This window comes from Neomonachus schauinslandi, chromosome 1 (genome assembly GCF_002201575.2).
Source record: "Neomonachus schauinslandi chromosome 1, ASM220157v2, whole genome shotgun sequence".
In the NCBI taxonomy this organism is placed as follows: domain Eukaryota; kingdom Metazoa; phylum Chordata; class Mammalia; order Carnivora; family Phocidae; genus Neomonachus; species Neomonachus schauinslandi.
Genome location: NC_058403.1, coordinates 69,436,094 through 69,577,492, shown reverse-complemented (window position 1 = coordinate 69,577,492; position 141,399 = coordinate 69,436,094). Strand labels below are relative to the sequence as shown.

At 48.0% G+C, this 141,399-nt stretch overlaps 4 protein-coding genes across 17 annotated transcripts in view; 3 read left to right on the top strand and 1 right to left on the bottom strand.

The window, feature by feature from the left end:
- TFRC (transferrin receptor) overlaps positions 1-21,295 on the top strand; it is a 25,259-nt gene extending 3,964 nt beyond the window's left edge. Inside the window, exons 2-19 of one of the 2 annotated variants that reach the window (XM_021692708.1) lie at positions 3,828-3,889; positions 4,463-4,673; positions 5,916-6,129; positions 7,291-7,440; positions 7,621-7,723; positions 9,497-9,610; positions 10,274-10,372; positions 10,753-10,892; positions 12,343-12,500; positions 13,248-13,367; positions 14,507-14,592; positions 15,161-15,224; positions 16,179-16,246; positions 17,020-17,078; positions 17,295-17,376; positions 18,860-19,081; positions 20,093-20,233; positions 20,830-21,295. In XM_021692708.1, coding sequence (XP_021548383.1) covers positions 3,854-3,889; positions 4,463-4,673; positions 5,916-6,129; positions 7,291-7,440; positions 7,621-7,723; positions 9,497-9,610; positions 10,274-10,372; positions 10,753-10,892; positions 12,343-12,500; positions 13,248-13,367; positions 14,507-14,592; positions 15,161-15,224; positions 16,179-16,246; positions 17,020-17,078; positions 17,295-17,376; positions 18,860-19,081; positions 20,093-20,233; positions 20,830-21,072 — 2,310 coding nt within the window. In that variant the 5' untranslated portion in view covers positions 3,828-3,853 and the 3' untranslated portion in view covers positions 21,073-21,295. Of the gene's footprint in view, positions 1-3,827; positions 3,890-4,462; positions 4,674-5,915; positions 6,130-7,290; positions 7,441-7,617; positions 7,724-9,496; positions 9,611-10,273; positions 10,373-10,752; positions 10,893-12,342; positions 12,501-13,247; positions 13,368-14,506; positions 14,593-15,160; positions 15,225-16,178; positions 16,247-17,019; positions 17,079-17,294; positions 17,377-18,859; positions 19,082-20,092; positions 20,234-20,829 lie in introns of both variants that reach the window. The other variant, XM_021692707.1, reaches the window with a different exon arrangement.
- A 19,247-nt stretch (positions 21,296-40,542) lies between these two features.
- On the top strand, positions 40,543-87,873 carry TNK2 (tyrosine kinase non receptor 2). Of its 13 annotated transcripts, none has more exons than XM_021692695.1 (17): positions 40,543-40,899; positions 41,025-41,045; positions 69,244-69,424; positions 70,485-70,555; positions 72,484-72,705; positions 73,730-73,882; positions 74,382-74,659; positions 76,106-76,232; positions 76,646-76,792; positions 76,871-76,965; positions 81,741-81,935; positions 83,343-83,434; positions 84,001-84,045; positions 84,764-86,118; positions 86,221-86,316; positions 86,490-86,617; positions 87,047-87,873. In XM_021692695.1, exons 3-17 carry the CDS (start codon positions 69,262-69,264, stop codon positions 87,051-87,053), a joined length of 3,174 nt encoding a protein of 1,057 aa, XP_021548370.1. In that variant the 5' UTR covers positions 40,543-40,899; positions 41,025-41,045; positions 69,244-69,261; the 3' UTR covers positions 87,054-87,873. The 13 variants fall into 13 exon arrangements, with proteins under 13 accessions (XP_021548370.1, XP_021548376.1, XP_021548375.1 ...); XM_021692701.1 differs by having other exon boundaries at positions 40,543-41,045; positions 84,764-85,158; positions 85,249-86,118; XM_021692700.1 differs by having other exon boundaries at positions 40,543-41,045; positions 72,535-72,705.
- A 31,250-nt stretch (positions 87,874-119,123) lies between these two features.
- Positions 119,124-119,770, bottom strand: LOC110582558 (EKC/KEOPS complex subunit LAGE3-like). The gene has a single exon (XM_021692601.2). It carries the CDS (start codon positions 119,746-119,748, stop codon positions 119,365-119,367), a length of 384 nt encoding a protein of 127 aa, XP_021548276.1. The 5' UTR covers positions 119,749-119,770; the 3' UTR covers positions 119,124-119,364.
- Positions 119,771-136,586: 16,816 nt separating this feature from the next.
- MUC4 (mucin 4, cell surface associated) overlaps positions 136,587-141,399 on the top strand; it is a 45,911-nt gene continuing 41,098 nt past the window's right edge. The window contains exon 1 of the mRNA XM_021692654.1: positions 136,587-136,668. Within this exon, the coding sequence (XP_021548329.1) occupies positions 136,587-136,668 (82 nt within the window). The remainder of the gene's footprint in view (positions 136,669-141,399) is intronic.

Below are 141,399 nucleotides of genomic sequence, written 5' to 3'. Positions count from 1 at the left end.
AATTATATTCTAATAATATCTTTGTTTATGCAGATGTGCAGTCATTTAATTTCATCGTCATTTATTTAAATCCTTAGATCATGTATTTAAAAGTGTTGTCACTTTAGTCTCAAAATTAATTTAAAGCCAGAAACCTTGAGGAATGGCTGATTCAGAAGAATATTAAACTTGAAAGCTGCTCTTTCCTAGAAAAGGGTGATTAAAATTGGTTCAGGGTGGAGTCTTCTAGTTCTGGTTTTAGTGATTGGGTTTGTACCGTTCTGGTGCAGTGATAGTGATAAACTTTTTGTACCGGATAGGGCAAGAGACTGTGCTTCTAAGATGATCTCTTACTTCTTAGCTCTGGTCTTTAAAGCTTGGGCATTAAATTTTTGTTGTTGTTAATAGGTTTTGATAGGAGACTTTTCTTTTTTTTTTTTTTTTTAAAGATTTATTTATTTATTTGAGAGAGAGAGAGCATGAGAGGGGGAGAGTCAGAGGGAGAAGCAGACTCCCCGCCGAGCAGGGAGCCCGATGCGGTACTCGATCCCAGGACCCTGGGATCATGACCTGAGCTGAAGGCAGTCGCTTAACCAACTGAGCCACCCAGGCGCCCGATAGGAGACTTTTCTAATTGCCAGTTTATATACTGTCTTTTACAATCTGCGTGTATCTCACAGTTTGCTTTGTGCCATGTGGATGTTAAATGTGCAGTAAGTGTAATTGTAGTATCGGAAAAGCCTTAAAATAGTATGAAATAAGTGGCCATTATATAAAATAAATTTCAACATTATATAACTTTCAAACATCTAGAGGCACTCAAATCAAAATAATTAGAAAATCCAGATTTCAGTTAATACCTGTGCTTTAACTTAATATAGGACTCTCTTGGTTACAGAGTTGTTTTTTACTTTTAAAGCGGTTGTCAGGGCGCCTGGCTGGCTCGGTCAGTCGGTAGGGCATGTGACTCTTGACCTCAGGGTTGTAAGTTGAAGCCCCACATTGGATGTAGAGATTACTGGAAAATTAAAAAAAACTTAAAAAAAATAATAAAATGGTTGTCATTTATTTATTTTAATTGATGTGTTGATGTATAGTTGACATACGATATTATATTAGTTTTAGGCATAAACATAGTGATTCAAAGGTTAAGATTAATTTCTTAAATTTCTGGAGATGAGAACACAATTTTTATAACCCAGTAACTCATTGAACTTCAGTTTTGGGTTATGTTTTCGGCCTTGAACAAGACACTTAACATCTCAGATAATTGGCCTCTTTGCATACTGTGTTTTTCTTTTTTTGTCTATTCTTTTTGCATCAAAGATCTACCAGATCATTTGTAAGAACTGTTCATTTACTCAGAAGGATCAGGTGTTCGCTCATTTTTATTGGAGATGCTTTGTTACTGGTCTTTGTAGCATGACCATTCTTGGCTTAGTTCTACTTTAGTTGGGTGTTTTTTTTTTTTTTTCCAGGTGCCAGTCTGTTGTCTTTTGTATTTGTTCTTTTGACTACTAAATTCAGTTACTTAAATCTACTTAATATGGGTGGCATTCTAACTAATTTTCCCCACATATTTTTTAAGATTTATTATTTATTTTTGGGGGGGCAGGGGAGGAGCAGAGAGAGAGAGGAAGAGAATCTCAAGCAGACTCCCTGCTGAGCATGGATCCCACCATGGGGTTTGATCCCACGACCCTGAGATCATGACCTGAGCTGAAACCAAGAATCGGACGCTTTACCCACTGAGCCACCCAGGTGCCCCCCCACATTTTTAAAAAAAAATTTTATTGTTATGTTAATCCCCATACATTACATCATTAGTTTTAGATGTAGTGTTCCATGATTCATTGTTTGTGCATAACACCCAGTGCTCCATGCAGAATGTGCCCTCCTCAATACCCATCACCAGGCTAACCCATCCTCCCACCCCCCTCCCCTCTAGAACCCTCAGTTTGTTTTTCAGAGTCCATCGTCTCCCATGGTTCATCTACCCCTCCGATTTCCCCCCCTTCATTCTTCCCCTCCTGCTACCTTCTTTTTTTTTTTTCTTAACATATATTGCATTATTTGTTTCAGATGTACAGATCTGAGATTCAACAGTCTTGCACAATTCACAGCGCTTACCAGAGCACATACCCTCCCCAGTGTCTATCACCCAGTCACCCCATCCCTCCCACCCCACCCCCCACTCCAGCAACCCTCAGTTTGTTTCCTGCGATTAAGAATTCCTCATATCAGTGAGGTCATATGATACATGTCTTTCTCTGTTTGACTTATTTCGCTCAGCATAATACCCTCCAGTTCTATCCACGTCGTTGCAAATGCCAAGATCTCATTCCTTTTGATGGCTGCATAATATTCCATTGTATATATATACCACATCTTCTTTATCCATTCATCTGTCGATGGACATCTTGGCTCTTTCCACAGTTTGGCTATTGTGGACATTGCTGCTATAAACATTGGGGTGCATGTACCCTTTCGGATCCCTACTTTTGTATCTTTGGGGGTAAATACCCCAGACACATGAAAAAGTGCTCAATATCGCTCGGCATCAGGGAAATCCAAATCAAAACCTCAATGAGATACCACCTCACACCAGTCAGAATGGCTAAAATTAACAAGTCAGGAAATGACAGATGTTGGCAGGGATGCGGAGAAAGGGGAACTCTCCTACACTGTTGGTGGGAATGCAAACTGGTGCAGCCACTGTGGAAAACAGTATGGAGGTTCCTCAAAAAGTTGAAAATAGAGCCCCCCACATTTTTAATTTTGAAAAATTTCAAGCCTATAGGAAAAATTGAAATAGTAGTACAGTATATATATACTTGTGCCCTTTACTCTGATTCATCAGTTATTAATAGTTGCCACATTTGCTTTATTTCTTATACACTTTTTAAAACTGAACTGTTGGGCGCCTGGGTGGCTCAGTTGGTTAAGCGACTGCCTTCGGCTCAGGTCATGATCCTGGAGTCCCGGGATCGAGTCCCGCATCGGGCTCCCTGCTTGGCGGGGAGTCTGCTTCTCCCTCTGACCCTCCTCCCTCTCATGCTCTCTGTCTCTCATTCTCTCTCTCAAATAAATAAATAAAATCTTAAAAAAAAAAAAAAAAATTTAAAACTGAACTGTTAGGATGTGGGGCGCCTGGGTGGCTCAGATGGTTAAGCATCTGCCTTCAGCTCAGGTCGTGATCCAAGGGTCCTGGGATGGAGTCCCGTGTTGGGCTTCCTGCTCAGCAGGGATCCTGCTTCTCCCTCTCCCTCTACTGCTTCCCCTGCTTGTGTGTGCTCTCTCTCTGTCAAATAAATAAAATCTTAAAAAAAAAAAATAGAAGTTATGATACTTTATTCTTTTTTTAAGTTTATTTATTTTTTTAGTAATCTCTTCACCCAACATAGGGCTTGAACTCACAACCCTGAGATCAAGAGTCGCATGCTCCTCTAACTGAGCTGATACTTCATTCTTGAAATCTTCAGCATTAATTTCCTAAGGACAAGGGCATTCCCCTCCAAAAACAGAATACCATTATCGCACTCTCCAAATCTAACATTGATACAGTATTGTTATCCAGTATGTAGTTTGTATTTAGATTTATTTCTCCCAACAATATTCTTTGTCCCTGTCCCCACCCCCACCCCACCTCAGTTCAGGATCTAATCCAGGATTACACTAAGTTTAGTTATCCTATAAACTAAATATCTTTGTTAAAGACTCTTTCTAGAAAGGTGATAATATATTTAAAAGTAAATTTGATGTATAATAATCTAGCATGATAATGAAAAGCCCTCACTTATCTGATTTGGTGGTATCTATCTCATATTAATTTTCTGTTTTAATACTAGGCTCTTCTTCTGTGTGGCAGCTCAGAATGATGGATCAAGCCAGATCAGCATTCTCTACCTTGGTAAGATATTTTAGGTTGTATTTCTTGTCACCAGTTTGTGAGAATATGAAGTATACAAGAATGACTCTCACCCAGTAAGCATGAAGTAATATTCAAAGGTATCATAAAGTATTTGTTTATGTTGAAGTGGTGGTCTTGAGATGTAACAGATCCCACAAAGGAAGGGTATATTCAGTCTTGAGTAGAGTGAACTTGGAAAATCCTATAAGAACTTCCAGGGTATTTTTTGGGTGTGGTGGGAGGGGGACAGCCAAGTGGATAAGAGGAACTGAAGAAAGCACTGTTCAAAATATATACCTATGTTAGTAGACATACATAACAGACACCCTGAATGAAAAGGCTGAATGAGAGGAAGGCCAGTGTGTGACCTAGCCTTCATCTGTCATGGACAGAACTAGGCATAGGGAAGCATCTCGCTTTGAAAGAGGCACTTCTTTTTTCTTAAGAATATATAGCAAGTCCTAATAATGGCCCAATAATAAGTACAGTACCCAACCAAACTTTTTGTAAATGTTCCTCTTCCCTTTCTTCCCTTTCATAATGCTTTCTTTCTCTCTTTTTTTCAAATCTCAGTTTGGTGGAGAACCATTGTCCTATACCCGGTTTAGTCTGGCACGGCAAGTAGATGGTGATAACAGTCATGTGGAGATGAAACTAGCTGCAGATGAAGAAGAAAGTGTTGACAATAACGTGGGGGGTAATCATGCCAGTGTCACAAAACCAAAAAGGCTTAATGGATTTATCTGCTATGGGACTATTGCTGTAGTCCTCTTTTTCTTGATTGGTAAGAGTGACCATTCAAAACTTAAATGTTCCTTGTTACAGACTCTAGGAAGGGTGTTAATTCAGCCAAGCAAACATTTATTTTGTACCTTTTTATGTGCCATTATGCTAGGCACTAGGTATACCAATGATGAAGAAGATTCCAGGCCTGCCTTGAGTTGAGCCTGGTGGGGGGAGAAAGACACATGAATCATTTCATTGTAATGTGCAAATGTTATACTAGAAATACTCACAGGATATTTGTAGCATAGAAGCTTGCCCTAAGGATTCAAGGAAGGCTTCTGGGAAGAAAAGTTACCTATATCTTAAAAAGGTAACTATTTAGAGACACGTGGCTGGCTTAGTCAGTAGAACCTGTGATTCTTGATCTTGGGATCATGAGTTCAAGCCCTATGCTGGGTGTAGAGATTATTTTATTTAAATACATGGAAAAAAAACAAAATAAAAAGGTAACTATTTCGAGTTATTATACATTTGACTCTTGAACAACATGGGCTTGATCTGTGTGGGCCCACTTATATGCAGATTTTTTTCAATAAATATATTGGAAAATTTTTTTGAGATTTGTGACAATTTGAAAAAACTTATAGACCAACTGCGTAGCCTAGAAATACTGAAAAAGTTAAGAAAAAGATAGGTATTGTTGTAAGAATATACTGTATAATACATATAAAATACAAAATATATGTTAATCGATCATTTATGTCATCCTAAGGCTTCTGGTCAACAGTGGGCTATTAGTAGTTACGTTTTTGGAGAGCCAAAAATTATATGCAGATTTTTTACTGTGTGTGGGGTCTACACCCTAAACCCATCCCCCCACATTGTCCAAGAGTCAACTGTATGATTTATTAGATTGAATGGTTTAAAATTATACAAAACTGAGATTATTTACTTTCAAACTGCTTACAATTTGAATAAACCTGTATTTTTTTTTTTTTTTTTTTTTTTAAGATTTTATTTATTTATTTGAGACAGAGAGAATGAGAGAGAGAGAGCACATGAGAGGGGTGAGGGTCCGAGGGAGAAGCAGGCTCCCTGCCGAGCAGGGAGCCCGATGCGGGACTCGATCCAGGGACTCCAGGATCATGACCTGAGCCGAAGGCAGTCGCTTAACCAACTGAGCCACCCAGGCGCCCTAAACCTGTATTTTTAAGGCTTAGCTGAAAATATTAACAGTTCCTATGGGAATATATTATAAGGGAAAATCTGTGAGTTCAGCCATGAAACTTTTTATCCTTAGGATTTATGATTGGCTACTTCGGCTATTGTAAACATATAGAACCAAAAGCTGAATGTGAGAGACCATCAGGAACGAAGTCTCTGGGGACAGAGGGAACAGAACCTTCAGAAACAGAAGAGTACTTCCCTGAAACACCTTCTCGCTTATTTTGGACGGACCTCAAAACAATGTTGTCAGAGAGACTGAGTAACACAAACTTCCTCACCACCATCAGGTAAGCTTGAGCTACTTCACAAATTTAATCTCAATACCTAAACAAATACCAATTACTCAGAGCAGTGCAACACAACAAATGTGACAGTCTGGAGGAAAGCCTTCTTAGAGTTAGGGGAAGCTTCCTGTGTTCAGCTGGAGGGTAAACAATTAGTGAAGAATTCAAACTATGTTGGATGGGGAGAAGTGTGCGGACACTCCTTTTTCTTTAAAAAAATTCATAGGTCTTTGATCTTTTTGTCATCTGGCTCTTTATAGCTTGTTGCTTGCTGTCAGACTTTCTTCTGCTTTGATTTTTCATCTTAACCCCTTGTAAGTCATGCTGAGCTTTGCTACTATCCACAAGGGTATCAGTAGCCTACTTTACTCTTTTGATCAGGACTAACTTGACTGCCCGACTTGATGTAGAGACATATCATGTCTTTAGTATTCCTTGACTTCTTCTTGTTCTCATTAATCTATACACTAAGAAGTGTCCTTAAGGTTTCTGTCCTTTGGTTTTTAAGATCTTCTGTAGACACTTACCTAACTCTGTGTAAAGAATGTATTCATCTTTCACCTATTAGCTGGCTTCCTACAGTTGCAGTGGTACAATAATTCTCTTAGTCTTAGGTTAGGAATCTTGGCATTTTTACTTCATCTAGTGAATACTTTTGTGTATACTATATACCAGGCATTATAGATAAAATGAGAGTGTAGTTTACGAAAGAAAAAAATTTATATGATCTATATATATTTACAATGAGACATAGGAAATCAGAACAAGGAGTAGTTTTGCTTCAAAGTAGGTGAAAATTAAAGCTGTACTTCTTGAGTTCACCAACAGTAACACTATCATTTTGCTTACAACAGATTTCTTGGAAACTATTCATTTCCCCTAAAACTACCCTAAGCAGGTACCTCCTTAGGATGGGGCTCTTGAAGGACCACTTTACTTTGGATAAAGAGTTTTTAACAAGCTGAAGACATAAATTCCTTCAGATATTTGGCCATTTTTTCCTAAGTTTGTCTTTAGTCAGCCCAGGAATTTTGGGTCACAGTTAATTTAGCTATGTTGAGTAGTATTGAGTTATGCTTTTAAAACAATTTGCTTGATATTTGAGTTCATTGTTTATTTTAAATTAAATTTCAGTTCATTTAACAGTGACGGTTTTTCCTCTAGGCTGCTGAATGAAAATTCGTATGTCCCTCGTGAGGCAGGATCTCAAAAAGATGAAAGCCTTGCTTTTTTCATTGAGAATCAGTTCCGTGCATTTCTACTTAGCAAAATCTGGCGTGATGAACATTTTGTTAAGATTCAGGTCAAAAGCAGGTATGTTGAAAGATGGTAAACTGATTTTATATAAGTAGCTGTTTTCAGGTGTGCTAATATAGCAGAGACTTTCAAAGTAAATAATGCAAGTCAAATGCTAAATGTATTAAAGCCATTTAATTTTTTTCCCCAAGGTTGTCCTTAGCTTCAGCTTCACTTTCACTTAATCTTTTTTAGCAGTGCTCAAAACTCGGTGACCATAGTGGGCACGGACGGTGGCATGGTGTACCTGGTGGAGAGTCCTGAGGGTTACGTGGCATACAGTAAGGCAGCGACAGTTACTGTAAGTAAGGCAAAACAGTGCATGAGATTTTTTTTCCCTGCTGAAGAGCTCAGAAACTCCTTATCGTTACTTTTCTTAGGATTTTGGTGTAAATTTACTTGTAAAATGAAACCGATCGTGAGATGCTCTTGTTCTCAACCTCCTATGCCACAGTGAAAGTAAAATCCCAGGTCCTCATCTAGGACAGTAAGGCCCTAGTCATCCTCCTGCTCTTTTCCTCCTTCACTGTGCTCTGGCCACCCCAGCTTCTCTGGGTGTTCCTCAGACTCTCAAACGCAGGCATGCTCCCACCTCAAGGCCTTTATAAAACTTACCTTTCCTTCTGCCGACCCCACTCTTCCCTTAAATACCAACATGGCCTGTTCCTCATTTTGTGCAAGTCTCTGCTCCACTTCTTCCCTTCTTTAGGGACGTCTTCCTTGATTATCTTGTTAAAAATGGCCTTCCTCCAATCACTTCCCCTTATCCTGTTTTATTTTTCTTCATGGGACTTACACACCTGACATTTGTTTCCATGCTAGAATGTAAGCTACACGAAGGGCTAGAGGTTGGCTTTATGTACTGCTATGTCACAGAGCCTTGGACAGTGCCTGACACATGATGGTGTTTGCTGAATGAATGTGTATATCAAGATGCCATGTGGGGACAGAGAGAAGTAACCATCTTGGCTGGAGTCTAGTCTTAGCTTGAATTTTTAATGCTTGATCTTTTAAAATTTAGGCAAATATGGCCAAACTACTACAGAAATTGAAAAACAGATCTATCTAGGTTTTTCAGGTGAAAAAACATGTTTGTATATCAGGGGTCTATCTGGTGGATGCCTTCAAGCCAGATAAAGTCTTACGTGTGCCATATCACTTTCCCTGGCTACCTACAAGCTAGGAGTTTGGAGGTGGGTGGGCTTCTGGCCAAGAACTTTGAGGGTTTGGGAGCATCTGGGACGCAGTCAGTTAAGCATCCGACTCTTGGTTTCAGCTCAGATCTTGATCTCAGGGTGGTGAGATTGAGCCCTGTGTGGGGCTCCACGCTGAGCACGGAGTCTGCTTGGCACTCTCTCTCCCTCTCCCTCTCCTCCCAATCCCCCCTTTCTCTCTCTCTCAAATAAATTAATTAATTAAAAAAAATAAAAGAACACAGGGTTTTCGTTCACCTGCGAGCTTTCTATATTTGGATATTTGCTTGTCAATGTCAGTTGATAGCTCTATTAATAAAATTTAGGAACATTATGAGACAGCTTTTATAAACATCTAAAAGTTGATCTATGCAAGTCACTTTATTGTAGTAGTGTTCAACAATTTTCACACAGGTTTATTATCAGAACTTTCAGTTAAGACCCATTCCTATGTATGTCCTCAATTATCTAGCATTCAGATGTTAGGAACTTTATGTAATTGGTGCCGCCAGGGCTAGCCTACAGTATCTATATTGGTATATGTCTCTTTGTTTATCATATTCTGTTTGCTTTTCTCTTCCCCCCCAAATACTGGAAGCAATGTAAAAGAGATTAAATGTCAATAGGTCAATGCGAATTAGATTAAAGGCAGCATGTGATGGTACCAGACGTGAATATAGGAGGCCAAAAGTCTTGATTCACTCCTGATAACTGTGACCGGTTCGACTAGAACTCTCTTACATCCTTTCTAGGCTTTCGCCTCCTTCTTTTTGTCTTTTTGTTTTCTCTCTTGGGTTTGATCTGTAAAAACCATCCTGTCTCAGACTCTATGGCTGTTCTAATTACCATAATGCTCATTAACTCTGATGTCTTTATTCTAGGGTAGACTGGTCCATGCTAATTTTGGCACCAAAAAAGACTTTGAGAATTTAAACTCTCCTGTGAATGGATCTTTAGTGATCGTTAGAGCAGGGAAAATCACTTTTGCTGAAAAGGTGAGTATAAGTTATTGAGTACACTGGTATCATACCATTCTTCATTTAAATGGTATTGATTTTTTTTACATTCTGAAAACTGTCAGTCTTAAACTCTCATACCTAATAAAATAATTTATTAAAGTGTTCAACAAATTACGTACGTTCCAATTCTCTAAACTGTAGGACACTTGTAAAACTATGGCAGAGCCACTTGGAGTATTCTGCAGTCATTGTCTTTCAGTGAAAAAGAAGTAATCAGAAATGCTTAAGTGAAAGCAGTTTAAATTTAAAATAACAATATTCTGTTGTCATATAGGATTGTTAAATTATTGTTAAATTAAGGTGCTTTAACTGTTATGTTCTATATAACCCAGTTTTATGTATATAGAGAATTCAGTTCTAACTATGCTTTATGAAAAGGAAAATTAAAAGTCAAAGCTCCATAAGCACCTAGAATGGAACATAGCAAAAGACCGTGGTTGTGTTGGATGTGTTTGTATTATTTGTCTTTGACACTCCTTGATGAGTTAGTTAAGGCAAGAATTTTGTCTCAACATGTAAGCTATTTGAAACATTGGGGGGTTTCAGTGCAGTCCTCTCTAACCCTTTGTCTTTTAGCTTAAAGCCCAATACATATTCTTCTGATTTTGTGTGATTACATCTTCATTTTCTGATCTTTAGGTTGCAAATGCTCAAAGTTTCAATGCAATTGGTGTCTTGATATACATGGACCAGGCTAGATTTCCCATTGTTAATGCAGAGATTCCAGTCTTTGGACATGTGAGTTTTTCTCTTAAGTAAATAAGTTTTTGGATTCTACAAATTGTTGCTGGGTTCCATCTGTATTAGTAGAAGTATAACATGCCTTCCTTAAATGCTCTTTTTTTTTTTCTGGGAGAGTCTAGCACTGACAAGAAGATGGATTATGTGACTTTGAGACCTAGTTATTATTGCTAACGGAACCTTCTCAACAGTGTCTTGAATTGGGAATTTGGCATATGCCATATAAAAACAAGAGTAACGTGTTGTAGAGCCACTCAGACCTTCAGGCTTTGAGGTGCTAAACTAAATTTAGGCTATACCCTCATACTAAATCTGAATCTTCTAGGGATTTCTTGAACAAATGCCTGACAGAGCACATTATTCTTTTGTCTTACTAGGCTCACCTGGGAACAGGTGACCCGTACACACCTGGATTCCCTTCTTTCAATCACACTCAGTTTCCACCGTCTCAGTCATCAGGATTGCCCAGCATTCCTGTCCAAACAATTTCCAGAGCTGCTGCAGAAAAGTTGTTTGAGTAAGTTCTTATTGGAAAGCTCTCTTATTTGAAAACTGGTTTTGTGATTAGAAAGGAATAGTAATCGTTTCAGTTAATTTGATAACATTTAAAACAATTGGCTATAATTTTCCATATTTGGCATATCATGGGGTGGATAGCTGTTAACTTGTAGATAAACATGAATTTTTTTCCTCCATAAGGTGATCTTAGTAATTAGACATTGGATTTATAAACTCAGTGAGTCCTTGGTCAATTTACCCAGTGAATTCCTTGTATACTATTCCTGGCATATAGCTTCTGCTTGAGGACTTCCTGAGGTAAAGCACTTTGTTGCCTATGGCAACCCATTCAGTTTTTGGAGTAGGTCTGTTAGAATTCATGTTGAGCTGAAATCTTACTCCCTGTAACACCTGTTAGTTTTAGAGTTTCTTCTTAGCAACAGAACAATTCAAGTTTTCTAGTCCATAGATTGAATATCTTCAGTTCTCGTGACAGTTCCCAGATGCTTTACAGTCATGATTAGTCCTGGATATCCTCCCTAATGTTTTAGTATCCCTCTTTAATAAGAGAACCCAATCTGATTAGAGGAATTGTCATTAACTTTTATCTTGATCTGGACATATTTCCCACCTGGTATTGGCACAGGATATCGATCTAGTCTCAGACACTTAGGCGAACATTTATTTGCTGTGTGACGTAGAACAAGTTACTCTAACCCCACTCATCATGTTTCTTTGACTTAATTAGATAGTTGAAATATATTCTACCTAACAGGGTGATTGGTTTCAAATGAAGAGCATCTACATGTAAGGATACCTGTATAATACTATGCGACTAGTAACAATGCTATCTGCGAGGCATTTTTAATAGGTGATTTTTATCGTTCGACCACCACTTACAAGTCTTCCCTAACCTGTGAAGCCAGCTCCCTATTTTATCCTTGTGTTGTGGGGGGTAATAATGTTTTGACATACTTCTGTAAGTGGAGCAGTTATTGTTTGGATAACATATGAGGAATTTGATAGGGGAAGATACCTAACTATTAGCAGCATGAAAATATTCTTTTATAACTAAGATAAGAATGTATACTGGTTAGTAGAGAGAGTGAGGAAACATGGGGATGTATTAATGGGCTTGTATGTAAGAACTTCATTCTGAGTCCATCTTGGTATCTACTTAAAATGTAAATTAAAACTGGGTCTCTGGCAGAAAGGCACGTGTCAGATGAGGACAGGTAGAGAAATTTTTTTAAACACTGGTTAAACTTGGAGGTAACTGATGTTCAAATGATTGCCTACAGGTCAGAGTAAGATACAGATGGTTGGCCACCAAGAAGTAAATTTTGTATACGTTTTCTTTATATGTCCTCTTAGCCTAGACCTGCCCCGGGCAGTAAGGAAGACCGATTTTGAAAGCCTGGGGGAAGCAACAGTAACTCAGAACTCTGATGTTTCTTTTCTTCTTCTAGAAATATGGAAGGAGACTGTCCTTCTGCCTGGGAAATAGACTCCTCGTGCAGGCTGGAGACTTCCCAGAACAGGAATGTGAAGCTCACTGTGAACAATGTGCTGAAAGAGATAAGAATTTTTAACGTTTTTGGAGTTATTAAAGGTTTTGAAGAACCTGGTAAGACCTTTGTTTTTGTTTTGTTTGTGTTTTCCTAGTTCTTAAGAATGTGGCCAGAAGAGGGAGTGCAGGAAGGCTGGCTTTGGCTTGGTTTTGTGGAATGCTAACTCTTGCCTGTCCTAAAGCGAACTGTTTAGGTGTCAGTTTTATTGGGAGATAATAAGACCCTAGGAAATTAACTTGTCAAAAATTGGCTATTATGATTAGAAAATCTCTTTTAAGTTACTGGATAGAACAGCAGTAAGCACCTTTCTTCTTAAAGGGGGCAGATAATAAACATGTTGCAGGCTATCAGTCTCAGTTGCAGCTACTTAACTCCAACATCGCAGCATGAAAACAGCCATAAATGATACGTAATGAACGCGCACGTAGGCTGTGATTTACCACTGACCCCTTGAATGGGCCATCTGTTTAAGTAGAATCTAATAGTCATATCATTTGGTAAAGAAAGCCCATGGACTTTGGTTGCTTATTAAACAATTAGTGGGCACTAATAGGTAGCTGATGAGTAAACTTAATTGGTAATGTGGAAAGAGTAGCAATACTAATAAGGAGAAAGAGATTAGTATTGTCATGTGAATTTTTAATTTCTGGAGTCCTAAGTCAGATATGAAATATTTTGTTTACCCTTAAAGCATATACCGCATTTTTACCCTTTTTACTAACATGATTATTCTAGAGTTCAATATTAGAAAACAGTTTAAAAGTTGATTGTATAATTTATCTTTTCTTTTTTTTTTTTTTAAGATCGCTATGTTGTAATAGGGGCTCAGAGGGATGCCTGGGGTCCTGGAGCTGCAAAGTCTAGCGTAGGAACAGCTCTCCTATTGGAGCTTGCCCGGATATTTTCTGATATGGTCTTAAAAGGTAGAGTACAAATTTTGAGAACTTGAATATCTATGTGCTATGTATAGTTCTAAATATTATATGATTTCTCACTTTCGCCTATATTATTATGGTTCACTTAGGCTGGGCTCTGAGCTCTTAGGTATAAGGCAGATCATCTTTTGTTGGATCTGCCTTTGACTTTGAAACGGCTCTCCATGTAGTGTCTTCATTGCATTGGGTATCAGCTCCTTTTTGAGACACCAAAAAAGTATTGTACTGGACCCTAATTCTTAGTTTGACATATTCAGAATGATATGGCAAATCTAGCATGGTCCCTAAGGAATCTATTTTAAACCAAGCAGTGGTATACCTCTGTACTAATTTTCTGTAATTTTGTTATGAAGTTATAATATGTCATTTTATATATTATACTTAGAATACTAGGTATGTTCATATATATTTATAATATATAAACACTTTCAAGCCTTTCTCCCTTGGTACTTGGCCACTTCTCTACACACACACCCCCCACACACACACACACACTCACAAACCCCCATCACCTTCTTGAATCTTTGGGTCAGAGGGTAAGTTGCAGTGCTTAACTTTTATGCAAAAGTACATAATACAAAAAAATACATACCCAAGGAAAGGGGAGGAATGGAGGGCAGTGGCACATATAGTCCCCAAAGGAGCTGTCACTAATGTGATTCCTCTGAAAACTCTTTCTTATAGCTTAAATGTGAGAATTTGTATTCTATTTCATAACAATCGTTTGTAAAGTAACCCAGCGTTTTAAGTGATTGACCTCTACGCAGATTGTTTTCAGAGAAGGTACACATTGTAGTTATACCATAATTTCAAGTATTTCTTGGTCCAGAAGTTAAGGGGCTCAAAGAATGGAGTTGGGAAAAAAGTGACTTCCTATAAAAACTGGTCCCTACCATGTCTTTGAAATCTTTTTTGCAAATGATCTCTTATGCAAGTAATCCTTGTAGATTACTTTTAAAATTTATTTTTATTCTTTCTGTTGTTGTTGTCCTTTCACCTGGGGCCTCAAAAGGGAAAGAAATATTTTTTAATCTGCCGTCTTGAATTAGAAATTTCTGACTTCATCTTAAGTCAGTTGCCTACCTATAACCTGTCCTAAGATAAAACAACTTGTTGTTACCTTTTAGATGGCTTTAGACCCAGCAGAAGCATTGTCTTTGCCAGCTGGAGTGCTGGAGACTTTGGAGCAGTTGGTGCCACTGAATGGCTAGAGGTATTATCTGTACAGCACCCATCCCCAGAATGGGCAGCTGAACTTGTCTTGGCTTAATTTGCCCTGCAGAAACCATACTCTTTTAGATTTGATTACAGTTGATCCTGAACAACACAGGTGTGAACTGTGCAGGTCCACTTATGCGTGGATTTTTTTATATATAAATACAGTATAGTCCTCTAAATGTATTTTCTCTTTCTTATGCTTTTCTTAGCATTTTCTTTTCTCTAGCTTATTTTATTGTAAGAATACAATACGTAATACACATAACATACAAAATAAGTGTTGATCAACTATTTCTGTTACTGGTAAAGCTTCCAGTCAACAATAAGCTATTTGTAGTTCAGTTTTGGGGGGTCAAAAGTTATATGTGGATTTTCAATTGCGTGGGGAGGGTGTTAGTGCCCTAACCCCCACGTTAGGGGGGTCAACTGTATATCATTTTTGCCTTTGTATATTTAATCTGAATAGACTCTAAATTTAAAAAGATGCCCCTAATAATAGCTGCTCCATGTGACAGTTGGATTAATACATATTAGTACATTTAGTATTTTTCCTTCTCTTCCAGGGATACCTTTCCTCCCTGCATTTAAAGGCTTTCACGTACATTAATCTGGATAAAGCTATTCTTGGTAAGTATCCTTTTCATTAACTGTTTATGAATTTAGATAAACTACTAATAAAACAGAAGAAAGCTTTTTACAGCAACACTCACTATTTTCTACAATTTACATTGTCCATTCCCTGATTAAGACTGACTTAGCTTTCTCTTAGTAGTCCATTAAATTGTAGAATGGGTGCAGATTGCCTTGTTGAATGCAACAGTTCCCAGTGTGGTCCTCAATTAGCAGCATTCGGATCACCTGGGAACTGTTAGCAATGTAAAATTTCAGACCTTTTGAGTCTGAAACTGGAACACAAGTCCAGCAAACTGTGTTTTAACAAGCACTGTGGTGATTCTGATGCACTAAAGTCTGAGTCTGGATTGTTTTTTAGACAAGAAGGAACTAAACCGTACCATATAGAATGGTACTTCTAGAGACTAATTCACATCTAGCTAGATGGTGGCATCACAAATAGAAATACCAGGTAGTCAAACTTCTGAAAGAATTTGAATGTTATTAAAAGTGCAGAGGTAGCCAGTGGATGAACTGAGAATAGTAAAATATCTCATTGGAAAGAAAAAGGAAGGAGTTAAAATTGAACTAAATTTTTATTGGATTCGTCGTTATTGCTATCTTACCTATACAGCAGAATGTATGGAGTGTAGCGAGTAGACAGTAGCTAGCAGATGACTGCCCTAATTAGGTGAACTAGAAAGGTACCAAAAAACAAATCATTAACATTAACATATGCCAACTCAAGAGTAAGAGCTTTAGTCGAGTCAAATTAGGGTTAGCAGTTACTAAAGAAGTTGACTCTTAAATCACTTTTTTTGTCTAGTTCTTGAAGAGGATAGTTGTATTTGGCCACTCATCTAAGTTATTGTCTTCCTTTTTTGTTAAGTACTTTTGGTTGTAGAAGCTGCCATGTAAAAATTACTTGACTAGGGAAGGGGCAATGTTTTTAAAATAATCTCTTTGCAGGTACCAACAACTTCAAGGTTTCGGCCAGCCCACTGTTGTATTCGCTTATTGAGAAAACGATGAAAGATGTGAGTGTATACCTAATTACAAAATCTGTAACTTATTTTTCATCTAATTTACAATAAGATGGAAAATGATGTTTAAACCATCATAAGTAACCACGTTTTGCAATAGGGAGAAATGAGATTTGGCGTAATGGGCTTAGAGGCCATATATATCAGTAATGATTTTTTTTTTTAAGGATTTTATTTATTTACTTGAGAGAGAGAGCACAGAGAGAGAGGGAGAATCAGACTCCCTGCTGAGGATTCTGAGATCATGACCTGAGTCGAAGGCAGACGTTTAACCACCAGCTGAGCCACTCAAACGCCTGTGGAATGATTAAAGACGGACGGAACAAGGGTCAGAGAACTTGACCTGGATCCTATGGGAAACTAGGAATTGCTATAGAGTCTCCAGCAAGGCAGTAATGTGTTTGCAGGTTAGGCTGCAGTAGTATAAAATGAGCTACAAGGGAAAAAAAACAGAAACAAGACAGGCCTATCATGAAGGCTAGAAAGGGCTTTTAAAATTGAGGCTAACCCACCTTTAAAATGGTTAAAGGAGGAGAACATTTTTTTCTCCTTGTAACTGAAGGGAACCGTGACAGCATGAGCCTAGTACGAATAACTTTAGAAATTTGAGATTGTTTTAACGATCTTAAATTTTTTTCAAGAAGATACAGTAAATTTTTCAAGAAGATACAGTAAATGTTTATAGATCTAAATATGTTTGTGATCAGCCTGAATAACTATGTCCAGAAAGATTCATTTTAGTGACAAATTAATTTTTTATTTTACAGGTGAAACATCCGGTTACTAAGCAGTCTCTTTATCGGGACAGCAACTGGATCAACAAAGTGTAAGTTGAGAAAAGTGAATGAACAGCTTATAGAAAAGCAAAATCATCCAGTAGCACCTGCTATGTTAGGTAGAAATCTAAACCTAACCTTGCAGTGAGCTTACCTGTACTTAGAGTCAATTTAAGAATTTATTTGGGGATAGGGGTAGGGTTGCATGATAGCACAGTTTGCTACTTAGAAAACTTTCTAGAGACACATTCTTGCTTTCCTTGCAGAGAGGAATTTTCTTTGGATAATGCTGCTTTCCCTTTCCTTGCGTATTCTGGAATCCCAGCAGTTTCTTTCTGTTTTTGTGAGGTAAGTCTGAACTCTAAAGTTATATCTTAGATCTTCTTTCATCAATTTTGAGACCTAGAGTGCTTAAAATGTTTTAAGAAGTTATACACATGCAGTTATTGCATGCTCCCTTATTATCAGTCTCAACGTAGAATTGTTCTCAGCTTAATTAGCAGTTGAATTTATTTGCTAAAACATCTTCAATTAGGTATCATGAGTTTTAATAACAAGGCTACTACCTATTGGACAGTGCAGATATAGAATATTTCCACCAAACAGAAGGTTCACCTGGACATTGCTGTACTTGATACCTGTTAAGATATCGTTCTAGACATTTGTCCAAAGATGTTAATCTCTTGAACAGGGATTATGGGTAAAAGCACAAAAACCAAACAGATGTAAGGTTGTTATGAGACAGAACTTTGAACAGACCAAGTTGTAGGAAAGCAAGATTGGCTTGTTTCAGGAGCCAGTTAGAAGGCCCTGAAGGCTACTCTGAGTAAACAGAAGGGTGAAGGCCTCTGTGCTGAAGTGCTAAAGTTGGAAAGCCAGGCCTGTAGTGGGCTCTCCAAGGGATGAAGAGATCCTGGAGTTTTAGTATAGGAGGTCAGGGTGGAAAGTGTTAACTTTTGCATCGAATTATTGACCTCACGGAGGCCAAGTCCTCACGTGACTTTTTATCACTGGATGTTTTGGCCTGGGACTAGGAGGGGAAAGGTCTGAAGCAAGGGAGTGATGTAAGATCTGGATTTGGAGATTAACATAGCTGGAACTCTCTTGACCTTCTGCTAGAACAGCAGTGTGGATGGCATTGAAATAGCGGGTCACAATATCTGTTTAGTACATTAGGAAGAACTGAATGTCTGGTCCTAGGGTTGAGGAGATTTATGGATGATTTCTGTTGACCTCCAGAAGGTTTTTAAAAAACTTCTTACTGACTTCTTAGATGTCAAAAACCTAGCAGGTAATACAGAATAGTCTATATAGTCTGAAAGTAAAGAAAATAGAGTTGAAGAAATAGTTACTTAAATTGTCTAATGAAGGTAGAGACAACCGCTTGTTAGAAAGGTAACACGTATGAATGGATTGAGTGCTGAATCATTAGAAAGAAGGTCAATTTTAGTCTAAGTGTGACACTTTATATCAAAAATACACTTCACGTATGCTGTCCTCTTTCCTTATTTAATGAGCCAAACTTCCCAGAGAGAGGAAAATAAGGATACAACCTCAAGAAATTTGGCTAGACATCTGTTCAGGGTATATGATGCAATAGAACAGGGATTCTGTAGGACCTAGAAGAAAGCAGTCATTCTAGGAGTAGGTTAGGTTCAGAGGAAGTAGCAAAAGCGGTACCAGTGTAGTAGATGGGAGATAAAATTGGAGTAGGAATACATTAGAAGCAAGGGAAGAATTCCAACTACTATTACCTTGATAGTGAAATGAATGTGGGGCTCCTGTTCTTAGGACCCACCTGTGAGTACATTCACCTACCTTTGTTTTTCAGGGCACAGATTATCCTTATTTGGGTACTACCATGGATGTCTATGAGAAACTGAAACAGAAAATTCCTCAGTTGAATGAAATGGCACTTGGAGCAGCAGAAGTAGCTGGTCAGCTTATAATGAAACTTACCTATGATCTTGAATTGAACCTGAACTATGAGATGTATAATGACAAAATACTTGCATTTGTGAGGGATATGAACCAATTCAGAGCAGACATAAAGGTGAGCACTAATTAAAATCAGGTTCTTAGTGCTGAAATATCCAACAGTTTGAAGAATGATGTTTAGCTGTTCCTGAGGAGGGACAGGGTTGGTAGCTGAAGTACATTTTAAAGTGAACTAATGTATAAGTTTTCATAGAATTTGTAACTCATTTGAAAGGAAAGTTGAGAGGCTGTGGGTTATAAATCTAGGCTATACCACAGTAAGTATTTCAGAATCTAATTAGCCTAAGGTATGTTATGTTTATGTAATTCCAAGCGACCTGTAAAGAGGACCCAGAGAATATAAAGATCTCAACCATGACTCTGGACCTATGAGTTTGGGCCATATATCATATGATATCTATATATATATATCTATATATATATCATATATCATGCCTTTCAGGGATGTCACAGATGGAGAGAGAATATAGCCAGTAATTACAATCTTACTTAGTGTTGATTCTGTGTGCCTAGTATTCAAATGCTTGATAAAATCAAATTAATAGTAATAGGTGGTTTCCAACTGGTTTTATGGTACTAGAAGTCAATTTAACAGATCCCTTAAATGAAGTAAATCACTGATAAGTCTTAATGATTATGGCTTTCTTGAAACTTGATACTATAACTGATCAGAAAATGGGACTTATGAGAAAAATCACTAGACTGTGAAGTTCATTGAGCCAAAATGGTTAAGATTTTCCCCCATCAGCAAACTGGCCTGGAAACAATATACTGCACAGGATTATATATTAAGTAAATTCTGTTAAATTTCTTGATGAGGACGGCTTCCTTGGGAGACTAAGAATGGATAACTGTGCCATCTGCTGGGCTCAGATACGAGTGTATTACTCTAGTTCGTAGAGCCTGGGGCCTCATGGGCAAGGTGCCTAAGTCTAGCATTCTCTGCCTGCGAGTCACCCCCTTTTATCAGAACTGTCTCAGTTGCTACCACTAAATTAGAAAGGTATGTAGAATAATATCCTTAGAATTAATATCTCATAGGAAGTTTCATGTCTTTCTGCTTCAGGAGATGGGTCTGAATCTACAGTGGCTGTATTCTGCTCGTGGAGACTTTTTCCGAGCCACCTCCAGACTAACAACAGATTATAAGAATGCAGAGAGAACAAACAGATATATCATGAGGGAGATCAATGACCGTATCATGAAAGTAAGTAAATGTCTAAAAAAGGGGGAACTAAAGTATGTTGATTTTTCATTGGTAAATCTTGCATTTCTAAAAAGTAGAGTAGGGATTCCAGGACCTTAGAATCCTTTGCTGCTTTAGAATTGAGCACAGATTTTTAACTCTTATTAGCAAGACCTAGAACTGACATATCTAAACTGGAAATACAAAAGGCATTTGACCTAGTATTAACCTTTTTAGAAAGGGATCATTAATGATTTTTAGCTGTCATTTTCTCTGTATTCCTGTTCTCTAATTCAGCCCTTAACTGCTTTTATCTTAATCTGCTTGGAAGAGGCAGGAGACTTCATTACAGTGGGAACTTGTAAATCTTCCATATGTATGCTCTGTAACTAAAAAAAAAACAATACAATTAGAGTTCACTTTTACAAATGAATTGACAGTTCACTTTATAATTTTCATGTTAGAAGATTAGTAGCCTGGTTCTCCACGTTCTTAAATTTGGGGATTTTTAACATTTAAAGTGAGAGAATGACGGTTGTTTTACTACATCAGGTCCTCCCCTCACAGCAGAAGTCCCAGCACTGTGTAAGTTCTCTTGTATGTTTTTGTTTCCATAGGTGGAATATAACTTCCTCTCACCCTACATATCTCCGAGAGATTCTCCTTTCCGACACATCTTCTGGGGGTCTGGCTCTCACACTCTGTCAGCTTTACTAGAGCATCTGAAGCTGCGTCAGAAAAATAACAGTGCTTTTAATGAAACACTGCTGAGAAACCAGTTGGCTCTAGCAACTTGGACTATTCAAGGAGCTGCAAATGCCCTCTCTGGTGACATATGGGACATTGACAATGAGCTTTAAATGTAATGCCCATAACTTCTCTAAGAACATCAGGGTAGTGTGATTTCTAGACTTGTGCTGGTTGTGCTAAATTTTTAGTAGGGCTACAAAACCTAATATTGTTAAAATTCTACCCAACCATCTTGGTACTCCTAGATATCTTTAGGCAGCAGCTTTTAATACAGGGTAGGTACCTGCACTTCAAGTTAAAGTGAATAACGACTTAAAAATGTTCATAATAGAATCTTTTCTCTGATCATCTCTAAAATTTTAAATGCTTTGTATGGTAACTGCCTCTTTCTTGTTACAGTTATGAAAAAGTCAGAACCAGTTACATGAATTATTGCTCTAAATCCTAAGGACATGAACTGCTATCTTCTAAGGGGGAGGAGGAGGGTGGTACCTGCTGAAGGCTGAAGTGGTGGCTTGGTGTGATCCTCTGCCTTCATTTGGTGCTGGATAGGAGATACCAGGTTGTAAGACCTCATTCTCCAAATGAGATATATGCCTTCTTTAAGGATTTAGCTGGTTTCCACATCCTTGAATGAAACAGTTAACTTTCAGAAGAGATGGGACTTGTTTTCTTGCCCATGAGGTCTGAAGCAGAGGTCCTTCAGTTGGATAAAATGAGGTTCAACTGTTTATCACAGGAGTAAGGCCTTAATGTGTTAACCTCAAGATTATTTATGAAAAGAGGAGACCAGAAGCCAAAGACCTATATTTTCTTTTCATCCGCCCTCCCCCGTAAGCCTTTGTTCATTAGTTTTTTGTCGTTTTTGTGTTTCCCGAAGTATTTTGAAAGAGAACCAGCTTCAGGTGTTTAATTTCAAACTCAGTTTGTCAGACGTTAAAGAACACACTGCCAAATTTTGGCCAAAGTGTTAATTTTTTGGAAAAGCTTTCTATCATTTTGGCACTGAGATATTTATTGTTTATTTATCAGTGACAGAGTTCACTATAAATGGTGTTTTTTTTTATAGAAGATAATTATCGGAAGCAGTGCCTTCCATAATTATGACAGTTATACTGTCGTTTTTTTTTAATAAAAGCAGCATCTGCTAATAAAACCCAACAGATACTGGAAGTTTTGCATTTATGGCCAACACTCATGGGTTTTAGAAAACAGCCACAAGCCAAATAAAATTTTAAAGCTAAATATCAGTAAAGAATTCCATTTAATTGGGGGTTGCTAATCAAGTTAGACTTCTGTTTAGCCAACCAGATAAAAATAGCAGTTCTCCTAAAGGGAAGGAATTGTAACCAAGTTATAAATTAATGTCACTTAAAGGCTTGATAGTACTCATATGTGTGAAATTTTACAGCTCAATTTATCCAAGGTGTAACTTTAATTCGAATTTTGCAAAATTTCCAGTACCTTTGTCACAAACCTAACTCACATTATCGGAAGCAGTGTCTTCCATAATGTATAAAGAACAAGGTAGTTTTTGCCTACCACAGTGTCTATATCGGAGACAGTGATCTCCATATGTTACACTAAGGGTGTACGTAATTATCGGGAACAGTGTTTCCCATAATTTTCTTCATGCAATGACATCTTCAAAGCTTGAAGATCGTTAGTATCTAACATGTATTCCCAGCTCCCTATAATTCTCTTTTAGTTTTAGTTGCAGAAACATTTTATGGTCATTAAGCATTTGGTGGGTGAATTCAACCACTATAAAATAAAATTACTTCCTTCAAGATTCTTTGTTTTTAAACCTAATGTAGTATCTCGTTATATTTGTGGTTTCTCCAGGTCTTCTGTTTAGCGGGAAAGTATTATACATTTATAATGTTTGCCGTTGACAAATGAATTTAACTTTATCCCCTTATTTGTATGTTCTCTCCTGTAAACTTAGTTCATACAAGTTGGAATCCAGAATTGACCTTTTAGCTTAAATCAGGGGAAACTTGCGTAGGAGGCCTGGGGTGGGGGGGTGGGGAGTGAAAGGTGTAGGGAAGTGAGGCTTGCAAAAGGATCTTTGATCATGTCTACCTACCCATTAGTATGTGGTGGTTTTCAGTTAAATATAGATGTAAACAAATAAATTTGAAGCTACATGAGTAAGACTTTATTTTCTGGTCAGCCATCATTATAAACCTGATAATCAGCTGTTTGTCATAGGGCAGTAGTTCACCCTAAGAAATCGTCACGTAAGAAAAAGTCCATAGGGTCTCTTAAGGTTCCTAAACTTAGCGTCACCTGCCTAAGTTAGCCTCGATCTAGATGATTACAGCCTCACTGAACTGCTTCACTGCTCGCAGTCTGTTTAGTCTTCACAGTGTTTTCTCTTGAACTGGTATTTAGTGTAGCTGAGTGAAAAGGTCATAGCTGAGATCCCTGGTTTGGGTATCATGCTTTATCATACTTTAATGAAAGCTCAGTAACTTCAAGGCATAATATGAATAATGGGCATCCATTTACAGCAGTAAATCTCTTCAAAAACCTCTTTTCCGTGGTGAGGATTCAGTTATTTCTAATCCAAAAAGCCACTAAGTGGTAAGAGGCTTAATATTCCTGAATGAAATGTGTATCTGACTAGCAACAACCTGCTGGACTTCAGATTTTTTCTGGTTATAGATATCAAGTGCATTTTGAAGGTAAAGGATAAAAGAAATGAGCTCTATCATGACTCACTGTTCTAGAACTTGCATGACCTTTACTGTGTTTCCTCTTTGAATGTTCTTGAAATTTCAGTTGGCTAAACATGGCTTATTAGACTTGCCAACCTACTGCTCATCTATATCTTTGTAAACAAGTGATATGCCCTTAAAATTGTGTCCAAGCTGGTATGTGCAACAGTGTGGAAATCCCTTACCTGATTTAATAAAAATGCTTGAACACTGAGTCGTCACTTTTTAAAATAGACTTTATTTTTTTAGTGCAGTTTTGGGTTCATAGCAAAATGGAGCAGAAAGTATGGAGTTCCCATAAACTCTCGGCCTGCACACCCCTGGCCCAGCTTCCCCCACAATCAACATCCCCCACCAGAGTAGGACACAAGTTACAACTGATGAACATACATTGACACATTGCCCAAAGCCCATAGTTTACGTTAAAGTTTAATTTCAGTGTTGTACATTCTGTGAGTTTGGACAAATCTACAATGAAATGTATCCACCATTTATAATACAATATGGAATAGTTCTACTGCCTTGAAAATCCTCTGTTCTCTGCCTCTTCATCTTCCCTCTCCCTAATCCCTGGCAACCACTGATCTTTTTATTGTCTCCATAGTTTTGCCTTTTCCAGAATGTCATGTAGTTAGAATTGTATGGTATGTACAATTTGGCTTCAACTTGGCTTCTTTCACTTAGTAGTAATATGCAGGTAAAGTTTCTCCATGTATTTTTATGGCTTGATAGCTCACTTCATTTTAGTGCTGAATTTTACGTTGTCTGGATGTAACTTAATTTGTTTATCCATTCATCTACTGAAGGACCTCTTCATTACTCCCAAATTTTGGCAATTATGAATAAGGCTGCTATAAAGATATGTGGACAGGTTTTTATGTGGACGTTTTCAGTTCATTTGGATCAATATCCAACCAAGGAGTGCAGTTGCTGGATCCTACGGTAATAGTATGTTTAGTTTTGTAAGAAACTGCCAAACTGTCTTCCAAAGTGGCTGTACCATTTGAATTCCTATAGCAACGAATGAGTTCCTGTCGCTTTGCATACTTGCCAACATCTGGTGGTGTCACCTGTTTGGGATTTCAGCCATTCTAGTAGGTGTACTAGTAGTGATACTTAATTTCCATTCTGCCTATGACATTATGTTGGACATCTTTTCATGTGTCTATTTATCAAGTGTATATCTTTGGTGAGGTGTCTGTTCAGGTCTTTTGCCCCTTTTTCTAATTGGGTTGTCCATTTTATTGTTTTAAGAATTTTGTGTATATTATGGATAACTGATTTGTCAGGTATGTGTTTTACAGATATTTTTGCCTGGTCTGTGGCTGGCTCGTCTTCTCATTTTCTTGACAATGTCTTCTAGGGAGAAGTTTTTAATTTTAATGAAGTCCAACTTTTTCTCTCACGGATCGTGCTTTTGGTATTTCATCTAAAAAGTCACTGCCAAACCCAGCGTCATCTAGATTTTCTCCTGCGTTATCTTCTAGGAGTTTTATAATAAGTTTTGCTCTTACATTTAGGTCTGTGATCCATTTTGAGCTCATTTTTGTAGAGAGCATATGGTCTGTGTCTAGATTCATTTTATTACATGTGGATGTCCCAACTGGTCATGAGATTTTGTTAAGAATACTCTACTAAGGGGCGCCTGGGTGGCTCAGTTGGTTAAGCGACTGCCTTCAGCTCAGGTCATGATCCCAGGTCCTGGGATCGAGCCCCGCATCGGGCTCCCTGCTCCGCGGGGAGCCTGCTTCTCCCTCTCCCACTCCCCCTGCTTGTGTTCCCTCTCTCGCTGTGTCTCTCTCTGTCAAATAAATAAATAAAATCTTTAAAAAAAAAAGAATACTAAGACTCCCCCTAGAAATATGAGCTATGTATGTAATTTTAAATGTCCTTAATAGCCACATTAAAAAACTAAAAAGAAACAGGTGAAATGTTTCTATATTTAACTCCATATATCCAAAATACTATCATTTCAACATGTATGCATTAAAAATTATTGTCAAGATATTTTATATTCCTTTTTTCAGGGTAAGGCTTCAAAATCCATTGTACTTATAGCACATCTCAATTTGGAATACCCACATTTCAAGTGCTCAATAGCTACTTATGGTTAGTGGACACTGCTGCTATATAGTGAAAGGCATGATTGGTAAGATTTTTGGTTTTCGTTTTTTTTTTTTTTAAACAGGCTTTCTACTATGCAGTTACCAAAAAAGCCATCATACAATTTAATCTCCTCACTACAAGTGCCAGCCGGGATTCTTCAGTAGAATTGCAGGAACTGCCCCCACTAGAATAGAGAAGCTTTTTAATTGCTTCACCTGTGCCCAAGCTTGCTCCTGTGAGAAGGCGTAGCTGCGTGCATACTCTTGAGAAGCATGACAAAAATTAAACTGCTGTGCCTCTGTGAAAGATGGTGGGCCAGAAGGCAGCCCTAAACAAATATTTGAAGACATGTTTATCTGCAAGATACACTTTCACTTGGAATATAACATATCAGATACTGCTATCTTCCTTGTGGCTACCAATGGGTTTACTTTTTTAGGTGATCAGGATAGAGCCTTTGCCATTTGCTACATTTGTCCTTTAAACTGCCTAATGTTTAATCCATCCCACATGGACTGCTTTGACTAGTTAATACCCCCCTTTTTTTTGACTAGTTAATACCTTTTTTGAAAATACGTACATTCTAATGGTCAAAGTGCAGAGGGGTCTGTATTGAAAAGTTTTTCCTCTTGTTTTTCACAATTTCTCCCTATATCCACAATCACCAGTTTATTTCTTTTCCCCTCAATCACCAATTTCTTGTGTATACTTCCAAAGTAGTCTATGCATAAGTGAAAATGTCTATGAAACCTTCATAAAAGCACACGTGGGGGGTTTGGTTCCACCCACTATCACAATGTCAGCCCTACCAACCCAACCCTCCCACTGCTTAAAATGACAAATTGGTTAAAATAGAAAGAAAGAAAAAAGGAAGAAAGAAAACCACACAAGGGTTTTAAAAAGTAAAGGCAAACAGACTGGAGGGGAGTAAAACCTGAAGTGTTCGGCAAGAACACAAAGAGGGGACAAAAAACTAATTGAATAATGGTATGCCAAAGTCCAACCATATCAATAATTATATATTATTGACCTATTAACATTCTAATTAAAAGACTGATAGTGGGTTAGGGAAAAGCTCATATGCTACCTATTAGAAACACTTTAAAGGCATAGATGAGGGGGCGCCTGGGTGGCTCAGTCGTTAAGCGTCTGCCTTCGGCTCAGGTCATGATCTCAGGGTCCTGGGATTGAGCCCCACATGGGGCTCCCTGCTCTGCAGGAAGCCTGCTTCTCCCTCTCCCACTCCCCCTGCTTGTGTTCCCTCTCTCACTGTCTCTCTCATCAAATAAATAAAATCTTCAACAACAGCAACAAAAAAGACAGATGAGTTTAAAGTCAAAAGATGGAAAAAATAGAACATGCAAATTAGCATAAGATTAGAGTGGCTATATAAATCCCAGATAAAATAGACTTCAAAGATTATTGCCATAGATAAAAATTAGGAATGTTTCATAATGATAAAAGGGACAATTCATCAGGAAGATAGTACAAGTATAAATGTGTATATGCCTAACAGCCTTAAATTACATGAATAAAGAGTTTAAAGAATTGAAGGAAGAAACTGACAATTTTGCCATAGATTTAAAAAAATTTTTAAAATAGGCTCCACGCCCAATGTGTGACCCTGAGATCAAGAGTCACATGCTCTACTGACTGAGCCAGCCAGCACCCTGCTGTAGTAGATTTTTAACACCCACTTAGCAGTTCATAGAACAACTAGACAAGTCAGGACAAAAGACTTAAACCACTTTATCAGCCACCTCAATCTACTTGACACTTACAGAACACTACCTCCAACAATAGCAAAATACTTTTTTTCAGGTATGCATGGCATATTCATCAAGATAGAATATATTCGGGGCTGTAGTATTAAAATTATACACAGTGTATTCTCTGACCACAGTGGAGTGAGAAATTGGTTACAAGATATGCAGGAAACCCCAAAACATCAGGATATTAAACCACATATTTGTAAGTAATTTATGGGTCAAAGATGAGATCACAAGAGGAATTAGACAAATTTGAATTTAATGATATAAAATTTGTGGATGCAGGTAAAGCAGTGCTTAGAGATACATTGCTCAATACAGTAGCCACTAGCCACATGTGATTAAATTTAATTAGAATTAAAAGTTCCAATTCCTCACACTGGCTACATTTCAAGTGCTTAGTAGGTACATGTGGCTAGTGGCCACTGAAGTGGACAGCAGAAAATAGGATATTTCCATCACTGTAAAAAGTTCTATTAGTCATGGCTTAGAGGGAAACTAAGAGTTTTAAATATTTATATTAAAGAAAAGACATCTAAAATCAATGACCTCAGTTTCCACCTTAACAAGATAGAGAAGGAAAAGCAAAGTAAGCCCAAATGAAATAGAAAAAAAAAAAAAAGGAACTATAATAGCAAAAATCAAAGTAGAAATCAGACAATACATAACAAAGCCAAAATTTGATTCTTTGGAATGAAAAGCACAACTAGAAAACCCCTAGCTAGACTGATAAAGAAAAATGTATGAAACAATCACCACTATCAGAAATGAAAAAGAGGTTATCACCACAAGTTCTATGGACATTAAAGGAGAAAAAAGGTATACCATGAACAACTTTATGCCAACAAATTAGACTACTCACACAAAGTCAACAAATATATTTATAATTCAGCTTAGCCAAAACTAACACAAGAAAAATCTGGAAATCTGAATGGCCCTATATCAAAGAAATAAAATGTATCAAAACTTTCCAAAATGAAACTCAAGACTCAGTTTCACTGGTGAATTCTACCAAACATTCAAGGAAGGAATACCACCAATCTTACAGATACTTTTTCAGAAAACAGGAAGAGGAAACTGTTGAGGCTAATACAACATACCAAAAGCCTAACAGACATTACAAGAACTACAGACCAATATTATAGTAAATATAGATGCAAAAATCCTCAACAATACCAGCAAATTGTAAACAATGTATAAAAGGATAATATATATATATGTTATGACCAAATAAGATTTATTCCATTCCAATATATCATGACCAAGTAAGATTTATTCAAAGAATGTAGGGTTAATACTCAAAAATCTATTTATATATATATACATATACATATATGCATATAACTGAAATGAAAACATATGTCCACACAAAAATTTATACGTGAGAGATCATAGTAGCATTATTCATAATAGTGTTCATTACCTCATGAATGAATAAACAAAATGTGGTATAAGCATACAATGGAATATTATTTGGCAATAAAAAGGAAAGAACTGAAGTAATATGGAAGATGGCAGAGTAGGAAGCCATTCCTTCACCTCAGTAGCTATTGAGCTGGCAAGAACTGTCTAACTATTTTGGAATTCGAGTCTAGTTGAACACTTGCAATGTCCAGGGTAGAGCTTGATGAAGAGGCTAGTAAATTTCCATAAATTCTAGTCAGTTTTGGCCTTTCACATAGTGGCTACCATCCCCCACTTCCCAGCCTCAGCAGGCAGCTGGGAGGAAGGAGAGTGGCCCACATTCCTGGTGCAGCTTCCTGGAGCCAGAGTAGGCAGTAAGGATTTTGTCCTCTAAATATCAAGAGTTGTGTGTTTTGATTGACACTGCTCTTGATCACTTTTTTTTTTTAACTTTATTTATTTGTCAGAGAGAGAAATCACAAGCAGGGGGAACGGCAGGCAGAGGGAGAAGCAGGTTCCCCACTGAGCAAGGAGCCTGATGCAGGACTCAATCCCAGGACCCTGGGATCATGACCTGAGACGAAGGCAGATGCCATGGGCAAAGAACTAAAGGAAATCAGGAAACCTGTAGAACAAATGAGAATATCAGTAAAGAGATAGAAATTATAAAAAGGAGCCAAACATTCTGGAGCTGAGACCTAAAATAACTGAAATGAAAAACTCATGAGAGGTATTCAATGGCAAATTTGAGCAGGTAGAAGAAAGGATCTGTGAACTTAAAGGCAAGACAATTGAAATTATCCAGTATGAGGAGCAGAAAGAAAAAAAGATGAAGAAAAATGAACAGAGCCTGAGGGACCCATGGGACACCATCAAATGTACCAACACAGGCATTACAGGAGTCTCAGGGGAAGAGAGACTTTTGGGGCAGAAAACACTTTTGAAGAAATGATGGTTTAAAACTTCCCAAATCTGGGATGCCTGGCTGACTTAATAGAGCATGCAACTCTTGATCTCTGGGTTGTAAGTTTGAACCCCATGCCGGGTGTAGAAGTTACTTAAAAATCTTAAAAAAACAACAAAAAAAACCCTTCCCAAATCTGAGGAAAGACATAAATCTACATATGCAAGGTCAGTGACCTCCAAAGAAGATAAACTCAAAAAGAGGACATATTATATTTAAATTTTCACAACCAGAAGAAAAAGGGAGAAGTTTGAAAGCAGCAAGAGAAGTAACTCATCTCATACAAGAAAACCTCAATAAAATTAACAGCTGATCACCCTCTGGAAGCTATGAAGGTCAGAAGGTTATGGGATGGCATATTTAAAGTTGTGAAAGAACTATCAACCAAGAATTCTATGTCTGGCAAGACTTTTTTTCAAGAATGAAGGAGAAATTAAGACATTGCCTGTAAGGCACCTGGGTGGCTCAGTTGGTTAAGTGTCTGCCTTTGGCTCAGGTCGTGATCCCAGGGTCCTGGGATCGAGCCCTGCATTGGGGGGGGGGGGTCCCTACTCAGCAGGGAGTCTGCTTCTCCCTCTACCCCTTCCCCTTGCTCATGATCTCTCTCTCTTTGATAAATAAATAAAATCTTAAAAAAAAAAAGACACTGCAGGTAAAAACTGAGGGATTTCATTATCAATAGACCTGATGTACAAGAAATGCTAAAGGGAGACATTTAGGCTGAAATGACAGAACACCAGACAGTAACAGAGAGACATGAGGAAAAATAAAGGACACTGGTAAAGGTAATTAGGTAAACATAAAAGTCAGTATTATTGTGCTTCTGGAATGGTATGTAACTGCTCTCTTCTTCCTATATGATTTAATATGCAAATGCATAAAACAATAATTATACATCTATGTTAATGGGCATACAATATATAAAGGTGTAATCTGTGACAACAGCATAAAGATGGAAGGATGGAAAAGTATAGGAGCAGAGTGTTTGTATCCTATTGAAACTAAATTGGTGTTTAAACTAGGTTGTTCTAAATTTAAGATGTTAATTGTAATCCCCAAGAAAACCATTAAGAAAATAATTTAAAGGGTGCCTGGGTGGCTCAGTTGGTTAAGCATCTGCCTTTGGCTCAAGTCATGAACTCAGGGTCCTGGGATCTCATGTCAGGCTCCCTGCTCAGTGGGGAGTCTGCTTGTCCCCCTCCCTGTGCCCCTGCTCCCACTTGTGTGCACTCTCTCTCTCAAATAAATAAATAACATCTTAAAAAAATAATTTAAAAATATACAGAAAATGAAAGAAGGGAATTGAAATGTCACAGTACAAAAAATAAATACAAAAAAAGGCAGAAATAGGGGGGTTTGAGGAACAAAAAACCATAAAGGACATATAGAAACCAAATACATGATACATGGCAGAAGAAAATCCTCTTTTTTCAGTAATCACATGAAATGTAAGTGGATTAAACTCTCATCAAAAGGCAGGATTGGCAGATTGGAGTAAAAAAAATAGGATCCATCTATATGCCATCTACAAAAGACTCACTTTAGATTAAGGACACAAAAAAGTTGAAAGTAAAAGAATGGGAAAAAATATGCTATGTAAATATAACCAAAAGAAAGCTGGGTGGCTATATTATTATCAGACAAGATGGACTTTAAATAAAAAACAAAAACAAAATAGGTGCCATGTGGGCAAAGATGGGTAAACCAATTTTATTTTTTTTTTGAAGATTTTATTTATTTATTTATTTATTTGACAGAGAGAGAGAGAGCACAAGCAGGGGGAGGGGAAGGCGGAGGGGGAGAGGGAGAAACAGGCTCCCCACTGAGCAGGGAGCCTGACATGGGGCTCGATCCCAGGACCCTGGGGATCATGACCTGAGCCGAAGGCAGCTACTTAACCCACTGAGCCACCCAGGCGCCCCAAACCAATTTTATACAAATCATGATTGCATGGCGAAGAAATAGCATAAACCAATCATAAGTCAATTGACAAACTAATAAAAAGTATTTTCTCCACACATAAAAGGTTTCCTTAATACCTAAAGAGGCTCTATAATACCTTTTGATACAACATCATTCCCCTGGCTCCTCCTTTCCTCTGTACTTGCTGCCCTGTTTCCTGTTCCTCTCCCTGCTGAAAAGTTTGTCCTACATAAGTGCCCACACCGAGGACCAGGAACCTCATCAGCTCAAATTGTGACTATTATCTATGTCGGCTACCGGTATTCAAGAAGAAAGCGTATGTGGGTATGTTCATGTATGTGCAAGTTGGAGGGTAACAGGGAGGCCCTAACGGTCTAACCTCTCCCTGTGCTAGAATCCAGTCCCAGCCTTTCTTGATATCCAGCTGGTCCCCTCAACAAATCCCTTGAGGTGCTTTCTCAACACTCCCAACCAATTGTATAGAGACTGGGCCACCATATATAATCCTTATATGTAAGTCCTCAGCTCCATTAAAATATTTTTATTTATTTAATTTGTTTTTTGAGAGAGAGAGGGAGAGAGAGTGCGCACAAGCCAGCGGGGGGTTGGGGAGGGCAGAGGGAGAGGGAGAGAATCATAAGCGTGGAGTCTGACGCAGGGCTCGATCTCATGACCCTGAGATCATGACCTGAGCTGAGACCAAGGGTCGGATGCTTAACCGACCGAGCCACCCAGGTGCCTCTCCACTAAAATATTTCCACTCTCTTGGGTTTGTTTTTGCAGCTCAGCTTTGGCATGGCATACATGTATGTGCGAGAGAGGTTAGGGAGTTAGGTGAGAGAAAATTAGCACAGTTCATATCTGGGTCATGGAGATTCTAATCCAAGTTCAGTCACCACTTTTAAATTGTTGGGTGTCCTTGGGTGACCTGGTATACCCCTCAGTTCTCTCGCTTCTACATGAGGGGGTGAGGTCTGATGGTCTCTGATAGCCTTTCTAGCTCTCACATAAAATCCCTCTCCCACTGAGAATGTGCGTTTGCTCTTTCAACCCCAGATTCAATTCTCTCCTTTAAGGGTACCATTATAATCCTTTCTTCCCCTTCCCAAGAGTACAGCTGTGCTATTGATGTGACTGTGTTAACCTGAACTTATCTTGTAGGCAGTCGTCAGGCACTTGTTCAGGTGCCCTGGGGGTTCTCCTTGGTCTCACCATCTCATCACCTCCTTTGGGGCTGTTGATATTGAGGGGTCTTGGACAACCAAAACTAACGTTCTAGGAACTTGCCCTTTTACTATGGACAAGCCCACCCTTGTAGGAGTTATAGGTTAGTATCCTTGCTGATTGGTGACTTGTATCTGCTGTTCTAGCTGCTTCTCTGATTTCCAACATACTGACTGCCTTGTCTTCTGGAAACAGGATTTTCTTTCTTTCTTTTTTTTTTTATTCATGAGAGACAGAGCAAGAGAGAAAGGCAGAGGGAGAAGCAGGCTCCCAAGGAGCAGGGAGCCCGATGCGGGACTCGATCCCAGGACCCTGAGATCATGACCTGAGCCGAAGGCAGACGCTTAACCATCTGAGCCACCCAGGCGCCCTGGAAACAGGATTTTCTTGGGTTCTAACCCAAGACCTGTCTTGACCTCTAGTTTTAGCCCGTTGGCCCATCAGGACCCAATTTCCCACTGTTACCAGGAAGAATCACCTGCTGTGAGTTGCAGACTACTTAGGGGGAACTGGGGAGCGATGAAAAGTTCTTGAGTAAGGGGCTCCTGGGTGGCTCAGTTGGTTAAGCAACTGCCTTCAGCTCAGGTCATGATCCTGGAGTCCCTGGATCGAGTCCCGCATCAGGCTCCCTGCTCGGCAGGGAGTCTGCTTCTCCCTCTGACCTTCCCCCCTCTCATGTGCTCTCTCTCATTCTCTCTCAAATAAATAAATAAAATCTTTAAAAAAAAAAAAGTTCTTGAGTAAGGAAGCAATGTGATTAACAGGTGTTTTAGAAAAGTTAATAGAGAATTAACATGGAGGCAAAGAGACTGAAGTCCATAAGGTCATGAAAGGACATTTATGGTAAAACACCATTCAAGGGGATACACGTGTCACAGTATCATCTTGTCAAATCCTCACAGTCTCCCCGGGAAGGGAGAAACAGAGGCCCACTGATGAAAGGATTTGTCCCACCTCACAGGGAAATAAATGTGTAGGTAGATGTGGAGGTCAAATGATGTGCTGAAGTTGGGCCCTGGGCCCAGGTTCTCCCTAACTGCGCTGAGGTGGTGGCTGAGAGGAAACTAGGAGAGGAGGCAGGAGGGAGGGTGGGACCCTACAATGTTTGGGGTCTGCAGAGAGTGCTGACGGAGATGGGTAAAGAGGCCGCCAAAGACCTGAGTCTGGTTTCTGGGCCAATGAGAGAGCTAGGGCAGTAAGGGAGACAGAGCTGGATTGGAGAGTTTGGATTCCGTCGCTGCTTCCTCAGATCGGTGTGACCAAATCCAAGTGTCTGGGAGTCAATGAACATGGCCACTCGTCCCTCCAGAGGCAGCCACGGATGCGGGAGGCTCTATCCATGCAGGCCTCATTAACTCAGATGTGTGTGTGTTAGTGGACATGAGCTTACCAAGCTGAGACGGTGTCTCAAAAAGCAGCTGGGAGGGGCTTCTGGGGGAGGGTCCTCTTTGGAGCAGAAGGAGAGAGAACAGGCAGCAAAGGGCTGTGCTGTCTACACTACCAAAGGGGAGATTTAAACAAAGAAGGAGAGAGGTACAAAAGAGATAAAATATCTCGCCATTTAAGGGTAAGCCCTGACAGCTCCTCATTTCTAAACTTAGTACAGTGAATTCCAGGGGAAGCCAGAGTTCAGATTTCGGGGGCGTAAAGGAGTAGGTAGAGCATAAGAGGAGCCCGTCTTTCATATGTTTAGTCAGTAGCAGTTTCTGGATTGTGCACGTTGGGCCATGTCTTACGTGACTGCGCCGGACACTGGCTGGACACATGATAAATCATGAGTACCTGTCCCCACGGGTCCGTTTGTGGGTTAATAAACTTCAATTCTAGGTGTCCACCAGGGGGCGTCAGAACCCAGGTCCGCGGTGCTCCGTTGTGAATAGTCACCGTTGATGGAGGGTTTGTAATCTGTTGGCTCATTCGGCCTCTTCAGTGGCTGGGCAGAAGGGGCAGGCGCGGGGGAACAACCGGCAGCACCCCCTCCCAGTGCCCGAGTAAGGTTTTGAAACTGTCTGAATTGCTTGGGGGCACGTGAGCCCCGCCCATCTGAGCAGTTCCGGGGAGCTCTGGCTTGCTTGATAGGGTAAAGGCACGGTCTGTTCTTAGTTCTGGGAGGACATGGCCTGGGTTGGCAGATAGCCCCATGCCTAAGAATTCCTTCAGAAATCCCTCCTCTCACCTCCACTAAGAGACAGATGGTCCCTTCCTGACTAAGAAATCTTCTGCCCTTTATCAAATTGGATTGTTGGCTCAGATACCAGACGTGACCCACACCTCACTCCCCTCTCCCCTCAGCTCAAGCTTTATTCTAGGCATTGGGGCTGCGCAGGGGACCAAGGAGCTGCCATTTCTGTTTGCATCCTGGAATCACCTGGGGAGCGTTTAAAAACTATGGATGCTGAGCCTCACCCCAGAGATTCCAGTTTAATTATTCTGGAGTGAAGCCTGGGCATCCGTGTTTAATTTTCGCTTTTTATTTTAAGTAGGCTCCACACCCAATGTGGGGCTTGAACTCACGACCCTGAAATCAAGAGTCATGTGCTCTACCGACCGACCAAGCCAGCCAGGCGCCCGTGGGCATCAGTGTTTTTTAAAAGCTTCTCATGTGATTCTTATGTGCAGCATTATTGAAAATCTCTGGGTCCGAAGCCTTGCTATTCAAAGTGTAGAAGCTTGATAGAAATGTAGGATCTCAGCATCCCTTTCCCTACTTGCTGAATCGAAATATGCATTTCAACAAGATCCCCAGGTCATTCAGTTGCTGAATGACACTGAAGCTTGAGAAGCGCTGATCTAATTAGTACATTGTTCTGCTTCCCCCACACTCTCACCAGGTCTGAATCACAGCCACCACGACCTTCTCAAGCTGGAGCACAAGTGTTTGACTGTGACCTACAGAAATAGATTTTATATCAAGAAGTAGAGCACATGTGTATATATAATGAAACAATGTCACAAAAAAACAAAACCTTTACTACCTGTAAATGCAATTCATCTAATATTGTTGGCACCCACTGCATGGTAGGCATTATCCTGGGCGCCTGCGCCAGTCTATTCGAAGACAAAACTCTCCGTCATTGTGCGTTTGGGGAGGGAGGAGGGTTGTCAGAGAGTTAAAAATAAATCCTGAGTACGGAGGGCATGTTAGATTAATATAACATTTACTTTAAAAATTAAATTTGGAGGTACATCTGGATGCTGGTTATATATGTCCCGTTTCTTGATCTGGGTGCTGGGTATATTCACTTTGTAAAATGTGCAAGTTTTTGCACTTCTCTGGATGTATGTCATACTTTAATAAAAAGTTCAAAAAATTATTCTGATATTTTATATTGCATTATTGTCCTCTTGCACTAAAAAAAAAATCCAGTCAAAACCCACTGAACCCATTGAATTCAATTCACCTCCCACTCATATAGGCTGCAATAGTACTTTAAAACAACATTGCTCTATTTAAAAAAAAAAGAAAAAAAATCTTCAGCCCAATCACTCAGCAGCATCCACCATCTTGGCTGAGCACCTGTTTGCAGGTATAAGCCAGGCTGCCCGTCACCACCCCGCGGTTGCCTTCCTTGCCCTTCGGTATACCCTCCAGTGCAGCTATCTCACAGTGGAGATTCTTTTTTATTATTATTATTATTATTTTTTATTTATTTGAGAGAGTGAGAGAGAGAGCACAAGAGGGGGTAGGTAGGGTCAGAGGGAGGAGCAGACTCCCTGCTGAGCAGGAAGCCCGATGCGGGACTCGATCCTGGGACTCCAGGATCATGACCTGAGCCGAAGGCAGTCGCCCAACCAACTGAGCCACCCAGGTGTCCTCACGGTGGAGATTCTTTTTTTTTTTTTTTTAAAGATTTTATTTATTTATTTGACAGAGAGAGACACAGCGAGAGAGGGAACACAAGCAGGGGGAGTGGGAGAGGGAGAAGCAGGCTTCCTGCCGAGCAGGGAGCCCGATGTGGGGCTCGATCCCAGGACCCCGGGATCATGACCTGAGCCGAAGGCAGACACTTAATGACTGAGCCACCCAGGCGCCCCTCACGGTGGAGATTCTTAAGGGCACCCCCGCAAGCATCCCTCAGGCAGCTTGGTCCGCCTCCACTTAGAACGAGACCCGACAAGCCCTTCTCCCTGCAGTCACTCGGCTGTGGGCAACTCTCCTCAAGTTCCAGATCTGGAAGAGACTGCTACAGGCACGTTACAGGGTTGGGGTTTATCCCCACAGCCACCTCCTGAAGCTCCTGAGCTTTATGCTTCTAGACTGTGTCTCATTTCCTCCCATAAGCTGTCAGCTCCCTGGGGGCAGAGCAGTCTCCCTAGGTGTCTCCAGGCTACTAGTCCTGGGCTCACGCAGAACAACGCAGAGAAGGAGACTGACGGTCTCAGAGACCTCTCCGTACAGCCCCCAGTGCTCAGTGGTGTTGGTGGAGACATCCAGGAGTTGGGACTAGGCAGGATGGGGGAAGGGAACAGGAGACCTCTTTTCTGTGAAACTAAAGCTCCAGATAACCTTACATTAAGGATGTAAGAGGCATGGATCTGGCTCATGGGCAACTGGAGGGGAGGTGGAAGAATGGGGAGTTGGCCTCCTTAAGAAAAACACCTAGCAGGATACAAGTGCCTCGACCTCTTGCTTTGTTTGATTTGGAGCTTGATTTATAGGCAGAAAACTTGCTCCAAATTAGTTGTTTGCATCTCTTGACCCCCCAAATCTAGTCAGCCCCAACGCATCCCCAGGTGAGGCTTCTGGGTTCAGCATTGCTTTCTTGTGTGTTCGTGGCTCCGAGTGGACTTTGGAGTCAAAAACTGGATCTGAATTCTGGCTTTTTTTTTTTTTTTTAAGATTTTATTTATTTTTTAGAGAGCGAGCGAGAGAGAAACAGCATGAGAGGGGAGAGGGTCAGAGGGAGAAGCAGGCTCCCCGCTGAGCCGGGAGCCCGATGTGGGACTCGATCCCAGGACCCTGGGATCATGACCTGAGCCGAAGGCAGACGCTTAACCATCTGAGCCACCCAGGCACCCTGAATTCTGGCTTTAATACTACCAGCTGTATGACCCTGAGCAAGTTACTTAACAATCTTTAAAATGAGGATGGTAATGTGTACCTTATTCGGTTGTGGTAGCAGGTAGATGAGAATACATGCCAAGCAGGGCTTACCCATAGGAAGGTTCCATAAACCTTAGCAATGGTCATTACTGAGGTAGTGTGAAGGAGCTTGGGAGGGGACTCCTCTCAGATTCCTTCCCCTCTGAGATCAGGCAACAGGGGGAATTTGGCCGTACCCAGAAGTTGTCAGTCCTGCATGCTCTAGACCCTCTCTTGGATCAGGTAGTGTGCGTTCACTCTCTGCCTGGTGGCTTGGTTTCCTGATTAAGGGAAGCTGCTACAACGTTATCAAATGATTTAGTGGAGGGACACCTGGTGGTTCAGTTCGTTAAGTGTCTGACTCCTGACTCTTGATTTTGGCTCAGATCATGATCTCAGCATGGGATCAAGACTTGAGTTGGGCTCTGCGCTCAGTGGGAGTCTGCTTGAGATGCTCTCCCTCTTCCTCAGCCCCTCCCCCTGCTCATGTTCAGCTCTCTCTCCCAAAAACAAATCTTTAAAAAAAAATGACTTAGTGGAAAGTTGTCCTGCCTACCTCACAGGGCAAGACACCATGACGCAAATCCACCCAGTCCAGCCCCCCATATGTGTCTGGAACCCATTCCTTTTTCATTGCCCTACTGCCCTCTGGCCAGGGCCCTTGGGCCCAATGCCGGACCGCAGGGGTGCGGAAAGAGCCATATTACGCGGTTCTTTGATGTCTGATCCTTGGGACAGTTCTCTCTGGACTTGTTTTATTATTGTAACCATTTTATAGATGAGATAGTCAGTAACAGGGCCAAGTGGCCTTAAGCCTTTGGGTTCTAGGCACCATGGCTCAAGGTTGCCTTCAGCTAGCTAGGGTCTGGATCTGAGGGCTGTACTATCACTGGGAGGAAGAGCTCTGAATTTTCTCCTTCTTTGTGGGAGCCAGGAGGAGAGCACCCAAGAGGGAGCAGTGCAGGAGGGAGGAAGGTCCCTTTGCCAGAGACTTTTTCTGCCTGTGTTCCCAGAAGGAAGTGTCACAGGCCTGAAACCACCTCTTCCTTGTTGAAATGTCCTCCTTTGGCCCCAGGGAAAGGATGGGGGTGTCTCAGGTTCCCAGGCCTCATGGCTCCTGCTGAGAGATTAGTTCCTCTCTGCATATACTCACTGGATTGTGGACTTGGAAACTTTCCAATCCAGCCTCCCCATTTTAGAAACAAAGCAACTGAGACCAGATGGAAGTGACTTTTCACACTGTCACAAGGTAAGTCAGCAGGAGCTGAACTGCTGCTACTGAGAATTGGAGACTCCTGTTTCAGTGCTCCTCCATTGGGCCCGGTTGACTGCACAATCTCAGTGTGAACTCCCTACCTTCGGCTTCAGGCTCTCCTCCCGTAGGCACATAAGGCTCAAGGTGGATCTAGGGTGGGGAGATTCCGGTCGGGTGAAGAAGGGGGATTGCTGGGGGGACTGAAGAAAGGGGAGAGGGGAGGAGCAAGCGAGACCTGGTCCCTTAAGAGGGAGGGCCAACCCCGCCGGACCCCGCCCCCCTGGGGCGGCGCACGCGCAGGCGGGCTCCAGGAACTCAGGCGGGAGGGCGGGCGCTTCTGGCTCGCGGGCCGGCGCGCGGGGCCGCAGCACCTGCGGGGGCCGGCGCTGGGCGCGGCGCCCGGCAGGCGGACGTTGACGCCGGGAGGCTAGGGCGGGGAGGCGGGCCCGCGACGCGGGGGTGGCCGCGGAACCGGAGGGGACGCCAGCCCGCAGCCCCCTTCCCAGGGGGACCGGGCGGAAGGTGCCGGGCGGGGGTCGGTGTGAGCGGTCGCCGAGGGCAGCACCATCTGGAGGGGTGGGACCGCGCGGCCTCTTGGGGGCAAGCGAGTGCGCTGGGCAGTGCGGGCAGGGGGCCCCGGGCGGGGAGCGCAGGAGGAGCGCGGTGGGCTCAGCCCGGCGCTGCCGGAGCAGCAGCCACAGCGGGTCGGGGTTCTCAGCTGGGGCCCGCAGCAGCTTCGCGGGCTGAAGCTCGGCGTGGAGGAGCAGGGGGGCGTGGGTCCGGCCGTGCAGGAGGAGGGCGGGGTGGGCCCGGGGGTGCAGGAGCGGGGTGGCCGTGGCCACGAGCCCAGCCTGGGGGTGGTGTGGGGTCTGCCGGACCGCGCGGACTGGAGGCGCCCGCCGCCGTGGACGGGCTCGGCTGGCTGGCCTGTGGTGCAGGAGGAGGGGCTGGGGCCCCGCAAGCAGCACCAGGAGAAGGGGGGAGGCAGCCCCGCAGTGCAGGAGCGTGGGGAGGCCCGCGCCGGGGTGCAGGAGCAGGGGGAGGGGAGCCCACGCAGGCTGCTGCAGCAGTCCGAGCCGCTCTCCGAGTTCGGGGACCGCTCCAGGGAGCGCGGGGAGGGGCTCGAAAGTTCCGGGGAGCAGGGGGGGCAGTACTGGGAGAGCTGTGGGCACCTCAGGCGGGAGGCGGTGGTCCTGGGAGCGGCCCCAGCACGCCGGGAGAGACTCGAGCTAGCGGGGAGGGCCCGGCCTGTGGGGCCCCAGGGGCCTGAGGGGGAGGGGCGCTTGGGGGTGCAGGAAGCAAATTGGCTTCCTGGGGTGCAGGAAGGACAGGTGGTGCGGGCTGTCCAGGAGACATACCTGGACGAGAAGGCGACCCGGGAGGGAGAGGGGCCCCCTGAGGGGCACAGGATCCGGAGGCGCCGGCGGAGGAGGAGGTGGTAACCTGCAGGCCGGCTGCCCGGCACGGGGATCGCTCCAGGGCCGAGGTGAGCGCAAGATGTAGGGGTTTGGGGATTGAAGCGTTGGAAGCCACTGCCCGAGAGCAGGCAGTGTTGTCCTTCTGGATCCTCTTCTGCCACCTCAGCCTGGACCTCGTGGAAACTGTCTGCAGGGAGGCAGCAGAAGGCAGCAGGTAAGGAAACGGAATTATCTTCGCAGCGGGAGTTGGTGTGTTTTGAAGCAGGGGGCTGCAACTGTTTCAGAAGAGGGTGGTCGCCAAACTACTGGTGTTAACCCTCCTGTGTTTAAACCTGGGGAGGGAGGAAGCAGTGCAGTTTCAAGAGCGAGACAGGATCCCTCCCCCAACTACTAAAAATGCCAACTGGAGTGATGGGGCATTTCCTTAGCGTCTAGACTGGAGATGAGACTATCTGGGCGGCTCCCAGGCCTGGGCAGAAGGAAGAGCGGGGTAGCCCCAGGCTGAGGTTGCAGAGGAGGTAGCCACCCCTCCAGCTGTCTGCCCCTGTTGATGGGGTGCCTCCATGCCAGGGCTGGGTTGGTGCAGTCAGCGCAGGTTTTCTCAGGTCCTCAAAACACATTCCATAAAAGGGAAGGGGCAGCATTGCATTAACTGGACCTTATCTAGTAACCCTGTTTGCCACGTGATCTGAGATGTGCGTGTGGCCGCTGGCGACTTGAGCTAGAACCTGACCTGCTCCCATCACACCTTCTTGTCACAGCTGATTACTAACCCAGGGCCCAGGGCCAAGGATGAATAGGGGCAGAAGGCCAGAGAACTGCTGGTGAGGCCTTCTCGCTGTGGGCTCTCAGGACCCCAACCTGAAAGGGGTGGTTGAGGAGGGCGTGTCTGTACTGCTGGACTCTGGGCATCCTCTGTGGCCCAGAGCTCAGCCCCACCCGTGGAGGTGGACAGAGGGGCAGCTGTGGCATCATGGGTTCTGTACTGGCCAGGGCCAGCTCCTAGCCCAGCCTAGAGGTGGGGCTTGCAGGGGTGGGGACTACATTTGGCTTCTTGTGGACTGCCCCATGGCCTGGGTGCCAGGCCTACTCATTCCTGGCCCAGAGGGGCTTGGTTGACCAGTTTGTGGGCCTCATCCTCCTAGGGTTGTTCACCTCTTACCTGGCACCGTGTGTGTTCCTGCTTCTCTGGCCCTCAGGTTGGGGTGGGTGCAGGGTTGCTGCGGGCCTCCGCTGGGTCCCACCTTTGACCCAACTAAAGGCGTGGTCTCTGAGTCAAATGGCCCCCAGACCCTTGTCTGAACCTGTGTGGTTGCAGATAGTTCTCTCTTGTCCGGGCAGGGGGAGTGGTGGTGGTGGCTGCCCGGCAGAGCCTTAGGCAGGCGGCTGCTGGGACTGTGCTGGAGGAGCCGGTTAGTCTGCTCCTGATGCAAACCCCAAACCGACTGTCAGCTTCGTCCCACGCCTGCCCGTCACACTGCCACCCCAAACACTCATGCACCGGAAGTTCGGCTGCTGTGTCCATGGTACCTGGCTCTTCTGGGATGGCCAAACTGGTTCTGGCTCTCTGGCTTCAATGGAGAGAATTGTCTGTTCTAAACACATGCACACAAGCATATATCTTTATCCTAGTTCAGGTCAACTTGTTTGAATTTGTGGTAGATGAGGAGAAGCACTTGGACAGATCCGGGTTTAGACCACTTCCTAGCTGTGTAACCTCCTGGGGCAAGATACTGTCTCTGGGCTTCGGTTTCTGTGCCGTGGGCCGTGGTTTTCCCTACGCTGTCCTGAGTGTAGAGGGCTCAGACCCCTCTTCGGCTGTCTGGTGCCCGCTTTCTCGGGAGCCCTGGCTGGCAGATGTCAGGGAGCAGGTGTCTGTGCTCCCAGATCTTGTCCTCTGGTCCCTAAATCCAAGATTATCCCCTGCCCTGTGCTTTATTCTGGAAAATGAAGTGTTTATTCTTTTTGTTTTTAATGACAGCTTTATTGAGGTATAATGATATACAGTGAATGGAACATACTTAAAACTGTAAGTTTTAACGTATGTGTATATCCGTGAAACCACCACCACAATCAAGATAATGAACATTCCTATTATTCCCAAACCTCCCGAAGTTTTTTGTGCCCCTTCCTAATTCCTTCATCCTGCCCCTCCTTTGCTATCCCTTTTGCCCAGGCAATAGACTGGTCTGCTTTCTGTCACTATACGTTAGTCCACATTACCTAGAATTTTATGTCAATGGAATCAGACAGAGTGTGCTCTTTTTTTGCCTGGCTTTTTTCACTCAGCATAATTATTTTGAGATTCATTCATGTTGTGTATTTCAGTAACTCATTCATTTTGATTGCTGAGTAGCATTCCATTATATGTATATACCACAGTCTATCCATTCTCCTGTTGATGGGTTGTTTTTAGTTTTTGGTTATTACAAATAAAACTTACATATGTGTAAGTTTTTCTGTGGACATCTTATTTTATTTCTCTTGGGTAAATCCTTAGGACTGGAATTGTGAGTCATACAGTAGGGATACATTTAACTTCTAAGGAAATTGCCAGACTGTTTTCCAAAGTGGTTGTACTATTTTACATACCTGCCAATTGTAGATGAAAGTTCTAGTTTGTCCACTTTTTTGCCAACACTTGGTGTGATCAATCTCTTTAATTTTAGACATTCTGGGCACCTGGGTGGCTCGGATGGTTAAGCGTCTGCCTTCGGCTCAGGTCATGATCCCAGGGTCCTGGGATCGAGTCCCACATCGGGCTCCCTGCTCCTTGGGAGCCTGCTTCTCCCTCTGCCTCTCTCTCTGTCTCTCATGAATAAATAAATAAAATCTTAAAAAAAAAAAAATTTTAGACATTCTCATAGGTCTGCAGTGGTTATCTCATTGTGATTTTAATTTGCATTTCCCTAATGACTATTATTACTGAGCATCTTTTCATGTGCTAATTTTCCATTTGTATATCTGGTGCTGTGTCTGTTCAGATCGTTTACCCAGGGGCGCCTGGATGGCCCAGTCGTTAAGCATCTGCCATCGGCTCAGGTCATGATCCCAGGACCCTGGGTTTGAGCCCCGCTTCGGGCTCCCTGCTTGTCCCTCTCCCTCTGCCCCTTCCCCTGCTTGTGCTCTCTCTCTCTGTGTCAAATAAATAAATAAATAAAAATCTTTTAAAAACAAAACGAAACAAGAAAAAACAAATCCTTTACCCATTTTTCAGTTGTGGGGTTTTTTTCATATTCAGTTTTGCAAGTTCTTTATATATTCTGCATACAAACCTTTTATCGAATATGTTGGGATTGGATGTTTGATTGCACATATTTCCTTCCAGTCTTTGGCTTGCATTTTAATTCTTTTCACAGTGTCTTTTGACAAGCAGAAGTTTTAAATTTTAATGAACTCCAGTTTAACAACTAGTTCTTTTATGGTTTGTGCTTTTTTTTTTTTTTTTAAGATTTTATTTTATTTATTTGACAGAGCGAGAGAGATAGCGAGAGCAGGAACACAAACAGGGGGAGTGGGAGAGGGAGAAGCAGGCCTCCTGCCGAGCAGGGAGCCCGATGCGGGACTCGATCCCAGGATCCTGGGATCATGACCTGAGCCGAAGGCAGACGCTTAACGACTGAGCCACCCAGGCGCCCTATGGTTTGTGCTTTTGGTGTCATGTCCAAGAAATCTTTGCCTAAGCCAAAGCCAATGGTTTTCTCCTATTTTTCTTTTTTTTTTTAAAGATTTTTATTTATTTATTTGAGAGAGAGAGAATGAGAGAGAGCACATGAGAGGGGGGAGGGTCAGAGGGAGAAGCAGACTCCCTGCCGAGCAGGGAGCCTGATGCGGGACTCGATCCAGGGACTCCAGGATCATGACCTGAGCTGAAGGCAGTCGCTTAACCAACTGAGCCACCCAGGCGCCCCATCTCCTATTTTTCTTCTAGAAGTTTTGTTTATTATTATTTTTTAAGATTTTGTTTTTAAGTAATCTCTACACCCCGCGTAGGGGCTTGAACTCACAGTCCCAAGATCAAGAGTCTCATGCTCTACTGGCTGAGCCACACAGGTGCCCACTTCTAGAAGGTTTATAGTTATGGGTTTTACATTTAAGGTCTGTGAGCCGTTTGGGGTTAATTCTTGTATATGGTGCAAGGTATGAATTGAAGTTCAGTTTTTTGCATGTGGAGATCCAACTATTCCAGCCCCATTTGTTGAAAAGACTTGTCTTTCCGTGGAATTGCCTTTGCACCTTTTGTCAAAAATCAATTGTCTGTATATGTGTAGAAGTAATTCTGGACTCTCTTTTGTTCCATTGATCAATTTGTCTGTCTTTATTCTAGTGCCACACTATCTTGATCACCATAGATTATGGGAAATCTTGAAATGAGATCTTGAACTTTGTTCTTCCTTTTCAAAATTCTTTTAGTTACTCCACATTCTTTGCACTTTCACATGCATTTTAGAATCAATTTGGTAATGTCTACAAGAAAGCTCACCGGGATTTTGGTTAGGATTACATTGGATCTATAGATGAATTTGGGGAGATGTCCATTATATTAGCAATATCTGACCTTCAGACCCATAAACAATGTTTATGTCTGTATTTATCTGGATTTTTAAGAATTTCACCAATGTTTTGTAGTTTAGGTATACAGATCTTTCACATTTTTTGTCAGATATACTTAAGTATTATGTATTTTTTATGCTATTGTAAATGGTATTTTTACATGGTGTTTGGCTTCTTTATTTTAATTGTGGTAAAATATATATAATGTAAAATACACCATTTTAAGCATCTTTCAGGGTATAGTTCAGTAGTGTCAGGTACATTCACATTGTTGTGCAACTATGACCGCCATCTATCTCCAGAACTTTTTCATCTTGCAAAATTGAAACTCTGTACCTATTAAACAATAGCTCTGCATTCCCTTGTACTTTATCTTTATGAATTTGACTATTCTAAATACCTCATAGGAATAGAATCATACAGTATTTGTCCTTTGGTGACTGGCTTTTTTCACTTACCATACACAATGTACTCAAGGTTCATCCATGTTGTGCCATGTGTTAGAATTTCCTTCTCTTTTAAGGCTGAATAATAATCCATTGTAAGAATATACCACATTTTGGGGTGCCTGGGTGGCTCAGTCGTTAAGCGTCTGCCTTCGGCTCAGGTCATGATCCCGGGGCCCTGGGATTGAGTCCCACATTGGGCTCCTTGCTCAGTGGGGAGCCTGCTTCTCCCTCTCCCTCTGCCTGCCACTCCCCCTGCTTGTGCTCTCTCTCTGTCAAATAAATAAATAAAATCTTTAAAAAAAAAAAAAGAATGTACCACATTTTGTTTCTCTATTCATCCACTGGTGGTTGCTTTCACCTTTTGGCTGTTGTCAGTAATGCTGCTAGAAAATGGTATTGTTTTTAAATTTCAATTTCCTGTTGCTTGTTGTTAGTGTATATATAAACACAACTGATTTTTGTATATTGACCTTGAATCCTACCACCTGTTAAATGTATTCTAGTAGCTTTTTTTTAGCTTCCATTGGATTTTATACATAGACTGCCATGTCGTTTGTAATAAAGTCAGTTTTACTTCTTCCTTTCTGATCCTTATGCCTGATAATTATTTCTTGTTCTTGTCTGATTGCGCTGGCTATGTCCTCTGGTATAAGGTTGAATAGAAGATGAGATTACGTGTTCCTGATTTTCAGGGGAAGACATTCAGTCTCTCACCATTATGCATGATGTTAGCTGTAGGTTTTTCATATATGGTCTTTATCAGGTTGTGCTCCCTCTATTCCTATTTTGCTTTTGTCAAATGTTTTTTTCCTGTGACTGTAGGATTTTTTTTTTAGTTTGTTAATATGTTGAATTAACTGATTTGTTAAAACTGGTTTTCAAATGTTAAACCATCCTTGCATTCTGAGGACAAACTCTACTTGGTCATGGTATATTCTTCTTTTTTTTTTTTTTTTAAAGATTTTATTTATTTATTTGAGAGAGAGAATGAGAGAGAGAGCTCATGAGAGGGGATAGGGTCAGAGGGAGAAGCAGACTCCCCGCTGAGCAGGGAGCCCGATGCGGGACTCGATCCCAGGACTCCAGGATCATGACCTGAGCTGAAGGCAGTCGCTTAACCAACTGAGCCACCCAGGCGCCCTATCATAGTATATTATTCTTTAACTGTATTGTTGGATTCTATTTGCTAAAGAATTTGTTAAGAATTTTGCATCTTTTTAAAAATCTTATTTAAATTCAATTAGCTAACATATAATGTATCATTAGTTTCAGATGTAAAGTTCAGTAATTCTTCAGTTGCCTATAATACCCAGTGCTCATTACATCATGTGCCCTCTTTAATGCCCATCACCCAGTTACTCCATCCCCCTCCCACCTCCCCTCCAGCAACCCTCAGTTTGTTTCCTATAGTTAAGAGTATATTTATGTTTATGAGGACAGTTTTCTTATACTGTCTATGGGATTCATATTATACTTCTTTATCTTATAGTCTGTGTTCAAGTATAAATATCTATATTTTTATTAGTAATAGTGTAAATAGATAATAGTATAAAAAACCTATATTTTTATTTCCTCTGTTTATGCTATTACTGTCAAAAATTACTCTTATACACGTTATAAATCCACACTATACTGGTCTTATTTTTGTTTAAACAGTCAATTTATCTTTTAAAGTAATTAAATAATAAAAACATCTTAACTATTTACCCATGTAGTTGCTATTTCCAGTGCTTCATTTTTTTTCAAAAGATTTATTTATTTGTTATTTATTTGAGAGAGAGAGAGAGAGAAGGAGTGGGGGAGGGAGCAGAGGGAGTGGGAGAAGCAGACTCCCCGCTGAGCAGGGAGCCCGTTGTGGGGCTCAATCCCAAGACCTTGAGATCATGACCTGAGCTGAAGGCAGGCAATTAACTGACTGAGCCACCTAGGCGCCCCTCTTTTTTTTTTTTTTTTTTTAAGATTTTATTTATTAGAGCGCGTGCACAAGTGGGAGGAGGGGAGGAGGGGTAGAGGGAGAGGGAGAAACAGACTACCCGCTGAGTGCAGAGCCTGACGCTGGGCTTGATCCCAGGACCCTGAGATCATGACCTGAGCCAAAGGGAGATGCTTAACCAACTGAGTCACCCAGGTTCCCCCTTTTCTTTTTTAAGATTTTATTTATTTACTTAGAGAGAGAGAGAAAGCATGAGCAAGGGGAGGAGCTGGGGGGGGAGAGGGCGAGGGAGGGGGAAAGAATCTCAAGCAGACTCTGTGTTGAGTGTGGAGCCTGACCTGGGACTTGATCTCACAACCCTGAGATCATGACCTGAACGGAAACCAAGAGTTGGATGCTCAACTGACTGAGCCACCCAGGCGCCCCTCCAGTGCTTCATTTCTTTGCATAGATCCATATATCTATATGGTATTATTTTTTTTCTGTCTGAAGGACTTTATGGTAGTGCAGGTCTGCTGGTGTTAATTCTTTCAGCTTTTGTATGTTTAAAAAGTTTATTTAGTCTTTATTTTACTTTTTTTAAAAAGATTTATTTGAGAGAGAGAGTGAGCGAGCATGAGCAGGGTGAAGGGCAGAGAGAGAAGCAGACTCCCTGCTGAGCAGAAAACCTGATGTGGGGCTTGATCCCAGGATCCTGGGATCATGACCTGAACCAAAGGCAGAGGCCTAACCAACTGAGCCATCCAGGCATCCCTAGTCTTTTTTTTTTTTTTAAGATATTTCCATTGGACTAGAATTCTAGGTCATTAGTTTATTCTTTCAGTACTTAAATAATGTTGTGCTACTGTCTTCTCATTTCCATTTCTGTATGAAATTTGCTGTCATCTTTTTTTTTTTTTTTTAAGTAAGCTCTATGCCCATTGTGGGGCTTGAACTCACGACCCTGAGATCAAGAGTCACATGCTCCACCAACTGCGCCAGCCAGGCGCCCCCTCTGCTGTTATTGTTATCTTAGCTCTCTGTCTATAACCTATCTCCTTTGCCCTCCCTAGGTACACTTTAAGATTTTCTCTTTATAACTGATTTTGAACAATTTGATTATGAGGTGTGTTGGTATAATTTTCTTCATGTGTCTTGTGCTTGGAGTTCATTGAACTTTTTGAGTCTGCGGGCTTATAGTCTTTGTCAAATGTGGAAATATTTTGGCTATTCTTCAAATATGTTTCTATTCGCAGCTCTTTCTCCTTTCCTCAGGGAACTCCAATGATGCAAATGTTAGGCCACTTGAAATTGTCCCACTGCTCACTGATGCTTTGTTTATTTAAAAAAGAATTTTATTTTTCCTCTCCACAGTTTCTATTACCGTGTCTTCAAATTCACCAGGTTTTTTGTCTGCAGTGTCCAATCTGCCTTTAATTCCATTCAGTTTATTTTTTCATCTCGTGCAATATAGTTATTTATTTATTTATTTGAGAGAGAGAGGGAGAGCACAGAGGGAGAATAAGAGGGAGAAGCAGACTCCCTGCTGAGTAGAGAGCCTGATGTGGGGCTCAATCCCAGGACCCTGGGATCATGACCTGAGCCAAAGGCAGACGCTTAACCAGTTGAGCCACCCAGGCGCCCCTCATGCAATGTAGTAGTTTTTATTCTAGAAGTTCAATTATACTCTCTTTAGAAATATATTTTTAGGAGTGCCTGGGTAGCTCGGTCAGTTAAGCATTGGACTCTTGATCTTAACTCAGGTCTTGATGTGAAGGTCATGAGTTCAAGCCCTGTGTTGGGCTCCATGCTGGGTGTGGAGCCTACTTAAGAAAAAAAATAAATAAATATTTTAATAGTAATATAGTTTTATAGTAATAATTTCTAAATGTTTAATTATTTTAATTTCCTTGTCTGCTAATTCTAACATTTGTGTCAGTTCTGGGTTGGTTTTGTTTAATTGCTTTATCTCCTCATTATGGATCATAGTTCCTGGCTTTTTTGCCTGCCTAATAGTTTTTTGTTGGATGCCAGACAATATAAATTTTACCTGATTTGTTGCTGGGTACTTCTGTATTCCTGTAATTATTCTTGAGCTTTATTCTAGGATGCAGTGACTTGGAAACAGTTTCATTATCTTACGTCTTGTTTTTAAGACTTGTTAGGTAGGACCAGAGCTATGCTCAATCTCAGGCGACTGATTCTCCTGCTGAGGCAAGACCCATCTGTGAATTCTACCCAATGCCTAGCTTTTCCAGTTTGGCTGGTGGAAACAGGCACTTTTCCCAGCCTAGTGAGTACCAGGCATTGTTACTTCTAGTTGTTTCGGGTAGTTATTTTCCTCAGCCTTGGGTAATTTCTGCACATTCATGTGATGATTAGTATTTAGCTAAATACTTAAGGGGGTTCCCTTACAGCCTTCTGTGCTACTCTCTTGTCTCTGATGCTCTGCTCTGTGAACTCTGGCCCCTTGAGACTCCCCAGACTCTCAGCTCCATCTCCTCAACTCATGGAGTCTTTTGGGATCTGACTGGTTCCCTTCTCTGTGCTGTAGCCTGAAAACTCAACCACAGGGCTGACCTCTTTTGTTATACGTATCACTTTCTTTTGTTTCCTGATATCTGGTGTCTTCAAAACCATTTTGTATATTTTGTCCATTTTTTTCTTGCAGTCAGGAGGGTGAATCTGAGCCTTGTTATTCCATCTTGGCCAAAGATGAGAATTTGAGTTTATTTCCCTCACTGCCACCCTTCCACCCTCCCCATTTTTCAGTCTGTCCACTCTTGGAAGTATCTCATTTTTCCTTCAGTCTCCTGTCTGTGTTCACATTGTTACGGTGTAGTAAATTGTGATGACTTTTCCTTTCCTGCACACCTTTTTGTTCTCCCTGGAGTTGCTTTTGTTTGTTTGCTTAGGCTTCTATGCACCTTTCAATTAGCCAAATTCCAGTAGCTGTCTAAATTCCTCAAGATGTCGGGGCGCCTGGGTGGCTCAGTCGTTAGGCGTCTGCCTTCGGCTCAGGTCATGATCCCAGGGTCCTGGGATCGAGTCCCACATCGGGCTCCCTGCTCGGCAGGAAGCCTGCTTCTCGCTCTCCCACTCCCCCTGCTGTGTTCCTGCTCTCGCTCTCTCTCTCTCTCTCTCTCTCTCTGTCAAATAAATAAATAAATAAATCTTTAAAAAAAAAAAAAAAAACTTTAAAAAAAAAAAAAATTCCTCAAGATGTCAATTCCATTAGGTGTTCTATTGAATGGATCTTTCTGAAGAAGTCTCCATCAGAACCTTGTACCCTGCAGCAGCATGGTCTGGTTGCTGTCTATCACAGATGCTTAGCTATCCTCCTGGGACCTCCTTTCAGCATCCTGGGCATCTCCTTCACTGCTTTTCTGTGTTGGATCACCTGTGTCCATGTCTTCCTCTTTGTTGGTTTACTGTCTGGTTTTGGTAGAGCCTGTCCTTTAGTACCTTCCTCAGAGGAGGGTATATGGTCAGGAGATTATTTGGAGACCTTGCCAGCCTTATACTCAATCAACTGAATATAAAGATCTAGGTTGGAAATTGCCTTCCTTTGGCATCTTGAGGATATTGCATTTAGGTTCTAGAGTTAACACTGAAGTCTAAAGTCACTCTACATCCTCTGTGGGACCTGTGTGGTACCCTCTCCCTTTCCCAGGAGTGTGTAGGATCTTCTCTTATCTCCAGTATTCTGGATACTGGATATTGGAGATACTCTTTATCTCCAGTATTCTGTTTCCTAATGATTTCCTAATTATGTAGCTCATTGTGGGTCTGTTTTCATCCTGCACTGTATGTTCAGTGAACCCTTTTAATTTGGCAACTTGTATTTCAGGTCTGGGAAGTTTTCTTGTTTTATTTTGGTCATTTCCCTCCTTCCCTGCTCTCCCCTGTACTCCTTTTGTTTAGATGTTGGACCTTCTTATACTGATCATCTGGTTTTCTTATTTCTTTCTCTTCTGTTTGCCATCTTTATGTCTTTTGCTCTTTATTGTGGAAGACCTGAACTTTATCCTCCATCCCTTCTATTGTAATTTTAGCTATTTTGATAGCAGTAAATGTCTATTGATACTTTATCCCATGTGTGGCATGCATGAGATAGACACAAAACTACTAAATTCAACTTTAGTAATAGGAACATTGGGAGAATGGATTAGGATTTTTGATTAGGGAAATACCCACATTTCACTAAAACAAACAAAAAACTCCTCCCTAAAAGGGCTTAACCTGAACGTTTTAAGGTCCAAAGTAAGAAAGATATTAGGAAGGTTAGGAGAAGTGTGAGAATCTAATCAGGAGAACATTCTCAGAATGAATTTCTTGGGAATTCAGTAGAATGATTTCTCCATCCACTGGCATTAACGGGACTTACACAGAATTGAGAAGCATCGTCGGTATAAGTCGCCCTATAAACTGATGCTCATGGCCATGGTGAAAAGGGCCTTCAGAAAGAGTGGTCAGTGTCAACAATGGGAGAGAATATGTGCGAACAGGACTGTTTTGGCTAAGTCAAATGATTGGCACAATTACAGGCTTTCTCCAGAGCAGTGGCTCTCAACTCCCTGTCTGGATTCATCTGGAGACTTTAAGATATGATGCCTCAGTCTCACCTAGGCCAAGTTGATTAGAAGCTCAGTGGGTGGGGCTTCCACATGGACACTCTGCTAGCTCCAAGTGATTTTAATGCCTAGCCAGTGCAAATAATAACTCCAGAAGACCCTTGCTTCCCAGAGTGTGGTCTACTGGACCAAAACATATGTCACTTAGGAGCTTGTTAGAAATGGAGAATCTTAGGTCCCACCCCATATCCATGGAATCTGAATCTGCATTAAAGTTTGAAGTCTGAAATTTTCTTCTCCTGCGTAGTCTGTTTCCTCTTGGTCACTTTTTCTTGTGTATTTTGCTCTCTCTCTTCCATGTTAGAGGCTTGCCCTGGTGTCTGGTAATTTTGTGTTGTCTGCTCTCAGCTAAGGGTGGGAAGCTACAGCACTGGATGGTCCTTGTTGGTGGAGCTTCTTTGTGTGGTGACCTGGATGGGCCATTTGTTGGGAACTCCTGGTGTTGGTATCTTTCTGCCTTCCTCAGCCTGGTCAGAGTCACCAGAAGAGACACTCTTGTCTGCTGCCGAGAGGTGGAAGCCTGGCTCCATGTTCCAGGAGCAAGTGGTGAAGGGGACCAGGATCTCACCATCTATGCGAACTTTCCTTGTTTGGGATGTAGCACACACATACCCCTCCCTCCCGCCCCTGCCCCTCATTCTCCACCAGGCCCACTGTGCCAGTCCAGACGTTCCATTACCCCTATAGGGAAATCTCTGCCCTTTGCAGGTTGGTAGAGGGACAGTCACCCAGTGGCTTTGTATGGGGGGAGGGGTATAGGTGGTCTTACTGCTTCTTAAATAGCTTTTAAGTAATACTCTATATTTTTAGCATTTCCCTCTGCCACTTCTTCTTCTCGTAGAGGTTTTTGGGGCTTCCATTTCCCAGGCTGTTTGAGGATTCCGTGGGGTCAGTTAGGTGCTTCTCACCTTGGGGGTTGTGATTTTTCTCAGCTCTCCTACCCCTTGTCACTGGCCCAGCTGCTTTCCAGCTTCCACAGTTTTGCTGTGGTCATTTCCTCTGCTGTTCTTCCCATCCTTAGGGACTTCTGCCATTCAAAAAATTTCTCTTAAATTTTTTTTTTTCTCTTTTTAAAATTGTAGTTTTGGTCAGGTTTCAGGAAGGAGTGGAATTATGTCTATGTGTGCAGTCTGCTGTCTTTTCCTGGAACCTCTATCCTCTCTTTAAACTTCCTCACAGAATCCCTGAATTCATTCAGTATATATTTAATGATAGGACTCCAGCTCTGCCCTCTGTGGGCCCGCATCTCTGAGCCAAGAAATTCAGTGTGCAGTTGTATATGGGCTGAGTCCTGGCTTCCTCTCTTACTCTCTGCGTTACCCTGGTCACCTCTTCAAACCTCCGTTTTCTCATCTGTAAAACAGGGATAATGCAGGGTAGTAAGGGGAGGTTTGTAATCAGTCAATGAAGATAAAGCTTGGGCGACCCTCTCGGGTCCCCTCCCTCTTTGGGAGCTTTGTATTTTATCCCTCAATAAACTTTACTATCTCTCAATAAACTGCTTTCCTGCCCACCAAAAAAAAAAAAAAAAAGGATAAAGCTTTTTTTGTTTTTAAATTAATTAATAATTAGATCAAGATCATTAGATCTAATTAATAATTAGAGCAAGACCTGAGCTGAGATCAAGAGTCAGGTGTTTAACCCACTGAGCCACCCAGGCGCCCCTAGATAAAGCTTTTATTTATTTATTTTTTTTAAGATTTTATTTATTTATTTGACAGGGAGAGACACAGCGAGAGAGGAAACACAAGCAGGGGGAGCGGGAGAGAGAGAAGCAGGCTTCCTGCGGAGCAGGGAGCCTGATGCGGGGCTCGATCCCAGGACGCTGGGATCATGACCTGAGCCGAAGGCAGACGCTTAACGACTGAGCCACCCAGGTGCCCCAAAGCTTTTAAAGAACCTGCACATAGGGGCACCTGGCTGGCTCAGTCGGTCGAGCCTGTGACTCTTGATCTCAGGGTCTTGAGTTTGAGCCCCATATTGGGCATAGAGATTACTAAAAATAAACAAACAGACTAATTAATTAATTAAAAACCCCATTGCTTTCCATTAAAAAAACAAAAAAAGAACCTGTACATAGTGTCTTCTTGAAGACCCAGACCGTAACTTCTCCTTCCTATTTCCCCGAAAGCCTAGCACAGGGTGAGCTATGCACATTGTAGGTACATAGTGAGTGACTGAGGAGAGGATTGGCACGAGAGTTTTGGCCTGGTCTCTTCCTTCAGCAGCGGTGCGTCCTGGGAGACCTGGAGCCAAGGGCCTCAGCTGGGTGTGAGAACACCGGGTCCTTCCTGTCTCTGCCTGTCTCCTAATTGCTGTGTCTCTTGATAAGGCAGGGTCTCCTCTCCTGGCCCCTTACCTTTACTCTACTCGTCCCTGACCTTGGCGTGTCTGCCCGTCTGTGGCTAGAAAAGAATCACCACCGCTCTGAACTGCTGATCTCCCCCAAGTCCGGATGATAGTCTGTAAGTGCGTTGGACCAGGCAAATCCCTTCCCCTTTCAAGGTCTGGGTTTCCTTATTGCTAAAATGGAGAGGCAGGATATAGTGGGTGGGAAGTAGTCCCAGGTTCAGACCCTTCATCTCCTGGGCCCTGTAGCCTGTCCTGCACTGGATGTTGCTAGCTCCTGGGGTTCTGGTTCTGGACGTGGTCCAGAGGGGATGAGCAGTCCCTCTTGCAGAATGAATGTGACTCTACCAGTCACAGCTCTGGCTTCTTTCCCCACCCCACCTCCAGGGCTCAACAATAGGCCCCTTCAGCCCTAGGCTCTTGCTGAAGGGGTGGGGGTGGGGCGGGGCCTGAGCCAGCAGGCAGAGCACCAGCCGCAGCCCCTGCCCAGCCCTGGAAGAGCTCTGGGAGTGGCTGGCTGCCGGCAGCTGGACTGCCTCCTTCTTCCCTTCCCGGGAGTTACTGCATCAGTGGGTGCTGTGATGATGATGCCTGGGCCAGAGGATTGGCAAGAGGCAGCTCTCTGCAGAACCCTGCATCCCAGCCCTGGCACCAGGACATGCCTGGTGTGCATGTGCACAAAGCCCGGACAGCTGCTGGAATTTATCCCCTGGTGTTCTGTTGGTGGGAGGAAAGCTCCAGGAATGTGTAGGGCTCTCGGGGTCCTGTCTCTGGGTGTCAAGGTTGGCGGGCCAGTCTTGAGCTGCTGGAGCATGAAACAGCTGCAGAATACTTCAACACCAAGTTGGTACGTGTGGGGAGGAGTTGAGTTCAGTGTGGTCTGTGCAGTGGGGTTTAGTCAGATTCTTTCCTTTCTTCTCTGAAAGTCATACCTCCTTCTCTGCTGCAGTCGAAGATGAGGCATAGCAGGTCCCTGTATCTGATCTGGGTCCCTGCTTCTGTGCCCTGCCTTCCCAGCCTGTCACTCCCTCGCGCCGCCCCCCCCTCGCCTTGCTGAGGCTGGGATGCCTGACACACTGGACTTCCTTCCCATCAACGCTTCCGTGTCGTGTACTCCAGCTCTCCCTGCAGAGTCCAGTGAGAATGCAGCCTTCTGCAGCAGGCCGGTTGCGGGCTCTCTCTCTCTGCCTGAGAGACTGGCCGTTTTGTCCCTGGTGCTGAACCGGCTTTGTGGGAGCAAAGCAGCTTATGGGTCTGGGACAGGAGTGGCTGTACTGAGATTGGCAGCCCCTCTCTCCACAAAGGTGCTTGCTTTTCTGGATTAGAAATACCAGGAGGGAGCAAAGCCAGGGCGGGCGGAGGCAGGGGAGGCAGTGAGGCTTAGTCCTGGTATCTGCTGGAAGTAGGGCAGCCCTCCTTTCTGCAGGGTCCATCTTACAGGTTTGAAGTCCCTTTCGGCAAACTCTCTTGACCAGGTACCTTGCCAGCTTCTGCATTCAAGTTGATAGATAAAAACAGATGGTTACTTTACAAGGTAGAAACCACAGTAGAGGTTTGTGTATAGAACTCTCTCAGTAGAATTATGTATTGATACAGATTGCAGATTGTTATAAGAATAGTGACCCATTAAGGATCAGAGCATGATGGATAATTAAAAATTTTTAAATTCATTTGGCTATTTTCCACATGTACTATACTATAGTTGACTCTTGCACAACGTTGGGGTTAGGGCTGCTGACCCCTCTCGCACAGTTGAAAATCTGCACATAACTTTTGACTCCCCAAAAACTTAACTACTGATAGCCTACTATTGGCTGGAAAACTTAACCAATAACATCAGCAGTCAGCACATATTTTATATGTTATGTGTATTATATACTGTATTCTTACAACAAAGTAAGCTGGAGAAAAGAAAATGTTATTAAAAATCATAAGGAAGAGAAAATAACATTTCCAGTACCGTACTGTATTTATCGAAAAAAATCCACATATAAGTTGATTTTATTCAAACCCATGTTGTCCAAGGGTTAACTATATTATGTGTTTATACCATTCCTGTTTTCAAATATTATTTTAACAATAACATGGAAGGAATGGTAAAAGTAACCATTTGGGGGTAGGAAATAGTTTACAGAGGAGATGACATGGGTCTTGAGGGATGTGTAGGAGTTCATCATGTAGACAAAGAGGACCATCACAAAGAGAATAGCTCAGAGACATTTAAAGAAGGGAGTTGGGGCGCCTGGGTGGCTCAGTTGGTTAAGCGACTGCCTTCAGCTCAGGTCATGATCCTGGAGTCCCGGGATCGAGTCCTGCATCGGGCTCCCTGCTTGGCGGGGAGTCTGCTTCTCCCTCTGACCCTCCCCTCTCTCATGTGCTCTCTCTCTCTCTCATATAAATAAATAAAAATCTTTAAAAAAAAAATAAAGGGAGTGTGTCTAGGGAAGGGCAAGTATCTTTTTTAAAATTTAAATTCAATTAATTAATTTATAGTGCATTATTAGTTTCAGAGGTAGAGGTCAGTGATTCATCAGTCTTATATAACACCTAGTGCTCATTATATCATGTGCCCTCCTTAATGTCCATCACCCAGTTACCCCATCCCTCCACCTCCCTCCCCTCCAGCAACCCTGTTTGTTTCCCATGATTAACAGTCTCTTGGGGTGCCTGGGTGGTTTAGTCGTTAAACATCTGCCTTCGGCTCAGGTCATGATCCCAGGTTCTGGGATCAAGTCCCACATCAGGCTCCCTGCTTGGCGGGAATCCTGCTTCTCCCTCTCCCACTCCCCCTGCCTGTGTTCCTGCTCTCGCTGTCTGTCTCTGTCAAATAAATAAATAAAATCTTTAAAATAATTTTTAAAAAGTCTCTTATGGTTTGTCTCCCTCTCTGATTTCATCTTGTTTTATTTTTTCCTCTCTTCCCCTATGATCCTCTGTTTTCTTTCTTAAATTCCACAAATCAGTGAGATCATAGGATAATTGTCTTTCTCGGATTGACTTACTTTGCTTAGCATAATACCCTCTAGTTCCATCCACATCGTTGCAAATGGCAAGATTACATTTTTTTGATGGCTGAGTAATATTCCATTGTATATATAATATGTATATTATATATATGTGTGTGTGTGTGTGTGTGTGTACTTCCTTATCTTCCTTATCCATTCATCTGTCGATGAACATGTGGGCTCTTTCCATAGTTTGGCTATTGTGGACATTGCTATAAACATCGGGGTGCTATACATTGGGGTGCAGATGCCCCTTTGGATCACTACATTTGTATCTTTAGTGTAGATACCTAGTAGTGCAGTTGCTGGGTCATAGCTCTGTTTTCAAGTTTTTGAGGAACCTCCATACTGTTTTCCAGAGTGGCTGCACCAGCTTGCATTCCCACCAACAGTGTAGGAGGGTTCCCCTTTCTCCGCATCCCCGCCAACATCTGTCGTTTCCTGACTTGTTAATTTTAGCCCTTCTGACTGGTGTGAGGTGGTATCTCATTGTGGTTTTGATTTGGATTTCCCTGATGCCGAGTGATGTTGAGCATTTTTTCATGTGTCTGTTGGACATTTGTATGTCTTCTTTGGAGAAGTGTCTGTTCATGTCTTCTGCCCATTTCTTGATTGGATTATTTGTTCTTTGGGCTTTAAGTTTGGTAGGTTCTTTATAGATTTTGGATACTAGCCCTTCATCTGATATGTCATTTGCAAATATCTTCCCCCCATTCAGTAGGTTGTCTCTTGGTTTTGTTGACTGTTTCCTTTGCTGTGCAAAAACTTTTTATCCTGATGAAGTCTCAATAGTTCATTTTTGCCTTTGTTTCCCTTGCCTTTGGAGATGTGTCTAGGAAGAAGTTGCTGTGGCCGAGGTCACAAAGGTTGCTGCTGCCTGTGTTCTCCTCTAGGATTTTGATGGATTCCTGTCTCACATTTAGGTCTTTCGTGCATTTTAAGTCTATTTTTATGTGTGGTATAAGGAAATGGTCCAGTTTAATTCTTCTGCATGTGGCTGTCCAATTTTCCCAACACCATTTGTTGAAGAGACTTTTTTCCATTGGATATTCTTTCCTGCTTTGTCAAAGATGAGTTGACCATAGAGTTGAGGGTCCATTTCTGGGCTCTCTATTCTGTTCCATTGATCTATGTGTCTGTCTTTGTGCCAGTACCATACTGTCTTGATGATTACAGCTTTGTAATAGAGCTGGAAGCCCGGAATTGTGATGCCACCAGCTTTGGTTTTCTTTTTTAACATTCCTTTAGCTATTTGGGGTCTTTTTTGGTTCCATACAAATGTTAGAATTTTTTGTTCTAGCTCTGTGAAAAAAGTTGATGGTATTTTGATAAGGATTGCATTGAATGTTAAGATTGCTCTAGGTAGCATAGACATTTTAACAATATTTGTTCTTCCAATCCATGAGCATGGAACGTTTTTCCAGTTCTTTGTGTCTTCCTCAATTTCTTTCATGAGTGTTCTATAGTTTTCTGAGTACAGATCCTTTGCCTAAACCTAGTTAGGTTTATTCCTAGGTATCTTATACTTTTGGGTGCAGTTGTAAGTGGGATTGACTCTTCAATTTCTCTTTCTTCTGTCTCATAATTAGTGTATAGAAATGCAACTCATTTCTGTGCATGGATTTTATATCGGGAAGGGCATCTTTCTGATTTGGTTGGAACATGGAGACATTTGAAGAAAATGATAAAGTATGGAGGTGGACAAAGAGGCAAGGAGTAGATCCGGAAGGGCCTTGTATTTGGCTTACTGAGGAGTTACAGAAGGATATAAGCAGGGGAGGGACTTCAGATGACAATAATAGCAATAGGCAGCTATGTGCCAGGTGCTGTGCTAAGTGTCCTATTCATTATCTCATTGAATCTGCACTCTACGAAGGAGGTGCTGTTTACTCCCATTTTACAGATGAGGAAATTGAGTCTTAGAGGTTAAGTCATTTGCCCAAAAGTTGCCCAACTAGAAAGTGACAGAGCCAAGATTTCAGCTCAGGTCTGTCTGATTCTTGATCCCATTGGTATTGATCAGAGGAATAAAAAGGAGGCAGAAACAAGATTTTGTGGCCTGCCTAGTGGGGAAGGTAGGAAGTTACGGTTGGGGTGGGGGTGAGGTTTCTAGCCTGGGTGGCCAGTGTTGGCTTGTGATATTTTCAGTCAGGATATAGGGCCATGTGTTAGCTAGCTTTAAGGGGGTGCTCATGAGCTGAGTTTGGATATACAGAATTTGTGGTACCTCTGCATCCTCCTGGTGGAACTGCCCTGGAACTGTCTGGAAACGTGGGCCTAGAGCTTCAGGGGGTTAGAAATGGAGACAGAGCACGTGGTAATTGCAGCTCCGGGGGAGGAGAGGAAGTGACACCCAGAGAGCAGAGCATGCACTGAGAGGAGAAGGAAGGGCTAGTTCAGAAGCCTTTGGGAAATGTCAGCAGTTAAGGAGAAGGGTGAAGAGGCTCCAGGGCTGGACTTGGGGCCTGGGGGCCCAGCACCACTAAGCCAGTATGCTTTGGCTTTGCCTCTCCTCAGAACTGCAGCTTGCCAAGCTCTCCTGGGAGGGGCTGGGCCCCCGCGTCCTGGAGATGGAGAGGGTGTGGACAGCCATGGTGTGTGTCTGAATCACCCCCTCTCTCCGTTGGCCCCAGGCCAGCCTCCTCCCCAGACCAGTGTGATGTCAGACCTGGGCTGACCTGAAGGTGTGGGGTTGCCTGGCGCAGTTCCCTCTGGGATGAGGTCCCAAGGGGAGCCAGCCTGGCTTTGGTCCAGAAGCTTGGGGCCTACGTACAGAGGGGTGAGTTGAGGCTGACTGGGCTTGGTGGGGCTGGCATGTAGAAGCAAGATAATCCTCTGACTGGGAGAGGAACTATAAGTCCCCCTCCTCTTCCCCAATATATTGTTTTCCCTCCAGGTCTTAAGAAGGAGGGCAGGGGTGGGAGAGGGCTGGCTTGGAGGTGAGGTTGGCATATATTCCCATGAATACGGTAGATTGTTTTGGAAAAATCTCTTGGCCGGAAATTACATGTCATGTCTGCTCCTCAGTGTGGATTTGTCACTTCACTGATGCTGCTGGAGAGGCTGGGGGAAGGGAGTGGACAGCAGAGGCAAGCTGGTTCCTGGCCACTCCCAGCTCCCTTTAGAGATAAGAGGGCAGGTTATAGACCGGAGGGGTATACATGTAGGGTGGATTCCCCAAATCCTAGAGGCAGTTTGGATCATGCGGATATCTTATAGCAGAATGCCATTAGGAAGCAGGGGAGTTATGGATGGAGGAGGTAAGGAGAAAGCAGGAAGGAGGAATGATTTGGATCAGATCCTTCATCCAGCGATGGGCCTGGCATTTTCAGCCTTTTTTCCTCTAACTTTGGGTCAGTACAGCCTCCTGACTTTGGGTTCTTACAGCCTCCCACAAACCTAGTTTCTGTTAGAGCTGCGGTAGGATGCCCAGGAACTTCTGCCTGGAATAGATCCCCTGCCTGGCTGGGTCATCCCCCACCCCAGCATGCTTCAAGGCAGAGAAGGAGCTTGTGAGGAGAGTGAGCCTTGTAGGAACTCATCTAGTATCCTTCTGGGGTCTCTTTCCTCAGTTTTGAGGTTGAGTTTGTTGGGGGTGGGCGGAAGGGGGGGGCAGGTATCTCAGCATCTCCCTCCTCCTCTGCCCCAACCCCGGAAGGGGAGGGTTCCCTGAGCTCAGCCCTGAATACCTGGTACTAAGGAGTCAGTGGATGCTTCAGATGCCGGCAGAATGAGAGGGTGTGCGTGGGGCACCTTGGGGCCCTCAGGGCTGGCGAGAGAGGAGGAGCCTCTGCAGTGGGACTTCCTCTGCTAGCACTGACCTCACCCCAGTGCTGGGTGGCAGAGCCCTGTGTGGGCACGTGTTGGAGCACCTTCTCCCACGGGGAGTGTGGGCACTCGAGGCACCCTTCTGAGGCCAGAGGTCAGCCCCAGCCCTGTGCCCTGCACAGCCTGTGCAGTCTTGGGGGGGTGGGGGGGGCAGGCAGGGAGATGTCAAGGCCGGGCTGGGAGGAGGCGTGGGGCTGGGGCGGGCTGTGGTCTCGCTCCGGGTGCTGGAGGCGTGGCTTCCATGGCTGGGCAGGTTCGCGGGCGCTGAGGGAGTGGAGTGCGGAGTGGAGCGGCAGGGAGCCCGGCAGGTGGGCGCATGCTTGGAGCCTGGTGGTGTGGAAGCCGGGCAGGTGGAGGGATAGGCATCAGGCCCCAAGGAGGGGAGGGGTCTCAGGTCAAGTCAGGATGGGGCTCCTCCTACGTGAGCTTCTTGGATGGACCTCCTTATGGAATAGGGGCCTCCTTTATGAATCCCCAGGACCTAATTGGTGGCGGTGGAGCTCTGGGGTCCTGGAGGTGGCCCAGGGGCTGAGGGGAGCTGTGGCCCTGCGGTCATTGGCGGTGGGGCCGTGCTGCGGCACCTGGCTCTCTCCGGGGGTCAGCCGGTGGTGGTGGTGCTGCTGCGGAGAGGCGGCGGGAGGCGGCGGCTCCTTGGAATGGAGGCTGGGGACCGGGTTGGGGGAGGGGCCGGCCGCGGGCCTGGCGCAGGAGACCGCAGGAGACCGCGACCATCCGGGCTGGGCTGGGGCTCTGGCCGGCCAGCCAGTGGCGGATGAGAGGCTGTGGGCGGGTGCGCGGGGGGGCCGTGGACCGGCCTCCCCCGTTGAGGCGCCCCTCCTTCTGGAGGATGCTGGAGGCCCGGCCCCTCAGGACGCAGGGCAGTGACGCTGCCGCTGCCGGTACCGCCGGAGGGGCGGGGGCTGCGGGAGGGCTCTGCTCCCCTCCCTGGCACGAACGCCGGGAGTTTGGGTGCCATGGGGGAGAGATCTGCATATCAGCGCCTGGCTCGGGGTGAGGAGGGACAGCAGGTAATGGGAGAAGCCTGGGGGTTAGCCAGGTACCCGGGTCCTAGACCCCATCATCTGCCAATGAGCTGAGGGCCCAGCCCTGCTCCGCAGCAGCCTCTCGGGAGTGAGGGGTGTCTGTGCTTCTGGGCCCCAGGACAGATCCTGGGGGGGCTGAGAGGCTGGGTGAAGAGGTATTTGTGTGTGTGTGCGATGGGTGAGGGGCAAGTCAGTGGTGGTGAATTACTGATGCTGCCACCTGCTTCAGTGTCTCTGGGTTCTCTGGGACCCAATTAAATGGCCTTTTGGGCTTTTCTTCAACTCTCCATGGGAGCCCCCAGGAGCAGTGCCTGCCAGGATTTGGGTGTAGTCTTTTATGGGCACTGAGTCCTTGTTCCCTGGACATTACTGCTTACTTTCCGAATATGCATATCAAGCTAAATGTCCTTGTTTGCTTTAGAAAAGATGATCACTGTATTTATGGGGCCGCTTCCCTTCTTGGAGATCAAACACTTTCTCTCTTGGTCGGCAGAGGGCGGTAGCTGACAGGACAAAGGGGGACAGAATAGGTGGAGGGTGTTTTCCAGGGCTAGGAGAAGGGGTCCAAGAACTGGCCTGACCTCTGACCTCTGACCATGCTTTGCTTTTCCGCACAGCCTTTTCCAGCTGGAATGCTGAACAAGCTGCTGAGGCTTGTTCTTACCCGACATCTAAGGGAAGAGTTAGGCGTGGGGTTCTGATAGATTTGGGGCACATCTTTTGGGGGTAGCTAGAATTTTTATTTTGGCCATTCTGATCCAGCAGTCCCTATATTACAGTAGAGGGAGTAATTTTCTTAAATTGTTCCCTAAAGTCAGGTCTCCGGGGCTCCTTCAGAGTGGTGCCTGGTGGGAAGTGGGCAGTAGGCTTCTCTGAGCCATGGGCATTGTCTGCCAGGTTTTGAGAAAAGTCATTTCCAGTGTGACCTCATCCTGACTTCATCTTGTCCATTAGCTCTGACCCCAGCCTCAGACTGGTGATTCACTGGACCAAGGGGAGGCTGTACCTGGCTGGCTCCACACGCTTTGGGTGGTGGGTGACACAGCGCTGGGTAAGAGGGACTGAGTGCTGGGAGTGCCCACCAATATCCACACCCCCTGCCTACCTTCTTGTCACCCCCCCCCCACCATGGGGTCAGAGCAGGAAATGGCTGACCTTTCAGGTAACCTTCCTGCGAGGAAGGTCGAGTACTAAGAGAGGTCTTGGAAAGAGAGCCTAAGATGCTGACTCCCCAAAACTGTCACCCAGCTGCCTGCCCCATCAGCCGGCTGGGGTTCCCAGAGCCAGTAGCCAGCTGGATAGGGACAAGAGAGCAGTGTACAAGAAGTGGGCTCCCTGGGCAGGGGGGCGGGGGGGGGGGGGGGTTGCTGAGGGAGACTGCGAGGACTTCCTGCAGCTGTCAGGTGTGTCTGGGGGCTGTAGTGAGGGGAGTGTAAGGGCAGCTGGCACTCTTGAGGGGGGGCAGAGGGATCATTTGTCAGCTGCAGGAACATGGGGGGCCTATGGGGGCTTGATGGAGTGTCTCCAGTTCCTTTTAGCTGAGGCTGTTGTCTGTGCGTGGGGGTGCTATACAAGAAACATCCTATAGTTTGGAATCCTTGCTCTGGGGTGGGGGCATCCCAGCAGGGTCTAGGGACATATTTGTTTATTTTGAGGGGGTTTTGGATCTTAGCCGGCTGGTCTGGGGGAGGAGGCACCCTGGATGTTGTGGGCATGCAAGGCAACCCCAGGGGAGGGGGTGGAGATTCCTCACCCCCACAGCCCCCCCTCGCTCTTGGCTGGACTGCCCCACTCTGGCAGGCTGCCGGCCTCCTATTTCCGTCGGGCACCAGGGTAACAGGGCCACATTAGGGCCTGAGCCAGCAGACGCCCAGCCAAGGCTTGGACTTGGTGATGGGGGAGGGTCTCTGAAGGGTCTGCCTACAGGGCCCAGGAATGACTGTCCGGGGCCCAAGCCCCCAACTCAGGCGGTGTTCTAGCCCCCACAGCCCCAGACAAGCCCATGTGGGAGCCTGTAGCCCCTCTTTGTGCATTACTGCTTGATTCACATAACCCCCACCCTAAAATCCCAGGAGTTGTCTGCAACTATGGGGGCTGGGGTGGAAGCCAGAGACAGGGGGCCTTGTGTATGGGGAGGCAGGGGGGCCAGCGCGGGTGGCTGGGAGGAAGAGTCCCCCCATTCCCGCCACCCTCTTGGCAGTGATTCAGAAAGGTCCTTTTTCAGCCAGTGTCAGAGCTGCTCAGCTGGGGAGGGAGGGGGGAGGGAGGGAGGGAGGGCGGGCAGGCGGGGGAGCCCGGGAGTAGGGCTGAGCTGTGACCACTGCACTGAAGAGAAGTCAGAGAAACAGGACAGAGGATCTGCGCTGCAGCCGGGAAAAGAGCTAACCAGCTCCTGCCAGACTAGCCAGCTGTGGAAACAGCTGTGCAGCCGAGAAAGGGGGCCCACCCTGTTCTTTCTGCCCCACTTCCCACCCCTGGTGTGGGATTTGGGGGACTCCTGGGCCAGACCTGTGGTCAGCTTCCATCCTGGGCAGAACCTTGAATTCAGGAGCTAAAGCCCCTGCTCCCCCTACTTCTTGGGCCAGAGCCCCAGTGACCTGGTCAGGGGGTCCAGCTCTGTGGAGATGCCGGCGGCTCGTCGCTTCCCTGGCCTAGAGCTCTCCTTCCCTCTCCTGGCCAGACTACGGCGACGCCTGTACACAGTGAGTGGGGGCTGGGGGTGTGGGTAGGACTGACCGGGGACTGGGTCAGCACCCCCCCCTCCAGCCCCCCAGAGCCAGCAGTTCACTGAGGGGCAGAGTACAGGACTGGCAATGGCTGAGGGCTTGATAGGGGTTCTGGGCTCGGGGCCTCTCCCCTCGGCTGCTGCATTCTGGTTGGTGAGTGTGTTAGGAGAATGTACGCAGGAAGTGTGCACGCCCGGAGAGCCCCACGCCAGGCGTCAGACACAGGTGTGGGACTGCGGGTGTGCCGGGGGCCAGGCACACCCACAACTGGAGTGTGAGCAGGGTTGGGGAGAAGCCGGGGCAGTGCCCTCCCTGTGCTCCACAGACAAAGAAACTTGCTGTGGAAGGGGCGGTTAGCAGAGGGGAGGGGGCTTGTCCTGGCTCACCCGGGCCAGGCGGTAGAGACAAGACTGAGACCCTGATTGCTTGCTTCTCACTGGGATCCCGGTGTTCTTCCAGTTCCCTGCACACCCCTCCGCAGAGCAAGCCTGTTCCTGGGGCTGGAGAGTGGGGAGGGGAGTGTCCAGCTGAGCAGGGAGATCTGTTCGCTGTTGTCTTGGGGAAAAGAAACAGGCCGGACTGTGCTTTCTGAGCAGCTTCAGGGGAAGGGCTCTGTGTCTCCCCCAGTCCTGACCACCCGGTGCATGGCTTTGAGCTGCTCTGAGGAGCCGCTGCCTCCAGAGCAGGGTGGGAGTGGGGAGCCTGGAGCCCTGAGACTTGGAGACTGGTCAAGAAGAGGAGGGGGTCTGTGGACTGCTTTTGCCCCACTGGCAGGCACATCTTAGGGCATGCAGGGGGTGCGGTCTCTTTGCCTCAGAGACAGGGCCGTGATGATGGAAGTCCTGGCCGGCCCTGCATGGCCTGGCTGCTGAGAGCTCCGGCCTGGGTTGGTGATTTTCACAGTGCGCCCTTGGGGCCGCCTTCTGGAAAGCAGCAGTGTCCTGCCCTCTTATGTCCACACTGCTTTGTGCGGAACAGATAGTTTTGTTGAGGATAAGTGAGTTAATACAGCCAGATGCGTAGAACCATGCCTGGCGTATAGTAAGTATCAAGTGTTAGAGTTATTTTTATTGTTCTTCTTAAATAAAATTAATAGAAATATGTCCTTTTTACCGTGTGTGTGTATAGTCAGTCAACATGATGTCACCTATAGTATAAAGGGGAAATGAAAGGAAAGTGAGGATAACATTTCAGGTATTCTGATATGTCAGGACGTTCTGACATGAAGTAGTCAGTGCGGAGCCCTCCAGCAGAACCACCGTGGAGGCAGCGCCTGCAAGTGCTGACTGACAGGGGAGTTTGGAAATCACAAAGGTGGGTTGCCTTCCGTGACGTTTTTCGGACTAGCAAACAACTTTTGGTAAGTTCTGAACAAAACAAAGGCCAGTTTTCCCTCAGTGTATGTATTAGTTCCACTCTAGGAGGATTCACTGTGTATCTAGACTGCAAAATACTTTTTTGTTCATATGTAAGATGGAATTCAGTTCTAGGGTCAGGTGATTGTAAACCAATTTTTCACCTGCATGAACTAAGTTGTGTGGGATTTGGGACAGTGGGTGAGATTGCTTTGTACATTACAGGATAACTTGTGTTCTTGTCTCCCAGCCACTCACTAAATGCCACTCGAGGTCCCCCAACATGATGACAACCAAGAATGTCCCCTAGGGGGCTGTACAGCCCTCGTGAGAACCGTCTGGGTAAAGGGTCACAGCTTGAAATTTGGAAACCCCCCCTGTAGCCCAGCTGCCTTGGTGGAGGAGCCAGGGTTTGAACTGAGGGCCTCCCACTCCCGTGTGTCACTCTTTGTACTGTCCTGAGCTGCCTGGGAAGGTCTGAAGTCCTGGCACTGGCCGCCGGGAGCTGTCGGGGCAGGAGGCGCATGCTAGGCCTGAGCTGCAAGAGTCTGCTTCTCTGAGTGCGCACTGTGATCAGAGCTGGGGGCTGAGACCGCCTCTGACTTGTTGGGGGGGGCGTTGAGGGGTCGCTGGCCTCTTCCCTCTTGTGGGTCTTCTTTGGTGGGGGACTGAATGCGGGTCAGCCCTCAGCTCTGAGGTGTCTGACTTGGACAAGGATGGGTTCGGGTCCAGCGGGTCAGGCTGCTTCGTTTCAGGGGTGCCCCTGTGTCCTCTTTCTCTGGGCCGCAGAGAGTGTAGGTCAGAGGTCGCTCACTGGTGGCCCATTGGCTGATGATAGCCTGCACTTGTGTTTTGCTTGGCCAGCACAGAACGTGTGTGTGTGTGTGTGTATTTCAAACTTGAATTGGTTGACATAATTAAAAAAGTCAGGAGAATGTTAAGTGAAAACAAGGAACAGAATGGTGTGCTTGATGGGTGAATGTTTGTGTGGGGGAAAAACAGTCTGGAAGGATATGTAGAAGTCCTTTATGGCAGCTGGCTCTGGGGATGGGGGGCTAGGGGGCTCTGCAATAGGGCAGGGAATGAGACTTCATGGCTCCTGTGTGCCTTTTGAATATTTTATCATGTGCATATATTACCTTTTCAAAAAGAATTTTAATGGCGAGATTTCACATCTAGATTCAGATTTCCAGAATTTCTTGAAAAAATTGAAAGCTTTAACAACACAGGGCAGCGGTCTGCGGTGACAGCTGTCGAGGGAGGTAAGCAAGGCTGCCTCTTTGAGCCAGCATCTAAAAGCCCACCCCAGGGGTGCCTGGCTGGCTCAGTCGTTAAGCGTCTGTCTTGGGCTCAGGTCATGGGATCGAGCCCTGCATCGGGCTCCCTGCTCGGCGGGAAGCCTGCTTCTCCTCTCCCTCTGCCTGCCGCTCCCCCTGCTTGTGTGTGCTCTCTCAATCAAATAAATAAATAAAATCTTAAAAAAAAAAATAAAAGCCCACCCCATCCTCTGCGCCCCTTTTGTCTTCCACTCGTGTGGTCCTGACGGCACTCGAGCGGTCTCCTGTGGGATGGTCTTTGGATCTGTGGGGAGAGGCTCTGGTGATGTCAGGTCTTGGGTGGAACTTAGAGCTCATCTGGTCCACAGTGCTTTCTCTGGAGTCCATCAGGTCTGGGGAACCTATGGATGGGTCTCAAGGGACCCTGCACCACCACCCCCCTAACTAAAAATATATATCTGTTTTAAGTAGGTGCCACACCCAGCATGGAGCCCAGTGTGGGGCTTGAACGCACAACCCTAAGATCAAGACCTGAGCTGAGATCAAGAGTTGGACACTTAACCAACTGAGCCACCCCGGCGCCCCTAAAAATGTTTTATTTTTAAGTAATATTTACACCCAGTGTGGGGCTCCAACTCACAACCCTGATCAAGAGTCACATGTTCTACGGACTGAGCCAGCCTGCTACTCCTCCCCAATTTTTTTGTTTTTTAAAGATTTCATTTATTTATTTGACAGAGAGAGACACAGCGAGAGAGGGAACACAAGCAGGGGAAGGGGCAGAGGGAGAAGCAGGCTCCCCGCGGAGCAGGGAGCCCGATGCGGGGCTCGATCCCGGGACTCCGGGATCATGACCTGAGCCGAAGGCAGTCGCTCAACCGACTGAGCCACCCAGGCGCCCTCCTCCCCAATTTTTTCATGCAAACTTTATGAGTAAGAATGTGTCTGTTTTCCTGGAGACACAGTCGGTAGTTTTTGTGGTTCTCAGAGGGTTTGTGGCTCTGAGAACAGAGAGGTTGATCTCCGGTCACTACAAAGTTTGGGCTTAAGACCCCGACGCCAGGGCTTGGGCTGTATTGCAACTGTCCCAGTTCCATCCTTGTTGCTGCTGGGAAGAGGGGTACAGGGCATTCTGTACAGTTTTGGGGAGCAAGAAGGTGATTCGAGCCCTTCGTTGAAGCAGCGTAGTAGGATGTGGGTGAGCCCAGGGCACTCAGGGCGGGCTCGCCTGCTACCTCCCTGCACGCCTTGGTCCCTGAGCCGTTCTTCCCTCCCCACAGAGGCTGGGGGGCAGCAGCATGCAGCCGGAGGAGGGCACGGGCTGGCTGCTGGAGCTGCTGTCCGAGGTGCAGCTGCAACAGTACTTCCTGCGGCTCCGCGATGACCTCAACGTGACCCGCCTGTCCCACTTTGAGTATGTCAAGAATGAGGACCTGGAGAAGATTGGCATGGGCCGGCCCGGTAGGTGGGGCCATTGGCCTTGCTGGTTGCTTCCCCACTGACCATTTACCTCCTCTGTCATTAGGACTGCCAACTGCGTGGAAGAGCCCTCCCCCTTATTCCATCGGGTGGGAGGACGTGGCCTGCCCAGGAGCCCCCAAGGTGGGGTAGGGGGCATCAGTAGATGCCGCACGCCGTGAGCGCAGGAGGACAGTTGGTGGTCGGAAAGGTGACCTGGAGTTGGAGGAGAATGAAGTCTTCTAGCTCTGGATACTCAGGATTAAACACACACCCCTTTTGGCTTGTTCAGACATTTGGAGGATGCATTTCCTCCATCTCCTCCTCTGCTGTAATTGTGGCATTGAGTCGGCCCGGTTCATCATTCTGAAGGCCAGGGGTCCAGAGAGCCCCGTATGAACACGAGAAGATAAAAACCCTCAGAGGGTTTGCTAATTTTCTCTTAATCTGTCTCTGTCTCTCAAAGATCTGCTGTAAACTGAGCTCCTTCTGTCTCTTTCCCGTGCACCAAGATCTGCTGTATCAGCTGAACTCATTTTTTTTCTATGTATTTATCCTAAAAGTACTGATTGTAACATCTAGAAGCCATGGTATTCCTTGTAGAGCATTAGAAACTTACTAGTACATTCAACTTAAAATAGCTAAATAATAACATGCTAAATTAGACATCGACATATGCTAGTTTTGGCTTGGATAGTTGGTATCTGATGTCAGGAACATAAAAAAATTTTATGGGAGAAAAAACTCAAAATTGGGCAAATTCTACCCATTACCTTGATTTTTTTTTTTTTTTTTTTTCCTTGAGAGTTGGAAAAAGACCACTGATGTTCAATTTTGGTGGTTAAACACTTCCATCTAGTTCAAGAACCACTGCCTAGACGTGGAGTGCCATCTGGTTAACTGTGGCCCCTGGTGGGTTGGAATGGTCTGTTTCCTTGGTGTCATTGTGCTGGGCAGTACCTCTCAGTGGACCACCCCAGGGTGACCAAGGAAGCATGCAGGCGGGCAGCTTCTCTGGGGGATGTGAGCTACCTTAACATTTGAACCCCTTCCTTCCCCACAGGCCAGCGGCGGTTATGGGAGGCGGTGAAGAGGAGAAAGGCCACGTGCAAACGCAAGTCTTGGATGAGCAAGGTGCGTGGACGAGGTGCAAGATGGGGTGGGCAGCCTCGCAGGCCTCCCTGTGATGTCAGTCCTGGGAAACTCCCCCATTCCCAGGCAGGTGTAATCTGTACCTGGTCCAGACCTCCCTCCTCCAGGGTCTTCCTGGGCAGGGTGCTTGTAGAACTGCCCGGCTAAGTGTCTCATCCCCACCAGAGATGGCACGTGAGTAGCCTGTGCACCGCGGTGGCTTCTCATCCCCTCCCGCTGTGCAGTCGTGCTGGGCGTGGAACAGGCGCTCACTGACAGGTGCGCCGTAACCTGAGCCCTTGCTCTGACTGTTGGGGCCAGTGTCCAGGGCAGAGTGGTGGGGACTGTCTGGACCCGGGACATCTTTGCCTCGCTCCCCTCCTCCCCCACCCTCCCTAGTCTGCAGGGGTTTCTCTGGTCATCTGGCCCTGCTCACAGCTTCCTTCCCCACAGCCTGCCCCCCTTCTCCCTTTGCCCTAATTTAGGTCTGTGAGTGGTGAGTCCCTGTTCTGACTCAGTGGAACTTTGCCCATTGTCTGGAAGACAATGCGAGAGGAAGTGAACCAGCCAGGGCCTTCCCTCCCTGCTTCTGCCTCAGGGCTGGGTGGGGGGTGAGGGGGGTGGGCAGGGCAGAACAGCTGGACCAGGATTGGGCAGCAGAGATTTCCTGGCTCTGGTCTGGCCAAGGGGCTGTCTCTTGGGAGCCTGTGGCCTTTTCTGGGGACACTGTCCTGGTCCCTTGCCCAGGTTTTAGGGAAGGCTGGGTTTGTTGGGCGGATGAAGGCAGGAGGGAAGAGCTGTGCCGCGCGCCGGGATTCAGGGGTCGTGGACCCACCACATAGGAGGTCTTCAGGTCGGTCGGTGAACCTCTCTAGACCTGAGGGTCTTCAGCAAGAGTGCTGGTGGCACTTGTCCAGCTCACCTCACTGGGTGGTAGAGAAGGTCCCTTGAGATAAAGTCTGTGAAGGGCCTTGCTAGCTGAGCACTGCTTGCAAACATAAGGGAGTTTAGTTACTGGGAGGAAAGCAGTGGCTAGAAGAGGCCCTCAGAGTGGAGACACCCCCTACCCCATGCAGATAAGACCCTGCCAACCTTTGGGGGGCAGGGGCTCAAATGGACAGAGTCTGTGGCCTGAGGCCAAGGCTTTGGATGCCCTAGTGGTGGTGGCCAAGTCAGATCGACGGGGCCAACTCTGCTACTCAGGGCCTGACCTTTGGCCCCTTCCCTCCGTAGCCCAGGCTGCAGAGTCCCCTCCAGCCTTCTTTTCTCAGCTCTCAGCTCTAGGCACCCCTCCGGAGGCCCAGCTGTCTTCCCAGGCCCTTCCCCAGCAAGGCCTTGCTTCATCTGCGCTACCGCCCCCCCCCCCCCCCCCGCTCCCACCACATACACACATTCACGGTCCAACCTCAGGCTCAAATTATCCTCTCCCCCTGGCAGGATGAAGGGCAGTCAGCTCCCCAGGGAGGGTGGAGACAAACAGCGCCAAATGGGCAACCCAGAGAGGGGGCCAGGGCTAAAAATGGAAAGGGAGGTGTTTGTGGAGGGCCCCTCGGGCTCCTGCCCATCTGCTCGGGTTAGGGGCCGGAGTCTGTGTTGGGTAGGGGGACAGGGAGGGGCAAGTGGTGCAGTAGATGGGTCTGGAGTGGCTTTGGGCTCTCCTTGACCCCACAGCTGGGTGTGGGGCCACAGCAGTCACAAGCCACATGCCTGTCAGTCCATTTCTGGCACATACCCCGAGGCCACACTGAGACTGTGGATTCCCATTTGAGGGTGTGGTCTGGAGGAGGGGAGGGCCTCCAGCCAGGCTGCCCCCTGGCACTTTGGCAAAGCCAGGACCTCTGGAGGCCTAGCCGAGGATCCTATGGGGCAGGACTGAGTGACCAGCTCCGGCGCCTGAGGCTTCCATCTGGCCCCTGGCTGCTTTCAAACAGGTGTTCAGTGGAAAGCGATTGGAGGCTGAGTTCCCCCCTCATCACTCTCAGAGCACCTTCCGGAAGACCTCACCCACCCCAGGGGGCCCGGCAGGGGAGGGGCCCCTGCAGAGCCTCACCTGCCTCATTGGGGAGAAGGACCTGCATCTATTCGAGAAGCTAGGAGATGGCTCCTTTGGCGTGGTGCGCAGGGGCGAGTGGGACGCCCCCTCGGGGAAGACGGTGAGCTTCTGGGTCCTGTGGGGTGTGGTGGAGGGACAGGCCTCGAAGAGACTCTGGCAGAGTCCCCCTCACTCTGCCTCTGAGGCAGATCTTTCCCCTCTACTGGGATGTGAATGGGGCTGGGCACAGGTCGAAAGGGGTGTGCTCCGAATTCCACGCTCAGCTTTAACTTGACATGTCTGTTTCTTTTTTTTTTCAATTATAAAAATTTACTTATCATAAAACTGGAAATTTTTTAAAAATAAGAAAACAATTGTTTGTAATCCCCCCGCTCAGAGGAAGCAGAGTTATTTCAGCCTAGTGAATTTTTACGTATGCATGGGCCTATGTAACCACTGCCCCAGTCATGATAGAGAACAGTCCCAGCACCCCAGAAGGCTCCCTCTTGCCCCTTCCACTGAGTATCTCTTCCTCCAAGGGAAGCACTCTTTTGATTTCTCTCACCATAGGTTCGTTTTTTGGCTATATATATGTATGTAGTGTGTATATATATATATATATATATATATATATGTATTTTTTTTTTTTTTAAGACTTTATTCATTTGAGAGAGAGCACACGCGGGGGTGGGGGGTGGAGAGGCAGAGGGAGAGGGAAAAGCAGATGTGGGGCTCGATCCCAGGACCTGGAGATCATGACCTGAGCCGAAGGCAGATGCTTAACCATCTGAGCCAGCTACCCAGGTGCCCCTTTTGGCATTCTATTTACATTTTCCTTCCACACCGAAAACATTTCTAGTATTGCATTTTATGACAACATTTTAATATTCTCCCATCACACTGATCATCTCTTATTGTAGGTTTGCTATTTAACCTGGGCGTTGTCCCAGGAAGGGGAGGTCCAGGGTAGGTCAGTAAGCTGCCCTGCTCCAGCCGGGCCACAGGCGCCTGTGACGTGCTCACCTATCCAGATGAGCAGACCCGAGACAGGGCTGTTTGGACTGAGTTGGAGGGAGGAGCAGGTGGGCTCCAAGTGTTGGGGCCTGGGGCCTGTCCTGACTCCTTTCCATCCCCACTCTGGGCAGGTGAGTGTGGCTGTGAAGTGCCTGAAGCCTGACGTGCTGAGCCAGCCTGAGGCCATGGACGACTTCATCCGGGAGGTTAACGCCATGCACTCGCTTGACCATCGCAACCTCATTCGCCTCTATGGTGTGGTGCTCACGCCGCCCATGAAGATGGTGAGTGCTGCGGGTGGCGGACGGGTGCTCAGGCAGGGTCTCTGGGGCCCCAGATCTGCCCATCCCCCTGCCTATGCTGTGCTTCGTCCCTCCATTCTGATGAAGGACGCTTTGGTCCCTCACTGATATGGCAGAGTGGCTCCTAGGGGCCTAGCCTGGTACCATGTCCGCTGGAGCCCAGGTCCATCTTTGGATTTTGTTTGTGCTCATTGGCAGAGAGTTGTACACATAGGAGGGGCTGGCCTTAGAGTTTCATTTTTAGAATTTCTAATCTGAGCCTCTGTGGGTTGCTTCTTTCTGGGCCTCCGTTGCCATATTACCTGGAGGGAGAGGCTTGGGGGAGCTGGAGAAGTCCTAGAGGTCCCCAGAGTACAGGCCAGGAAGGAGCATGGAGCATGGCTCAGGCCTTCAGGAGAGGGACTGGGAGCCCAGCATGGGGCACTGAGGGAGGGGCAGGGCTCAGCCACATTTACTCCTCCTGCCTCCCCCGTGGCCTCAGGTGACAGAGCTGGCACCGCTTGGATCGCTGTTGGACCGGCTGCGAAAGCACCAGGGCCACTTCCTCCTGGGTACTCTGAGCCGCTACGCTGTGCAGGTGGCTGAGGGCATGGGCTACCTGGAGTCCAAGCGCTTTATTCACCGTGACCTGGCTGCCCGAAATCTGCTGTTGGCCACCCGTGACCTGGTCAAGATTGGGGACTTCGGGTTGATGCGTGCGCTACCCCAGAATGACGACCACTATGTCATGCAAGAGCATCGCAAGGTGCCCTTTGCCTGGTGAGGGACAGGTGCTGCCGCCTCATAGGGCCTGGACCCCATCCTGCCCCATCCCAGTCCCTGCGTGCCCCAGGCCTCAGAGTCTCACCACATAGCCTTTGTCTTTTCTGGGCCTGGGGTGCCCTTGTGTGCAGTTCATCCACTCATCCATCTAGGAATTCTCTGGGCCCATGTGCCAGATACTGCAATGCACAGGGATGTGTGCTGTGGGAGCTTGGAAAGGCTTCCTAGAGGGCTCCATGGGAAGCTCCTGAAATATCAGCAGTTAGCCAGGCAGACTGGTTGGCAAGTATGTTCCATGTAGAGCTAGCCACAGGCAGGGCCGGACCGTGCCGGGCCTGGCAGGCTGACCAGGGACATTCACCTGAATGCTAAGGGGGTACCTGGCCCCACCCTGGCCCCTGTGTGAGTTTCTCCTGTGCTGAGACCATTGTGGTCCATTGGTTCTGGACGTACCGGAAGGAGTGTGGTCCCTTGCTTTGGGGTACGAGGAATAGGTCTAGTTCTTGCCAGAAAATCCTTCTAACCCAGGATGCACCCCCCCCCCAATTAATAACTGATTTTATATGTCGGGTGACCACACATTCCGGATTATGCCTGTTATTCTGGAGCAGTTATTCTGGAGCAATTATTCTGGAGCACCCCCTTCATACTCAAGCATCCTGGTTTGGGTGGTAAATGATAAAGTCCCCTTACAACAGCACTGTGTGATGAGCAGATGATTGTTACTCGAGTTTCACAGATGAGAACATGAGGCTTGGGGATCTTGAGTGACTGTCCCTGGGTCCCATCCCCTTTGAGTGGCAGGGCCAGGTTTCCAGTCCCAGGAGAGAGTCTCTGGTTCTCCATTCGGTCGGCTTCCCTGTCACTCCACACCTTAGACCCCCGGGAATACCCCTGCTGGCTTCACTGCAGTGGCGGTTCTCTGTCTCACCCAAAAGGGAGTCCCAGAGGGAGTGTGGGGTATTTGGGTGAAGCTGGTGTAACTTTCCAGCCATTTCGGTTCTTCCCCAGGCCCTATCCAAATTTCCCACCCACGCCTTCCTGCTGAAATGACCCAAGTCCCAGGATCCTGCCCCAAATCCGGAAATTGTCATCCTCCCACCACGATTAGAAACAGCCCAAGATTTTATCCCCTGTCCTCTCCCTCACCACCTCCTGGAGCCTCTGACCTCTGCCCCCACTGCTTCCCTGACCTACCAGACTTCACCCTCGTCCTACCCAGCCTCCATGGGAATAAAGACATGAGCATAGATTATTTTCTCCCAGTCTGTGCATCGCACAGTAAGTCCTGTCCCTGTTCACTTCACACGTGTCACCAATACCTACTGTTGAGCCTGGCCCACAGGCTCACAACATGTTGTTGAGTGAGTGTTTTCTGTCCGTTGGGCTGATGTGGGTGGGCATGCTCTGAGAGGCCTTCCGTTTGACCCCTGCTTCTGCCAGGTGTGCTCCTGAGAGCCTGAAGACACGCACCTTCTCCCATGCCAGTGACACCTGGATGTTTGGGGTCACACTGTGGGAGATGTTCACCTATGGCCAGGAGCCCTGGATTGGCCTCAATGGCAGTCAGGTGAGGGGCTAGAGATGCGCTCCCTACAGGACGGGTGGGGGTTGATTGGATTCCTGGCTCCCAACCTGCCCCTGTCAGAACTGGCTCTTACTTGCTAGGATCCCCATCCCCCTTGCCCTGTGTCCGCACATGACGGCTCAGATAGCTGAGCAGAGAGAGGGGCCCCCAGTGGTGAGGAGAGGGACAGATTGGGGCTTGCTCTCATTCTTTTCCTTGCCATGGCCACCTACCCGGAGGCCCCAACCAGGGGGTAAAGGTCAGAGGCCCGGGGATAGGTTCCTGGAGACAGACCTTTTCTTTGGGGTGCAGGCATGGTGGCCCACAGCTCCAGTGGTTCCATGGGCTGGAGGGAAGGTGGGAAGTGAAGAGCTGGGTGCTCTGCTCGTGCTCAAACTGCACCACCCCACTGCCAGATTCTGCATAAGATTGACAAGGAGGGAGAGCGTCTGCCGAGGCCGGAGGACTGCCCCCAGGATGTCTACAACGTCATGGTGCAGTGCTGGGCCCACAAGCCAGAGGACAGGCCCACCTTTGTGGCCCTGCGGGACTTCCTGCTGGAGGTGAGGGCCCGTCTGCGCCCCGGGGCTGGGGTATCTAGGCAGGGGTCAGTCCCAGGCTGGACCTGTCTCTGCCCCCAGGCCCAGCCCACGGACATGCGGGCCCTTCAGGACTTTGAGGAACCAGACAAACTGCACATCCAGATGAACGACGTCATCACCGTCATCGAGGGAAGGTAGGGAGCGCGGGGGCCACGCCTGCACTGCCTTGAAGGGTGCAGGGTGGGGATGGAGAGGCCTGCTGGCTGAGCGCTCTTCTGCCTCCAGGGTTCCCATGACGTCGCAGGCCGTGCAGTAAGGGGAGGACGGGCCTGGCTTCACTCTGGAGCGCCTGGGGTTAAGTACCAGATGCCGCTGCTCCAAGGGAATTTCCCTGCCCAGCACCACCTCCTTTACCCTTTTCCCACTCGGCTCCGGCCCTGGCTGTGTGGGTCAGAGCCAAGCTGCCATATGGTGAGGCATAGGAAGTGGCTCAGCTTGGCCTCAGGGCCACGACTAGGGACTCTGGAGCTCCTGAACATTCCTCTCATCTTCTCCCCCTTCCCTTCCCGCCTCCTCCTCCAGGGACTCTTGACTGCCCACCTGGGTGCCTATCAGTACCCCAAAGCAACCCACCATCTTCCTGGCAGCCTCTGTCCTCCCACTGAGCCCCACTGCCCCCTCGGGGGCTCTCTTCCGTTCTCTGCTGGGCTGCCCACCTGGGCTCCTTCGCCCCCAGTCCCCCTCCCAGGGCCCTCTGTTCCTGACCCCTCCCCCTGCCAGACACCTCGGATGCTTGTCTCTGCCTCCAGGCCCTGAGTCATGTCTCCTTCCTGCAGCCCCTGTTGAAGCCCTTCTGCCCAGGAGGCCCTACCCACCACTCACCCCACCCTCTGTTATCTGATCCCCAGGGTGGCTGAGAAACTGGTTGGGGCAGGGCAGGCTTGAGGTGCCTTTGGGGTAGGGGGTGAGCATGGAGGACCAGGAAGAGGAGCAAGGCAGAGGAAATCCCCTGTGCTCCCAGCTTCTGTGACTCAGAGCCAGGCAGGGATAGGGGCAGGGGTCGCTTCCCACAGAGCCCTTTCTACCCGGGCCTCAGGTTTGGGGGTCTGGGGCTTTTAGTTAAATCCTGTGCCTCATGGGGGTTGGTAAGAGAGGAGAGCTCTAGGTTGAGTCAGAGTGATGGAGTAGGCCTTGGAGCCCAGGGTGGTTCTGGAGGAACATGACCTGCCCTCATTGTGGCCCCAGCACCTCTTCCCCAGACCAGGGCTCCCCTAGCCTTTGGGCCCAGTATCTGGGAATACAAAGGACATAGCAATGAGTTGTGGGGGTGGAGGTTTGGGGAGTTAGTGCAGAAAAGCAGAAAGCTTCTAGGAGGAGAGAGGCACAGGGGTCAGGAAGGAAGATAGTCTGTGAGTTTGGGGCTGGGGACCAGACGGGACTATAGGCATGGCTCTCTGGGGAACATTCTTGGAAATAGGAAGGTTAGGGTGAGGGCCTATCTGGGGGGGCATGGCAGGGCCTTAAGTCAAAAGTCTAGACCTATACCTATTCCCACCTCCAGGAGCCCGAGGACCTTGGACCTGACCCTTCTTGTGCACCATAGCCCTCGGGTCTTTATTTCCCCCCATCCCTTGCTGTCAGTGGGGGCCCAGTGTTCCCCAGGGGGTGACTCAGTTGCTCCTTGTGTTCTGGGCTGTGTGTCTCTGGAGCTGGTGCCCTGGGTTACCACCAGAGCTAGGCGGGCAGCAGGTGGGGCCCTGGGGGAGCCACTCCTCTTGGGAGGCACCGTGGCCGTGCCCTGCCCCACCCTTGCGTCCCAGGCCCTGCTGCTGCCTGCCAGTGTGGGCTCGCTGGGCTCCTCCTCCAGGGCCACGGCTGACTTGGACCACAGTGCCTGCTGGTGGTTCCTGGAGCTGCTCAGGAGGTGGGAGGTGAGGGGCAGGAGGCCACAACGGCCGGTGAGGCTTTGGGGGTGGGCCTGTGTGCTTTCGCTCTGTCCCCTTATTTTCTTGGTGCCCAAATGTCTCTGTGTTTGTTTGGCTGTCTCCATGTCTCCGGGTGGAGGGGCTCTCTGTTCACCTGTGCCTTCTGGGTTCTGGGCTTGTACGTGTGGGTCTCTGTTTCCCCGTCTCTTAGCCTGGCTCTCTGCTCTATGTCTGCTCCTCCGTCAACCGTGGATTCCCCTTGTGGAAGCGGTGCTGGTGTTCATTTCCAGGTCGAGTCTGGGATCCCCTCGTCCCTGGCTCCGTGCTTCTCGGGGCGCCAGGCATTGGGCAGAGAGTGGACACCCAGATGTTCTGTCGAGCTTGTGAGGTGCTGTCGAGATGGAGGGACAAATGACGAATGGGTCTTTTCCGGGGGGGCCTTGCTTGGAAGCTGGGATGGCCAGCAGCACTTTCATGTTCCGATTTTATAGAACCAGAGACGGGAGACAGGTTTTGAAATCCATCTTGGGGCCTTGGCCTGGCCTGGTCCCCGGAGCCTCTGCTTCCGGTGGCAGGTAGGGGAGGGGGAAGCAGGGGCCCGGGTTGTCCCTCGAAACCAGGGCTGCCTGGGTTGCTCAGAGAGAAGTGAGTGGGGCCATGTTTTGAGCAGAATGTTTAAGCAACATTTATCAGCCGTTTCTGGACTGCCTTGGGCCAGGACTGGGACAGGGGGGCTGCAATTTCCAGAAGCTGGTCCCAAATAGAGCAGGGGGCAGCCTTAGGCAGTTCTCAGCTCAGGCCTTGGTTTCCCAGGTGCCACTCCACTCCTTACCTGTCCCAGGATGCTGACAGGCAGCAGGAAATAGGAAGTTCACGCTGGAGGTGCTGGGCCCTTTTCTCTTCCCGCAGGGACTTCTGCCTGCGCCGCAGTGTCTGCCCGTGGTGGGCCTGAGCCTCCCGTTGCTGTGGACTCTGGTCTGTTTGTGGGGGGAGCGGGTGTGGCCAGGGCAGGCCGGGGGAGAAGGGTGGCCTCCCTTTCTGAGCCGCTGACATCTAGGTCCCACCAAACCTCAGAGGGGGTAGGCGGGCAGCGCAGTAGGGCATCGGCCATCTCAGGAGTTACATTTGAGCCTCATCGGGAGGACGCTGCTTCTGAGTGTGCTTGGGATGTGACTCCCGAGGGTGTCTCTCTCTCTTACACGTGCCCTGCATTCCCAGCTCACTTCCCCCGGGAGCACAGTGTTTGTGGGAAATTATGTCAGGATTCCCAGCAGGCATGGGGGCTCTTGCCTCGGCCGTCCCTGTAATAAAGGGAGGGGGATTGGCGTCTCTCGCTCTCCGAAGCCAGTCCAAGGGAGCCACTATGTGAGGACTTGGGCTGTGCTGGCAAAAGGAAAGGGGTGGAGGGAGGGAGTGACCTCCTGGCAGTCTGGCCTTGCTCAGGGTCCACAGGGAGGACATGGTCACAGGGTGGACCTGGCCTTGGACATGAGTCTGTTCTCCGCTGAACTAGCTCTCTACCTTGGCCGCCTCTCTCACCCAGGTTAATGAGCGCCTCTGAACATGGGTGGAGAGCAGAGTCCAATGTCCAGCCTGGGGTGGGTGTCTGAGAAAGTCCGTGGAGAGGCACGCGGACCCTAGGGAGCCAGTGGGTACAGGGGGGAGGGAGAGAGCAGCAGCAAGGTCCCCTGCTTCATGGGAGGACATCCACCACAACCAGCCCCCAGGGGCTGCGGTGCTGGGGGGTGTTTCTCTCCTGGGAATGGCCCTGCTGTTTTCCGATGGGCTTTGTCCTTTCTTGGGTGTTGTCCTCTCTTCTTCCTTCCTCTCCTGCCCTTCCCACCCCAGGGCAGGGTGTAATCACAGGGTTGCTGTGTCTGGTGGTGGGCTGGTCAGCAGCCCTGTTTATAGGGAGGCTGGGCTCCCAGCCCTTCCCTGCCCCACCTCTCGGCTTCCCAAGCGCTGCTGTACTCGTGGGGTTCGACTTGTGATCTCCAGAGCAGGCGGTTTGAGGTCATACTGCTCCCAGTGGGCCACGTCACCTTTGGGAGGGTCCAGGAGCTCAGCCTCTATCCCGCCTTGGCCCCTGCGGTCTGACTCCAGTTTGGAGGAGACCTTTACGCTCCTGGCTGCACGGATGGGGGTTGACTGGGTACGCACGCATGTCTGCCACAGCGGCATGAGGCTGTCATTCCGTCTGCCTTGGCTCAGATTCTGCCCTCATTGTCAGGTGTGAGTGATCCCAGTGGCAGATGCAGAAGCCGCAGCTTGCCATTCGAAGTGTCCAGGAGGGTCCCCTCCTGCCCTGACCCCCAACCCAGGCTCGGGCTTAGGCTACACCAGCAGAGGTTTCCTGTCTGAGATCAGAGTGAGGGGCTGGTGGGCCCACAGCCCTGCCTAGAGGTTGTGGAAGGCACTGGAGATACAGAAGGGCTGATGGGATGGCATGGATTGCTTTGAGTGCTTCCAAATGCACGAGGGGCTGCGTGCAGGAGATACAGTGTGGTTGGAGGGCTTGGCTCCAAGTCCAGTGCTCAGGCCGTGGTGCTCCTTTGGACCCTGCAGCTCAGGATGCCAGGAAACTGGGCTGAAGAGCAAGGTCCGGTGGCCAGAGGGTGGGGGGTCCAGGCCTTGCCAGGAGGAAGGAGGTGAGGCAGCTTTATAGTAAGGGTGCTGGGCTTGCAGAGTAACAACTGAGTTTGAATCCTGGGTCTGCTATGATCTGTCTGGGAACTGCAGGCAAGTCCTGTCACTTTTTTGAACCTGTTTCCTTATTTGTAAACTGCAGGAAAAGCTGTCTGACCCACCTAGGTATCTTGGGGTAAGGTGTGTGCAAACAGCTGGGTCCTGTACCCGGGGAGTGACCGGTCGCGGGACAGGCGGGCTCATGGCACACCCCCTTGGTCTCAGGGCCGTAGCCCTTGGGCCCCTTTCTGCCAAGGTGGTCAGATATCATGGCTAGAGAGCTTGGTATGGAAAGGGTCCTGCTCCCTGGGGCTCCCCCACCATGCCCTAGCATTCACCATGTCATCTCTCTTGAGCAGGGCCGAGAATTACTGGTGGCGTGGGCAGAACACGCGGACGCTGTGTGTGGGGCCTTTCCCGCGCAATGTGGTGACCTCCGTGGCTGGCCTGTCGGCCCAGGACATCAGTCAACCCCTGCAGAATAGCTTCATCCACACGGGACATGGCGACAGTGACCCCCGCCACTGCTGGGGTTTCCCCGACAAGATTGATGAGTGAGTGCTGCGATTGGGGATGGGACGGTCACCTGTGGCTCCAGAGTCAGCAGCCCCTCCCTGGGCACACAGGCTCTCGCTGGCTTCCAACGTCCTTGTCACAACAGTGGGGCAGAGGGTCTTTTACTGCCCAGAAGCTCCCTGCAGGCAAAACTGGGGTTAGGAGCTTCGGAGGATGGAGACCCACTTCTGTTTGGTGGAATGCCCCCCCTGGCGCAGCAGCCTTGGACTGCTTGGGACTTGGGAACAGCTTCTGGAAGGAGTTCAGCAGGAGAGCGGTCATGCTCCCTGGTGTTTGTGTAGTAGCTTCTCCGCTCGGCTGCTGGAATCCTGGAGACTGAGCCTGCTGGCCCAGCGGCCATGGGAGCTGGTGTTCTCGGAGCTGGGGGCGCAGAGAAAGAGCTCCCTGCGGGGAGACTCCAGAAGGGAGGTTAGGCAGCACGCCCACCTGCCTGCTCACTCTGTACCTGGCAGGGGGGTTCAGTCCCCTTTAAGCGAAAGGATGAGGTCACTGGGGGGCATCTGGGGAGGACATGGCGAAGAATTAGTCACTTCCTGAGCGCCCTGCCCCGGTGAGCCACCTGGCAGCTCCCCTTTCTGCTGGCCCCAGGGGGCTTGCAGGCAGCCTTTTCTCCTCTGACTTCAGACGTTCGGTTCTGCCCTGAGAGGCACCGTGAAGCAGGCCTTCCCTCTTGCCCTCACACACCAGAATGCAAAGCCTTGGGAGAGCAGCTCGAGGCTCTCACCTCCCAAGAGCCAGGCAAGGGCCTGAGGGAATTGGGGCGAGGTATGTAGACGCCCTCCAGAAGGAGGCCCAGCGCCCTCTGCCCTGCTCCTGGCGTGCTGTGGCCAGCCCAGCCCCATTCCTCCAGGCTTTAATCAGCCGAGTGACTAAGTCCTGGGGCCTGACAATCAGCACAGGGCTGGAGAGGGTGAATCGGGAGCAGGCCAGGTGGCCCAGCCCCTTCCCACCTGGCAGTGGGGCTAGAGCGTGCCTCCTGCCCACCGTGACAGGGTAGTGCACCCCGGTGCGGCCGAGGAGAGTGCCGGCAGGTGGCTGCAGGTGCGGCGGGGGGGCCCTGGCAGTTGCAGACGGCCAGCGCTGCTCCTGGGGGGTATTCTCAGAGCCCCTTCGGCCCGGGCCTTTCAGCCTGCAGTAAGGACTTCTGCCCTGCCCTGTCTCCATGACACGTCCCCTGTGTATGGTCTTCGGGGAGCTGTGGGGAGTTGGAAGGCCTATGCTCCCGACCCAGCTCTATGCGGGACTTGGACAAGATGATTCCCTGCACGCACTCGGGTTTTTATTCTCTGCCTGGCCCTGGGCCTCTCCTCCTGAGGTTTCCCAGCTGTCATTACTGCACACCCTTCCCCCAGCCTCCCCCCCTGACCCGGTTGTCTGCCCCACAGACTGTACCTGGGAAACCCCATGGACCCCCCTGACCTGCTGAGCGTGGAACTGAGCACCTCCCGACCCACCCAGCATCTAGGAAGGGTGAAAAGTAAGAGCCCAGCTCCCCCCGAGTTTGTCAGCTGCCCAGGAAGAGGCACTGTCCCCTCTGGGCGCGCCGAGCCGGCTGCTCTGGCTCAGGGACAGTTGGGTCAGGGCCGCAGGGGGACAGCTGTGCCCTGGCTCCGGCTGGCTGTGGGGTGGAAGATGAGAGGCAGCTGTATCCGCCGAGGTGGGCATCCTCGGCCGGTCCTGTGTTGGCCTGCCCACCTCAGCTTCCCTCCTCCCTCCTCCCCGCCATGCTCAGATCCTGGCTTTCCTCACTCCCCCTAATCCTGCTGTCCTCTCCTGAGCCAAAACCACCCCACGGGCTGCACGCTGGCCAGGGGCCTCATCCATCTCCCGGATCCTGTGCCTGTCGTTCCGGAACACGGTTCCCCCCATCCTGCCGCCCTACTGCTTCCCCTTGCTGTTGGGTTTGTACATTCACGCACCCCTATTCACTGCCCTCTCTCTGTCTCTCTTCACACTCTGCCCTCTCGTCTGGCTGTCTTCCCTCCCCTGTCCTCTGTCTCTCCCGCTCTGCCCCTTCTACTCTCCGCATGGCCTTTCTTGCAGGGGAGCCTCCACCTCGCCCACCTCAGCCTGCCATCTTCGCTCAGAGTAAGTGGGGCTGCTCGCGATGCCTTGGCCCCTGCCCCCGTCCCCTCTCTCCTCTCATTCCTCCTCTCCTGGAAGGTACAGAGCCCTGGTGGGCTGGCTGGGTGGGAGGGGACGTGGGGTGTGTTGCTGTGAGCTTTTGCCGCTGACCTGGCCCAGCATGCTTGCCTCTCCCCCTGGCCCCCAAAAGCCTGGGCTTCTGGACCAAGGGTGTGGTCTGAGCGCCCACCTCTCCGCCATCACCTGGCCCTGCCCCACTCCCTTTGGGACCCGCGGAGGCTGTGGCTGGGCCTTCTTGGTGCTTGGTCAGGAGCTCTGTGCTCTGCAAGGACAGCGCCTGCTGCCCTGGATGGTGGGCGATTGCCCATGGCCCCCAGCCTGCACTAATGGTGTGCTGTAATGGGGTGGGGAGAAGCGATGACTAACCGGGGCCCAGGAGCCCGAGCTTTTTGGGGTCTTGTGTGTCAGGCAGCTGTGGGGTGTTGCTTGCTCTAGCTGAGATGGAGGCAGGGGCTCATCAGCCCCCGTGGAGAGCTGACAGTGTCTGGAGCAGGTTCTGTCCTCCTGTTTGAATAGGGTTGGTGTGCATTGAGAATTTTGGCAGCCGGGGGCTAACCTCTGGGGGCAGTGGGAGTGGGGAGTTGGTGGAAGATACTTGCCCCTCTTCCCCGTCCCCCTGCCTGACACTGCCTTCCTGTCGGGGTCTTCCTTTCTATCCTAGAGCCAACCTACGACCCCGTGAGTGAGGACCAGGACCCCTTGTCCAGCGACTTCAAGAGGCTGGGCCTCCGGAAACCAGCCCTGACCCGTGGGCTGTGGCTAGCGAAGCCCTCCGCTCGGGTGCCGGGCACCAAGGCGGGTCGTGGTGGCGGGGGCGAGGTCACGCTCATTGACTTTGGCGAGGAGCCCGTCGTGCCCACCCCACGGCCCTGCGCACCCTCGCTGGCGCAGCTGGCCATGGACGCCTGCTCCTTACTGGACAAGACCCCGCCGCAGAGCCCCACGCGGGCCCTGCCCCGGCCCCTGCACCCCACGCCTGTGGTGGACTGGGATGCGCGCCCGCTGCCCCCGCCTCCTGCCTACGACGATGTGGCCCAGGATGAGGAGGACTTTGAGGTCTGCTCCATCAACAGCACCCTGGTGGGTGCAGGGGTCTGTGCTGGGCCCAGCCAGGGTGAAACCAATTACGCCTTTGTGCCTGAGCAGGCGCAGCTGCTCCCTCCCCTGGAGGACAATCTGTTCCTCCCACCCCAGGGTGGGGGCAAGCCGCCCAGCTCGGCCCAGACCGCAGAGATCTTCCAGGCGCTGCAGCAGGAGTGCATGCGGCAGCTGCAGGTCCCGGCGGGCTCCCTGGGCCCTTCTCCTGGCCCGGCCCCAGCGGGTGAGGACAAGCCCCAGGTGCCCCCCCGCGTGCCCATCCCCCCGAGGCCCACTCGCCCACGTGGCGAGCTGTCTCCGGCCCCCTCAGGCGAGGAGGAGGTAGGGCGGTGGCCTCGACCTGCCTCTCCTCCCCGGGTGCCTCCCCGAGAGCCCCTGTCCCCTCAAGGCTCGAGGACCCCTAGCCCCCTGGTACCACCTGGAAGCTCCCCGCTGCCACCCCGGCTCTCCAGCTCACCGGGGAAGACCATGCCCACCACCCAGAGCTTTGCCTCCGACCCCAAGTACGCCACGCCCCAAGTGATCCAGGCACCCGGCCCTCGGGCTGGTCCCTGCATCCTACCCATTGTCCGCGACGGCAAGAAGGTCAGCAACACCCACTACTACCTGCTGCCCGAGCGCCCGCCCTACCTGGACCGCTATCAGCGCTTCCTGCATGAGGCCCAGAGCCCTGAAGAGCCGGCCCCCCTGCCTGTGCCCCTGCTGCTGCCCCCACCCAGCACCCCAGCCCCTGCCGCCCCCACGGCCACTGTCCGACCAATGCCCCAGGCCACCCCAGACCCCAAGGCCAACTTCTCCGCCAACAACAGCAACCCAGGGGCCCGGCCACCAGCCCCGAGGGCCACGGCGCGGCTGCCACAGAGGGGCTGCCCTGGGGACGGGCCAGAGGCTGGACGGCCAGCAGACAAGATCCAGATGGTGAGGACCGGGCCTGGCTGCCGGACGGGGGGGCAGGGCCCCCAGGGCCCCAGAGGAGCGGGCCCAAGTGGTGCTGACGGGTCGGTGGGCGGGTGTGCCCAGCTGCAGGCCATGGTGCATGGGGTGACCACAGAGGAGTGCCAGGCGGCCCTGCAGAGCCACAGCTGGAGCGTGCAGCGGGCTGCCCAGTATCTGAAGGTACCGCCACCTCCTGCCCGCTCTGGCTTTCAGGGACCCTGAGGACTGGTTCCGCTGCTCTCACCTCCCCTTGCCCCTCCCCGCCAGCCTGCCTCTGGCTCTCCTCTGCCCCCACCCGTGGCCGGTGCTCTTTGGCCCCAGTGTGTCCCATGGCGCCCCCCTCTGCTCCTCAGGTGGAGCAGCTCTTCGGGTTGGGTCTGCGGCCGCGAAGTGAGTGCCACAAAGTGCTGGAGATGTGTGACTGGAACCTGGAGCAAGCCGGCTGCCACCTCCTAGGCTCCTGCGGCCCCGCCCACCACAAGTGAGTGAGTCCCGGGCCCGAGGAGCCATGTCCCGGAGTACACTGTGCTAGGGGGTAGCCCGGCACTTCGCGGGCCATGCGCGGCCAGGGAACATGGGGCTCCCCAGCCCCGATGCCGGGATGCAGATAGCTCTGGGGGGACACTGTTTCTCCTAAGTGCATCAGACTTTTTAGCCCCTTGGTTCAAACGAACTAATGAGTGGTGGGGTTGTTTACCATGCCTGTCACCCTCTGATAGTCTAATAAGCAATACTGTTCTCTTTATTATTATTATTAAAGATAAAAGGCATCCCAGGATGATAAATTCCAAAATTATTGCCGACTTTTCAACTGATTAGCCTAGCATCAAGAGGCCCTCTTGTGCCCACCCACCTTAGACGCTCCCTACTCTGTTGATAGAGGGGCTCTCTGGTTGTTTCCCATCTTTAGGCGCTGAGATGTCCGGAGAGCCAGAGGGTCTGCCTTGAAGGAATCACTTGAGCCTGTCCATCTGACAAGGGCGAGGAGACACCCCATCTGGGCCTGGAGGACCTGCTGCCACTCGCTGTGCCTAGTGGCCGAGCAAGGCCAAGGCAGCAGGAGACTGGGAGCCCCGCCTTGCCGTCCCTCCCTCACCCAGTGCTGTCCCTGCAGCTTTGGATCAGCCCTTGGTGCCCTCAGCCAAGGGACGGGAAGAAGCCCTGTGATGGCAGGCCTGGTGGTGGCCCCAGCAGGCCCTGCAGCCGGCCTGCCTCGGGCTCCAGCCCCTGGTGTGGGGCCTGTGGCTGGAGCGTGTCCCCAGGCTCTTGCCCGCAGGGAAGCCAAGCTTGACCCATGCAGGGAGGTTGTGTTGGCCGCACAGAAAGGTGGACCAGCACCCAGCAGGCCCTCCCCAGGGGAGGGCCCTTCTCCAGGGATCCCCTGGTGGGCCGTTGGGGTGTCGGAGAGAATGTGATTTGTTACCTCACTGTGGATACGTTCGTTCTGGGACTTGCTGGTCTTAGGATCTTGTGCCTGGAAATAGCCCTAAGTGGCTCTGGAAGCAGAGCAAGGGTGCCAGATTGTTCTGTGGCAGGGACCAGGGCCCAAGGCCCCAGGGTTGGCAGGAGACCAAGGGGGGCAACTGCCCTGGAGGGACACCAGAGCTTCCTCTCTGACCCAGCCCCTCCCCTGTGCTGTTCCGTGTTTTCCTGCCAGCCCCTGCCGCCAAAGTTGCTGCCCCAGCTGTGGCTCCCTGCTTCTTCCAGAGAAATAAAGCTCGTTTCTATTTTATGTTACTTACTTGTGCCTGCCTGTTTCTTTGCCTCCTGGTCAGCAGCCCGAGGCCCCAGGGCTTCCCAGGCCACCATCAGTCAGGCAACAGGCCTTGGGGCGCCACCTGTGGGCAGAGGGCGGAAGTGCGGCCGGGGTGACCCTCAGGGCTCCCCCCCGCCCTTCAGGGCTGGCAGAGGGGCTGAGTCTCGGACTCACAGTGCCCATGTTCTTGCTCTCGAGTTCCCAGGAGGCAGGGTGTACTGCAGGAGAGAGCTGGAGCTAAGCCAGAAACTTCTGTAACAAGGAAAGCTTCAATGTATACTTTAATTTTGTTTTTCTGAATATTTCATATGGTACAAAACTCAGAAGGTATCGAGGCGTGTATAGTGAAGTCTCTGGGCAGGGGAGGGGGCAGCTGCCCAGAGGCTGCCTTCAGCATCAGTCTTGTTTTGCTTTGTTTTTTTTTTTTGCTTACAGTATTTTGAAGAGTTCCTAGCCATTCTTGTTTGGGGTTCCTGGTTCTATTTAACCAGGCCCCTTTTGATTGGAGGGTCTTTGGGTTGTTTCCAGTCCTTTACAATTACAACCATTCTTGCAATAAATGGCGCATGTGGACTATTTTTCACTTGCAAGTCAGTCTGAAGGCTGTGTTCCCAGGAGTGGAGCTCCACAGTCAAGAGTATGTGCTCTCACGATGGGCCTTGCTGAACGGCTGTCCACTGGGGGCGGGGGGGTGGGGGTGGTTCGGCAGTCACAGACACCAGCACGGGAGAGCTTTCCATGTGTTGTGGGCTTTCCGATTTTTACCAGTGAGACAGGTCTCCCTAGCTTTAATTTGCATTTCTCCACAATGAGTGAATATGCATAAAAAATGATTTGGGCCATTTATATTTCCTCTTCTGTGAGCCACCTATTAATACCCTTGGCTCGTTTAAAAAGTAAATGACTAGTCTGTTAGTGGTTTTTAGAAAATGACTGGATTAAGGGAATTAGCCCTTTGAGCTTCACCATGCCTCTGAGCAGGAAGAGAGCTAAATCATGAGAGAGGAAGTTGATGGTTTAGGTTTGTTAAAAACAACACAAAGACCATTTCAGATGGGCCTGGGTGCTGTCTGTATGTGTGCTGCTCCAAGCTGGCCCTGAGGCCTGGGAGGTCTGGAGCCTTCAGATCTAGAGTGTTCTGCGTACCCTGTGTACTAAGTCAAGAGTTCAATTATATTTAACTGCAATTAAAAAATATTTATTTTTAAAGATCTTATTAGAGAATGTGTGAGTGTGTGAGCACAAGTGGGGGGAGGGAGAGGGAGAAGCAGACTCCCCGCTGAGCAGGGAGCCTGACCCCAGGCGGGGGGAGGGGGTGGGGCCTTGATCCCAGGACTCCGGGATCATGAGCTGAGCCAAAGGCAGACGCTCAACTGAATAAGCCACCCAGGCGCCCCTAAAAAATATTTGGTCACAATATATCACCAAAGAAAAGAAGGTAATATTAAGTTCATTTTGGGCTTTGCTGTTAGACCTGGATTCCATTGTAGTTGCGCTTGATCTTGGAAAAGTTAAATTTTCTGAGCCTATAAGCTGGGGGACAGTCATCCCTGCTTTTTTAGAACGGTTGCGTGGATTAAATGAGGTTGCACAGATCAAGTATTTTGCTTAGTGCGTGGACCATGACAAGTACCCAATAAACTGTAATCATTATACATTTTATTTTTTCATGTTCCTGCCGTTTCTATCAGCAGCTTACATTACTCACTGACCACAACTCTGTGCACACTTGTCTTCTCTTCCCATTTCCCTTAATTTCATTTTATATTTTAAATAGCATGTTCTTTGGGGCGCCTGGGTGGCTCAGTTGTTGGGTGTCTCCCTTTGGCTCGGGTCATGATCCCAGGGTGCTGGGATCCAGCCCCGCATCGGGCTCCCTGTTCAGCGGGAAACCTGCTTCTCCCTCACTCTCTCCCCCTGCTTATGTTCCTTCTCTCGCTGTGTCTCTGTCAAAAAATAAAATCTTTTTAAAAAAAATAGCTTGTTCTTTGGCTACAGACTCATTCCTTTTTATAGATCATGGACACTTTTTTTTTAAGATTTTTAAAAAAATTTTTATTTATTTGACAGAGAGAGACACAGCCAGAGAGAGAACACAAGCAGGGGGAGTGGGAGAGGGAGAAGCAGGCCCCCCGCAGAGCAGGGAGCCTGATGCGGGGCTTGATCCCAGGACCCCGGGATCATGACCTGAGCCGAAGGCAGATGCTTAATGACTGAGCCACCCAGGTGCCCTGATAATGGACATTTTCAACTCCATTTCTTAAAATGCTGTTTCTTGGTAAGCAACGGCAGAGGTAGTTAACATTTCAGGAAGACACTTCGCAAGGGTGACGCCAGAGGATTGGGGGCTCCTCAGAGTATCAGGAAACGCAATGTACTTTTGCCAGATCCCCAGTTCCCTAAGTCACAGGGATTCCTGCTGTTTTTCTCACTCCAACCAGCCTGCCAGCTTTAGCTAGCATCTCCTGGGTTTATTGAAAAGATCTTAAGGGAGGCCTTTGAAAAAGCTGACCAGGCTTGTTTGCCAACAAGGAGAATCAGTGAATCAGCAAGGATTCGCTGGGTACCTTACTGAGTCAAGTCCTGAAGAGGGAACACAAGCTGAACAGACAGTCTGCCCAGAGGACGGTGGCATTATAACCGGGTGATAAGGACTCTAAGATCATTATGTGCCAGGTGCCTTGGGAGCAGAGGAGGTGGCTTCCTGGAGTAGGTGACATTGTGATGACTTGTTGGGGAAGAATAGGCATGTGTCAGGAAGGGGAGGGGCATGCCAACATTGCAGCTGGAGGGAATAGACTGGGTTCAAGTGCTGAAGTTCGGTAAGCCTGGAGGCCATCCTTTTGTTGTGTTCCTGGGATGAGTTGGAGGTAGCTTTTATGTGATCCTGATCCTGGTGAGTGAGGCAGGCCTGGATCATGAAGCTGCTGGTGTGATATCTTGAGTCCTTTTGACTGTAGGCAAAGGGAGAGAGCAGAGGAGAATAAGCAGAGGAATGATGTAGTCAACCTGTGTTTTTTGTTTTTGTTTTTAAAGATTTTATTTGTCAGAAAGAGAGAGCACAAGCAGGGGGAGCTGCAGGCAGAGGGAGAAGCAGACTCCCCGCTGAGCAGGGAGCCCGATGTGGGGCTGGATCCCAGGACCCTGGGATCATGACCTGAGCCGAAGGCAGACACTTAACTGGCTGAGCCACCCAGGCGCCCCCAACCTGTGTTTTTTAAGAGAGATAGCTCTGCTTAAAAGTGGCTCACTGCTTCACTTTAACCATGAGTGGAGGAAAGATCTAGTAGATGTGTCTCACTGCACACTGGGAACACAAAGGATTCTTAATTTGAAGCAAATTAATTTTTATGGAAATTTGACCTTGGGGAATGGAAGGACCTCCCTGGAATCCTTGGCTGGAGGGTTCCGAAAGGCCAGGTCAGCGCCAGTGCTGGTCTAGGGTCAAGTTTTCATGGGTCTGAGTTGAAATGATAAGAATAAGAAACATACAACGTAGTTTTTCTTAAAGTAAAATGTGTTCAAGTTCAGCAAGTGCTTTTATTCTGAGATTTCTGTCTTCTTACATTTACACTGAAATGGCTATTCCTGTGTGATGATGGTAGTGACAGTGGCAGGTGGTAAGTTTGTCTGCATGCCCTTATGCAGCCATGCTATGTCAGCACGCTCTCTCCAGCAATTATTCTAAGGATCCCTGAAATCCGTCTTCAGAACCGCTGGGCACTAGTGCTTTTGGGTTACGCAGCACCACCTATTGGCCCGATGAGACATTGCAGTCAGGCTAAATTTCAGATCGTGGAGAGATAAGATTGTGTAAAGTCATTGCCCAATAAATCCATTAAATCCAAAAGCTGCTGGCCCAGACCCATGGGTGCTTAAGGGTACTCATCCCAGGGAATCTGGGAGGGGAGGGAACGGGTTCGCCCACCATCTGGAGCCAGATGGGGGCCAGCTAGGATCTAATGCCAGGGAAAAGGGACTGGGTAGGGGCTCTGAAGACCACCCTTAAATCTAGGAAAGAAACCAGGGGCTGCCTGGGAGGATGCTGCGGGCGAAGGGAGGACATGCAATCACTCACCAGTGACAAGTCCTAGGATGACACCAGCGCCCTTTGGGAAGCCCCAGGCACCACTGATTCTTTTGTTAATGTTTTTACGATTGCCATACATTCTCATTGTTCATCGAACATGCAGAAAAGCACAATGAGAAAATTAAAATTACCCAGAAAGCCTCTTGGAACTTTGATATATTTTCTTCCAGTTTCTTTCCTGTGCACATACATGTTGTGTGTATTATAGTGTTATGAAATTAAGGTCATCCTGCTTCTACTGTTTTATGACCCTTTTTTACTTAATATTTCATACCACAGGCAGTTTTTTATATCTTGAATTCATTTTCTCAAATGTTATTAAATGTCAAATTTTAAAACACTGTATGGTTTTCATTCTGTTGAAATGAAATGCAGAAATTTTGTTATTTAATACATTGTTTTGTTAACATTTTTATTTTGTAACATGATTTTTTTAAAGATTTATTTACTTATTTGAAAGAGAGAGAGTGCATGCGTGCTTGGGAGAGCTGGGAGAGGGGAAGAAGGAGAGAATCTCAAGCAGACTCCCCACTGAGCGGGGATCCTGATGTGGGGCTGGATCCCATGACTCTGAGATCACAACCTGAGCTGAAATCAAAAGTCAGTCACTCAACCAACTGAGCCACCCAGGCGCCCCTATTTTGTGACAAATTATTTTACCAAATACTGCTAAATGGCTTTCCAGAAAGCTTTCTCTTCTTTATTAAAACAAACATAGGGGCGCCTGGGTGGCTTGGACCGTTAAGCGTCTGCCTTCGGCTCAGGTCATGATCCCAGAGTCCTGGGATCGAGCCCCGCATTGGGCTCCTGGCTCAGCCGGGAGCCTGCTTCTCCCTCTCCCTCTGCATCTCCCCCTGCTCATGCTCTCTCTCTCTATCTCTGTGTCTCAAATGAATAAATAAAAATCTTAAAAAAAAAACAACAAAGCATATACGTTAGTAAAGAGAGGACTTATATTCTGGAGATATGTTTTAAAATATTTTTGAGTGAAGTGATCTGTTGAGAATAGTCTGGATGGTTGGAGGAAATGAGCCACGAGTTGATAATTGTTGAAGGTGATGATGGGGTATGAGGGCTTATTGTACTCAAGATGGTGGATGTTCCTTTCCACAAGAGAAAGTGAAGCAAAAATGCATGCGTTCTCCAGCTGGGGACATTCCCACTGGGCCCTCTGTCTTCTCTGACGTTGCCCTTGCAGGTTTCTCTGTTCCTGCTGACACCACCAGGATGGCTCCCAGGATGCATGACTTCCGCCCTTGCGGCTCTGGCACTGAGTGTTCAGAATCCCCTTTTCTTGCGGGCCTCTGTGAGGTAGAGTCAGGATGGAGTTTTACAAACCACAGAACCAAATCCTGAGGGAAACCTCTCCAGTCCTGTCACCAGCCTTGTTGTGGGCCCCATCCCGTGTTCACCCTTTATCCTGAGGCCTTGCTACTGAAAGGATAGCATGAGGTCCGGCCATATCAGCATCACTTGGAAACCTGCTAGACACGCAGAACCCGAGTCCCATCCCAGACCTACTGAACCAGAATCTTCGTTCTACCAAGATTCCCGGGGGGGGGGGGGGGGGCGTGGAAATGATCAAGTGTGTAAAGCCTTGAACTAAAGGCAGCTCTGCTCTAATCCCAAAGAGCTGGTGGGCCTTGGGTAGCCCTGCTTGGCTGCCAGGAGCCCCTGGTCTCTTAGGCCAGGGCTGTGCTCCCAGCCTTGTCCCACCCTCCCACCCCCATGACCCATCACCCATCCTAACTGCCCTTTTTTGAATAAATAATTCACTTAAAAATATATGCAAGGAATTTAATTGCCATGTTTATAATAGTAAACAATTGGAAACCATCAAAATGTACCATAATAAGGGATCGGTTAAATATAACTATTTCAGGGGCGCCTGGGTGGCTCAGTTGGTTAAGCGACTGCCTTCGGCTCAGGTCATGATCCTGGAGTCCCGGGATCGAGTCCCGCATCGGGCTCCCTGCTCAGCAGGGAGTCTGCCTCTCTCTCTGACCCTCCCCCCTCTCATGTGTGCTCTCTCTCTCTCTCTCATTCTCTCTGTCTCAAATAAATAAATAAAATCTTTAAATATAACTATTTCATATACGGAATGGGAATCAACACAGCAAATCAAAGAATCCTTAAAAGAGTATTTGACTAATATTCAATTAACATTGATTATTTCTGAGATATGAGATTGTGGTTTTTTTTAACTTCTGTATCCTGTTCTACTGTAAAATGGCTTCCTGTTACAGTTTTTTTCCCCCAATTTTTTATAGTGGTAAAATACACATACCATAAAACTTATGCTTTTTTTTTTTTTTTAATAGCAGCCATCCTAATGAGCGTGAGGTGGTATCTTGTGGTTTTGATTTGCATTTCCCTATGATTAGTGATGTGGAACATCTTTCATGTCCTTGTGGTCACTTGTCTGTCTTCCATTTCTTAATTGGGTTGTTTGGGTTTTGTTGTCCTAATTGCCCTTTTGCCAGATACCATGACCTGGGCCTCATCTCTCACCATCTGGTTTCACTGGCCCTGGGAATACTGCTTTCGGCCTTTCTCCTCTCTCCAAGCATGGGACGCGGGCTTGGTTCTTCCTCCACACACGCTAGCGCCTTCTGTCGCGGCTGTTTCTTGTTTGAGGGAATTATCAGCCTGTTCTTGGAGGAGCAGCACCGTGCACGTGTCTCTTGGCATCCCCAGCCAGCCCGACTCTACACCTGTTCAGGGACTGCTTGCAGTCCTGCCGCGGGTCTCCCAGCCCCTCCGAGCCAGGCAGCCTCCGGCGCATGCGTGCACGGCCCGCGGCCCCGTGCTTGTCCCCCAGCGGTCCCCTGTAGCCTCGAGCCGCCCTCTGGCGCAGTGACGAGGCTCTCTGGGCTCTCGGTGATGAGAGGAAGGGCAGCTTAGCAGGAGCAAAGATCTGAAATCACAGAAGCACTTGAGTGGTAGGAAATGGTGGCTGGACCAGGGTGCCCGGAAGCAGGGAGAGCCCAGAAAAAAAAGTTGGAAAGGTGGCCTCGGGGGATGGTTTTGTCTCTATGATTAGGTTTTAAGTTCTAGAGAGCCGACTTGTATCTTATTCCTCTTCATGTGCTCCAGGAAAGTGTGTCAATTACTTGCTTTTGTTGTTTTCCAGGTTAGCATTTTGATTTCATTTCCCTTTCTCCCTCCCTTCCCTCCAACCCCCTCTCCTTCTTCCCTTCCCTTCTTCCCTCCCAGCCCTTCCTCCCTTCCTTTCCTCCCCTCTCCCTCCTTCTCCTCGCCCTTCTCTCTCTCCTCCCTTCCCTCCCTCCTTTCTTCCCCCCCCTTCCCCCCCTTCCTCCCTGTTGGAACTGAGTGGCTACTGTCGGGTACTTAGAATGCATTAATTGTATTAATGTAAGACATCCCATCTATCATGGGAAATCACTGGCTCCCCAGTCCCTTCCTCCCCTGCCAGCACCAGGGAGGCCCCTGGGCACAGTGAGCCCCCTGTGTCAGGGGCAGACCTCCAGAAGGACTCAGCCTCAGGGGAAGCCTCCCACCCTCTCTGTTCTTGGCCTGTCAGCTGCGCACCTTTCTCACTTACCTGCTTCCCCTCAGAACCTCAGGAAGGTTCTGGCCATGGAGGTAAGGGAGAGCTGGTCAGAGAGGGATGGCAGAGCCGCAGAAAATCCATGTCTGGCCTGTATTTTGTGTATGTGCTGCCGAAGCGAGCACTCCATGTCTGGCCTGTATTTTGGAGAAGTGGTTTGGCTGCCCAAAGCCCTGGGGTTATGAGTGCTGTGTCTTGTCTGATGCTTAAGCTCTGTTTCCCTAGGGTGAGGAGGCTAACGGCTTCCTCTCATGTGCATTTATTTTTCTTTGTCTCAGTTACATAGTTCCCATTTGGAATAATTCTTATTTTCAACTCCTTTATGTCTCTACTAGGTATTTTAAAAAGTCAAGTATCAAATATTTCCAAATATGTCATCTATCCACTTATTCAGCCAACACTGCATTCCTACTATAGACCTGATCTAGGTACAGGCAGGAGAAAACGGGGAATGCGCTACCAGGCATGACATTTGCTTAACGTCAGACAGGCCATTGTTCCAGCTATGCCCCCTACCAAAAGGAAAAGAGTGGTCTTTTTGTTCTTCCCCCAAAAAACATTTCCTTCTTTGCCAAAAGAACACTCTCATTTTTTTTTTTTTTAAGATTTTATTTATTTATTTGACAGAGACACAGCGAGAGAGGGAACACAAGCAGGGGGAGGGGGAGAGGAAGAAGCAGGCATCCCACAGAGCAGGGACCCCAATGCGGGGCTCGATCCCAGGACCCTGGGATCATGACCTGAGCCGAAGGCAGACGCTTAACAACTAAGCCACCCAGGCGCCCCAAGAACACTTTCATTTTAGAATTTCTGGAACATAAGAAAATAAAGTCTTTTTAGCTCAGATGTAGTCTGACACTTGAATACAACCACTATTTTACATCCCATTTTTCTCCTATTTAATCAACTTCTCTCAGTGTTTAGCATTTAATCTGGTGTATTTCTTTTCTTTTTTTTTTTTTTAAAGGTTTTATTTATTTATTAGAGAGAGAGAGAGCACAAGCAGGGGGAGCTGCAGAGGGAGAGGCAGAAGCAGGCTCCCCGCTGAGCAGGGAGCCCTATGTGGGACTCCATCCCAGGATCCTGGGATCACGACCTGAGCTGAAGGCAGACGCTTAACTGACTGAGCCACCCAGGCGCCCCTCATTGGCCCTTTTTGTTTCCCATGACCCCCCTTTCTGATTCTGTGGCGTGACAGCCAGGACTTGAGTTTGTCTGCTCTATCGTCACTTCCCATGACTGCACCTGCCTGGGACCAAGCAAAGAGGTAATGGAGAGGGGGCAAAGCAATGAGGTTTCCCCCGTCCTTCTGGGACCACAGGCTATCCGGTCAGGGACCAGAGTTCTCTCGCTTGGAGCTGTGGTTGTCTCTCTGGCCGCTGCCGTCCCTGCTGGTGTGGGTTTGCTGGGCAGCGGGGACAGAGCGACAACGAGTGTAGATTTCCTCCCCTCACTCAGACCCATGAGTCCTTCTTCTATTCCTTGGACCAGAAGTAGAGAGCTTCTTCGGAACTCCTTCTGTCTTCCCCCAGACCACAATTCCAGTTTTCAGCTGTCTTTGAGTCCAAGCTAGGAGATGCCAGAGGGAGAAAAAAAAGTAAGCGTCGCTGCTGGTTCGCTGTTACTTTGGGGTCTGGGTTCCTTCCCCGATCCACCTGCCATCTTTTACCTTTCAGGGTCTCAAATAGCAGGCCTCAGACTAGAACAGGGGATCTGCCTCTCAGATTCGCACTCCTGAGGGTGTACAATAGGAGAAAGCCATGGGCCAATCAAGGATTTATCCCCATCTAGAAAACTTGCATTGGCCCTGTTACTTAATTAGCATCACCCCAAGGACCCCAGCCCTACCACCCACAAACTCCATCTCAGAGGCCAGCACTACCTTTATGGAGCATTTACTAAGCAGTAGGCCCTTCACAGACCATATTTCATCTAATACAATAAACCCACAAATTAGATGTTATTGGTCCCATTTTACAGACAAGGAAACTGAGACTCAGAAGGGTTAGGTGATTTTTTTTTTTTTTTCAAAATCACAGATAGAGATGGTACTAGAATCCAAATTCAGATCTGGGTTACTCTAGCACCCACCTAGCTGCCTCCCAGTACAGACCGTGGCTTATAATAGAGTTCCTTTTCCAATGGGGGATGCTTAGCCATGCCTCTGGCCATATGCTTAGCCTTGTTCTCAGGACAGAATAGTCACTAGCCCCTCCACTTAAACCTCCACATGGACCAGAAGATGTTTCCTGAATCTTCCCTCAGCCTCTTCATCTCCGGCCTGGGCAATCCCCAGAGGGCTTTCAGCAGGCTGCATGCTACCGTGGAAAGGGCATGAGCTTTGGAACCCACAGACCTGGGCTCTCCACTTGCCGCCTCTGGCAGACTCTTTAATTTCTTTGAGTCTTAGTGTCTTCATCCATAAAATGGGCATAATAAAACATATTTTCAGGTGGTTGTAGGGATTCGATGAAATAAGAATGTAAAGCACTTGGCACAAACTGCAGGTTAGAGCAGCTGAAGAATAGGGATGCAGAAGAGGGTCCTGCAAGGGGGCTCACTGCTGCAGTGGGGCCCTGATTATTGAACAGTGTTGTTGCTTTAACACATATTCCCTGAACAAATGCTAAGGTCTTAATAAGAATGCAGCTGTGGTTATAAAAGCTACCCATAGCAGTTCTACTGTAACCTCAGAGAAAGAACCTAGTGGGTTATTCATCCTGAGTTAGTGGTGCCTGAATGTGGGTGGTGAAATTGTGGCGATCTTTAGTTCTTCTTTATATATATATATACACATACATATATATATACACACATATATATATTTTTTAGTTTCTCAAATTTCTAAATCATGTATGTGTGCATGCGTGCATGTATGTGTATAATTTTGTACTCAAAGGAAATCAAACATTATAGAGATAGACCCATTGTAATAACTGTGCTTATTAGTGAATTAAAAAATTATCTGAGGTTGATGGTTCCTGATTCCCCAGAGGGTCGATGGAGGAGCCCAGCTGGAAACCCAAGCTCCTAGACTCTCAGAAAAATGCAGAAAAGCATGTACATGTTCATTTGCAAAGATAAGTGTTCTGTCCCCCATCTTGGGCCCTTACCTGGCTGTCCTTGGGGCCCTGGGATGGAGACTGAGCTTTGAGGACCCAGACTCAGGGCAGAAACTGGGATTGCCCCCACGGAGGGGCCAGTGGTGCCAAGGGTTGCTGTGGAAGGGCCTCCTCCTCGAGACCCTCTCTTTAGCTCCTTGACTGGGCTCCAGTCTGGGCACGTCTCTTCCAGAAATGAGTCAGTAAGGGCCTGGGTGCAGGATGACCTAGTGGAGGGAAAGCTGCAGAGGGCAAGAGGCCCAGAATGGGCTTTGAGACCCCCCAGAAGGTGGCCTCTGGCTCACCCAGCAATGGGTACCTCAGTTTCATCAAAGGGAAGTGTCCCCTATCCTCCCAAACTCATTGGCATGACAGTCACCCTGTTCCACAGTCGTGCGCCATCTCCTGAGCATGTGACTCCCCACTAGCACTTGGCCCACCACTCTGAGGGTCTGAGCACCTCCCTTTCCTGGCCCAGGCCCTCGGCATTTCAGCAAAAATGGGGCTCAGACTGCCACGTGAATCCATCCAGACCTGTGTGTAGGCTTTGCCGAAACCATAAGAGGTGTCCCTCAAATGGTCCCAGAGTGCTGGTGACAGCTGTATAACATGACTGTGGGGACACTGGCAGGAGTGGAAGAGATTTAGGGGAATTCAACGGTCTTTATCTTATTACTATTGTTCTCTTGGCAAATTGTTTGCGTTGACTCAACAAGCAACCCCCACCCCCCCAGCTGTGAGTAGGGCCACTCTTGGAGCTGTTTACTTCTTGCCCGGCCGGCTAAGACATGGGGGCAGGGACTGAATTAGTCATCTTTGTTTTTCAGCACCTTTGGGTTCAGGGATTTAGTAAGAATTGAATGAATAAATGAATGAGTGAATGGAATGTTGAGCAAGAAATCATCAGAACCATCCAGCGTCAGAGCAGAGCCCTGGAAGAGGTTTTCCACTGGTGCTGAGGCTGAGCTACTCTTGAGTCACCCCCCCCTCCCACGTCACCAAAACGTTTATTTTCTGTCCTTCATTCTGGACCCCAGATTCATTGCGGAGGGGGGCGGAAACCAGCACAAAGGTAGTAATCCTGGAGCTTTTTGCCTCAAAAGGCATACACTTCACTTCCACTCCAATGACGGAAAAGCAAGTCACAGGGCTAAGTTTGGCGACACGGGGCTCCACGTAAGGAGGGTGCCGGAGGGAGGGGCAGAGAAGACTTGGCCAATAATAAAATCTATCACAGTCTACCACCTCGATCCTCCCCTCCCTCAAGGAAACAACCTACACATTCTGACCAGTCCTGCCCGGGGCCACGGTCCTGGCTCTCTGGAGACTCTCCTCAGCCGGGTTAGATGTGATTTCTCTTCTAGAGACCTCTGAGCCCTTTAAAACTTGGGCAGATTTATTATTCCACTTTTTTCTCCTTTACTAGCTGCTTTTAGTTATGCATTTTTGCATAATCATTTTAGTGTATATTTATTCTTTCTAATGATCTCATTTCCTTCCTGCAGGTCTGTGCTTCCATCTGCAGCCATTTTCCTTTAGTATGAGAACTTCATTTAATATTTCTAGCGGTGCAAGCTGGTTGGTGACAAGTATTTTCAACTGTTGAAAAGGCCCTTCTCACCCAGTTTTTCCCCATTTCCCTCACCATGGTAATCACAGTTGTCCTCAAGTCCTTGAATAATGCTGTCAATATCGCCATCATCTGTGGGGCTATTCTATTGTCTACTTTCCCACCATGTCAGTCACCTTTGGCAGGGGGTGCTCTTTCTGTGCCTGAGGATTATTATCTGCTGAACAGTGTGTAGAGAGGACCGAAGAGGCTTCAGATGACATCCTTCTTGAAGAAACATTCCTACTTTCCTTTGTTGGATATTTAGGGTGCCCTCTGGCTCTCCTAGAGGATCTGTGAGCTACTCAGTATCCTGTGACACATTCCTTTTCTATTTAAAGTAGCCAGAGGTGGTTTCTATGGCTGGTAATGAGAACGTGACTGAGGTGAGCGACGAAGCCAAAAGGAATCTGTTACACGCAGACAGCCTGGATGGAGCAGGAAGAGAGGAGAGGCTTTCACTGTGAACGAGGTGCCCACTGACTGGCATGGGTTTCGGGATGGGTGGCCGACCACCTGGAGGGCGGGTGCAGTCCTAAAACCGAAAACTGGGATCACAGTCTGTAACCCTTTGGCACTTGCTAGAATGTAACCTCCACAGGGGCAGGGGGCCTTGTTGCTTTGTTCACTGATGATCTTCAAGTGCTTAAAACCAGTCCTGGCGTGTAGTAAGCACCCAATGAATGTCAAGTTTGGTGAACTATTATTTTTATTAATAGACACGTACACCAATTACTATGTTCAAAGGTTCTAAATTAAACCCAGAGCTCCCTTTCTGTAACAAATATTTTGAAACATCCTCTTTACTATTGTAAAATAAAATTTCAGAGATAATATCATCTATTCACATATGCTATTTAAACACTCTGAATACCGCTCACACAGGATGCCAGGTGTCCTGCCCGGATCCCTCATCCAGGAGAGGCCCTGCCCCTCCCCCAGCGGCAGGAGTGTTGGCTGTGGGTGGCTCACAGCTGAGGCCTCCCTAGGACTTGCCACACAAGAGAGCCAAGGTAATGCCCGATCACTTCCAGTGACTGCCTGATGTGGGGTAAAAGCCGGCCCCTCCTGCTTCGGTGTGAGACATCGCTGAAGGGCCAACCGCAGGTCCTGAGCTCGGCAGGGATCAGCGGAGGCCTCTCCTGTGACCGCATCATGGTGCAACTTCTCCCTCTGCCCAATCCTGCATTTCCCACCCCTTGCGGGGGTTCCGAGAACATACCCAGGCACACACAAATGTCTCTTAGAGTCTGTTTCCTGGGGGACTCACGGGAATATGGTGCCCTGCCATACAAAGGAAGAATAAGGGAGGAGTAATCTACAATAAAACACGTTCTGTCTGGGATGCTCGGTGCGGCAGCGCTAGGACCCCAAACAGCGGCCCCTCCTGGGGGCTTGGGAGCCGTGCAGACCTCAGCCGGGTTCCCAGCAGGTGCGTGGCCGCAGCAGGGTATGCAAAGTGCACTTTATGGCCGCTCAAATACCACAAGTGGCAATACTGTCCGTGGTAAGATTCTCCAAATCAGTGAACAACTCTTGGTAAAATGCCAAACGAAACACATTATGAAATTCCCTCAATTTACCCAGTAGTTGCTTTCCTGGAAAATTCAGTGTGTCTTAAAATTATGCCAAAACCTACTTTGCCATGTAGAATAGAGGACATTTCCTCGTTGAGCTTTACTGCCTAGTGTACTGGGGGCCTTTTACACCGGTGGCCGGAGGCATGCTGACAAGGGAAACCACCCCCGGCACTTCCCAAACTTTCCTCCAGGGGTCATCACTGTCCTCATTTCGAACCATCCGGCCCCTGGAAAAAACCCGGTGCTTGGAACTTTACATGTTATTCATCTAATCCTCCCAATAAGCTTAGGGGGTAAGTGTGGCTATTACCTCCCTTTAGCTAAGAAAATCAAGTTCAGAAAAGTTAAGGAACTTGTCCAAGTTCACACAGCTAGTAAGTGGGAAACAAGCAAGATTTGAACCCAAGGCTGCCGGTTTCCCCGTATAGGTCAATTTGTGGGTGTTTGTCGTTTATCAAGGTGCATGGCCACTAGGCTGTGGCCAGGTTTGTTTATCACAGAAAAGCATAAACCTTATATAGGGGCCCCCCCCCTCCACGTGGACACAGGGCAATGCCAAGAACTCGAGGCTGAGTGCAACCGGGCCTCCCCGAACTGTGCTGTGCCCTCAGAGCCTGGGCGGGCAGATGGAACCACAGCCCAAGGCCTCCTTCCTCAGGCAGCACCCCAAGTGGCTTCCCCCCCCCACCCCAACTACCACAGACAGGCCCTCAGACAGACCTGGCAGGCCCAGACCAGGGAGGAGCCAGTGAGAGCAGCTCAGCAGATCCTCCCCGCCCCTCCACACCTGGGCCCTAGAGGGAGCCGAGAGTGCTCCAGTATCCAGCTCTGATGCCCTCCAGCGTCCTCTTGAATTGACTTGACCTTGAGGGAGGCTCTGAAGGACAGCTAAGTTTGGCAGGTGTAAGAGGAGGCTGACAAAGGCATGGAGGTTGTGGTGGAGATGGGAGGACAAAGGAGCACATTCTCCCCAGTGGGCTCTTCCCTGACTGGGCCTGGTGGAGGAGGGCAGAGGGGTACTCGCTCTGTGCGCTACGCCCCCTGCTGGTAGAATCGGTGGATTGGGTTTGCCTGAGGCTGAGGGTGTGGGGGGGGCGGTGGGGGGAGACATGCACAGTCCAATTGTGTTAGTCCAGATCCTCCACAAAACACTCACCAAGGGTTGGGATTAAATGCCCAGGGGTTTTATTTGGGGGAGTGACTGTGAGAGGAGCTAAGGAGGGAGGGAGCTGGAGATGCAGGGAGAACTTCAGGCCGCTGTGCAGACCTGAACCCCAGGGAAGGAGAGAGAAAGGACAGATTGCGTGGAATGTCGCAGACCTCCAGGACCCTCCAGAAGGTTTGACAAAGTTGTCAGGGAGTCCTGGAGCCTGTGTCTCTCAGGAATGGGTTTCTATCCCTGCCACAGTCAGTCGCGGACTGGGAGCTGGGGACACGGGATTTTCTGCTCTGACCCCAACAACCCCTCTCCACACACACACACACACACACACACGCACACACACACACACACGCACACCCCCATCAACCTCCCATCAGCCCAGGGCTGTGATTCTGTCCGAGTTTCCTCTTCGTGGAGCTGGCAAGGAGACTTCAGAAGCTGGGTAGGAGGAGGAGAGGATAAAGGAAAATGGCACTCCATGTCCAGCCTCAGAAAGGCCCATCCACAAAACCAGCATGCCTCTCTCTTGCCAACATGGACAACTCACAACCGTGGTACACTATTATGCTGAGAGCGTCTCTATTTTTCTCCCTCTGTTTCCCTAAAGAACCCTCCCAGGCAGAGTTTGGGGTGGGGTGAACGTGGTGGTCTGTCCCATTGTTCATGGGTTAGCTGGAGAAACGGCTGGGGCAGGGATGGGTGCATTAACCGCCGAGGCCCGGGCAAGCGACCGAGCAGGGTTGTTCAGCAGGAGTGACAAAGGAGCAAGGTTGCACCAAGGTGAATGGGGCGGTTGGTGCAGGATGAACCCGAGTGGGGAGTCCAGGAGGGTGATGAGGGCGGTGGCCCGCAGGGAGCAGGTCTGAGGGCCTGAAGCTCGCTGCCGAGCGGGAAGTCTGTTGGTTTGTTACAGACCTGCAGGAGGAGAGTCCGTGCAGGACCAGACACCCCAGGGGAGCCAGTTCCCCTCTCCTCCGGGTGTGCGGGTAGATCAGGCAAGTTATGCGGGAGCCCCACACCCAGCCCCAGCGTCAACTAGACCCACCTCCGTCTGTGCTTTCCTTTCTCTCCAAGGCGAGCTTGGCCTTGGTCATTCCAGAGCAGCCCAGAGGCTCTGAGGCCCCGAGCCAAGTCCTTGCTCTGCAGGCCAGAATTCTTCTCCCTCCTCCTAGTGACCCCATCATCTCTGCCATCCCATGCTCCCTGAGCAGAGTGACTAATACACAGAAACCTCCCCAGGAAGAGCAGAGACCAGCCTGAACCCTGAAATGGAAACCGAGCCCAAAAAGGGTGTGGTCGGCCCCTGGGGGAGCCGCCTGTCACTGCCCATGGGTGCCAGGACAGAGATCTGAGGCCCTGAGAGAGCACGAAGGGGATCAAGGGTCAGAAGAGGGGCAGGCAGAGGGAGCGGGTGAGGGGGGCTGGGGAGAGATTTCCCACAAGACTGGGAGCTCCAGGGGGGCGGGAAGGAGGTGTCTCATGCCCCCAGGGCCTGGCAAGCAATTAGCACAAAGTAAGCCCACAGGGACTGTTTGTTGTTGGACTGATGGATGGGCTGATTGATTTTGACCAATTTCACCTAGAGGATGATGAGAATGGGGTTGGGATGAGAGGAGTTAGTTTGCTTCCTAGGGGAGACAGCGTCTGGACACAAATGGGAGGAGTCTTTATGTACCCCTGAACGGCAGGCCTTTGGAGGCATCCAACAGGGCCATGGGAGGGAGCTGGAGCGTACATTTAAGGGGGCCTCCAACTGCTCCCATGGCCCATGGTCAGTCACCAGTGTCCCATAAAGCATTTAAGTGGGAAAGATGACTGGGGACATGGAAGCCGAGGAGCTGTTCCCTGCTGTGGGCTTGCGGGGCACGGAGTCGGCCGCAGCCCGTATGGCGGCCGCCGGCGCGGGCGGCTGAGGAGCACCCGGCACAGGGCGAGCCCGAAGTGCGATGTAATTAGTATAAAGTACGCCTCGAAGACTTAGGATTTCAAAGATTTCATATGAGAAAAAAGTGAAATATCTCATTAATAATTTTTCATATTGATATGTTGAAATGCTACTATTCTGGATATGCTGGGTTAAATGAACTGTATTGTTAAAATTAATTTCATCTGTTTCTTTTTACTTTTAATGTGGCTGTGAGAGAATTAAAATTACATGTGTGGCTTACATTATATTTTTGCTGGGCAGCACCACTCTGCACAGTATCTCTCTTTCTTCTTTTTTTCCTTTTCTTTTTCTTTAAATTCAATTAATTAACATAGAGTGCATTATTAGTCTCAGAGGCAGAGTTCAGTGATTCATCAGTTGCATATAACACCCAGTGCTCATCACATCACGTGCCCTCCTCAATGCCCATCACCCAGTTACCCCATCCCTCCACCCCCCTCCCTTCCAGCAACCCTCGGTTTGTTTCCTATGGTTAAGAGTCTCTTACGGTTTGTTTCCCTTTCTGAGATTATGTCTTGTTTTTGTTTTTTTTTTTTAAGATTATTTATTTATTTATTTGACAGAGAGAGACACAGCGAGAGAGGGAACACAAGCAGGGGGAGCGGGAGAGGGAGAAGCAGGCTTCCCGCCGAGCAGGGAGCCCGATGCGGGGCTCGATCCCAGGACCCCGGGATCATGACCTGAGCCGAAGGCACACGCTTAACGACTGAGCCACCCAGGCGCCCCTGATTATATCTTGTTTTATTTTTCTCTCCCTTCCTCTATGCTCTTCTGTTTTGTTTCTTAAATTCTACCTATCAGTCAGATCATATGATAATTGTCTTTTCTTGGGTTGACTTATTTCACTTAGCATAATACTCTCTAGTTCCATCCACATCATTGTAAATGGCAAGATTTCTTTCTTTCTTTTTTTTTTTTTTGGTGGCTGAGTAATATTCCATTGTATATATATATATACACACCACATCTTCTTTATCCATTCATCTGTCGATGGACATCTGGGCTCTTTCCATAGTTTCACTATTGTGGACATTGCTGCTATAAACATAGGGGTCTGGGGGCGCCTGGGTGGCTCAGTCGTTAAGCGCCTGCCTTCGGCTCAGGTCATGATCCCGGGGTCCTGGGATCGAGCCCCACATCGGGCTCCCTGCTCAGCGGGAAGCCTGCTTCTCCCTCTCCCACTCCCCCTGCTTGTGTTCCCTCTCTCGCTGTGTCTCTCTCTGTCAAATAAATAAATAAAATCTTAAAAAATATATATATATATCTTAAACATAGGGGTCTGCACATTATTCTACATCTTGTTTTTTTCCACATAATATATTGTGGAAATTGTTCCAATCATATATATGGAGCTGTCTCATTCTTTTCAATGGCCACAGGGTGTATACAATTGCATAAAAATGCTATAATGAGGTTTCAACATTTGCAGTCATTACAGACCTAGTTTGTGATCACCTTGTTCGTTGCTAGGAGCCGTTGGTCTGTCATCACACGGTTTAAAGGCACATAGGAAATTCCAGTGGGACCTTGCAGGTTGCAGGTAGTGGGAGAATGAACAGGTGAGCCGTCCACACAGAGGGGCCCTGATGTTATTGCGAAGATGCACGTTGCCCTCTGACGGACAGAACGAAGACCCAGCTGTTGAGCAAAGCCCAGTTGGGGCGGGGGAGGAAAAGGACGAGGAAACGGAAAGTACGTGGACAAAGGACTAGTCAGAGAGTGAGAGAAAAACCAGGGTGGCCCCGGGGCTGCAGGAGGAGGAAGTCAGGGCTGGGTAGGTGCAACAGTGAGATGGGGGCCTTCCACTCCTGCAAAGGTCTTCAGAGAGGTGACTTTAAAAACAGTCGTTCTGTGACGGATGGTAACTAGACTTGTTGTGGCGATCCTTTTGTAGTGTATACAAAGATCAAATTCTGGGGTACACCTGAAACTAATATAATGTTCTATCCCGTTTTTACCTCAATTAAAAAATCATTATGTGATTTTTAACAAATAGAATCTATTTCCACATTAAATGTATATTAGTCATTTACTTTTTTTAAGATTTTATTTATTTATTTATCAGAGAGAGAGAGCATGAGCAGGGGGAGAGGCAGAGGGAGAGGGAGAAGCAGGCTCCCCACGGAGCGGGGCCCGATGCGGGGCTCCATCCCAGGGCCCTGGGATCATGACCTGAGCCGAAGGCAGACGTTTAACCAACTGAGCCACCCAGGCGTCCCCACAGATTAGTCATTCAATATATGATTATTGAGTCCCTCCTGTGTGCCAGGCTGTGTTCCAAGATAAATAAGAAACACAAGATTCTTGCTCTCAAAGCACTTAATATTTTAGTGTGGGGAAATCAATAACAAAGAAGCAAACAAATTAATAAGGTTTCAGGTAGTCATAAGTACTAAAAGTGGAATGGTGTGACCAGGGTGGATGGTGACATGGCATTGTCAAGGAAGACCTGTCTGTGGAGGTGACACAGTGACATCTGGGCAGAGATGTGAACAAGGGGTCCAACTGCCGTGGGGAGGCTTGTGTGGGGTCTAGCCCGATCAGGAGCGTGGGCAAGAGATGAAGAGCGTCAGACAGAAAGTGGCCACCGAAGTAAATCTTGATCAACAAGCTGCTATTCGTCAGGGGAACAGCCCGGCTGGCTCAGGACAGGGCGTTCAGTGGGCTGGAGCATGGGATGCAAGACAAGCCTGAGAGCCAGGCAGGGCACACGGCCAGCAGGGATTTGTAAGCCTTGCTGAGAAACTTGGACTTTATCCCAAGGACAGTGGGCAGGCACTGAAGGATTTTAAGCAAGGGGCAGACATGGTCAGCTCTGAAAATAAGGAAGATCACGCCCACCATGACATAGAGGGCTGGAGGCAGGGTGATGGCCTGGGGGCATGGGGCAGTCATCTGGGTGAGAGAGGAAGGTGTCCTGCACTGGGGTAGGGTCTCTGACGATGGATGGCGGGGGGAGATAGAGAGAGGGATAGAATTAACAAGACTTTTATACTTCTGTCTTATCTCAATGGGTTATGAGGGTGAACGAGAGGAAAAGATCAAAAAAGGAACCCCGATTTTTGGTTTGGAACCTGAAGGAAGGGTGGGGCCACTCAGGAGATACAGAAGGCAGGTGCTGGGGGTATAGTTCAGTGGCAGAGCATTTGACTGCAGAAGGCAGGTGCAAGAACCTGTTTGGGATAAACAAACCTGTAGTACATCTGTACAATGGAATATTATTCGGCCCTAAAAAGGAATGAAGTAGCGACATGTGCTACCACACGGATGAACCTTGAGAATGTATGCTGAGAGAAGTCAGACATGAAAGAAGGCATGTTGTATGGTCCCATTCACACTAAGGGTTCAGAACAGGCAAATCCATAGGGACAGAAAGTAGCTTAGTGGTTGTCAGGGGTTCGGGGGAGAGAGGAATGGGGAGTGACTGCTTATTGAGTGCAGGGCTGTTTTGGGGGTGATAAAAATATTCTGGAATTAGTGATGAAGGTCACACCACACTGTAAAATACTAGAAACCACTGAATTGTACACTCACATGGGTTAAATGATGAATTCTATGTTATGCAAATTTTATATCAATAAAAACTTCAATTAAAAAAAAGAGCAGGGGGACGCCTGGGTGGCTCAGTTGGTCGAGCGTCTGCCTTCGGCTCAGGTCACGATCCCAGGGTCCTGGGAGCGAGTCCCACATCGGGCTCCTTGCTCAGAGGGGAGACTGCTTCTCCCTCTGCCTGCCTCTCTCTCTCTCTCTCTCTTTCCCTCTCTCTGACAAATAAATAAAAATATCTATAAAAAAAAAAAGAGCAGGCTCAGGATACAATGAGTTTGTTTGGGAGATGTGAATTTGGAGTGTGTGAAAGGCATCCAGTGGAATTGGCCAGTAGGTAGTTGTGGTATTTGGCTCAGGAAAGAGGCCAGTTATCAACACATAGAACCACAGAGACCCCTCGGCCGCATTAGGTCTGTGCCCACAGAGACAAAGGTCAAGTCACCCTTCGTGTTAATCATTCACCCTTTTTGCAGTGCACAATTTTGCATTTTCAGGAGAAGTGAGGTTGGCTTCATATCCATACAGTATTATGAAAAGAACTACCAAGATTTTTGCTATGGAGCACTACCTCAGAGTCAACTCTATGGGACCACAGAATCTGGCTTTTCCCAGTGTCAGCGCTTGGAGTTACTCACTGGTTGGTTTCTCTGGGGTCACATTAAACCCAAAGTCTACCTGAAAGTCTTCCACCTTCATCGTAATCACCAAGACTGACTTCTTTGGTACCTCTGCCCTGAGCTTCTTTCCCACATTTCACATCTCCATTTAGAATTCTCACCCCTCACCACATGGAACCAAAGGTTTTCACAGTTGTTCAATTATTTGCCTCGTATCTGAAAGCATAATAAACACAAATACCTGATCTTCTCACGGGACTCTTCCTTTGTTGTTGGTTGAGTGGGTAAAAATCCTACCACTCATTTCTTTTCCTGAGTCTCACATTTTTATGTTTTTGAAAGAACCATTTCATGTTTTCTTCTTATAATGTAGGTATCAGATTGTATATGTATTGATAACTACTCTGCTAGGCTGGGAACTTCTTGAGGGACAATATGCCTTACGTCCTGTATCCCAGCCACGCAGTAAGGGCCTGGCATTAGATAGGCTCTCCATGTGGGGCTATGGGATCCCCCAAACACAGTGGGTATCCCCAATGCCCAGGGCCATAGACATAGTTTTCTTCCTCCTTTTTCCTCCAACTTCCTGAGTCCACATAAAGTCTTTTAATAACCGAGGCTTGCCTACATTTGTTTTCCTCCATAATCTTGTCCAACTGGCTCCTAAATTGTTTCAGAGTAGCCATTCAGGGTGAGGGGTCCCCTCTTAGTGCTTGAATGGGGGAAGAAACAACGGACAGATTTGGGAACCAGCTCAGGACTCAGAACGAGACAGATGTGGCTTCACATTCTCCCTCAGCCCTGTGGCAGCAGAGTGACCATGAGCAAGTTCTTTAGACCACTGCTTCTTTTTTTTTTTTTAATAGTTTATTCTTTTTTTTAAAGATCTTATTTATTTATTTGAGAGAGAGAGAGAGCACGAGTGGGGTGAGGGGCAGCGGGAGAAGCAGACTCGCTGCTGAGCAGAAAGCCTGATGTGGGACTTGATCCCAGGACCCTGGGATCATGACTTGAGCCAAAGGCAGATGCTTAACTGGCTGAGCCACCCAGGTGCCCCTAGACCACTGATTCTTAAACTATCTGTGGTGAAGAATCAGGTTTAAAACATTAAAAAAATTCATTATAGATCAATATTTTTACACAATACAGTACTTTCTGCAAAAGGCAAAATTATAGCAAGGGTAGAAAGATCAGTGGTTGCTAAGGGGAAGGGGGAGAGGGGGAGCTGAGTAGAATTGAGAAGGTGAGGCACATGGGTTTTTTGAGGGCAGTGAAACTATTCTGTATGATTCTGTAGAGGTGCATACATGATATGCACATGTCAAAACCCATAGAATTTGATGGCACATAAAGTGAACCTTCATGCATGCAAATGAAACAAAGATCATTTAGGAGGTCAGGAATCCCAGGATGGAATTCAGAATGCAACAAAATAATCTAACTGTATTGCAAATGTACAAAACAGTTCTTACTAAAAGTGGTGGGGTAGATGGTGCCGATATAAGTAACTTTGCAAATGAGTGACGTATGTAAGACTAGAGGCAAAAGGAACTGCATGAGTTCCTCCTCGTGGAGGTGCAGGCTAAGAATCCTGACAACACTCTACACACTGGAACTGAGCAATTGAGTGAATGGTGCTGGGCAGCCAGGTGCCTCTCCCTTGGGAGTAGGAGGTTACAGGTAAGTTAAGAGGAGGAGGCTAGAATTACCTGTGTGGAAATGGGTTGGAGTTGGAGACATCAGTATGAATTCATGTTGAGCTTACTATTGATACAGAAGGCTATATAAAGAACATTTATAAATATGTATATGTATGTGGGTTAGTATATGGATTAGTCACCCGAGAAACACTGAAGCAGTGGGGGGTACACCTAGGGTCAAGATCTTGGTTTCTCATTCCATTCTCCCATGAAAGGAATCTGGGTTCCTTGGAGAAATGACTAATTTTAAGACCGAGACAAGAAATATACAAGATGAACTGCAGCAGCTGGTAGAAGTGAAGAAAGCAAGGAAGTGCTTATAAAAACCGAACACAATGATGAGGTATGTCAAAGGGACACAAGAGCTAATTGAAAAAGTTCCCAGTGGCCAGAGCTGGAACAATTTGAGCAAGAAAATAAATAAAATAGTACTGGATTATTATTTTTTTCAAGATTTTATTTATTCATTTGACAGAGAGAGCACAAGCAGGGGGAGCAGAAGGCAGGGGGAGAGGGAGAAGCAGGCTCCCCTCTGAGCAGGGAGCCCGACGCGGGGCTCGACCCCAGGACCCCGGGATCATGACCTGAGCCGAAAGCAGATGCTTAACTGACTGAGCCTCCCAGGCGCCCCAGTAGTACTGGATTATAATCTGAAGTGTAAAATAAATATTCAGGGATCCATACTGATGTAAAAAAATGATTGAACACATAAGGAAATGGGGAAGAAAAGACAAATCTCCTTTGCAGAAGAATTCCAAATACTTGATGTGTTACCACCCACTCAAGGAGACATGACATAATGCCCAACACTAAAGGGTGGGTTACACGTAGTGACTTCTTTCTAAAGAGTGCAGTAGGTAAAGGGGGCAAGAAGAGTAGAGAAAGCTGACAAACTCTGCCTCAGCCAGGTTATCGAGGTCAACACCAGAAATGACAGGTCATGTCGAGAGCGTGTACCCATGCTAAGATGTGATGACAAGGACACTTTATACTTCTGTGATGTTCCTCTCCAAAACTCCTCACCTCAATCTAATCATGCGAAAAACATCAGACAAATTCCTGTCGAGGGACATAACACAAAGTTCCTGACTGGTACTTCTCAAAACTGTCAAGATCATTAAAAACAAACCTGAGAAACTGTCGCAGCCAAAATGAGCCTAAGGAGATGTGATGACTAAATGTAATGCAGTTTCCTGGACAGGATCCTGGAACAGAAAAAGGACCTTAGGTAAAGAAATCTGAGTAAGTATGGATAAATAAATAAGTAAAATTGTAACTTTAGTTAATACTGTATCCATATTGACTCATTCATTGTGACAAATGTATTTACTAACATAAGATATCAATAAAGGGAAAACAGGTGTGGAGTACATGGGTATTGGTACCACCCTTGCAATTTCTCTGTCAATCGAAAATTATTCTTTTAAAAATATTATTAAAAATGAATTACTAGGGGCACCTATATGGCTCAGTCGGTTAAGCGTCTGCCTTCGGCTCAGGTCATGGTCCCGGGGTCCTGGGATCTAGCCCCGCATCCGGCTCCCTGCTCTGCAGGAAGTCTGCTTCTCCCTCTCCCGCTTCCCCTGCTTGTGTGCTCTCTCCCCTCTCTCTCGCTCTCTCAGATAAATAAATAAAATCTTTTAAAAAATGAATTACTAGAAAAAATGAAATTTACAAAAATCCAATTCCAAAATTTTATTTTAGCTTTTATTTTTCAAGTTATAGGGTGGGTTTACAACTCTTTTGTGATTATAAATGCACGATGCTTACCTGGGGTATTTCTTCTTCTTCTTCCTTTTTTTTTTTTTTTTTTTAAGATTTTATTTATTTATTTGACAGAGAGAGACACAGCAAGAGAGGGAACACAAGCAGGGGGAGTGGGAGAGGGAGAAGCAGGCTTCCGCGGAGCAGGGAGCCAGACGTGGGGCTCGATTCCAGGACCCTGGGATCATGACCTCAGCTGAAGGCAGATGCTTAACAACCGAGCCACCCCAGCACCCCCAGGGTATTTCTTCTGATAACAAATAAATGATGGCATAATTTAGATATCCTTCATTGCACTTTTAATTTATTCTAGTTCAGTCATACAGAGCAGAACTCGGCGAACTTTTTCTGCAAAGGGCCGTGCGGTCTCTGTCACAACTACTCAACTTGCCACTCTTGCATGAAAGCAGACGTAGACAGTTTGAAAATAAAGGGGCCTGCGGTGCTCCCTTAAATCTTTAATTACAAAAACAAGCAGCAGCTGAATTGGAGCTATGGGCCATAGTTTGCCAACCCTTCACATTTTGGCCAAACATTTGTGAGATTTATCAATTTCCCCAAGAGTTTCTTAGTTTTCAACTCACTACCTTATGAAGCAATGTACTCATAATTTTTTTCCTTGTAGAATTAAAACAATTATTTTTTGTTTCCAGTGAATATTTATTGATGGGCCCCACAAATAGGAAGTGTTTCCAACTACCCTAAGTGAAATAAACATCCCTAGAGACATGTCCATTAAATACATATATATTATTTCTTGGGATTCCACTTAGTACCAAGGTTTCAACATTGTCAAAATCTTCATTTAATTTCCATGTGTTTTTTTCTAAATACAATTCCCTTGCCTTGATGTATTTACCAGTTCTTGGGTTGAGACTATACTTGAAATTTCAAATTCCAAAAAAATTTTGGCATTTTAATTCTAACTGCAGAGATTAATATAGAGAGAATTAACATCTTTACACTATTAAAGATTTTCACCTAGGAACATGACATGTCTTCCCCTATTTATTCAAGACTTTATAAAAATCCTCATTAACAATAAATAAATAAATAAATAAATAAATAAATAAATAAATAAAAATCCTCATTAACAGTTTAAAATTTTTCATCATATGACTTTTTCACAGTTCTTTTAAACTTTATTCCTAGCTGTTGTATGCCAATTGTTTATTATTAGATACAAGAAATATACAACTTCTCTGTCAAAGTGCTGTAGAAATTTCCAGATACCTTTTCTCAACTCCTGTCCTTACCTCCCTGTGACCAGCATGGGTCTGTAGACTACATTTTGGGAAGCACTGATTTAGACTTCTCTGAGACTCAGTTTCCTTTTGAGTCAGTAAGGATAGTAACCACCTTCCAGAGGATAGTTAGGAGGTGGGGTTGAATGGTGCTCCAGGGAGGGCACTGAGCACAGTGTTGGGTACAGGGCAGGCTCCAAACAGAGGCTTTCACGTGGGTTCCTCAGGGCCCGTCAGGAGGCATCCATGCTCTGCCTGCCATCCTCCATGCTCACCGTGCCTCCTTCCCCCCTTCCATCCCCCCTTCCCAATACCAGCCTGACTCTATTTCAGGTTGAAGCCCTCAACCTTCCTTTAATGGAGGTGGCCCCTCCCCTTTTCAAACAGCTCTGCCTTGCATGGAGCCCTCCCTCTTGCCACCAGCCTTTCACCGGGGGCCATGGGCCGAAGGGTGTTGAAAGCCCACCCACTGGCAGTTGGTATTTTCCTTTTTCTTCTTGTCGCAGCAGTGCAGAAGAATGCAGTGATGCTACCTGTCCAAGTCTGGACTTCTGCTGACCCACATCCATGCACAGGTCCGTGCTCAGAGTTGGATATGATGTGACACCAAGGTAGGAGAACCTGGGCACAGAGGTTCCTGGACACCATTTCTAATACCTAACCAAATCCTTCTCTTGTCCAGTGTCTTCATCTGCGTCTTCTCTCCCCCATTCACCCCCTTCTGCTTCTGCCTCATGATGCAGGCTCTGCCATCTCCATGGCCTTCTTCTTCTGGTAGTCTTCCAGAGCCATCTTCCTCCTCCCTTCCTCCCTCTAAATCTCCAGCCTCCTTTAACTCTTGGCTCTCATCTGCGCACTCAGGAAGAGTCAACACAATTTTCCCTACACATACCTCCCCCCATGTTTGGTCCCTCCAGTGAGAGAGACTGTTGGTCAAAAATTATCCTGGATGTTTCTATGAGAGTGTTTTTAGATGAGATTTACATTTAAATTGCTGGATTTTAGGGGCATCTGGGTGGCTCAGTCAGTTAAGCATCTGCCTTCGGCTCAGGTCATGATCCCAGGGTCCTGGGATCGAGCCCCGCACCGGGCTCCCTGCTCAGCGGGAAGCCGGCTTCTCCCTCTCCCTCTGCTCCTCCCCCTTGCTCATGCTCTCTCTCTCTTTCTCACTCACTTGCTCTCTCCCAAATACATAAATAAAATCTTAAAAAAAAAATTGGTGGATTTCGAGTAAAGCAGATTGCTCTCCATAATGTGGTGGGTCTTGTCCAATCATTTGAAGGCCTGAATAGAACAAGACTGACCATCTTGAGGAAGAGGGAGTTCTCCAGCAGACCGCTTTTGGACTTGAACTGCAACTCTTCCTGAGTCTCCAACCAGCCAGCCTCCTCCATCAGATTTTGGAGTCACCAAGGCTCCACAACTGTGTGAGCCAATTCCTTAAAATAAATGGCATATATATATATGCCATATATATATATATAAAAGCCATATATATACATATATATAAGCCATTATATATATAATACATATATATATATGTATTAGTGCCATATAAATATATTAGAGTGCTCTTTCTCTAGAGAAAGAGAACCCTTCTCCTGGGACTAATACAGTCACTCTCGTATATTGCTAACTGCAAAATTTTTGAAAAGTAATTTGGTATTATGTATTAAGAACCAATAAAAGATCTATAAGCTTTGACTCATTAATATCACCTCTGGGAATCTATCTTAAGGAAATGATGAATAGAAGGAGAAGCTATTGGCTTATTTACCATAGCACTATTTAGATAATTTGTCTATTGGTAGAACTATTTATTTAATAACTAAACAAGCAAACCAACCAATAGACAAATTATTTAAATGTTCAATAATAAGGGAATAGTTAATTAAATCACAGTAGAACTACTTGATGAAACACAATAAAATTACGAAGACATGTGATATTGAAGATGCTTAATTAAACAACTGAATATAAAATTATATCTAGTGTTACTCCAGCCATGTTAAAATATATGTGTGGATGAGAAGATGGGGAGCAAAAATAATTATTAGGGTTATTTATTTATATTTGATTTTCCACTCTCTTAACACCAGGTTTTCTATAACATTTGTATATTGAATTTATTTGTTTAAAAAGAATAAAGGAAAGAAGGCCGAGAGGGAGGAGGAGAGGGGTGGGGGCATTGAGAGGACAGCAGGTGTCTTGGACACTGTTTTGGTGGTGAGCACAGGTGTGCCTCCTCCCTTCCTACCCCCGCTCTGCCCCGGTCCTGCAGCCCTGCTCAGTGCATTATCTCTGCATACCAGCACCTCCAGGGAGGTGAGCAGGCAGCAGCTCCTAGAAGGGAGGGGAGAGTTGCGGGCTGGCCTTCCCTGTACCAGTCAGTCCCCTTTGTTTCCACCACCAGTTTCCTCCTCCACCTAATCCAGTCCTATTCTTCTTCAATATCGGCTCACATCTGAGGACTGACTGACTAGCTAGGGTCTGTCTCCCTATTCTTCTCTTAATGGGAGCCCAACAAGGCAGGGAGCCAGGGGTAGGCCCAGAAACTTGCCTAGAACTTTAGCCGACTGACTGGGGATTAATTCACCCATTGCTGGCCCAAATTTCTCCCACTCTAGGGTGGGGAGAAAGGAGACTTCAGGATGTTTGCGTACGCTTCTCCTTCTGCTGGAGAGCACTTTCTTCTCTTTTTTTTTTTTTAAAGATTTTATCCATTTATTTGCGAGAGAGAGAATGAGAGACAGAGAGCACGAGAGGGAGGAGGGTCAGAGGGAGAAACAGACTCCCTGCCGAGCAGGGAGCCCGATGCGGGACTCGATCCTGGGACTCCAGGATCATGACCTGAGCCGAAGGCAGTCGCCCAAGCGACTGAGCTACCCAGGCGCCCCGAGCACTTTCTTCTCTTTGCCTGGTTAATTTCTACAGCTGAGAGACTCAGCTAAGGCCTTACCTCCTGCAGGAAGCCCTCTTGGATATGAGTTTCCCTGGCAGGCTGGCTCAGGTTGGGCTGTGTCTCCTCAGGCCTAGGCAGAGCTGAAACGTAGAAAATATTTGTGACTGAAAAGAAAATCACTTGCTTGGGACTGACTTGGCCCTTGGCTTCGCAGCTCCCTGGAGCCACAGTCCCCTCTACCATACATACTATCTTTTGAAGAACAGCCTCTTTGATGAAATACATGTGTCAGAGGGAGGAGGAAATACTTCAGTGTTGTGACAGCCCTGCACATGCACTGCTCAGATGTCTGCTGCAGGGAGCATAATTGACGGACACCCCAGTGCTGCCCCCTGCATCCTCCACCACCTTTACCCAAAGGACATGCTTCCCCCGTGTTGCTGCTCTCGGCCAGTGCCCGCGTGCACTGAGGGTATACTCCATGCCCCTTCCAGCAAAACATGGGACTTCCCCTAGGGGTGATCTCGCATAAGGACATCTTAAGTGCCTGATGGAAACCTTCTTAGACGAGGCTCTCGTCTAGGACTCTTCCTACTCAGCCATCCTTCCTTCCCTCTTCCTCTCACAGGGGTCAGACCTGCATCATGATCTGAAGGTTCTTCTCACCTTTACTGGTGCCCTCCCTGTGGTGGCCAGTCTCCAAGATGGCTCCCGCCTCGTGGTATTCCTGCCCTTATACAGTCCCTCTCACATTGTACCAGGGTTGGACTGTGTGACCAGCAGCACACGGTGCAAGTGATAGTATGTCACTCCTGAGGTAAAGTTATAAAAGATACTGCAGCTTCTGTCCTGCTTGCCTCCTCTCTCTCTCTCCCTCTCTGTCTCAGAAGCCAGCTGCCCCATTGTTGAGCAGCTCCAGGCTACAAGGTGAGGAGCTGAAGCCCCCAGCCAACGGCCGCATGAGTGAGCTGGGAAACCTGGAGCTGACGGTAGCCCCCACTCGCTGATCCAGACCCACCCCGCTAGGTCTCTCCAGATTCCTGACCCTCAGAAACTGTGGGAAATAATAAATGTTTTAAGCCACTAAGTTATGGAGTACTTTGTTGTGCAGCAACAGATAACTCCCCTTCTCCTGTCAGAAGTATTTCTTCCAATAAAGCTTTTGTGTGTCTAATCCTGTCATGGCATCCGATTTGCAGAGGCCTGAAACAATACAGGTGTAGACAGATGACAAGAAAAGCCACTCAACCCTCACTGAGCATGTGGCAGAGTTAGACACCTCTAATCACAGATCACTTTAGTTAATCCTCGCGACGATCCTATGACACGACCCTGTCGGCATTTTATAGATGAGGAAACAGAGGCACAGAGTTTTCTCTTGTGAATGTGGAGAGAGAGCCTAGAATAACAAAAAGAGCTCTAGCATGTGCATGGGTCCTAGCTCTGGCTCAGCTGTGTGACCTTGGACACGCCGTTTCACACCCCCGGGCCTTGGCTTTTCATGTCTGCCATGGGGCCCTGACATAACTGGCCTCTGAGGCCCCTTCTAAGGATAACAGTAAGGTATCCCCTGGGTTCTGAGAGTTGGAATAGTAAAGCTAACCTGTAATAGAGAAGATCAGACACACAGACACATACACATGTGGACAGATATAAATACATGTGACCCGAAGGTCAACCAAAGTCATCCTGTCCTTGGAGTCTAGAGATAAAGTTGGATCAAGGCCCATCCCACCCCCCTCGTCAAGTCCAGTGCTGCCCCCCCAGCCACTGAGAGCCCTTTGGTGGTGGGGCGGACGTGACGCTCTTGTGCCCATGCACACCCACCCTGCCCCACGCCCACCTCACCACGAACCTCCCCCCACCCCACTCCAGTTTCTTGCCTCATGGCTTCTTGGGCTCCAGCCTACACAAAGCAGTTGTGCTTTTCTCTCCTTCTCTCCATCAACCCACATGTGAGACAAGGCCTTTCTCTCCTTGATCCCCAGGCCCGGTTCCCCACCCCCATGAGGTGCCCACCTGCGGCAGAACCCTGACTGTGGTCTCCCGCTCATTGGCCACACTGCATAGATAGCTGCTTGTCCCTGAATTTGAATTCCATATAAACAACAAATAATCTAGTATAAGTATGGCCCAAATATTGCATGAAATATACTAAAAAGTTATTCGTTGCTTATGTGAAATTCAAATTTCACTGGACAGTCTGTGTTTTTATTTGTTCAATCTGGCTTCCTCTCCTTTTCCAAGGCTTCCCCTCCCCCTCCCTGTGAGCTCTGCTCTGGTTCTCCAGGTTCTGCTCACTGTGTAGTTCAGAGCACTCTTGGTCCCCCCCCCCCTCTTCCCCCCCCCCCGCCCTGGCCTTCGTCTGCGTTTTTTTTTTTTTTTTTTTTTTTTTTTAGCAAAGCTCAGTTTTATTTTCTGCAGTAACAAACATTTAAGCAGCAAACAAAACAAATGGACCCTGAGTGCCCTAGGGCCAGCAGCGGCAGAAGCTCAGGCCCCCCTAACACCAGAAGATCAGGCCCCCCTAACACCGTTGCAGGTACTACTACAGGGATGACTGCCCCAGAGAAGGATGCAGTGCCTTGGGAAGGGACAAGAGGTTAGGCCTTAGCCCCCTCTCCCCAGCCCAGGCTTAGCGGGAAACGGGGGGCCCAAAGCGCCGCATGGTCTGCATCACCAGGGAAAGCTGATCAAGAAAGGTCATGATGGAAATTCGGAGGAGGCGAGGATCTTTAGCTCTCCAGCGGACGGCCATGACGCTGCCACTCACTGTGAGCTGCTTCTCAACAGCCCCTCCGTGGGGTTTGGCATCTGGGGCCAGGGACCCATAGGCGATCTCTGCCTCCAAGCCGGACGGGAAAGGCACGCAGAGGGCAAATACGTGTATTCGGCTTTCCAGCCTTGGAATCTTGGAAGCAGCGTCTCCGCCTGGCCCCGGGACGTGCGGTGGGCGCGAGACAGGCCGCCCACGCGCCACCGGGAAAGCCGGGGCCGCCGCGGCCACCAAGGCAGTCATGGCCGTCCCGGCCGTTGTCCACACCTCCTGCCCCCTCTTTTTTTTTTTTTTTAAAGATTTTTATTTATTTATTTATTTTGAGAGAGAGAATGAGAGACAGAGAGCATGAGAGGGAGGAGGGTCAGAGGCAGAAGCAGACTCCCCGCCGAGCAGGGAGCCCGATGCGGGACTCGATCCCGGGACTCCAGGATCATGACCTGAGCCGAAGGCAGTCGCTTAACCAACTGAGCCACCCAGGCGCCCACGTCTGCATTTCTAAATCCCTCAAGAACATCTGCTCCTGTATTAGCTCAGGGCACCGGCAGTTTATGGTTTTGTCTTGAATTCCTTTAGCTGGTTCTACTAAATAGCACTTTCCTCCTCTGTTGCACGAATAGAAGTCATCTTAAACACAAAATAGCTTCCCACTGCTGACAGTAGGGTTTAGAAGGCCTATTAGTGCCAAATAATGCAAATAACACAGATCAAGAAAGAATTTGCCCTCAGAGGCTGGTCAACAAGGAGAACAAGAAAGGGGGCCCAGGAGGCTGAAGTGGGCGGGGCAGCCTGTTGGGAGGGGAGAGGCCAGGGGTGCGGGAGCTCAGCTTTCCACTTCCCAGAAGCTGCTGTGGCCACAGCCCGGTGTCAGCCAGGAGTTAGTATTGGGAGGTATGGGGGAGAACAGCTTTGCAGTCAAATGAAGTTGGAAAATTTCTTGTAAAATGGTGTTCATTTCAGAGCCTTGATTAGGCCAACACACGTACTGAATTTCCAGGTGGGGGTGGGGAAGGGGGAAGGAAGCAGCCTTCTCCAAACCTGATTGTCTTGAAGACTTGAAGAGTCCTTGTTTTGGAAAAGGACTCAGCTCATTGGACAGTGTTCTGCTTTCGGGGAATGTAGCCTTTCCCTCCCCCTCACCTAATTCTGGTCCCAGACTACACAGGCTAGCTAGTTTGAGTCTTCATGCACCCAGAAGTTGTGAACAATGGGTCCGACACTGTCATCAGACACAAGTGATCTAATCCTTGCAAAGGGACAGCCCCCACTGGAGATTAGTCACCTGGAACAGGGGAGAAGAAATCAATACGCATCATGCACTCAGCTAGTCAGGGAGTTCTAGCTTATGTTTTCAGTTACTAAACGGACATTCTGGTTTATAGATCAGCTGTCCTCCATGGGTTTGGTTAGCAAGAATCATTTCTCCAGGGGCCAGGCACTCACTCCTGGCACTGCGCCGAGAAGTTAGACCAGTGGGCTCCATGCTACCTCCCACTGAGCACCTTCCAACTCTAGGAAATGTGGATCTTTCATAATGTTAAACTCGCTGAGGGCCAAAGGGGTCATCATCAGCCAGTGTTCTTAGCAATGGGCATATAAGGCCAATGGGTGCCCAGAGGTGCATGGGGAAGGGAGTGAGAAAAGGGGAAGTATGACAAGGGAGAGGAGAGATGAGTCAGGGAGGTGTGAGATCAGATGCTGACAGGGGATTTGGTAGATGCCCAATACCGGGGGGCAGTGGAGGGAGGAGAGGTCGGGCAAACGGGAGGTCAGAGCACCCAGGCTCCTGCAAGCAGGGTTTCACAGTGTTTTCAGGCTGAAGCTGGGAGAACCAGCCAGGAGGAGATGCATGCTCCAGCCTGGGAGGCCGGGAGATGGCCCAGGGTCTGCAGGGCCATGGGGGGAGTTCTTCAAGGGTGGACAGAGCATGGAAGCCATCCCTGCAGAGGCACCTGCTACGAGCGCTCACATCTGGGGAGAAGGGGCCAGCAGCAGGTGAAGGCCTGGCTGGGGTTCTGGGTGGTGGCAAGAACTGAGACTCAAAACCTCCCATGTCCCCTCTTCCTGTAGGATGTCCCTTTCCTCAGCCACCACCCTGGCCCATCCTGTCATTAGAAGAGAGGTAGGCCTGTGGAGTCTGGACAGACTCCTGCTCTAGGGGATCCCTCTACCCACTTGGGCGAGGACACCATGGCAGCCAATTCTATTTCCTCCCCCTGGCCCAGGGGCCTGAGCTCACAGCCACCTCCTCGCTGCCCTGGGGACAGGAGCTAGGGCAATCCGTCACTTCCCCCTGCAGTTCCCATGGCAGCCCAAATTGAAACTGAATTCAAAACATTCCCTTACTTCCTTGTTCCTCTTGGCACCTAGGTCGCCGTCGTCCTGGCCCAAAACGTCTGTTGGGCCAGCACCCTCTGGAATCAGGGACCCACCCAGGCAGACTCAGAGTCTGACAGCAGAGAGCTGGAAGGGACCTTAGTGACTGACTCGTTCAACCTCATTTCACACACGAGGAAACCAAGGCACAGAGTGGGGAGTAGCTGCCCAAGGTCACACAGCGGTGACACTGTCCAGGTTTTGGAAATTTTGTGACCTTCCTGAACCAAAAAAACACCCACACGGAGAGCCCCTGTGATCAAAATCCAGAGTGTCCAGCCTCCTGACTCCAAGGGGTTGATGACAACAGGGGTCACTGCTACCCTATGACCTCTTGTGCGTGCAAGGACCACCCGGGCCGCCTGTGGACAAATCCAGCCGGTCGCCCTCCCCGGGCCGCAGGGCCATGGTTTTACTCACTGACTTACCAGAGGCCAGCGTGTGGTTTCACCTAGCTGAGCCTCAGTGTATTCCCCAGGGCAAGGGGGAGAACGATCCCAATAGATTCTTCTTCACACTGGTCTTGTGAAGCCAAAATAGGATTCAGATGCACAAGCATTTGGGGCGGGACTGGGTGAGGCCCCTGTAAGGTGATGGGGAAATGAGCCCCGTGCTACTCTGCTTCCAGCCCCCTTCCTGCCACAGATATGCACTCGATAAATATTTGTACAAAAACCTAACCTCCGTGTTAAATGTTCTCATCTGTAAAAAAGGATGATAACACCCATTTCAAAAAGGTCCAATAAGGGGTGGCTGGGTGGCTCGGTCGTTAAGCGTCTGCCTTCGGCTCAGGCCATGGTCCTCCAGGGTCCTGGGATCGAGCCCCGCGTCGGGCTCCCTGCTCCGCGGGAAGCCTGCTTCTCCCTCTCCCACTCCCCCTGCTTGTGCTCTCTCTCTCTTTGACAAATAAATAAATAAAATCTTTTTTTTTAAAGTCCAATGATTAAGGATAATATATCAAAATGCCAAACACAGTAGGCGCTCAATAAATGGTAGCTTAAAAAAATGACAAGACAAATGAGACAAGCAGCACGAAAGAGCAAGCACAGAGCTTTTCGGTGAGCAGCAGGTACACTTACTCTCGGGGGGAACGTTCTCTTTTATTCTCCCACCTGTGCACGAGGTAGCACAGGTCACCAGTCCTCAGGAGCCTTTGGCTGCCTCTGGGTGGGAGAGGGGGAGGGGAGAGGTTTGTGTGGCCTGGGGCTGCCTGCTGGAGAGACCTGCCCCACGGGAGCTGGCCGAGGCCCAGAGGAGCCAGAGGGCAGGGGGCAGGTGACAGGCCATGCCTGCACAGTGCACAGAGGCTGGCTTCCCTCTGCTCAAGCAGAATGGACGCTGCAGGCTGAGGCCTTCGGTGAATGTGAGTCCAGCTGGCCCTCAGCCCGCCCTGGTGGGCATTATAGCTTAATCGCGGCTCCTCTCACCCCACCAGGCCAGGGTCTCCCTATGGCGGCAGCTGGGGCTTAACCTCTGGGTGTCTCTCCGGCACCCAGCACAGAGCCCAGCACACAGTGGTGCTCACTGAATGACCACTGAATGAATTCATGGATTAATTAATGAGCAAGGTGGCCCAGCATGGTGGCTTCCGTCCCGGGAGAGGGTTGTGTGTGTCACACTTTCATGAACCAGGGGGCTGGAGAGAGGATGACTTCAGAAGAGGCAGTGGAAAGTGAGGGCCTCAAAATCTGGAAGTAGAGTGTGGCTAAGGAGTTGAGGAGGGGGCGGCCGCCTGGACTCAGGCATGATGTGGAGCTGCCCTCAAACATCTGAAGTGCTGCCCGGGAAGGAGGGGGTCAGGGGTGACTGGGCATGATGAGAAACCAGAGCTTGTTAAATATAAGGAAATCTGTCTAACAGTTTGTATTGCCAGGAACCAGCAGCAAGGTAGTGAGTTCCCCGTCACCAGACTCAGTTAGGGCTGGGCAGCCCTTGGTGGTGTTACTATAGAGTACTATGTCTCAAAAAACTTTTTTTTTTTTTGAGAGAGAGAGTGAGCGGGGGTGGGAGGAGGGGCAGAGGGAGAGAATCTTAAGCAGGTTCCATGCCCAGCACAGAGCCCAATGCGGGGCTTGATCTCACGACCCTGAGATCATGACCTGAGCAGATAACAAGAGTCGGATGCTCAACTGACTGAGCCACCCACATGCCCCTCAAATTTTTTTTTCGAACTACAGCCTATATAAAAATACATTTCATGTTGCAGTCCTCTCTACACAGGCACACACACACAATTTTTTTAAGTGCTGGTGCTGACCCAGTCCACTGGCATGAGACCCCGCTGCCCCACGCTCAGCCTCAGCCTGGGGACAGCACTGTGCTAGCTGGCCTGCTGGTGCCGTCAGGCCTGGGATCCTGTGGCTGTCTGCTCAAGGAATTCAGACTCCTGTCAGCGCTCGCCTGACAACAGCTCATGGAGGAAGACAAATCTTCATTTAAGAAACGCACAAAACGTTATTATAAACGATACTTGTTGAAAATACCAACCAATGAGAAAATAAAAGGCACTCACCGCTCAGAGAATGCCAGTGTTATTATCATTTGCCCGTATTTCGATCCAGCTCTTCTTCTTTTTTTTTTTTTATTTGGCTCTTTTAAAAACTTTTGGGACATAGAAACTATTATAAACATATAAACCATTCTATAAACATTTTACTTCACAATGTTTTATTGACTTTTCCCTGATTGCTATATATTTTTCCACATGATCATTTTTAATGAGTGCATTATATTCCATTGTACTAACGCATCATAAGAACTTAAGCAAATTCCAGTACTGACCCATTAGGCAGTCCCCAGTTTTTGCTACGTACATACATCTGTGTAGACTTGGCCTGTGATTTCCTTTGGATGAATTCCTAGAAGTCATTTTTTTTTAAGAGAAGCTGTTTTGTTTTGTTTTTTAAAAGATTTTATTTATTTGTTTTAGATGGGGGAGGGGGGAGTCACGCCAGTTCCGGTTACAGTAGAATTGACCGTACCAGCACGTAGCAAATACTCAACATATGTTAGTTGTCATTACTTTTGTGGTTTTAAAAAAATGTTTTAGCCATTTTCAGGCTAGAAAGCAGAAATTCTATAAAGACTCATTTATTCATCCATCCATTTGACAAACACTTATTGAGAAACTACTGGGGTCTGGGCACTGTGCTGGACACAGAGACCTGGGGGAGGGGAGTATATGGTGCTAAATGAGTCACCCCAGCGAACCTAAGGCAGCGGAAAGAGCCAGCAACACATGCCAGTGGCCCTGGGTCTCCCCAGGTCTTGGATGTTGGGAGACAATTCTCCATCAGTCTCTCGTGTTTTTGTAAGTCTTGGGAGCAGAAATACAGACGACCTTTTGTTCCAGACTATCTTTTCAAGGGTGTTTATACGGTGAACAGCTTCGAGAGACAGAGATAGCGTGTCCCTCTGGAAGAGAAGCAGATTTGGTTGCTATCCAATATAATAAAGATAATGTTTACCTCTGGAGAAAGGGTGGGTAGGTTTGTTGGCAGCCTCTTAAAAAGATTGGAGTTTCCTAAGATCAGGGACACAAGCCCACTGTCACAGAACCCATCTGGGCCTGCCTTTGTGTTGCCCCTCTGGGACTTAGGGGGCAAGGGAAGCCAGTGTGAGCATGAAGTTCATGCTATCTGCTGTGTCTGGAGTAGTAAAGTCCTTTGTCTTTGACCCCGGAGTCTCATGTCTTCTGCCCGCATCCATGATACTGTGGCAGGCCCTTCACAGTTCTTGACATTGGGTAGGTATGTCTTTTAAGCTCAGTAAATGGATTGTGGAGCGATGGTGTTCAGGAGAGTCCAGGGGGGGAGCAAGAGGAAAGACAAAGCTGGGACTCTAGGTACCTGCGGGGCCTCAGGCAGTAGCTGAGCGGGAGGGCAGGTAAGGAAGCTAAGGTTTGCCTGGGGGATAGAAAAAGCTTCAGCCTGATGAATAAGCTTCAGCCAAAACTGAGGCACCGTAAGGACCAGCCAGGGAGAGTGGGAGACCGAAGAGCTGACTGCAGGGAGAAGCAAGCAGGGGCAAGAATCCCTGGGACAACATGAGGGCTGGCTTCCTCCCAGCAAGCAGGTGTAGGCTTTCTGGGGGCCTCATCAGAGCTTTCTGAGGTGGGTGGGAGGTGGGCACAAAGCCAGAAAGGAAGGGTGTGAAAGTTTGAAGCATCTTTGGGTACCAGAGAGAAGCCGGAAGTCTCTGGCCAAAGCTATTCCTGCAGAAAACCCCTTCCCAAACTGAGGACTCTATATTTTGGTTTCCACCCATCTTCTCTCTCCCACTCCCCTCCATGAACTCAGAGTCCTCCATCCCGGGTAGAAAAGAGAGACACCCACCCCTATAAAACCCCTAAACATAAGCGCTCTCTGCACAAAGCACCCCCCACTCACCTCCCAGCACAGCAAGATGGATGCTGTTGCTTCTTACAAAGCAGACCCCCCTGGTATGCTCCGTTGGCCCCTCGGGCTCTTCTGGCAATTTCCTCCTTTCTGGGGCTCCTCCACCCCAGGCAGGTATTCTGGATTCCAAGCAGGTACCTAATAGATTTTACTCAACTTTGAAGGAATCTGGGTGAGTCTGCCACCACTGCTCTTCTCCCATTGCTCAGGGAGTCACGCAGGTTGGCAGCATTAAGCTACTAATGCGCTGATGGAGAGGCTCTGGTTCCCCACCTCATTTATTCTTAACACCCCCTCCACCCGCACACCAGGTTCGCATCCCCAGGGGCTGGACTCCCTATCTGCCTCAATCAGAATGCCCGTCCTCCTGTGTCCCAGAGACCCTGCCCACAGCAGCCCTTTCCTGGCCTTGACCGGATGCCTGAATGGAAGCTGTAAGTTTGCTCAGCGTGCCCCTCCTGGTCCTCCCATTTTCTTCTTGCCTTCCTCACCCCCTGTATTCATCTGATGAAAGGCCATACGTTAGACCCTGAGAAGGGTACAAGAAGTCGTTTTTTGTTTTTTGCTTTCTTTTTTCAATGCATTGGTCATTTCTACAGAAACACAGACTCACAGATATGCATAAAATCAGCAAATTTTAAGCTTGCCTCTTTCTCCTACATGGGGCTAGTGGGAAGGAAGAAGAAGCTTGAACCAAACAACAGGGCTGGGTTCATGTTCTTAATACTTTGAGCAAACTGCAGTGATCTTTACTCTGATGGCATGGGGTTGGGGGGGTGGTTAGTCTTTTCCACAGCCAGGGTACTCAGAAAGCCAGGTCCTTGCAGTGGGTGCCTACCTCTTGGCACAAACTAAACAAGGGACAAATTAAACAAGGGCGGGACCGATTGTCTCAGAGTGACCAGGGGTTTGGGGTTTGGCTGCTCAGGCGCGCTAAAGGGAATCATATATTCAGGGGCTCTCCAGGCAATAACAGCCAGGAAAACTTTTAAAGCATTTTTAAAAAACCAGTCTCACATTTAACTTAGGCTAATGTAATAATTCTATACAATATACACTATTAAACCACGTATCGCAATATTTATTTATTTATTTATTTTTAAGATTTTATTTATTTATTTGACAGAGACACAGCGAGAGAGGGAACACAAGCAGGGGGAGTGGGAGAGGGAGAAGCAGGCTTCCTGCGGAGCAGGGAGCCCGATATGGGGCTCGATCCCAGGACCCTGGAATCATGACCTGAGCCGAAGGCAGTCGCTCAAACCAACTGAGCCACCCAGGTGCCCCCGCAATATTTATTATACTACATATTCATTATTATAAGATACTGGAGCCTACATTTGAACTCCCAACAGAGGTTGCATCTAGGGCCAGCAGGCTTTCTATGAGATAGTCTAGTATCAGAATTAAAAAAAAACCAAACCTTTAAATCAAAATTATCCTTCCAGGACCCGCCTCTTCCTTGCCTTTGCATATTATGCTTTTTAGTAGATGGATTCAATACCACTGGTTGTGATTCTCCAAACCTCATTCTTTCAAGCAGGCTTCTCTCCCCCAGCTTCTAAACCATAGTTCTTGACAAACTTACCAGCTTGCATGATCATTACATAAAATAAGCTGATCTGCATAGGATTAACACCAACTCACCTGATCTAGCCAAGCTGACCCCCTCCCAGTTTACCAGGAGCCTGGTGAAGACAGTAGCCTCCTGAGCCCTATAGCCAGGCCTCCCCAACCTGTTTCCCTTCCTAAGCTAGCCACTCAGCATGAATTATACTGTAACCCCCTCAAAGAGCTAACCCTGCCACCCAGAACGACCCCAGGCTCTTGTTCCAAACAGCTCTTTGGGTCTTTTTCTGTGTCCACCTTCCCTAGGAGGTAGGGGGTGGGGGGAGGGAACATTGACACTTGTCTAGAATCTTCTATGTGTTAAGCTAATAGAAATTATTACCATTCCCATTGTGCAGATGGGGAAACTGAGGTTCAGCTGGGAAGCAGCTTGGCCATGGTGACTCCAAAGTCCCTGTTCTTTCCCCTGGAGCACTCCCTCAGTCTTCTGGGGCTTGACCACAGCCCCTCTCAACATCCCCCCCCTTCCTCGGAAGGAAAACCAGCTGCTGACCCCTCCCGCAGGCTCCCCCCTGGGACCTGGGACCTCACCCGCTAATGCAGTCTCTAGACCCCAGAACTTCATGCTCATCTCAGTGCGAACCTCATCTTGCAGTATTGCACCCCTATATGGGACATGGGACACAGGCTTAGTGATCACAATCCTCCTGCCTCCTCCTCCCTCCTGAGCCCCAGCTCTCCAGGGCTCCAGGAAGTGTGGGTGGCAACCGAGGGCTAGGGGGAGACAACATTCCAGGCGCACCTGAAGAAGTAATTTCAAAGGAGCAGAGCAAAGTGAGAAGTCACTTTTTCCCATAAAGAGAGAGTCTGGGATTGTGTGAGCAAAGGGGAAAATGTTTAGGTTCTTCCCCACCCTTGGAGAGCAGTGAGCAGTCTGGTATGGGAGGTGGGGAGTTGGCTGCCAAACCCGGCTGTGGAATTACCCCAGGGAACAGGGAAGGGTTCGTTTATGTTTTTACTGTCCTGTCTCTCTCCCCTTGCCTACCCTTATTCTCTTCTGGTTCAGAGGGAAACCAGGAAGTATGAGGCCTTCACTCAGCTGTACTGAGTCCACCTTTGAAAGAGTGGGTTGAAATCACAGGTCAGGGGCAGGTGTGGTCAGCTCCAGCTGGGTCCTGCCCTCCTGTCTCCACCACTTCTCTCCAGCCCTCCTGGGCAGTGAGGGGTGGTCTCAGCATGGACATAAGGAGGCAGGGTTGGGAGCTCCTGGGTTGGCTGCCTGCCCAGCCTCCTACCCCTGGGAAGTTTGATCAAGGGGTCAAGTATGGACATTTCCTTTGGTCACCCAGACTGGTTTGGTAGCTCAACGGTGACTGAGGCAGGTGTTTGGGACTTCCAGGGCCAGCCCAGGGTGATGAGGCTCCCCGACTAGGCTTCCCCGTAGAGGTCATCTATTGTAATGACTCTTACATTTACCCTTCCCAAACTTTCTTCAGAGGTTATGCTGGGTTGGATTAGTGTCCCTGCAAAATTCATGTCACCAAGAATCTCATTGTGACCTTATCTGGCGATAGACTCTTTTTTTTTTTTTTTAAGATTTTATTTATTTTTGAGAGAGAGAGAGAGTGCACAATCATGGGGAGGGGCTGAGGAAGAAGCAGTCTCCCCGCTGAGCTCAATCCCAGGACCCCAGGATCACAACCTGAGCCAAAGGCAGACGCTCAACTGAATGAGCCACCCAGGCGCCCCTAGGGATAGAGTCTTTGCAGATATAATCAGTTACGTTAGACAGAGGTCATACTGGCTTAGCGTGGGCACTACTCCAATGACTCGTGGCCTTATAAGAAGAGCGAACAGACAGACACATGGGGGAGAAGAGGACACGTGAGGAGGGAAGAGGGAAGCTGCAAGCTGCGGAACACCAGAGCTTCCAGCAACCAGCAGTTAGAAGAGGCAAGGAAGGATTCTCTCCTAGCGCCTTTGGAGGGAGCATGTTCCAATTAGCGCCTTGATTTAGGACTTCTGGCTTCCAGAACTGTGAGAGAATACATTTCTGTTGCTTCCAGCCACCCGGTTTGCAGTGCTTTGTTACAGCAGCCCTAGGAAACTAATACTGAGATCCTCTTGGATTGCCCTCCGTGAGCTTCCTCCATTGCCCAACATACCCCCGAGCTCAGGGCCACAGACCCAGAGGGCCTGTCACTAAATGCCCCTTCACCCACATGTAGATCCCTCTAGACTGTGACCCTGTGAGGGCAGGGGCTGTGGCTTGCTCATCTCAGCATCCCCTGTGCCAGGCACAGTGCCTGGCCCACAGGCTCACAGATTAACTTGGCTGTTGGAGTGCCAGGCTAACGCTCCATCCGAGTTCTGTTGCCTCCATTGTACACTGGGGAGCGGGGCTTGCTGGGGCTCCCTGGCTCTGCTCCCCTTCGCTCCCCTTGGCCTTCTCTGCCAGCTGGTTCCTTTCTCCAGGGGAGCACCGGCCTCATTCAGCTAGATTTTGTTTCAGGACCATTTCCATCTTCTGCTCTAACCCCTTGGCTAAGTACCACTCCCCCCCCACATTTCTCTTTCCAATTCCTTCTGAATCACTTTCTCTAGAATATTCTCCTGGGCTATGTATCAAGTCTCAGGTATTCAAATGAGAAGCCTGGCGGTTGGTCATGGATCATGGCAGGGAACCCACTCAGGAAGGCATCCTTAAGGGACTCTACCTGTTTCTCAACCCATCTGCTGTCCTTAATCCATCCGACATTTTTAGCTCATCTGAGTAAATGTCTCATTCTTTTGGTTTCACCTCTACCATTAGATTGTTAGCATTAGAGACTTCATGGACCCCAAGTGTCCAAGGATACACCCCACATCCTGTAGACATAGCTAATTCATGTTCATTGACTTCCTGCTCTAGAAGGAAGGTCAGAGCAGTCTACAAAAACACACAAGGCCTGATTCTAGCCTAAGGAAATGAGCCTAAATATGCAAGGAGCTTTAGGCGCAAGACTCTCAACTCTTCATTACTTGTAATAGGACAACTGTAAATAACCGTGTCCAACATAATTAAATAAGATATAGTAGCAGTCCACTCAATGAAATTTTATGAAAAATATATGAATGAAGGGTTCACAGTGACAGGAAGAAATGCTTGGGTTTAAAGTTACATGGTAAAAAGGGATCCGAATTTTATCTACGATAGGATAGGTTAAGACTATGTATATGAACTATTCATGGGGAAGAGGCTGGGAAACTATCAGTGTACTAGGAGAGGTTTTTCTTGGTGGCGGATCACTGGGGATGGGTTTTTTCTCCCTACTTTTAAATATTTTCCATATTTGCTATAATGGGCATGCATTACTTTTATAATGGGAAAAAACCCAACTACTAAGCTTTATTTTAAAAGACTATTTTCGGCCTGGCCTGGACTCTGTCAGCACACGGAGTTGGAGATGTCTGTTTGTTGGCTGTCCGGGCTGAGAGGACAGTCTGCCATTATTCAGTCTCCATAATGACAACATGTACCAAGTGTTGCCTGTGAACACGGGTTTACACTAGGGACAGGGATTCTGGTTGGGGGGCCAGGAATGTTCGAGAACAACCGGATAAACGTGGGAGGCAGGGCAGCAAAGCAGAATGAGCCCTGGAGCCATGGGGCCAAGGCCCATGGATCTGCCACTCACTGACTCCCTGAACTCAGACACTCCCTTCTCTCTGGGCCTGCACCTCTTCCCTGGTGGAACGGGGAGTGTGACTGCACCATCACCAAGGTCTCTTCCACTTCCAAAGTTAGGTTGAGTTCTCTTTCTCTTTCAGAATTTAGAAAGGGAAGCCTAACTGTAGGACACAGAGAGCAAATCTGGGCCCCTGGGGGCTGGACTTTGGACAGCACTGTGGCTAACTGCCTGGCCTTCGTTTTCTTCTCTTTAAATTTGAGTGAATGGCTGGGCACCTGGGTGGCTCAGTTGGTTGGGTGACTGCCTTCGGCTCAGGTCATGATCCTGGAGTCCCGGGATCGAGTCCCGCATCGGGCTCCCTGCTCGGCGGGGAGTCTGCTTCTCCCTCTGACTCTCCCCCCTCTCCTGCTCTCTGTCTCTCATTGTCTCTCTCGCAAATAAATAAAATCTTAAAAAATAAAAGTTTTAAACTTGAGTGAATGGCTAAATATAGATTTCCGGGCCTCAAGTCAGGGTACTTCCCATCTGCCTCTGCCTGCACACTCAGGATGGGGCTTGCTGGGGCTCCATCCTTCCTCCTTCACAGGGACTCCAGGCAGGAAGGTGCTGCTTGGGTAAGCATTACGCCCCCCTCTGCCTCAGAAGTAAAATGAGAAGGGAAATGAGCTAATAGGAGTGAAAATGCTCGTCATTTTTAAAGATATGGGCTGAGACATCCAATCTGGGGAGAATGATGGGGACCTTTATGGGGCCCAAACGCCAGGGCCCCCGCTTTCATGGGGGTCTGGGAGCCAAGGCCTGGGGAGCAGAGCTTCCTGTCTTCACTTCGGTGACCTCCTCGGCAGTGACCTGACACCTGTTAGAGGAGTCCCGCAGGCGGGGTGGAAATAGCCAGGACCTGGCACCACTGCATTGCTCAGAAGGGCATGAGGTTGGCTTGAAAGCTCAGGTGCACCAGGAAGGAGCTAGCTGCTGGAGCCTGTCAACTCACCTCGCCCCGTGCAGCTGGTACAGCTTTCCTTCCTGAAAGGCACGTTTCCATGTCTACGTGGGGGACTTAACAAACCGTTCAGCATAGAGTAAGCACTGAGCACGTGTTTGATCCCTTCTTTTGCTCTGGAGGCAGGCCGACCTAGGCTGGAGCTACAGCTTTGTGACTTACTGTGTGCTCTGGCCCGGGTGAGATCAGGGGAGCTATAGAATTCTCCAGTTTCGCCTGATCACCCAACCTGGACCATGACTCAGTGATGACGGGAGGATGTGTTCCTCTTCCTGAACCAGGGTTCTCTCCCATGTGAGTTAGGGGTGATATGCATCTCACAGGGTTATGGGGTCATACACAGGGCCTGGCACTCTAGTTACAAGTCTTTTTGTTCAGGACTTCATAGATCAGATTTAATAAACATCTGACTTCCTACCCCATCTCAATCTAGGTGTCGTAAGTCTGATCAGAAGGAACTTTATTAGCAGCATGAGGGTCTATTAAGGCATATATTATAAGGATGTAAGCAATTTTAGCACCCCCCCCCCCCCCCCGCAAAAAAACCTAGGACTTCCCACTCTGATTAGCTTAGAAGAGAAATCTCCCTTCAGGATCTTGACTTTGCTGCCTAGAATCCAGGCTGAGTCTGTTCAAGCCAAGTCTGTATCTTTCTTCCATGTGAAAAGGTCATAATCTTATCCTTGCTCCAATTTACTTATACCTCAAGTCCAGACCGAGCTCTCTAGGTGCCCCCACAAAATATCAGCTTAAAGTTAGTTTCAGCGGGGTACCTGGGTGGCTCAGTCGGTTAAGTGTCTTCCTTCGGCTCAATCGTTATCCCAGGGTCTTGGGATTGAGCCCCACATTGGGCTCCCTGATCAGTGGGGAGTCTGCTTCTCCCTTTGCTTCTCCCCCTGGCTTGTGCTCTCGCTCACTCTCAAATAAATAAATAAAATCTTTAAAAATAAATAAATAAAGTTAGTTTCAGGTTCCTGCCAGTGGTCTGCAGCCTAGGAGGTCTCCACCAGACAGGACAGAGAGAATCCACTCATTGCCTCCCCTCCTACTCACCCCTCTGTGTCCCTATCAGATGCCTTGGGAGGGGAGAAGGAAAGACAAAGAGAGGGGCGTTTGTTGCAGAGACAGAAGCATCCCAGCTCTGGAAAAGGAGCAAGTTGAGAAGGAGCCAGGCAGAAAGGGAAACCGGGAGGGGAACTGGAGGTAGCCGGGGAAAAGATGAATGAGATGTGTACACGCCCGTGTCTAAAACCCGACGGGGACACAGCAAAGACCCTCGATGCAGATGGGCCTGGAAATTCTTTTCCAAACTTCTCCTTGTCCCCCAGCTACGCTCATTTGTCTCTACCTTTAGGGATGATGTTAGGAAGGAAAGAAGAGCCAAGTGCCCTTTCCAGGTGTCTTAACGTTTCTAAAACACTTTAATGTGTATGAGCTCACAACCTTTGAGGTGGGTGTTACTTGACAAAGATTCTTGTCTTGATTAGATCTTAAGCTCCTGAACCTCCTAGGCCCATCTATGCACTTCCTTGTAAAATCCAGTTTTAGCAAGAACCCTGCTGATTCAGTTCAGCAAGAGTGCGCCATCCTCAATATTCGATCACCTCAATGTCTGATCTGGTTCCTCACCCCCCATCACCCCCCAGGTGATGTCTGGTCACCCAGCCTGTCTTCAGCAAGAGCCCAGTTAGGTTGGTTTATCCAGAATCCCACTTACCCCTGATGTTTTCTCTTCATAATTTTCCATCCACTGACCCCCTTCTGTGCTCCACTCCTTGGCTGTAAGTTTCCACTTGTCCATGCTGTATTCGGAGTTGAGCCTGGTTCTATCCTGAAGTCCTTTCCCCTGCTGCAAGAGTCCTGAATAAAATCTGCTTTTATCGCTTTCACTACTGTCCAGCTCTGGTTTTTCTTTGACATGTTATCCCTGTTTCATAGATGAGGAAACCAAGGTTCAAGAGGCTGTGACTTACCTTGGGCGGCAGAGCTGGGCTTTAAACCCAAGGCGTCCTAATGCCCAGTGGAATCTTGGCTACCACAGTGGCCTCCGAAGAACACTCTGTGCCTCTGGTCTTCCTTGCATTGGAAAGTGGGAGGTTATCTGTGAGATCAGGTCAACGATATGTCCAACTCTTACTTTGGTCTAATCTGTAATGCTTTTTTCTACTCTGTAGATGGACAATGTAGTCCAGAGTGTCACCAAACAAAACACACAGCAAGTTAATGGGAAAACTCATGAGCAAGACCTGACACAGAAAAATGATTAAGAAGGCCAAGCTGGGCCTTGATGTCTATGTAAATTCTCTTCAGTGATCTCCTCCTCCTATTCTGTCTAGGTACTCTATATCTGAAATCCCCCTTTACCTTTATGAGTTTCCTGCTCCCAGGAGGGAATGGGATTAACTCATCCATACAGAGGTAGAAGGACTGATGGGGACACCATGCTACTTTTCTGCAGTATCTGTATTCTAACTGGAAGGTCTGGCCTTTGTGCTTTGGCTGCAACTGGACTTTTAGCTTCAGCAAGCAAGAAGCCATCAGGGTGGCCCTCTGAGAGGGCATCACGGTGTCAGCCATTTACTCCTCTTTGGATATGGCTTGCTCCACCTGGGAATGTGGAAATGCTAACTCCTCTTCCTGGGTTGTGTGGTGTCTGAGAGCCTGAGTTCCCTGCTTTGGGACCAATCACTCCACAGATCCCCATACTCAGGGAACCAAGTCTTGAGGAACCAGAAGCCCAGGTTCATGCTGTGGCAAGGGGTGGGGGAAGAGCTACCCCAACTATCTTCCCTTTAGAACTGGGATTGGCACACCCTGTCTGGGGTTCCTCCCCCTTCTTGGTTGTGGGCAGGTCCCAATAAGTAAAAATGGGGTGACCTGAGCCCTAATATCTCCAGGAGAATCCCACAGTTTCTTGTGGGGTCACTATAACTTCTCCCCAGGTTCTACCCTCAATCCCACCAACCATCCCAGATCCCTGAAGCCACTTTCCCAGGTTGCCTTGGGCTCTCTGGACCCTCGCTCTGTGCTCCCTCCTCTGGAAAGAAGAAACCCACCATTTCGTGAGAGTCTACTGTGTGCCTGGTGTGGAGCAGATATTCTGAGCCCAACACCCCTTTCCAAAAGTTGCATACAGGGTCTTTCTTTTTTTCTTTCTTCTTTCTTTCTTTCTTTCTTTCTTTCCTTTCTCTTTCTTTTTCTTTCTTTCTTTCTTTTTTAAGATTTTATACATATATATTTGAGAGAGAGCAAGAGCGCATGTGTTGGGGAGCAAAGGGGGAGGGAGAGAGAGAGAGAGGGAAAGAATCTCAAGCAGACTCTGTGCTGAGCACAAGGCTCAAAGTGGGCTTGATGTGGGGCTCGATCTCACCACACTGAGATCATGACCCTGAAATCATGACCTGAGCTGAAACCAAGAGTTGGAGGCTTAACGACTGAGCCCCCCAGGACCGCTACATACAGAGTATTTCTGATTCCTACCTCTCACCCCATTGTCCCCCCCACTCTCTGTGTTTCTTAGGGTCTTCTCAAATCTCACTCTTCTCCAATTCATACAGCCCCAAACTCACTCCCTCTTGGCCCCTTTGTTTTCCATTCTCCCCTCCTCTTTCTCCTGAAACCACCCAGCTGCCTCCCACTGTAGCAGTCCAAAGCTCTGGCAGGACAGGGCAGCCCTTGGGGGAGGGAGGAGAGGGCCCAGGATTCCAGGCAGAAGGGTGGCCCACTCATTCCCAGTGTGCCCTGGTTTCTATCCCCCCACGCCCCCCTTCCATCCCGCCCCCTAACTGGCTCAGGCTGACCAGGGCAGAGCAATAGGTGTATCAGTGTTTTCTTTTTTTTTCCTGGTGGGGGAAAGGTGGAGATTGAAGAAAGAAAAGACATGGCAAGGATGACTGGCATGGGGCCCCACCTTCTTTTGTCCTACTCCTTCTATACTCTGGCCCCTCAGGGAAATACACCTGTTTCAGGCCAGCGGCCGTTTAGGACAAGTTCACCTCTATCCCTCACACTGCTGCTTCTGTCCTGAGGAGCTTCCCTGGGGGAGCCTGAGGGACTCTTTCTGGAGCCATGAGGGGGGCCCAGTGGAAAAGGGTCCCCTGGGTGTTCCTGAGCTGCTTATGTTCCTGCCTCCTTTGGCCGACGGTCCTGGGTAAGTGATGCAGCATTCTGGGGCAGGGAAAAGCTGACTTCAGGGAGCTGGGGCTGTCATGGAGAGAGGGAGGGAGAGAATGAGGAGGAGAATGAGAGAGGGAGAGGGAGGGAGGGAGGGAGGGAGAGGGAAGAGAGAGAAGTGATGGGACAAGATGGGAGAGAGGTGGGAGAACAAAAGAGAGAAAAGAGGAGATAGAGACAGTGCGAAGCAGAGAGGTGCTTAGGGGGCATGAGCGGCCTGGTTTGGGGAAACCCATGGGGGGGAAAACAGGGCTTTATTTTGTGGGGAGAAAGAGACAGATAGGTGGAACTGTAGAAAGAGGGAAAGAGAGTTGAGGAGAGAGGCTGATGAAGAAAACAGAAAAGCTGGGTGACAGGACCTGAAGGAGAACTGACATAAAGATGCAGAGTCAGAAGAAAAAACAGGTGAGAAACAGATGAATCAAAGTGAGCACGTGCAAGAGAGAACGAGAAAGAGAGAGAGAGAGAGAGAAAGAATGGGGGAAAGGGGAAAAGCGGAGGAGACACGCAGACCTGAAAGAAAGGGACCCAGGAAGAGGAGAACGCAGACTGGCTTAGAAACAGGTGGGGACCAGAGGGTAGCTGAGGTGTCAGGCTGTTGGCTTCTTGCCTCTGACCTGGGGTTGAAAAGCCTCCTCTTGGGCTCATGCCCTCAGGGCAGGGCTCATAGACCTGGTGTTGGCCTCGGCCTCCTCCACACCCCCCCACTTCCCTTCTATGAATGGAGCTGGTGTGGGGGTGGAAGCAAGGCCTGTTGGAGAAGTCTGCCCTGCCTCCTGCAGCCCTCTACCTTCCAAGTGGCCCCTCTCTGGCTCTAGGATGGGGTTGCATTCTGTATTTCTGGGTGTCTGTGTCTTCTGAGAGGCTCTGGGGGCCAGGAGAGGATGAGGGGTCCGAAGCCCAAACCAAAGAAATAATCACATCTCTTTCCCCTCCTCGACAGGCCTAGGGAAGCTTTCAGCCAAGGGATCACTTCTTGGGAGTGGGTCAGAAGGAATATACTCTCTTAAAGATAGTAAGAGACCCAGTACCGGTGAAGTGGAATGTTCTGCCTTCCTTGAAATGTGTAAGGGCTTGGCTAAGAGCAAGTGAAACAACTATCTCCCCAAATCTCCAGCCCCCCCAGCCCCCCACCCCCACCCAACCTACTCATCACATAGTAAGGAAATGGAGGCCAGAAGGAGCATCTAGAGCCTGCAGTGGCCAGCCACTTAGGAGTCAAAGAGAGGGATGCAGAAGAAGGAGTGTCCATGCGAGTCATGACCATAGGCAATGGGGACAAGGTGGCTTGGATTTAGGGGCCCTGGGGCCCAGACTTGGCTTTAGCACTAACTGATCTGGTCACCATGTCCAGGTCCTCTTGTCCTTTCTCTCTCCACGCCATGGTTCCCCTATATAAAAAGTGGGGTGGTGAATGGATTCCCAAGTTCTTAAGTTTTGATATTCTGTGGTATAAAGTCAACAGAAAAGGTGTCCAGTACTAACTCTGCACTTAGCCCTGTCTTAGGATCCTCTTGCTTGGGAGGAGGCAGAGAGTTTGTGGAGAAGAGCATAGAGGGTAAGAACTGGGGTGGGGGTGGGCAGGAAAAGCCATGGGGAGCCACAGGGTATGAGCAAGAGAAGGAGGAAAGGACCATGAAAGTGAGGGCCTGGAAGAAGTACAGAGCTGTCCTGGAGTGCTGGGGCCCGTGCATTGTTGAGGGGACAAGATGGAGCTGGGCTTGGAAAGGAGGTGGGTGTGGGGTGGAAAGTGGCGCCCCAAGATCAGACTGAGCATTCAGAGGACATGGCGGGAAAGACAGTCTCCACAGGACAGGTAGTTAGCCCCCCAGATGTGCCCCAGGGAGCTACTGGGCAAGCAGAAACTGGTCAGTCCCATTCCCTTGGATTGCTGAGGGTGACTGATGGGTGACCTGCCCGACAGAAGCTAGAGCCCATTTCCACACTTGCTGCCAGCATCCTCACCCAGGCGGAGCCCCTGCGCCCACCTGGAGGGACAGCCCTGGGGTTTCCATGAAGGGATGTTGCAGTGGTAAGGACTTCCTTAAGGAAAAGCCCTGGCTATCAAAAGTCAAAGGGCAAAAGGAAGGTGGACAGAGGTGGGCTGGACAGGGAGCCAATGGAGTCAGAGGTGACTAGTGGTTCCCGGTGAGAATGACTCGGAAAGAAGCCTGGCACCCCTGATTCCATGCCCCACGACAAGGAAACTGGGTCAAAATCAAACCCAGTCTCCAATCCTATGTGTTCCAGTAATTAAGGGGCCGCCGCCCTGCCAGGGGCCACCACTGGGAGGTTACAGGTTGCCGCCAGTGCAGGCCAGAGGGGGCCGCATCACAGAGGACCCCTCTCAGAGAACCTCCAGTCTGTCTGGGAAAGGCCTACCCAACTCACCCCCAAGGCCACAGGCCATCAGCCCCCACCCCCACACCCCACCCCAGGAAACTCTCGCTGTGCTTGGGGACACCCAAAAGGAGAGAATCCCTGAAAAAGAGGTCCTAATAAGAAAATAGATCAAATTTAGGTCGGTGGCTCAGCAAAATGTACAGCAAAGAGCAGGAACTTCAAGTCAGAAAACTTTGAGTGAATGTTGCCTCTTAGCTAGCCCAGGGGACATGAGAAGAGCCTCTTTAGCTTGGTGGCTTTATTGGCAGAATGAGTTACATGCAAAGGGACTAGTTCATAGGGTTGTGGTGAGGATAAAATGAGGTCGTCTCTGATATAAAGTAAAAGAGCCATAAAATTTCATTTGAGAGAAGGGACTGCTCCCTTTTAGAGCTGGGGAGATTGGGGGCAAAGAGGGTGAAGCTGGGAATAGAATGGCCATCTCTGTCGGCACAGGCATTTTCATTCATCCAGGCATTCTCGAGCCTCGGCAAGGCCACCCCTGTCCTTCCTGTAGGTTTGCAAGGGCTGGCTTGGCTCATTTAGAATGTGGCTTATGGCATGAGCTGCCCCTGAAGACCAGTTCTGCCATGGGGCAGATCCCCCGCTAGAGCTGAGCCCACGGCTTCTTGAGGCCTTGCCCAGCGATCTCCTTCCCACCCTTGATTTCTGGGGCTCGGCTCTGGAGGCTGAGGCTGTCCTGGCCGTGTCTGACAGGCGAGTGATTTATGCCTTCATGACCAGGAGAGGCCAAGAAGCAGTTGGCTTTCTATGTGCTCCAGCAAGTGGTTTTGCTGTCTATCCCCTGGTTTCGTGGCACCCCTAAATGCTTCAGATGGGCCCCTACTGTGGCTCTCGGTGCCACTTCTTCGAAGGCCAAGACTGAAGACTTTATAGGCATCTCTCCTCCTACTTCCAAACATTCTCCTAGAATGCTTGTCTTTCCTTCTACTGCACTGAATTCATGGCAAGCAGACGCTTAGTCATCATTGCATGCCTACCCCCCAGCACAGCACTGAGGAGTGGAGTTGAAATGAACTCAACTTGTTGGCACTTTGTACAGGTCCAAATACTCAGCATCTTCCTTGAGACCCTGAAGAGGCCCCAGGAACTGGGTGTCTGTGCTTGCACACGAGGCCTCTATAGTCATGGCGCTGCTCAAACAGAGGGCACTGGCTTACGCTGCAGGCAGCTCGGTGAGCGTTTTTAAGGTTGCATAGAAATCTACTCTCCCAGCTAAAATAGAAACTTGAATCCCAAAAGGCCTGTTGCCAATGGGCTTTGGGGACGTCAGGGTAGGAAAGAGCTTGGAGTTATTCATTCACTTGTTGAACTTCTACTCATTCCAAGTACTCTAAACACAAAGATGAATAAGTCATGCATGGTTCCTGCCTCCAAAACTTTTTAAATGTCACACAGCCACTAAGTAGGGCAGCTGGGACTAGAATCCAAATTTCCTGACTCCTCATTTACTGGGTTTGCACTGCATAACAAAACCTTTTACAAATGAATCTCCAAACCAGCCAAGCCCATCAATGAGGATGGACTGAAGCACTCACAACCCCTGTTGAGATATTCATTCATTTGTTCATTCATTCATCTGTTCATACATGTGTTAATTAAACAACTATTTAAGGAGTGCCCGACATTGTTCTAGGGCAGAACTGTGTGTACACAGTGAGAGATGGAACAGACAGGGCCCAGCCTCCTGGAGCAAAGATCTAGTATGCAGAAAGAAAGAAAATAATTACAGAAAAATTCCCAACTACAAATGTGGTTCTATGTTAAACAAGTATTCTGATGAGAGCAAAAGAGGGAGACTTCATTTAGGTTAGTAAGTCCAGGAAGGCCTCTCTGACCAAGTGCTGCGCTCTGAGCTGAGACAAGAAGGAGGAGTAGTGAGCCAGGTGGAGGCAGGGGAGGGAAGGAGCACCAGCCAGGTGGGGGAAGACATGCAGAGGCAGGAGAGAGCTTGACCGGGAAGGACTTGAAAGAGGTAGGCCTGGTCTAGATCACGCAGGGCCTTATAAACCGTGGAAGGGATTACAGGTTTTAAGGAACTAGAACGGGCAGACAGTGAGGGGTTTCAGGTAGAGGAGTGACATAGTCAGATTTGAAATTTGGCATGATTACTCTGGATACAGTAGAGGAAAATGGATTGGAAGTAGACAAGGGTGAAATGGGAGACCGGTTAGTTGTTGGCGGCAGGAGTCCAGGCAGAAGGTCCTATGGCTTGCCCGATGGTGGCCGTGGAGGTCTGGGAAGGGAACGGACAAGTGAAAACAGCAGCCGGTCACAAGGACTGCTGCCTTCACCAGGATCTCAG

Coding starts and splice junctions, on each gene's coding strand:
- LOC110582558 (XM_021692601.2), bottom strand. CDS start 119,748: ATGACTGCCTTGGTGGCCGCGGCGGCCCCGGCTTTCCCGGTGGCGCGT.
- TNK2 (XM_044919783.1), top strand. CDS start 65,230: ATGCCGGCGGCTCGTCGCTTCCCTGGCCTAGAGCTCTCCTTCCCTCTC. Junction 70,556..72,483: donor GCAAGTCTTGGATGAGCAAG/GTGCGTGGACGA, acceptor GCTTTCAAACAG/GTGTTCAGTGGAAAGCGATT. Junction 84,046..84,763: donor GCCTGCCATCTTCGCTCAGA/GTAAGTGGGGCT, acceptor TTTCTATCCTAG/AGCCAACCTACGACCCCGTG.